The sequence below is a fragment of the Xiphophorus hellerii genome, chromosome 16 (genome assembly GCF_003331165.1).
Source record: "Xiphophorus hellerii strain 12219 chromosome 16, Xiphophorus_hellerii-4.1, whole genome shotgun sequence".
Lineage (NCBI taxonomy): Eukaryota > Metazoa > Chordata > Actinopteri > Cyprinodontiformes > Poeciliidae > Xiphophorus > Xiphophorus hellerii.
This window is the reverse complement of record NC_045687.1, coordinates 11,273,677-11,417,855: the sequence shown is the minus strand read 5'-3', so window position 1 is coordinate 11,417,855 and position 144,179 is coordinate 11,273,677. Positions and strand designations below refer to the sequence as shown.

Sequence of the window (144,179 nt, the reverse complement as noted above, 5' to 3'; positions counted from 1 at the left end):
GTTCAAGCTGCCACATCAACAGAAATGTGTTGTTCAAGTTGGCATGTCCCTTAAACTCTGTAATAATTTAGCCTGTCTCAGCGCATTGCCGCTGTGGTGGTAACACCTGTGAGTTTATGGTTCCAATTCACACTTCCCACCAGTTCTCACTTTTCTACAAAGACCTTTTTTTGAAAGGGTTTTTATCTTTTTAAAAGACAGAAAAATTCCTGCTGTATATATATAATTCCATGATCAAACGGCAAAGAAGCTAATGGTATGCTAGAAAATGTATTCACCAAAATATCTGATTCATCCCTCTGCAGCAAGTGTGGGGAAAACAAGTGAGCAACTGCAGGACAGAATGTGTTTGGGTGCGAGAGAAACTGCAAAATCAATGATTGGGTAGCTTGTTTTGAATGGATATGTTCTCAGTCATTTGCCTGCCACACTCATTTACTCTCGCAGGTACATATTTCAATTGCTTGTTAATACAAGCAGCCAATCACTTGGCAGCTCTGTGCATGTAAACATCGAGACTTGGTGAAGACAACATGCTGAAATTCAGACACGGCATCAGAATACGGCAGGGAGATTTGTGTGACTTTGAACTTGACATGGTTGTTGCTGGAAGATAGGCTGCTCTGAGAATTTTACAAACTGCTGACCTTACACGACCATCTCAGTCTTACAGATAATGGCCCGACAGAGAGAAACTATCTAGTGAGCAGCAGTTGTGTGGAGGAAAATAAATTGCTGATGTCAGAGGAGAATGGGCGGACTGGTGTGAGACGAAAGAAAGGACACAGTTACTCAAATAACCACTTGTTTCAACCAGTATGTGCAGAATGTTCTTTCTATATGTTGTCAAAAGTCAAAGAAGATTGACTAAAGCAACAGAAGACCATACTTGCCGTCACTCCTCTCAGCTAGCTGGAAACAGGGGCTAGAGTTCAAACAGGATCACTAAAATGGGACAATTACAAATTGGAAAAAAAAACCCCAAAAAACATTGCCTGGTCTGATGAGTCTCAAAACTGAGAAGATCAGAGTCTGAATCATTTAGGCTCAGAATCTGGACAACCAAATACTAATGTAATAAAGCAAATACTTAATGAAGTCTATATGCAGCATTACTGCAGAGTAAGTGCAATTATAGAACTTCTGAGGGTTTTATTTTGTTTTACTGTCGAGTTCAAAGAGGGATTCTTCTACATTTGCAAAGAATAAATATAGAAGAATAGAGTTTATTTACAAACTTATAGATTCATCTGAAACATATCTACAGTTAATCACTTGCAGTGTTTTAATCTCCTGTTGCAATGCAATGCACAAATATTCTCTTATCTACAAAAATGAAAGAATTCATGTAGGAATTCAAAACAGTCATGTTCAAAACTTCATTTCTTCAGCTGATAAAAGAAATATAATTAACAAAAAACGTTTATTCTGGCTTTGATTGAATAAGGATGTAATATTTGTGGGCAAAAAAATGTTTTGTGAACAAAGACATGAAAGGAGAATGATAACAATAAACTAAAAACTTATGTTTTTAACTTCAAAATGACATTTATTTATCTGAGAACAAAGGCGGAAATAAAAACCCTGAAAAAAATACTTACATTTCAAAGAAAATGTTTCTAACATTTTAAAAAGATCACCATCTTGCTAATTGATATCTGAATTGACTTTTACTGGTTGTTGCTTTTATCAAAGAAAACAGTTACACTTGAAAGAAATGTGCATGTTATGAAATTCACAACTCTCTTCACTCTTATTTACATTTAAAGGAGCACAACAGCCTTAAATCAGGTTTTTGCTACAGAAACTTGGTCATCCAGTGATGGGATTTTTTACTACTATTCTCCAGTGATATGTTGACAAGTTTTTGTCTTGTTGCCTTCCTCACAACTCCTCACTGCGTTTTTGTCATAGACCACTTGTTTTTAAATTTTGCTCTGACTGTAGTACGGACAATTTTCTTTTACAGTGTCCTGAATTCATGCATTGGGAAGAACTTGTTGTTAAGGAGACCACAAGGGAAAGATCCAAACCATGATTTTTTAAATTTTTTACCGTTACAGCCTTACTTTTATTCCTCCAGAAAGTGCCCTCTGTTAGCAATTCTGGACTGGGGTACATTCAATGTCAAATTAATTGTCTGTGGTCTGAGCAGCATAATAATAGTATTTGAGAAAAACGGTAAACAATAATTAATTTTAAATATACTTAAAATGTTTACGTAGCTGTGATGAACAGCGGCATTAATTGCTTTGACAGCATTTTATTCTTGGAGCTACCGGGAATAATTCCACCCACAACAGGCTGTCCAGAATGAAATGATCTTGCCTCAGTATCTTTATGTACATTAAGACAGAAAATTGCAAGAAAAAAAAAAGATTCAGGTGATCTTAAATCCATTTAGATGTTATGCATGTCATGGTTTATTAGGTTAGCCTGTGCCTGGAAGGAATAACTGCAACCACAGCTGCTGCAGACACGCTGCATGATATTTCCAGCAATCACTGAAAAAAAGCTCTTTTTCTCACACATAATTTACCTCATGCCCTCTACATAATTTGCTGCCTTCGTTTACCCTTATTAACCTCATGCGGATTGTGTTCACCAGCTGTTCTATTGTATGACGGAAGGACTGCACTGATAAGATAAGAATATGTTTTACTTCCATAGAAACAATACATCTTTGTAGGCCTGAAGCAAAAAAAAAAAAAAAGTCAGCCAGGCAAGATTTATTACAGCAAGTAAAGGATGGGAGAGCTGTGAAGAAAAGAAAAAAAAACCCTATTTCTTTGTGCATTCGTGTCCTTTTTCTTATTTCATCCTTATTTAAGGCCAGCATGTGCAAGACTTCTTTCCTCCTTTGTGATGAACAGAGATCGTATGTCTTAACAATGAGCGAGTGGGACAAATTATGTGAGACATGGGTGTTGTTATTTATAATGTTTCATAATAAATGCCTAAATGCAAGGAATAACAGCCTGAATATGGAAATGTAGTCTTCCATATATTCACACTTCCATTCCTTTCGTTTACATGGATTCGCGTATGTTAGCAGATATGCCAACAATCATATCCAGCAAATTAGAAAATGTGCCTGATGATGCTTGCTAATTTGAATAAAATTACCTTTTAAAATAACAGTTAAACAAGTATTGAATATACTTTTTACAACGTCCACAGTATTTAAAATGCTTGTTCATAGTCTGATGTAATATTCCAATCTTAAATGTTATGCTTCCATCAGCTGTAAGTAGAAAATCATAAATAACATAAGTAAAAGTTTGAAAACATCATTCTGATTGAAATGAATCTATGTAATGTTTCACTTATAGTGAATTGAATTAACTTTATTATGCTAATTTACTGATGGGGAGTGTCTGTATTATATTCTGACAAAACGGCTCATGTATTCAGGTTTTCTCTTTTTAGATTTATTATTCTAAATTTATATACTATACAGCATGACATACAGTATTTTAACTCAAACATATAGTCTAGAGCAAGGGTCATCAAATCCTGACCTTGAGAGCCAATGTCCTGCAACTTTTATATGTGTCCCTGGTCCAACACACTTGAATCAAATGACTGAATTCTCCAGAGTCCTTTATTCGATTCATTATCTGATTCAGGTGTGTTGAACCACAGACACATTTAAAAGTTAGAGGCCCTCAAAAGGACTGGATTGGACAACCCCTAGTCTGCAAAAACAATAGTTTTCCATAGAGCTGCAAAAACAGAAATTAATATTGAAAAGATTTACAGCATAATCATAATACACTTATTACTAGTTTTAATGTATATCCACTGATGGTACAGAACATGCTACCTTTTTGTCATTCTGTTATTTACAGACTAACACAAGTGAAAATGCTGATGTGAGCTGGATAATTAGTCAGGCTATCAGCTTAGGTAGCCAGCCTGGACTTGAGCACTTGACAGATATTGTGTCTTGTCAGGTAAAGTTTTAAAACAAAAATTTCTTCAATTGAAGTGAAGAGTGGTATTTTTTAGGTTTCCATGCTGATTGCTAGTTATCACTGAACTTCTCTTCCTTGAAAGCCTTGGAATACTTGTATTTCACTGTACTGATCTTCTTTCAGCCAGCTGACCAGCAGTGCACACAGCGAGTGGGGGTCTGGCATCACTCAGCTACACAATACTCCATACAGGCAAAAGGAATTTGAGTCACCCCCAGCATTGTCTCAAGCATCTCATTTATATCAGAGAAAATGTGACTTACAATTTAAAGGCTGATATATCACTCAAAGATTCAGTGTGACATTTTCATTTCAAACCTAATAAAAATTAGCATATTACTACTCCTTATTCACAGAGTTAGAAGATACAAGATTATTTCTGGCAGTACAAAAGAACACGAGGGACAAAAGAACAGACTGTTAGAGAAAACAATCATTCACAACATCATAAGTTCATTGATATCACAACAAAGAAGCACTACACCTCTAAAGCTCCTCTGTCTCCCAACCCAATGACAAATAGCTCCACTGATCGATGATGCAATGTAAAGCTTGTTTATCTTCTAACAAGCAACTCGTTTTTGGATGCCTGTGTACGATGATGTCAATGTTCAATGTCTTTTACCTCAGCAGCCCATTTACTGTACAAAAGAAAATTAAGAGGCCAAAAAAAACAAACCAGAATGTAAAAGGTAAGAATAAAGAAATGTTTTATACAAAAGGTTTAAAGAAATAGAAGAATCAAAGTCTAATAAAATCTCACTTGGAAATGAAAAAGTATTACTTTAGAAGACAAATGTTTATTTTGTCTTCTTTAAGCTTGTTGAATGTCCTTGGACAGAAATCATTGTTATCATTCATTCATTTCAGATTGATGTATTGAAAGATATTGAGTGTGCACTGGAAGTTTTCATTCCAGTGCCAATTATTTTTTACTTAAAGGTTTACTTTCAGGATCGGCCTGGATGTAACTCAATCCATCTTGACTTCAACCCTGACTGGTATCAATGTCCCTCATGAGGAAGAATTTACCCACCACATCCTACCATTGCCATTTGTTCTTGTCCATCTTATATAAAGACCAGACACATGAAGGACATGAATATTACTTTCCCCTATAATTTCTCAACTGCTCTGTAACTCTCAGTGACTCCTCCAGAGCAACAATGCCCCTCTGCTCTGCTTTTCCATTTGCTGCATGTTTTGTATAGTTTGGTCGATGACCATGCCATGGCTGGGCTGCAGATGAGTCATACTCCATCTATTTTGGATGATGGATTGAACAGTCCACAGTAATGTCTGTGAATGTAATATGGATTATAACCTAACATGCTTTGAGCGTCTCTTTTTTTGCCTTTCTTGGTCACCAGTTCATAAACTGATTAAGAAAAAAACAGAGACTTACAGAGAAACGTGTGTTCTTTGAGTAAATCAAACAGGTGTTGACTCACTTTACCAGCTCTTTGACTTCTAAAGTTATTTGTTATCACAGATTTTGTTTTGTGTTGTGAGATTAAAGGAGACTGAATAGACACTTTTTTACTGTTTTAATTGTAAAAAAACAAAAGTAAAAACACTGTGAATCATTTTTATTTTATTTCACAGTTAAGCACTGTCTTGTTACAATTATTTACATAATATCTGAGCAAAATACATTGAAATTTGTCGTAAGATGGAAAAATTTGAGACGTTTCAAGGGGTAGGAATGAGTTACTGAAGAATAAGATGAACAAATTCATTACAAATTCATCACAAGATGAGTTCAGGCATTTGACTGCTAATGTACACATTGAGGAAGTATATTATGCCAGACATGATTGCAGGCAATTGGATCCTAATTATAAGGAAAATAAATAGTAGCCTTGTTAATTCAATCTTAGTAAAACATATAAATATTAACCAAAGGGATCTGTTTGAAAAGTTTTAGATGGGAAAAAATGCATTTTTGTAAAGTACCTAGATCATGTCCAGTGTTGACTTGTTGGTAATTTTCCTCCTGCTTCATAATTTACCCACAGAAAGTGCATTTGTCATGGAGGGAAATAATGAAAATAAGATTCGGGGCATCTTAGTTTCCTGAGTGATGCTATTACCATTAGTGCTCAAGGATCGAGGCACAAGTCTAATTAACTTTTCAAGTGGTTCCTGGGAAAGAGAAACACAGCTCATTCACTTCCCCCAGGGACCAGGTCCCTCCTTGGTTTATGAGACCACTCAATCCTGAGGTCTTCCAGCTCTGCACACTCCTCACTGGCAGCACCGGAATGGAGCACTGTAGTGTGGAGCAGGTGTGGGTTTTACTTTAAGTCAACCTAGAAGAAGGTTGTTCGAAATAAACGAGGAGACAAACTTGTGTGAAAACACGATTTAAAAAAGAGCAGAATATGTAAGTGAAATATTTTTTTAGATATTCAGCCCGTTTTCCAATAAAATGCAATTTAATTCGAGGGTTGAAATATGTAGGGTTATGTCAATATACCGCTGCAGCTCATATTAGAATATGATTGAAAAGTTAAATTATTTCTGTCATTAAGTCCATGATGTGAAACTCATATTCTATTCACTAGACTTCTTACACTAAGGGGAATACATTTCAAGTGGTTAGCTCTGTTCATGTTAAAGAATATGGCCTACAGCTGAATTCAGTTTTACTGAAAATGATCAATTATGAAAGCACCATTGTTAATTCAGAAATCTGTATTAAAATATAATATGATATATCACTATCATTTTAAAATATGTTATAGCCAACCTACACAGTCATGGGGAAAACTGTCTGTTTGATGGTTGTCAATGACAGTGAGTGCAGGTCCCAAAAGGCCATTGTTAAAAACGTGACTCTTAACAGGATGCTGCATGTTGTTAGGAAAGTTTTGTGGAAGAAAAAAAGTGTGGTTAAAAAGGGCCAAGAGGCAGCATGGACAACCGTAGCCTAGAGAAGATTGTAAAAAATCTTTTTACAAATCAAAGCTCATTTCTGACCACGACATGGGTTGCAAATTTTGCATTTCAGTTGTTAAGCCGATCCTAAACCAGAGACGTTAGCTTAAAAGTGTTACAGTAGTTACTGATAAATTAGACCTGACCAGGTATTAAGTGAATATACTTTCAAACATGTTGATATGAATTTAAAAAGGCTGGCATTTATAAATTAAAAATCATTTTTAATCTCTCGTATGTAGAATTCTAATTACCGTATCTGAAAAACTGATTTTTATGTTTTTATCAGTTGAGAAACATAATCAACAACATTAACATAAACCAGTGTTTGATTTATATCACTCTGTTTATAATGAATGTGGATTGTCTATTAGTTTCACCCTTTTGAGTTGAATTATTTAAATAAATTAAGCTTTCGATAATGAGGCATAAAAACTCAACTTTGTCCGCAGGAAGGTGTCTGTAGCCCATCTCACAGCAGCCTCTTTATAGTGTCTCTTTCCAAATCTTATCCTAGTTTGAGAGTTTTGCTCTTTCTACTCGTAACATCTGTCTCAACGTTGCGTTGATCTATTTTACATTAAGCGAGAGAGATTGTTGTCCTTTAGGGCAGGGTTGAGTACGCTTCCGAAAACCCCGGTGCCTTGTTCATTAAGATGATCGACAACAGAGAAAAAGCAACATCTGGTGGCTATGACTTGAGGTGCAGCATGTTCATTTTCTAGAGTACAGGAAATCTATTACATCTATTTGATTCATGTTTAGTGGCTCATACGAGCGTTTGAAGAGCGCTTTTCTTGTCAGACTGAAGGATTTTTGAGATACAGACTCCAAGAGTTCAATTAACTTTATGAGCTCTCTTACTGAGTGCAAGAATAAGTAATGATATTGGAGCATTTTGGGGTATTGAACACAACAGACACTTTACTTTCTTTTGTTGATTACAAGGACAGCTGAAGGGCATTAAACATCACAAGTGACTGATTTATAAATGCTCTTATAGATGTTATATTTGAGTTTTGTAGATTCTGATCAGGGAAATTGGTTTTAGAGGAACCAAAATAAATTCTTAAAATGAGGCTAGAGGTTGTCTGAGTCAAATTTATTGCGCTCCGTCAGAGAGGGGCATACACTGCAGACTGATGGTTCCGAGCCAACTTGTACCCGAGTGGATTGAATTACTATGTTTCATAAAAGTTTAATGGGATTTCAGCAGGTCTAATTTATAAAGGTGGTCTGTGAGAGTAAGCTGCTGTGCTGAAGTCGGTTTTTTATCACCCTCTTCTTTCGGTACAATCTGAGAAGTGATTACCAACCCAGAAGCTGGGTGACACAAATAGCTGAGTGGACACAATGTCTCACAGTTTGGACTTTGCTTAACTCACTGAGCTTCATTAATTTGTGCTGCACACCAGATTGAAGCAAAACAAATATTATGATTGTATCACTTTTCTTTCTACCATGCCTACTCAGCATATTTGGATTTTGAACGTATTTGAAAGATTCTGTTGTATAACTGACATACAACAGAGATCTTCTCACTAATTCAGTCATCTGTGATGGCAATTCAACATTTTGTTTTTTTCTCACACTCAGCCTTCCATTTGCTCTCCTTCCCAGGTGCAACTCATCTCCTCATTTGCCCATATGTGCTCCCTTCCAGAGCTGCATTCATTTACCAATTAAGTGTTATGTAATTCCCACTTCCTCCTGTGTATGTTAACCTCCCCAGTGTTAGTATTCTCTACTGGCCCCTCCATTGAACCCATTGTTCCCATGTCCTCATCAATGCTAAGATAGTCCTTCCTCCTGGCTCTGATTGGTTTATTTATTTCTGATTTTTTACAAAACAATGAGCACCATATATAGACATTCAAGTCATACTCGAGACAGTACTTTGGAGAATAAGCACAAACTAATAAATGACAAAACAAGAACCAAAAATAAAACAAGACACACAAACAAAACCCAGCAATTATTTCCATAAGTACGTGGATAAAAAGTAGATAACTAAAAAATAAACAAACAGAGGTAACAGAAAGTAAGTAAAATATAAATTAGATAGAAAACAACTAAAACGGGGCACTTAAAGGGCTTAATGTATTCTGTGCTATTAAAATTGTTATAAGACTTAGATAAAGGGTGTATGCCATTACAACTGGGAAGTAAGAGGAGCACCACTCATGGGGTCACATTGAGTGTGAAAGTCATAATATTGGTCCAGAAATGGTGACCAGATTCTTGAAAATGTGATTTCAGGGCTTTTGAGAGTGTGAGAAGGTTAACAAGGTCGGAAAGCTTTTTCAGGGCACCGTGTTATTGAGCCTAAAAATGTAACAAATCCACCTCAGGACATATTTAAAATAAATAATTGTGAATGTATGCCTGGATTGCTTTGCTTCTGTTTTTGTTTACTCCATTTCCCTCTTAATTTCAAGCAATTTTACAGGAAAACTATATTTCCTCATGTGACAGCTCTGTATGCTTATTAAAAACATGAGTGTCGTTCCACATTGCATTTTAAACTTTTAATGATCTCAGAATAAAGGGTGGAGAAAATTGCCCCAGTGCAATCATCCAGCTATAGCACATTTTTAACTTTAACAGCAAATAACCAACATTAGTACTACAGATACTCAGAAAATATTCAACTTTTGCATCATCCAATACTATTTTGAAATGGGTTTTATTAATAGAGCTTACAGACAACAGTGCTGAAAGATACTAATAAGACATCACCAAATTCTCCCTGGGCTGGCAGCAGCAATTCTTCACACACAGCAATGTCTTTGCTTCCAGACTCCCAGTGTGCTTCATTTACATTCACAGGCTAACATTCAGACATTCAATATATCCAAAACAAAACAGACACGTGAATGTAATCAACGTTGCGTAAGAACAGCTCATTGTAACCAGAATGCAGAACAAGCATAAAGTGCATAAATCAGACAATAACAGGGAGCTTCAGATCATCTGAAAGAGTCACATATGATGGCACTCTTTTGTACTCAACAGATGGAATGATATTTCAAATTATTTATTTACTAAAACTCACAAAATGGTTGAGATTTATACAAGAGCACAAATATTACACAGTTCGTGCTGAGTGTTGTAAAGTTAGCAGCACTCTTTTTTTTACTTGCTAGTTTTTATTGCTAGGAGGAATAACATTTGCCTACTGGACAACGGACAGGCATATAGCACATGCATAAGTTTTGTTCCACTAAAAAAAGCATCTTCATCAGAATACTTGTTGCATCCTCTGCTTTATTTTCAAATGTATTTCATCTACTGGTAGCCAAGCCGTATAGGTTTTTAATGGCAAGGCGTAACTATGCTTATCAGCTTCAACAGTGAATCCTTTCAACATTATAGAAGACGTTTCAAATGTGATGTCCAAGCTTCTGATAGTACATGTAAAAGCAATTTCGCAGTTGTTCTATTAGCAAACATCTGCGAGGATATAACTTCACATCCAGTAAGGGTCTCATACTCTAGGTGATGGTTTACTCCAGCAGAGTCAGCAATGTTTTCGCTCCAATAAAATACACTACAGCACCACTGCAGTCCATATATAAAGAGGAAAACATGGTAGAGGTAACACCCCCCTCTTCATGGCTAACAGCCTGCATACATCAAAATAGAAAAAAAAAAAAGTCATTCAGCCAAACTGCTCAGCCTACTTTCATATCACAGGGCTCAAACTTAAAGAAAGACAGCAGCAATTCATAAAGAGAAAACATATTTACACTGCAGGCAAACAAGTGTAATACTTACATACTTCTTCTGTTTCTGCTTTTGGCACTTAGATGTTGTAGATTGTAAAACAATTTTGTTTTATCAGACAAAAATGAGCGAAGGAAATACAAAATGCTGTCTTCAAATAATGTTTTCATTAATTAAGGGGGAAAAAAACTATTCATGCCATCATTGCCCAATGTGAGAAAGTAGTTGTTACATTTGTTAAGTTATTAATTCATTGCTATTTTCCATGCTGGCTTATTTTTTAAAATTATTATTATTATTATTTTATTTTCTACGTCTTGTTAGTGTCACAGTTTCAGAATCCAAATCAGGCAAGGTGAAATGGGCAAATAGGCATCTTAAAACTCAAAGCATCTTAAAGGGTTACGAAGCCGTTTCTAAGGCTTTGGGGCTCCATTAAACTACAGTGAAGCTGATTATCCACAATGGGAGAAAAGATGGAACAGCAATGAATCTTTCAAGGAGTGGAAGATTTGAAGAAACGGGGAAAAATAATGCTACTCTGCAATAATTAGCATGGCTGGGTTGTCTTTTCTATTTTACACAGCCATTCAGAACATTACTTTAGGCAAAGTCAGTTGACAGAAGGAAAATACAAGTGGCCAAGAAAAGTAATTTAATGTCAACTTTTTTGTGCATCTGCTAGAGCCAGCTTGCACTACATCTTCTGGTTTTGACTCTTGACCTGGTTGACCTCCTGAAACTTATATAACTCTTAAGAAAAAAAAACAACACTCATTTAAGTGGCAACCAGGCTGAAAGCTACAACATAAATACATTCAAGAACAAATATCCATCAGTTCACTCGGTGAACTTCTTCTTGTTTTTATATACACAACAACAATGTTAAGCAGAGTCAGTATAGACACAATTTAGTTTTGAAAAGATGAAAGCAGTTCAGTAATGTGATTTAATGTCAGCTTCTGTGTGTGTGTGTCTATGAAAGTTACCTTCAGTACATTCTGTGGTTTTTGGCTATTAAAATTTTGGTCTCTTACAAGCTGGCAAGCTATTAAGAAACAAAACAACTATAGCCAAAAAACTGCCCTAAAAAATATGAGTATATAGTTTCACTACAACATAGCTATAGCAACACCAGAATCATAATGCCCTTTTATTTGAGTTATTCTGGCAGCTAGCAACAGCAGCAGACCTGTTGCTACCTCCAGGCTGTAGGAGAGCCATGCCAAGGCTAACGACCAGCCAAAGGAGACGTGCACAAAGACGAGATTTTCAGGGGGAACAATCCTTTGGAACTCCTCCATGGCCTGATTAGAGTACTTGATGTAGATACTGACCCCTGACAGCGTGAAAATACCTGTTAACATGCAAGACACAAAAAGAAAAAACAAAGCTGCATTAAAAAAAAATAAAAAATTAAAAAATCATATCCATTTTTAACACATTGCTTTGTTCCAGGAACAAAGAATTGCATGCACCCCGCTGATGTGAACAAAATTGTCTGGACAGACCATTCTTATGCTTCATCACTGCACACCGTAATCACAGTGATTTATTATATAAAACTGTCCATGCATCAATTTTCTATAGCCAATTTAGATGGAGTGCAGGCGATTCTAGCAGATAGGAGGTGAGAGCACACCGGTCCATCAAACAGCACAACACAGAGACAGGAGCTCACGTTCATGCCTACGGCCAATTAGTCCCTCTGTGGCTGTGGAAAAATAATTTTTGTTTTTACTCAAAGAAAAAATATAGAACAAATTGTTGTTTCATCGCAGCTGTCAAGAAATTACAGCAAAACAAAAATAAGTATTTTTGTCTTTCTGTGCATGTTCACATTGTGTCCTGTGTTCTGATATAAGATATCATAATACATTTTCTGACAAGTTTTTGAAAATAACAACCTTTACGTAGGCATTAAACCTTCCTCTCACTAAACCTACATTTCTAAATTAAAAATGTTTTTTTAATTAGTTTGATCCAATATTCTCATCTTAAATGTCATGTTTTCATTATCTTAGTTAGCATAAATATGTCAGTCTTTGTTTTATTAACTTGTGCGATGTCTCAGAGAATTAAGCTTATTGGGAAAGATGCAAAATGGCTTGGGTAATGTGCAAAACAAAAAGAAAGAGGTTACTAAGTGACAGACTGCTGGTGGAGGAATGGATTCAAATGTGTTCCTGTCAACTGACCCTTTCTCAAGACCACCAGGTGGCTTAATTTCCTTATCTTCTTAATAAGTTTCACACTGTGCTAAGAACCTGCACAGATGCTGAAAACTGCAGTTAAAAGTAAAAAAAATATATATAGAAGTCTAGGTGCTATGCAGGTATTCACCAAGTAAGACATTTCAAATTGTGTGGATCATAAAAAATACATTAACATTGAAGTACTTTCCTGGAAGAGCAAGTTACGTTCTCACACATTTTTTTTGAGAACCTTATTTTTTGTGTGTACAAAAATCTGTCTGCTTTTGAAATGTCATTCAAAAGCAAAGAAAGACATATAGTCATTTCAAAAATACTAAGACGTCTCAGTCTCACATAGCAGAAATTAAAAATAAAGGAAAAAAGCATGGAGTTCTCTGACCTCTTCCCACTTAAACGTGCTGTCTATGTGTTTACGGGTGTGTGCATCTGTGAAGATTTGAAGCATGTTCAACAGAGCACAAACCCTCTGCAGCTAAAAGTACCTTTGAGACCTCTGACAGGTGTTAATATGTCTCTGGTTTTTGGGGGGCCGATGAGGTTAGCAGGCGGAAAAAATTCACAACCACACAGAATAGGGGACTATCAACGACTTGCAAAAATATTCATACCATTTAAGCTTTTTCACATTTTTGTCACATTTCATAACATAAAATCTTAGAATATTTTCAAGACATTTTATATAATAGCCATCTTCCAGCCATGCCAAAGAAAGCCCTTTTCACAGCATGATGAGAAGGGCTCATGGTGTTATAATGAAACACCACCATGTTAAATTATAAAGGTGTTTTTTTTCCCCAGCCCAATGTGCAGTAAGCAAAACAAAAAACTCAGTCTTGGTCATAGTTGACCAGAGCACAGTCTTCCACATTTAGTTTGTGCCCAATGGGGCTTGTGACAAGATGTAAACAAAGCTTCTGATGACTTTCTTTTAATTCTTGGCTTCTTGCCTTCCTACCAACAAGTGTGCCAAATGCTAGTTCTTTAACACTAGCTCCCACCTGAGCTGCTGATCTCTACAGCTCCCCTGCAGTGATTAATGATCCCATTCTCAGCCTGTTTAGGTGGTCAGCTATGTCTGGGTTTGCATTTATAGAAAAGAATAGAAATATTTTATTGTCCCAGAGTCTGGAAATATATGTTAAGGACTTGAGATAAATTAAACCTGCTTTAAATGTTTAAAGCAACGTTACGTGGTATCTTCCCAAGACAGCTGTATTTTTATTGTATTTTAGGATTATTTAAGAATATGCAATGAACAAAAAGCAAAAACTTTTTGTTTTTAAATCTTTTTAAAATTTAAATTTGTATAATAAAAAATAGTATGTCTCTTCAGAAATGCCTATTTATGACTTTCATTTTGTTTGAAGAGGCTGAATGAACAGTTTATCATGCTTAGTAATTATCTACACTGTAACAAATTGCTGTATAAAAACGGCCAAAACTGAACAGTATCATACTGTTTCTATTGAAAACGGTACTGCACCGTGAAAAACAATGCATTCTGGGCAATTATTACTGTTTTTAATAAAATACTGTAATATACTGTGAGTAGCATTGCATTTTGGGAATGATGTTAGATTCAACGGCAAGGAGGCTCTTCAAACAGAACGCTACTGTATTTCTCAAGAAGACACGTCGTTGTGACATGTGGAAGCAACCTCTAGAATTTTCTTTACAAAGACTATCCATTTGAATCCTGCATTTTATGAGCCAATCCGGTAAGTTGGAGCATAATTTATTTGTCAGATGATGTTGTCATACAGTTGTCATTTTTAAGCAGACTGTAGCTGTTTGAAAGTTAGCTTAGTTAATCTGTCATGCTGTAATAAGGAAGCTAGCATAACATTATTTGATATATCTTGACCCTGACTCCTTAAGCATCATATGCTAATCTGAAATTACTGCATTTTCAGGCACTTTCTTGATATCAACCCTGAAAGAGGGACCAAGGCCAGCTGTGGCAAGATCGTCTCCAAGAGGACAGGAAAAACTGTTCAAAAGAAGTCGGTCACTGTCAACCCCTGTGTTTCAACTCTGCTAAAAAACCTCACGGACTTTGAGTGGAATTTCATATAGGTTAGTGAGAACTTTCTAACCAGGCTATAGATATTGTTGCCCCTCCGCGCACAAACAAACAAACAAACAAACAAACAAAAAACTATACAGGCATGAAGGCAACTTATCCCTGAACAGGAGTGTTCTTGAGAGATTTTTTTTGGTTTAAAGGTCAGCATAATCTTAGACATCTCTTTTAATTTATAGCATAAATTTTGTTAAGGCTCCCACTTTCTGTTCTTCAGATGTAATTTGTAATTTTGACTGTACAGGCACAATGTTTAACTTATCTTGGCAGTATGTTGTCAAATATTGTTTCATTGTTTTATCATTTGAAGTTGGAGCTCTGATTTTGCCCTAAAGGAAATTCAAGTCTAAATGTTTCATTTAAATTTTTATCAAACTAAAATTTGCAATTTTTTTCTATGCTTTAGATTGAAAGTTAAATGTTTCATTTGTTTTATGTTGCATCATATTGTTCCTCACTTCCACTAAAAGTAGTGTTTTGTATTGAAAAAGTAGTGTGCTGAGTTGTACAATGCATTATTTCATAATTTCTTTCATACTTATTTTATTTCAGACTAATGAAAAGGCCACAATTCATGTTTTATTCAAAAACTCTTTAAATCAGTTATTAAGAAATTTATTTTACAAAATAGATGGTGATTTTCTTACTGTTTTTCCAGAATACGACTTACTTTGGACAGTTTACCCTCAACATTCTTGTAGAAAAGGTTTAGGTTTAAGGCGCACATACGTTGTCGTTTCAAAACCTTCTTCTTTATTATGTGGCCACTAAAGACTGTATATGACTCAATGTTTGAGTTGGTTCTTTTTTTTCCAAAATAAATGTTGGTTGACATGATGGAACTTACATTTTCTAAGTGTTTTTTTTATGTTTCTATTTTGTATTGGAAATTTACAGTAGTAATCTGTATGTGAATTCAACAGTAATGATACCATAGAAAAACTGTAATATACTGGCAACACAGCTGCCAGTAGTCTACTGTAAATCTGATAAAAACAGAAATGTGCTGTAATCAAAAGATTTCTTTTGTGACAGTAATATACTGTAAAGTTGATTACAGTAAGGGTACTGTATAATTAACAGTAAAATGCTGGCAACCCTGCTGCCAGCATTTTACTGTAAAAATACAGGGCAATTTGTTACAGTGTAGTGGCTCTGGGTACAAAACTAATTACTAACTGTAAAAAAAGAGCAATCCTGTTGGAAAATTAACACCTTAAGAGATGTTCTTCTAGAAATAAATTACAATTGTAAGACAATGCAGGTTTTCAATTTTTTTGAAAATGAGAAATCACTTCCCATTATTCTCAAGTTAAATTTTACTTTAGCTTTGTACAAATTACCCAGCTCTGTCAAAAACGATAAATGTCAGTGGGAATTTAAACTGTACTGAAGTTGTGTTGTTTTTTTTAACCAATTATAGATTTTTGTTTTTTATTTTCTCACAAAAACCCAAGATGCTCATCTTCTGAAAAATTAGAACTAGCAAAGAAAAAAAATGTGAAAGGTTGCTATACATAGTGTTTATATTGCTTAAAATTCCGGGTAATTTCAGGTAAAATGTTTTGACAAAGAGTAAACAACACAACACAAACACACACATACACAAATCTTCATGCTGTGATGTAACATTGGCCACTGCAATTACAGAACAGCAGACCAGCTTTTGTGAATTTATTCCCCAGTCATATGCAAATTATCCCAGTATGCTGCCTCCAAAAATATAATCTGATCATTGACTCCACAGAAGGGAGCAGTGCTGTAAAACTGCCCATTGAATGGCATCTGGATGTTCTATAATGTGTCATGAATCATTTGTTTCTTCTTTTCTTTCCTTTCTCTTTTTGTCTGTTCTTTTCTGAATTCCTTGTGTTTTGCAATGGATGGAGGAATTGTCTTGGTTGACAGTTACCCCAGAGGTGAGCTGGAAAGAAAACCATTCTTAAATGTCCAGAGCAAAACATCTAAAGTATTCAGCCATTAAATGAGCGATTCCATCTGACATTTAGGAGGGCATGCTGGAAGAAAACACTCTGCTTCCACCATCTTGAGCTGTATTTACTCTGGCAATTACTAATATTTAAATTCACAGCTGCTTGGTTTTTTTTTTACTCACAGTGTAGTAAAATCTACATCCAGTGACACAACAGCAAGATCAAATGAAGAGAGGAAGAAACATTTATAAATTAATCTAAAACAACAAATGTGTAAAAGGATACAATCCAAAGATATTACAGCACTACTCTGCACTAATTAAACAATTTATTATTATTATGGTTTGCACAGTGCGTAGATTGCACTATGCAGCACAGGAAATAAATAAATAAATAAATAAAGGTCTGTTCTTTCAACACTCATGGTCACTGATGCCTCTCTAAAATCTAGAGATATTTTCCAGAGGATGATGGCAGTGATAAGAGAGAGATCACAAACTGACACAAAACCCCCAAATATCAGATACCAAAATATCAAAACGTGATAATGCATTTAGAAAGGACTGATGAGAGAGGCACACAATCCTAAAACCCATTACCTCACTCTTTACTTTTGTGTGTGTTTACTCTGGTTTTGAAGGTGGAAGAGCGCAGCAATAGCAGATCTTTTAATGTGGACAGAACATGACTAAGACTCGGTATTTTAGCAGAGGGTGCAGTCATAATAAAACCTAATAATGTTTTATAAACAATGGTGGTAAAGAATCTGGAGAAATACCTACTGGTTTGCTCAAGGTCCTTCGATGCTTCCATCTCTTTCCTTTTCTTTTCAGACAGTGGCTGCTTTTTCACACGCCTGTACTTTACGATTTGGACATGTCTCTGCAGTTTGGACACGATTTGGACATCTCTCTGTGCAGTGTCCTGGGTGGACACTTGGAACTTAGACTCAGTCTGTTTGTACCCTAATATCATATTTACTCCAACTGTTATATATAATGTTAGATATATTATTGTATCTCTCCCGAAAGAGAGAGTCTAATCAGAAAGGTTAATGGAGCGATATCATTCTGCACTCTCAAAAACTGGTAGAATAAGTGTCCTTACTGTCTAAAAATACATTTCTGTTCAGAGAAATGTTTTAAAGGTGCTTCTGTCATGTTTGGCTTGTGTTGAGGAGGACCCAAATTGGAACAGGGCAGAGGCACGTGCATGATGGAGAGCCTATCTAATGGTGAAAGTGAATACTCACAGAACATGCGGGAAACACACACAATCCAGGATTGTGTCAAAAGAAGGATCCAGCAGTGAGAAAAAGAAACCAAGGAGCTCAAATACTGTGGAGATGTGATTTTTTTCATATGAACTAGGTAAGTAAAATCAACAGAATGAATGGCAGCTGAGTGGGGAGCAAGTGTAAGGAGCTGAGCAGTTTAGACTAACAAGATCGCTGAAACTGCAAATACTACTAGAAGACTAATAAATACTATTGAAGCAGAGATTAATATAGAAAATACAAAAATAACTCAAAATGCAAGATCCAAATTATAGAACTTAAACAAAAGCAAATCAAAAAGCCCACGTGATCATGACAGCTTTAATTTGTCATTCAAGTGACATCAATCATAACAAACAAAGGCGTTAATGAACTCTACATTTGAATTTAACCACAATTTTTATAAGGGGGATAATAATGTCATGTCAAAAATAGACATTTTGGGCCAGAGGAGGAGTGTGTGTGTGGATGTAGGGTCTTTTACTCCACAGCAATCTTTTCTGAGATTTCAGACAGCTTCTTGTGAAGTATTACTGTGAAAGTGCTGTCATCAACACAGTCAATTAAGTCATTATCCATGCTGAGGTGGTTTGGTGGTAATGGGTGTTTAAGTAATTGGTCAACATCAAAAAGGAACATCTTACTATCCTCTTGTGTTATACCCACCTATTTCCAAAAATAAGACAAAATTGATCCTTATTCAACTTTTGCATTGATTTCAGGAACAGGCAAGTAATTTTATGACACATTTTCACACGCATAAAGAGGTTTTGAGTTGAGTCCACTAGGTCAGGAAGACACATCCACATATGTAAGACAAGTTCTGAGGAACCACACCTTCTAGAAATTACTCACCCTAATCTCAGTAGTTCTCTCAACAAGAAAAAGACAATTGAACAGTAATATGTCTGAAGTTATGAGTGAAATAGAAAAAAAGATGGAGTGAGCACTTGTAACAGGTATCATAAATTAATTGTTGGTGAGTTCTGAGGTATAAACATCCGTTACTAAATATAATAATAAAATGTTTATGCGATGCAGTATTTAAAAAAAAAAAAATAGGAAAGACAAAGTTCAGGTCAAAGCTATAACCAATAGGTTAATGCACTGTGAAAGCTGATGAAATGATGTGTTGAGTTACAATCCTCTCTGTGCTGCTCACAGAGCACTTTTAAGTCCTTCTGAATGGTGTAGGTTTGTTAAGTCTCCAAGCTACTGCATTGACTTGCATGTCTGCTGAGTCTATCATACAAACTAACTGCTTCTGAGTCCACTGCTCCTATGAATGGCTTTAAATGAAATATGGAATTGTGGTGATGGCAGGCTAAAGGCGGAGGCGCACTGGAAACAATAGGAGCTTCTTAAAGAGACTTTGACCAATTTAAAGACATCAAAATGTGAAGTCAAACTTCTTCTAAGTTATGTATGTTTGAAAAATGCAGCATTTTTTTATAACAACTGAAGGTTACATAATTTGCTAGACTATGCTATTAAATGGCGCTCTGTGCCTCAGAAATACATAATAACCCCCTTTAAAAACTGTTCCAGAATGAAGTGGAAGCAATAATGTCAATATTTTATTCACACTAAAACTTGTCATGCTTGTCATAGTGCATACATTTCTCTAAGTTAAATAGGTTTGTGAGCTTCAAATTAATTGTAAACAAAGCAGTTCATGACATTCCACTGCAATTTTAGCATCTATATTTCCACATTTACATTGTGGTTTCAACATAATATTCTGATATCCGGTTAACACAGACACACCGCTGACATATTCTTTTCACTTCGGAAATGTAATTGTCAACTATTCTCGATGTGCAAATGCAGCAAGAAATATGTCAGTTTTGCAAAATATTCATGTTTTACACTTCTCATGACGCTACATCATCTTAACTTGAAAGGTTAGATAACATTGCATACTCGCAAAATCTGTCGCTGGACTCAAGCCAGGGTTTTGTTTTGCTCATTAAATTCTTATTTTCCTTTTAATAACTTATCATCATCACCCACTGAAATAACACTTTGGGCAAAAACAAACACATCACAATGAGATACCATTTCCTTTTTGTTCAAATTACCCATGATTTTTTTAGAAACATTTGCCCCCAAACTACTTTAACACATACCACACTAACACCAATAAAACTGTTTTTTTTTTCATGGCAGTCACTCCACTCAAGTGTACTTTCCATCCCACAAAATCTGAAAGTAGTGGTTTTACTCAGAGATTAATCAGATGCAAGAGCAGCTGAAACTCATTTTTCAAGGCTTCCTCTCACACGTAAACGTACGTCTTTGTGTTGTGTTGTACATACATCACAACGCAGCACATTTGTTGTTGTTTTTTTTATCTGTTTTGATTATAACCTTCATGCAAGGCACAGATTCTGCATTCAAGCACAGCAATACATCAAGACATGTAAATGAACTTACTGCAGAGGAAAACATAGGAAGCCGATGCAGCCAGCAGCCTAGGACTGCAGGCCAATGAGCTGACCAGTCCCAAGATCCATCCGAACACCAGCAGTACCAGGCTGAGAGGCAGCAAGATGACCACTACCTTGTGCAAGCCTGCAAAAACGCACATTTCCAATACAAAGAAATGTGCAGCATTTTGTTAGGGGTTTGTTAGAGGGTCTGAACTACAGCTGTGTTGTATTTCACTGTAATGCTGTGTGCAATCATGTGGAAAAGCTTCAAAGATTTCCAAATTGATTTTAGCTATCTGGGGAGCCTTTGGGGCTTTTATTTCTACTGTCAGTAGAGGATAATCAACTTGCAGACATGATGAAGGTACCCCTTTTCTCAGCAAGTGATTTAACTCCATTTGTTGCGAGGTTGTAAACAAGGGCTCTTTGAAACCCCCATGGATGCTGATCTAATCTGAGGCCTCTGTGAAACACTGTTCCTCCACAGAATGTCCAAGTAGGCTTATTGTTAGTCTGGTGAACATGTGGTTCCAGGTTCATCCCAGCAAGTAAGAAAATTATTAAAGTAATATTAATCCAAACTGAAAAGGAATCATTAAACAGAAAGTAATGCAGTTCCGAGATAAACTTTTAAAAATGGCTTATAGCTAATTAAAACCAAAAATTCTGCTTCTTGTAAAGTTGGACTATTACTAGACTAAGAAACACAAATGTTATGTGTCCTCACAAGCATTGGGCAGAATGCTGAATTTTTTTGACCAGCAACCAGTCACTGATCAGTCCCAAAAGGCTGCTGCTTTGGAAGCTGCAGGCTCATGGAAGCCCATTAACTAATGGAAAGTTAATTGAAAGGAAGAAGTGTAAAGAAAAAAAGTGTACAAGCAACAGGGTTAACCACATCATGACCTACAACCATATTTTTATTGCACTAAGTTGTGAACCATAAAGCATCCTAGGTAGAATAAGGAGAAAAAGTACTGGACTGTGGCAATGTTTCATGTGGAAATGAAGGTCGCTCAGTCTGCAGGAAGAAAATAGAGGCACATAATTCATATTACTTGAGATCCAGGGTGACAGCTGCACATTCAGTGAGGACTTTGGGAAGCCAAGTAATCTGCAGGTACTGTTCCAATGTGTTTTACTGAATCTAAGGTCAGCATGGTCATCTATCTAAATGTTTTAGAGCCCTTCATGTTTCCTGCTGCTGACAAGCTTTATGGAGAGGTTGAGTTCATTTTCCAGCAGGACTTAGTACCTACTCATACAGTCAAGTGCACCAATAATTACTTTACTAAACATGGAATCACTGTGCTCACCTGAAACAAACCTCTAAGAGAATCTACCACATACAATTACCACATGTAGTTATTTGTGCACAAAGAAGCACCGAGTGAATATATTTTACATACTTTCAGTATGTCAATATTTTTGCATTAAAACTCGTTTTTTCTCGCTCTTACATAAAATTTAAATTTGTTGGAAAAACCTCCATTTGTGGGTCTTCTTTAGCTGTGAGCTACATGCATCAAAATTAACATGGGTATATGACTGAATAACAATACCAGAAATTAATTTGCTTTTTGATTATATTGCACCCATGTGTGACAACCACTTGAATTCTATTAAACTCTTATGACTGTTGTTAAAAAAAGGACACTCACCGAGAAGGTGCCTTTCAGTCTCTGACAGGCTGGACATATTTGCTGTAAAAGAGGGGATGACTGAACTCCTATTTGCACCTGAAAATGTCAGAGGGAAAGGTTACAAGTGACAGACTAAAAAAATTAAAAAAAACATTTTCAAAAGCAAAGTATCTGCCTTCCATTTCCTTTTTAAAATGCTCCAGTGTGCATGTTGTGCACTGAGAATTCCTGTCACTGGATGTTCAGTTATTGATCGGATGAAGGCTTCATGTTGTTGCATTACTTCACAATTATTGTAAGAACTGTGGGTGCAACCTGCAACCAAATAAACACATTAAGGACCTCAAGCTGTGTAGGCTAAGAGCAGAACATTTAACAGCACTCACAAGACATCCTCAACAAGCTCCTTTGTGCACACAGATTTTTGCGCATAAGAGGTTCTACAGCACTCACATTATTTCAGATAAATGCCATTTAAATTCAGTCAGTATTTCACATATATAGATTTACTTCGGCCAGATAAAAAAAAAACTCACTATGGTGATCTGAGATTCGCGTCAGGTTGCTTCAGCACCTGGGTTCTGCACAACCAACGGATGAGGGTTTAATCGGGAGCTGATGATGATTAGAGCAGTAATGCAGCATCAGCACACAAATAAACAGATTGCATATAAAGAATATTCGATGTATTCGTGTATTTGCATTGTTTTAGAAAAATATTTTCTTGAATAGAAAGGTTGAATCACAAATAATTAACTACCCGAGTATTTCCGCCTGAAATTTAAAATTGCATAACTAAGTTGCAATAACTGAGTAGATTTAACATGTGGATGATACAGAAGCGGATACATTTACGATTTATTAGTAAGTGAATATGAAATCCCCAAACCTTCAATGATTCTCCACAATCCAGAGTGTGAACTCAGGTCATTTGGCCCCGTGTGGTTGGGCTTATTTACATCGATAATGTACCAGTAATCAGTTCCGATAGCCACAGCAAGGAATGTGAAGCTGAGTAAACCAGTAAAGCCAGCCGAGAGCACAACCAGTCCGTACTTCATTGTTCACTCCTCAGATCAGAGTCCGCTTAATTTTTCTGTATCTGAGGAGACGCTCCGAGAAATGCGCCGCGTAAAAGCTCTCCAGCTGGATCCATCCCTGTAAAGTGATGTTTCTCCGCTCTAAAATCCAGTTGGGAATAAAAAAGACATTTTAAAAAAGAAAGAAAACTAAAAAGAAAGAAACAAGATATTCCACCGGTTATATCCACCTGATAAATGTTAAAGAAAAAGGAAAAAGCATAAACAAAATGAGCAGCCTTGTTTTTTTGTCATCCCTCATCACTGCGAGGCGGCGACTGCTGTTTGATTTCTGTGGCGCTCCTGGATTAATCCATATTATCAAGTTAAGTGAATACAATGCTATGCTTCTGGCCCGTAATTTCAAAATAAAACACCTCTCAGGAAATAGTTGTGACTGTTCTTTTAACAAAATAAAACACACCCACCTGTCACTGACCGCAGTAGAGTAGTTCCAGTCCAAATTTACCAGGTTGGAGCTGTGGGGGCAGTGGTTTTTTTTGTTTTTTTTTACATGGGGACACACAATAAAAGAATGAAACAAAAATGAAGGGGGATATTTCAACCTTTTAATAATAAGTGAGCCAACTAGTCAAAGAGCCGATGCAGCTCCAGGGCTGCAGATTGCAGATCTGTGGTGTAGCAGTTATAAACTGTGATTCTATCTCAATATGGCTGACGCTAAAAGTGTGAAACCTTCATTTTTAATTAATTGTTAAAGGAAAAGGATAAGGGTAAAAAGTGAAACTAGTCCAATGGCTAGTTAGTTATGGTTTCTGTACCAGTACATACCACAATAAGAAATGTATTTACCGTATTTTTCGGATTATAAGCCGCTACTTTTTCCCAGGCTTTGAACCATGCGGCTTATAGCCCGGTGCGGCTTTTCTGTGGATTTTTCTTCAATCTCAAGGAGATTCTTTTGCAGGAGGTGAATCATTGGAAGTCAAAATTGGAAATCAAAAAAGAAAGTGCTGATTTTCATTTAGAACAAGCACATGCTAGCAGCAGGCACGACGGAGAAATTTCTTCAAACATATCCCCTCATCATGGAAAACACACGAAGAAGTTTATATGATGCCGCTTTTAAGTTGAGGGCTATTGATCTGGTAGTACAGGAGGTAAATAGAGCCGCTGAACGTAAACTCGGCGAGAACGAATCCATGGTTCGGCGTTGGAGACTGAGGGCTGCGCCTTCATAGCAGATTTATTAAGTGGAAAACCGAGAGCGGCGAAGAAACCAGCGGGTTATAGCCCGGTGCGGCTTACATATGTACGTTTCCAATTTTTTATTTTTTTTTATTTTTGAACTTTGTGGGTGCGGCTTATAGTGAAGTGCGCTCTGCAATACGGAAAATACAACAGTATTGTATTAAATAAGATCAAAAAATTGTTGACTAAAAAATATTTACATTCTAGATGCATCTCAAAGAAAGATAAAAACAAATATCAAACAACATCATAAACATTCATCGTAAAGCACTTAAAAAGAAAACCAATATGTAATCTGCAGCAATGTATTCACTTTTTCTTCCTGTAGCTGATTCCATAGCGATTTTGTCTGTTAGTCCCACAGCGTGTTTTCTTGCACAGCTCTGTGAATTTGTTTTCCAGTGAACGACCCACGATTTGGGAGCAGTAGATGTTGAGGGGCCTCAGTAACACTCTGAATGGTAGCTAAGTAGAAATGGTCCAGGAGAGGGGCGCCAGGAGAGGGCGCTGTCCACTAATGCTCCTAGATATTTGAGTGTCTTCAGTACAGGAGCAGTTCTACAGAGGTAATGGCACCTGTTGGCCCATATCTAGAATTGGCCATGGACTACAGAACAACATCTCAACATAATGTAAGTTTAATTGTAAGTGTAATTGTTACTGGGGGAAAAAAAACAAAAACAAAACTGTGATCTCAAATTCTACATTCTGATTTACTACTTTTGTGGGGAAATCTGAGTTCAAAATTTCACTTAGGTATTTTTAAGCATTTCTGTCATTGCTCCCTAATAAGAACAGGGCTGTGGACATATTTTGGAGGGGGATGAATGTGAGGAGAGGAAACTAACAGGCTGCCATGACATAATGATAATCAAAGCTTTAAAGATTTATAATGCTGAGACAGTGTAATGAGATAACCTCTTGTTTTGGCAGAACAAGTGTTTAATTAACGAGGTTCAGTCTGAAAACTACGTCACTCTTTTTGGAGTACATTTTTTATGATGTTAAGAAACTGAGATCATGATAAATGATTTCAAAACCGTTACCACCTTTAATGTTTAATATGCACTACAGTTAAATTGTAAAGCAAACACATCTGTTCTTGGTAATTATCAATTATTATACAACATTTGGAATAATCTAGATTGATATGTGTGTAAGAATTTTGACTAATCTCAAGCATCAGCTTTTTGTGTTGATTTGTGCCACCAAATTTTTTGAATCAGAATGACTGTAAATAAACTTCAGCTGTCCTTGGTGGATTGTTCTGGACTTTCTTATCTGCAATATCTAATTAAAGACATAGTTTGCAAATGGGGTTTCAAAGGAGGAACAGGACTTTATTCATTTTGATAATCTTTTATCACAAATATATCAGTCAGAGGAAGAACAGAAAACTACTGCATTTACATATAGATATATGACAACCTCAGTTAAACTACACCTTTTATTAAAATAGGTTGAGTCTTTCTTTTTTGAGATGAATAAACAATAATTAATAAAATATTGCACCATTTGAGCATTTACTTTGAAATAACTGAATATTTAATGGGGTGTTATAATTTCTTCAGCGTACGGTAGATGAAACTTAATACACTTAATTATAGAAAAGAATAAATGATTGGGAAAAAATGTGGGATAATGTAGTTGTTCAAAAAACTTGACACTTCTTCAAAAATGATGTTAAACCAAGACAGAAACTGTTCAGAGATGCTGTCAAGACATTGACAGCAACATTGCAGTGTAAAACTGCAAAAAATTCCAACAACCACTAATCAGATGCCAGCAGTTTCCTATTTTTACAATATGCCTAAGGAATAGAGTTGCAAGACACAAGCCTGTTCTTCCTAGGAATCATCCAACCCTCCCTAATATCTCCCCAAAACTTGTAGGAGGATGAGTTATGGCATGAAACAGAAAATTCCTCTTTGGTTCCAGAACAAAATCCTCCACAATGAAGCATGCTGGTGGCAACATCATCTTCAGGGATGACCTCAGATCCAGCTGGGTTTATATCAAATTGACAAATTTTTAAACACTTCCAATTATCTGTCAGTTTTCACCGAAAGCCTTCAGTTATCTAGAAATTTGGAAATGAAGGCAATTCATTTTGAGCTTCACAGCATACTTTCAAATCAACAACAGAATTGGTTAGTAGAAGTAAAATTCAAGTTCTTAAATGGGCTAGCCTGAATTCATACCTAAATGTGAAAGACTTCCAGAGAATGGTGTCCTTGTAGTCTGATGTAAAAAGAAAATAGCCTTGAAAGGTAGAGTGGAAATATATTACCAAGCCAACAACATTTATACCATAAACACAAATTAAATCATAGCTGAGTATTAATTAGCCAAAGGGTGTGGATGCTAATGTCACTAGGTTATTGCTCCTTAACCTTGTTGTAGCTTTATAGCCAACATTTTTCCATTGTAATTAAGTCATCCTACTACAAAACAGATCTACAAAAACATAACCTCATGTCAACTTCAACAATCCTCTTCATGTTTTCACACATCAGAGACAACATCAATATCTCGAAGTTGTCTTCAGGTCACCGCAGGTCAGTCAGTAAGGCTCATGTGGAGACATTTACCCGTTTCTCTTGTTTAAAATGGTCTGCTGTGTTGCACAGGGATGGTGAGTGAAAGGCAATTTTCAACCCTGCCACAAATTTTGATTTAGTCTTCATTTTTTTTGTAGCCTTGTGGCCTGACAGCTGTGGATGTTGCCTTAGTCTCGCAGGAAATAAATCTTTAACTAAGTTCTTCTGCACTCTGCAGAAAACTTTCCTCTCTTTTGTTTCTTTCATGCATTTGCCAGAAAAATACATATATATCTTACAAGGTTCTTTTTTATGTACGTTGTCCTCGAACCAGAGTTTCCTCATACAGTCACGTTTTGTAGACACACGGTGACTAATAAGTGAAGTAAATGTCTTAGAAAATAGATGTGAATAATTATGGAATACATAGGAACCAACAAGAGTTTTCATAACAGAAGAATCATTCCCAGATTAGGATTAGTATTGTTCCACTAACATAGCTGAGTTCTTGAGCCTATCTCCTCAAGAACTCAGGAGATATGGTCAAATCCAGCTGCCAAAATAAATTATTTAGTAAAGTTCTAGGGAAGATTTTTAAGTTAGACTGTCTATAATGATAAGTCTTTGAAGAAAATGTCTTTGACCTTAAAAGCAAATGTTCTTCGGCAGAGGAAAGAAAATTGAGGCTTGATGTAATCCCCGCCTGTTGTTTGACTGGCATCTTGCATCATTGTTCCCTCGACTCTCTTGACTCTTGGCTGCTTAGAAATTTTTCACCCACTCGCAACTTCTTTCGCAAGTTTTATTTAGTGATTTGACTTGGCCATACATTCTCTCTGACTAGTTGTTTTCTGTACTCGCTGTCATGCTTAGGGTGTTTTAATCTGCTAAAACAACACAAAACAATGCTCAGCTTCACCCATGCCTCACGATTGCCTCATATTATTCTGTAACACATTTGTATGATGCAGAATTTAGAGCTGAATCAATAACCTCTAATCAGATAGAAACAAATAACCAGAACTTTGAAAACAAGAGGCTTGGATAGTTCAGTTTAATTTTATGTAGTGATTTTACATGCTTGTTTGCTTTCATAGTGATTAAAACAACCTGACAGCATGTTGTTACAATTGGATAAAATTGCTAAATTATGCAGGAATTATGTTGTTTTCCTGCAAGATATTCAATGCAGGGTAAATTTGTTCTTTGGCTTTTTTAATAAAAGTAATTACAAGTCTACAAATTCTATAATTAAATATTGGCAAATTTTCCACTCTGTTCTAAATTTGTAGATGAAACCACTTATAGATGATTTTTTTGTATCTCAGTGATTTATCTTTAACAGGTGTCTTTTCATATCTTTAAATATCCCTTGCCAGGCTGAAAAGAATGCTCAGCCTTCTGAATCCCTGAGAAAGCCTTTTGATTTTCTTTTAACAATGGTGTTCAATAGGAAAGAGAATGAGAGAGTTTTGAAAAAAAAAAAAGTTTCTACAGCTTCTTTTTGAACATTTGCTTCAATCATTTCCGTCAGATTTGAACTCTCTGATTCTAATTGGATTGATTGGAGAGCTTGAGAAATTATGATGTTATGTTATGTCACATAATCAGAGGGAGGTACAAAACAGTTTAGTGATGCATCGAAAGAAAATCAGCCTGATGTACCCATTTCTCTATTTATTGTTACTGACCATGACGTGTTATTTCTATCTTTAAAAGGCTTTGTGCTCATCAAAACTGTTGAGCGTGGAGTCTTGTAATAGGGACCTATTTTTTGCTACTATTAAGGAATGAATTTAAAATAATAACGATAATAACAATCCCAATTGTGGCTATCTCACTAGACAACACAGTCAATTGAAATAGTGCTCTTTAATACAAGCAGGGATCCCGATTATGAAATTGTTTTTGTTACAAAACCTCTAAAGAAACACACACAATTTTCTTCTCATATGCACAGCTGCTCAAATAATTTATTTAATGTACAGCACATTGTCTGCTAATGTAATATACAATGTTTATTTTGACAGAGACAGATTTTGAAGAATTGATTAATGCTCAGTTTATCTGTTAAAATTCAGGCATGTTTCCAACACCATCTTAGGTACAGCTGCTGCTTTTTTTATGTAGATATGGGAGGTTGTATTTCAAAAAGAAAATATCTTCCAAGCTTTGTGATTTTACTGCACATGTAACCTAAACATGCAGGGTTTTTTAGGTTTATTTTATTTTAATCATGCAAATATCATCTGAGTTTGAAAGCTGTCATTTGGTTGAAACACTTTGAAGCATAAGAAATGTTTACAGTAAACATAAAGATTTTCTGGTGGCATCAAAACGAGCCCAAATCTCCTGTGTTCCTTCATGGTGCATAAAAGTTGATATCGGTGTATGAGAGTTTATATTGACATGATAACACATTGTAGCCAAAACACTTTACTTTTGTCTCATTTGTCTAAAGAACAATTTTATAGTCCATTGTTCCAGATTTAACCAAGTCTTGAGGTTCAATCAGATGCAGTTTTGGAATCAGACATCCTGGTAATCCTTCTAAACAAGCCATACTTACCAAATGTTGTTTTCTGTTTTACTCTTTGACATTGTTCGACAAAAATAGAAACCAGACATTGAAAACCATCAAAATGGTTGAGCTGATTAGTGTCTGAATTTATTTGTTAAACTCCAACCATATTTTAGATGCAATTTAAGCAAGTCTTTTATAAACGATATGTGAGGCTGTTAAAAAAATCTTCCAATCAAAGAACATATCATTGGAAATTGTGTAGGATTTGGACCCTCATTAATGCAAGTAAGGCATGAGATTCATATTTATTTTATGAGACTAATACAGACACCAGCTTAATGTGAAAGCAATGATGAAAATTGTTGGCCTCACATTTAATTCCAGAGTAACTTAGTAGAAAGATAATTTAATGATTATTTCAATGACTTTGAGGTCAAAAGAGAAGCACGAATCATCAACCTTCCACCATCTCGCTTGACTTTGGTTATGAGGAGTTTACAATAGTACATTAGGTTTGGTTTTCATAAAACGTTGATCTGTCCACCATGACAAAACATTCTTCTGTTGGCACAAAGGACTCTGTTGTGCTGTGACATTATTTCTGAAAAATACGATTTCCTCCCAGCAACTCTTACAAAAAAAGTTATATACATTCAAAATGTTTTTTTCATGATTGCACTAAGCTGATTTTTGATGTCAAAAATAGACATAAGTCTTTTGAAATAGCAGATCTGATCACTTCCAATCAAATAACATACAAATGAAATCACTCACCCTCTCCTAACTCCAAAATAAGAGCATTTAGATTTTTTTTTTTGGTCAAATAACATAAATACCACCTTGGTTTTAAAGCAGTGATGAAATGAGGCTGTTTTTTGTCAGCCAACCAAAGCATCATATTCAGGGTGGTGTCTGTCAACCCTTTGGAGATTTACATTGTTTACTTTTCACAATTAATCTTAAAGGTTCACTAACCTTTAATTAGAATCTATTGTCAACACGTTTTAATTAGAAAAGAAAAAAACCCAGAGCAATACTTTTAATTTTCACAAAAGGTGAATTTCTTTTCTGTCTTATGTTGGAAATGTCTGGTTGTAATTTACCAGCAATATCATTTAATTTTCAGCTTACTGTTATCGTTTCCAAGATATTTTCTCCTTCCCTTCAGTCTTAATCATGCATCAGCACATACACAACAATATGCTCAGAACAAGTAAAGAAATCTCTCTGTTTGTTTTCCACAGTTCACAGGTTTTGCTGAAGAAGCTTTGCAAAGACACATCAATACAACGCTTAACAGAAAATATCAACTTTGTAATCAACTGATTTTCAGTTGTTTCGGATTAATTTAATGTTGAGTAATCCGAATATATTCAGAGTAAGGACGATGGTGAAAAGATGGAAGAGCCATGTGATTCACCAAGAGACTCATGGAAAGGAAAGGAAAGCAGACAACAAAAAGGACCTGTTATTTGTTCCCGATAGCAGAAGTACATTTTTCTCCATCTGCTGTGTTTTTGCTACTCTGGAAATCAACATGCCTGCCTATTTTCTTTCACCGGCTCTGTCTCAGATTGTCTGGCTGTGTGAGAAGAGATTCTGTTTACTACTCTAAATTCCCAGCTTTTTATCATGCATATTTACTTGCTTTCTTATTCATTGAATCCCAGTGATGTTAAACTTAGCTTTAGCTGTCTCGAGCTAAAACACTGATTGTAACTTGGATGTTTCTTCTTTTTTATTTTTTTTGGGTCTATTGAAAGTGAGGTTATGCTATAAATACCCCTTACTGTTCACTTAAAATGTATTGTTTTGGTCTTTTTAGCTAATCTGTATGTATCTTATGCTCATTTTGGAACTAACTGACAGAAGGAGGGAAGAAAGATAATTATTATCTGTAATTTGTGTTATTTTTTTTTGCATAGCACACAAATAACAAACACAAATGTTTGTGTTTGCAATGTAACAAAATAGAAATAATTTAGGAGCCATTAACGTCCTTAAATTGTTTCAGTCTCTCACAAGGCCCTGAATCAAGAATGCAACTTTTGTCTTTTGCTTCAATATATTATTTTGACAAAATAACACTTTTAATGTTACTTGTCCATACCAACACTGCCTTTAGGCTGAATCTGTTAGAATGAAAGTACAGCACACTGAGCTGTAAAACAATGGCTCTGACATTTATGGAGTCTCACTCTATGCTTCGGTTTACAAAGCTTAATTGAAACGGATTCTTCTACACAATGTCAGTGTGCATGAGGACCTTTCTTGTAAATTCATAGAATTCATTTTCCTGCAACCACTCTTCTGTCACTTTGTTTTGTAAAACCCAGAGTAACGTTTAAAGGTAGCAAGTTCGTTGAGAGAAAAGTGGGTAATAACTCAGGTTATAGCAGCAAAAAGTGCTATCCAAGCCACCAATAGGAATGAAAGGGATGTATTTAGTTTGCTCCAATGAATGTATTAATCATGACTGTTATTCAGAGTTTTTAAGAGTTTTATGGAGAGGGTTTTTCTGTTAACTGCACTAGGTGGAAATGTGAACCTCTCTTGGTTTAGTGTGTTGCAGTGTAGGAACTGTGAAACTCTCATGTCCTGCTTCAGTGATCACCATGGTTTCAACATGGAAACTATACCAAAATTTTAAATCTGTATGCTGTGAGAGATTTCCTAACAACTATAATATTTTACATTTTAAGTCATTTCATGACTTAGCAGCCATTTACAGAATATAATTATGTGCAGTATGTTACTGAGAAAATGCAGGAAAGCATTATAAGCAGAGTCATAAGCAGACTCAAAAGCAGAGTCTGAGGTTGCTTTGATACCAGACTCATACACTGTAAATGTAACAGTTTGTTACCAACAGTACCTTGTTTTCTCAAAGATTCAGCTTTCTTTATTACAAACAAAAAGCTGCATCATCTGTCCCACAACTCCATTTGTGTAATGATGCTTTTATATTCTGTTATCACATATATTAAATTCCTTCTTTTTTTGAGAATCAAAGCCATCATATTTCCTGTTCCCTAACCTGATATAATTATTTGTGTACTGTGAATTTTTCGATCGTTTATAACAATGTGGATGTGGTTTTGTTCACTCTTTGCTGCTGTTCATTGAAAGTTACAGAAAATGTGTTTATACACAGTTTTCTGTTAATGTTACACCACACCATTTCAATTGGGTTGAGGTCTGTCCTTTGACTAGGTCAACTTGCTTTTATGTGAACCAATTCTGCTATATTTGATGCTGCTCTTGGTAACATTGTACTGTTGACAATCGTTTCACCAAAGGTTTGGCTGTCTGACAAATGGTCTCATATTTAACTGAGAGCAAAACACCACCGCTTTACTACTCTGCTTGAGAATTGGTATGAGGTGCTGGATTTTTTATGCTGTTTGGTTTGTGTAATGTGGCAAAAAAGATATTCATCTATATTTCTTGCTGGTTGTAAAGATGAGGCTTTGTAAACTTAAACAAAGCTGCCATATTTTTATATATATATATATAAAATTTGTCCTCACTCACTAAACCATGCATATTTAATCTAACTCTACTTTCAAACTGTCATGAACTTTAAGATTTAACATGCAAATTGAGGGCTGCAGAGTCTGCAATGAAGCTCTTGGACTTTGCAGTTTCTCAGAGTGATCTGACATTAGGGCAAATTAGTCAGAGTACTCCGTGGAAGATTGACAAATGTCTGATTTGTTTTCCATTTATATTAATCTTTTCCACTGTGAACTGATTTACTTTAAATTGCCTGGGGATGACTTTGAGGTGCCATGCAAAAGTAAGTCTTCTTCAACTCTTTTAGATTTCTTCAGGTAAAAACCTATGAAGTTTTATTAGATTTTATTTAGACTTTTTGGAATAAACCAAAATACTTTATAAAAGTAAAGCAGGGTTTTTGATACAAAATATTCTTAAACTTCTCAAAGAGCTCTGGCAAATCCGTCATTTAAAATCATCTTATTTGTGCAGCATGAAAGGAGATTAATGTTTTGTCATTAAGTGAATCTTACCAAGCTGGTGGTGTAACCAATAACCTTGTTGATCAACCTTTTCTCTGATTAAGTTTAACAAGTCTCACATTTATTTTACAAGTTTTATTGTCAACATCATTTTGAAAAGCATATCATAAAACAAAGACAGTAAATAGCAAGTACCCATGGACATATTAAATGCTTTCTAATATAAGACAATAAGTTTCCTGTGGAGCTAATACAAGTTATATGATTAACCAACCAATTCAGAGCTTACTACCATAAATTGCTTATTAATCGCAAATTACACACATACAAAACACTGTGAACTCATTATTATTCAGGAGAAAACTGTCAAACATTTTTGCACAGCTTCAGGTTGTCCTGTGTGTTTCACATTGAATTCTAGTTTGTAACCCTTGCAATGTGTTTAGCACTCACTATAATGAGCTCAGTTCATTCTAAGTTGGAACACAAGGCCTTTTCTGACATGGGTCAACAGGAAGCTATTTATCATGTTTTCAAAGGGAGTGTTTGTTTGAAGAGCTGCTGAGAAGATAAGAATGATTGATATTATTTGGATGCTCTTGACTTGGACACCCCTAAACTCCATCAACATGGTTTTCAAGCATCTTTAAAGATACATGAAGCAGAGTTTTGAAACTCATTGTGGTTCTGGGCAAACTGAGAGAAATATGCTTTCAAACTGTCATCTAAAATGTTGTCAAATTTTAAAATTTTCCTTTCCTTTAAAATTTCCTTTAGTGACGCTTTCCGAAGCATTTTTGCAGTGTTTTTTAAACATAAAAAAATCTGCCATCACAGACCATTATTTGTAACTACACTACATATGACGAGTGTATTGTGGATTAAGGCCGAACACCAGAGAAGCACTTTCTGAGTTCTCAACAGGGCAAAAAAAAAAAAAAAATGCTCCTCTTTGTGGTTTCTTATTTGTTTCTGATGTGTCTATGTGATATTTCCTGACCTTTATGTTGTTTCCTCAAACATGCAATATGTTATTCTTGAAACATATTAATGTGTAGATTTATTACACTCAGCACTGTCGGGGTCCTCTGAGTAATTTCTTTCATCTCTGCTTCATCCACTCTTTATTAGTCTTTTATGTAAGCTATAAATGATCCATTAAGACAAATCACAGCACCATTGATGCATCCCTTTGCCCTTCTTAGAACAAATAAAACCAGATAAATATACCACCTAAAAGTCTAGCTTTTTACATAAATAGAAAAATTACGTCGGTTTTGGTTAACACTAATCAGAATTGTTCCCTCTCTGCTTTGGATTTGGTCTTTACTTTCTGATACCCTTTAAAATAACCATTGTTTTTAGATAGTGGAAGGTAGCAATAATAGAAATAGTGATTTTTGCTTATTTTTTACATTCATTTGTCTGCATTCTGAACAGCTTGATGAGAAATTTTGTTAAATTTTCAACCTCTGGATTAGTTGAACAGAAACTCTTTTTATGCCTGAAAATCATTCAACAAAAAATGCTCGTACTTTAATCTGCATATGAAATAAATGTGGATAGAAATAAAAATTGGGAAATGTACTCATCTAAACCTTGGTTATCAAATTACACATTTCAACACAGCATGCTACATTTGATGTTGGCATTTGTAGTCCTTTCAAGATTAAAACATCTAAAATTCTCAAGAAAAAAAGACCCACAGAGCTTTCCTAATGTATTCACCTCTTTCCAATTACAAAAAAAACATCAAAACATGGGATGGTACCTAGTATAAAAATAGGCAAGTTATGATGTCAGTCCACGTCATTCGACTTGGTAAAAGTGGGTCTTGCACCTGAAACATGGGTCCTGTGTGTGGACCTGTTGTGAATAGATCAGTATTCCCAAAGACAAGATGCATCAACAGATGCACCGTCACACATGAGCGTGCCTCCCTGGTCCCCACGGAGGTACTTGCCATTGGATCCCTTGATGGCAACTCGTCCGTGTTCTGGAAACTCAAGAAAAAAGTCCTCCGCCTTTTCTCCATCTGAACAGACGAGGCCACTGCTTGAGACAAACCAGAACTTTCCATTCACGCCTGTGTGAAGAATAACAAAAATTCTGTCATTTTATTAAAAAACAAAAAACAGCAGAAAACTGTTGGAGAAGAGGTGAGTCTTAGAGTCATCTGACCAAGTTTCAGTGAACTTATTAACTGCTTCACATTGGGTGGTGGCAAAATGTGTCTTTTTTTCCATATGACCACAAGGAGAATTAAGATTACTAATTAAGAGTACCTAGATGCTTTGATCATATTTTAAAATTACATTAAAATGGGGGGGGGGGATCATCAGTTGCATTTATTTTGTAGGACCAATAAATAATTGGATTGATTCGTAGTCACATTATATAATTTACTGTCTTGGCATCTTAAGCATAACATAGGGCAGATGTCCTCAAATCCAGGTCGTGAGGTCTTGTGTCCTACAACATTTAGATGTTTCCTTGATCCAACACACCTGACTCAAATGGCTGAATCACCTCAGTGCATTCATGTTTTCCAAAGTCCTACTAATGACCGCATTATGTGATTTATTTGAAACACAGGAGCAGCAATTCTCAGATGAAAGAGGCAAGAGGTACCCTTACAGCAAATACAGTACATCTTGCTTTTATAGGGCTCAACATGCTGAGCAGCAGACAAGAACTGTACATAAAGAGCATCTGTAAAAATTCCCCCATAGACCTGGTCATCAGTAACTCTGAACACTATGTAGATGCAAAAGGCTCCATACCAATGTTCTTATGGTATGGAGAATTAACATTGGAGCATGATATCTCCAATGTCATGCTCTTGTTGATGATGACTCGCCATCATCAACAAGATGAAAGATCAAGATATCTTTGCTCTCACTCAATTTTTAGAATTAGAAGTAGAAGAAGAAAGAGAAGAAGAATGATGTCTAAGTCTGAAAGGAAACTATGTTAAAAGTTTGGGGGAGTACAGTCAAGAATATTATGAGTTATTTGGAAGGATTGTCAGAATGTTTTTTGATTGACTAAAGAACATAATTTTGTTTGCAAAGTGTGTTGCTGGATAAGGTTTAGAACTTTTGGATTGATCTCCATTTGGACATAGCAAATGCATTCAAACATTGTGGTAGAAGAGCTATTATTTAATATTGTTTTATTCCTACAGAATCTGGGCACCATAGTATATCAACAATTCCTCAACAGAATGTATCCTAGACTTAAGTGTGAGAGAATTTCACAGACAACTGAAACTTGACCAAAACTGGGTCAAGCAGCAGGAAAATTATGCTAAGCACAGCAACAAATCTGTAACAGATGGATTGAAAATGCAAGGAGATTAATGACCCAATCAATATCCAGACCTCAGCCCAAATGAAAGGCTGTGGAGGGACTTTCAAAATGTTGAATAGAAGAAAATACAAACAAACCCCTACAAAATAAAGAAAAATAAAGAACAGTGGAAACAAATATTTTAATAATGTAATCTTCTGATTAACTCATAAGAAATATCATCAATTCATTGTCTAGTAATGTTAGTTATTCCATGCCATACATTGGTGTATTGACTTTTTCGCTGGCAAAAATAATCACTAGATGCACAGTGAAGTTTTTATTTTTCAATTTTGAGACTGTTGTTGCTTTGTACCAATGCTGTAAGAGTTTAAGAAGACAATTAGTGTGATATGAAAACACTGACTTTTAATGTGATAGGCGCCATTGTCGAATAGCAATGAGAAGATGTCGTAGACTGATCGATTGGCATCAAGAGTGTTAGAGTTTTTGTGGTGACACACAAAGCCGTTCTCTCCGTGAAGGATCAGCATTGGGCGGTTGATGAGTTTCATCAGAAGCAATTCATCATCACCTGTAATGAACGATATATTTTGTTCATCTGGTGCATCTCCGCTGCTTGTGGCGGGTATTTCAGACAAACATAATGTGAAAATTCAAATAAGTAGCCTAAAAGCACTTACCCACTGTATCGCTGACCGCTGAGAGCTGCCCATTTTTCTTTGTGCACACGTACTTTCCATTACTCGCCTTGAGTGCTACCCTGTGTCCTCGCCACTCAATGTCAAACATTGTGTTGACCTCTCTGGAAGGAAAAAAGATGGATATTTCGGTGGAACTGTACAAGTGAGATTGACAAAAAACATCTAAGTTAAAGGTTAAATTAAATCGCGTAATAGATAACCTAAGGAAAAAGTTAAGTATACCAAGAACTTTGTACAAATTGAGTTAGTATGTACTTGAGCTACAGGGGGTCACTGGTGCAGCACCATTCCAAAGTAGTTAAAAACTTATTATAAAGCTTCCTTTTCAATGGTTTAATATCTACTTACACCTCTGTGGCAGTGGACTGGATCTCTCCATGAGTCACTAGAGTCCAGTAGGACCCTCCATTGGTCCTGAACATTGGCTTTTTGCTCTCCTTATCTATCTCCATCTGGAAAGTCTCCATGTCCGTTTCCACATCCTGATTGGCTGAAATACTCACTCCTGGCAACACAGAAGACACCCATAATAATTTAACTTTTTTTCTAGGATAGGGTTTTTAACTACAGCATCATCCTGAATGTCTTTTTCATCTCATCCGAAATTCCAGTAAAGGTAAGTACAAATAGAAACCACATTCAAAACGCCAAGATTGTTTCATTACTTCAGTTCATGAAGATGTATTATTATGCTGACTCAGTAAATGTTTTGAGCAGAAGGGGCTCACATTTTCTATCTTCTTAAACATTTTAGTCATGGCAGCACAAATTAAATTATGATTACCCAAATTTTAGAATTTCTTTTAATTGGCCTTGCAAGACCTAGCAAACTACCAAATGTACCCCATATATACCTTCTGTGCCCTAATAAAACTTTCAATCAAATTTCAGTAAAATGTTTGAACTATTAAACAAGAAAGTGCATAAAGTATCACACGTATACAAGACAGTTCAAGTGCTTAGAAGGAAATATAAGTGACAGAATTGTGGCACAGTAGCCAAATGCTTTCACAAATTAGATTTTCTTGTGAGTCCAATTTTATTTAAAGATATTTTGAGAACTAATGCAATAATATAAGAACTGTTGCATTCAAAGTTCCTAATGTGGAGGTTATGAGGTAGCCTAAAAGGCTATTTGAACAGCATTTTAGTGGGATCCTTTTCATGAACAGGGACAGCAATTCAGGTCAGACATGATGTGAAGATATTTTGTTTTATTATATTCGGATCTTGTCCCCTTATAGGACCTTTGTGAATAACTTTTAGTGAAATTGTCAAATAATTTACAGTCTGGGATATGGATATGGATATATCCACTTGTCGAGTCCTTGCATCCTTCTTCTCCACTTTTTACCATCCATTTTTTTCTTTCATCAACAACTGGGAGATCCAGGTTTGCCTAGTTTACATGGACAGTATCCTTGAATTTCAGCAAAATTTAAATCCCTTTTTTTTTATGTATGTTGGCTTTCCTTAGAGGTCTGCATTTTCAGCAATCTATAATTAATTTTTTTGTGGAGTTTGGTGACATCTAGTGGCTCAAATTACTAAATTTGAGCCACGGAGCTCAAATTGCTATATTTGAGCTTCATCTTGAATAATTGGACATTACAGGCTCATTCTAGTATGAGGTAAGTAGCATAATTGTATACAGTGTAATATAGTGCTTAACATTATACAAAAGCATAAAGTGTTGCACACTATAAGTATGAAGCTCTCATGCCTGTGTGATGGAAGAGCTCATAAGTAATAATCTTGTTTGTGTTATAATAGAAAAGATAGATGACGTTAATTTTGGAAAGAAGATTTTTTGTGGCTTTGTTTTGATCTTTGGATGTTTTTACCTTTTATATACAACCATAGAAACATACTATTATAAGTGTCTTTTCTAATTTCAAATTGTAGATTCATTAGGAACAAATGACTTGTAACCAATTGCACGCCACCTTTGTCATGTTTTCTGAAGTGTAGCACATCAGCAAATTTTATGTTATCAACTCATGATCTGTTTTGTATGCGAAACCAATTATGCAAGAAAGATAAATCAAATTCACACATATCTTTCCATTCAGTTACTCCCCAATTTTTTTTACACACCAATGCTTCACTTGCAGTCAGCCTAGTGTTGCCTACCTAATCTACATGTATAAACTCTGGCTGCTGGGGTGTGTCAGGTCTTGTGAATGCACAGACACATAGCCTGTAATTGAACTGTGTCTGCTGTAGTATAAATTAGGTGCCACATAAATATCCTTCAACCTTTCTCTTAATCCCGTTAGAACACTAATCCCCTTCAGTCAACCCTCCACCCCTTCCTGTTCAGTCGCATGCTGTAATTCCCTGAGTGGCAAAATGCAAATCTGCACGGTAGGGCCCACTAAGCAGCTTTCAGTGCCTAGTTCCTTACAAAACACGACACTACCACAAGACCAAACACTTCAGTTCAAAACTGAGGTTTTTTGTTCTGTTTAATGAAGTTTGCTGAACTGTTACCTTGTTTTTTTTTGGCGAGCATTTTATTTATAGGCATAATAATGCCTCCATAAGAAGGTTAGTGTAGTCTATTCCTTTGGAGCACATGCATAGTTGGGCAACTTTACAAATCCAAACGTGAAGCTGTTTTTTATAACATTCGTAGAGGCTGATGCTTTCACTGAATCCCAAAGGCTCCAATTAAAGAAAATACAGTTGTTGCTTTTTTAAAAAAAACTTAAAATAATGAATAAATAAAATGATGCAGGCTTGAAACTCAAGCAATTGACATGGCATGTATATCTAGTGTGTATGTCACCATTTTTGAAATGCATTTGCATTCTTTAGATTAATTCTTTCAAGAAATTTACATTCAGTGCCTCCAGACGACATGTGTGAACTGAACTGAACTGATAGAAAGAAGCAAGTGACTACAAGGTTTAGAACCCATTGCTAGTAACTGACACCCCTGTTGCCTAGATCGGTCTTGGAGTCATTTGCACACCAGCTAATCTTCATGGGACACACAGTGAAAATGACAAAGCCCATTACCACAGTGACCTCCACAATATGGCCACCAACACTCTAGATCCAACATGTACAAAGTGCCATGTTAGCTTTCTGCTAGCAAATTAACCTGTTTTGATGTTTTGGTTGCTGCAATTACAAATATCAACTAACCATAATACTATACTGACTTGAACTTGTTTAATACATGGGTCAACAAAGTCTTTAAAAGCTAACATTCAGTTAACAGAAAATCAGAAAACCCAGAACATTGAGAACAGTTGATATAATTTCTCTTTCAGCCTAACCTTTATTTAGAATTTAAAGACTTCAAAACACAGTTAATAGATTTTTTTAATTGCAAAACAGCTGCTGGTATTAGACCAACGGTAGTATGCCATTTTGAAATAGTCATGATGATGATAATTATGATTACTATTAATTAAATTAGCTGCTAATGTTTACTCCAATTTTTTTTAAGTCGGCCTATTGTCAGGGTTATTCTTTCAATATTTTCTAGACTTGCCATCTAGAAAACATTTGAACACTTGAAAAGATTAATATTAAGTAGAATTAAAATTCTTGTGCTGCTGTTATTACATTAAGCTTAGTTATGATTGGGAAAAAAAGCAACTGCTTTAATCCAATCAAAAGAAGTTGATTACCTTGCTTGACTGAAACAAATCTTTTATTGGCAGCTTGGAAGACTACTTGTGGATGACTCTCTTCCAAATCAAAGAGCTCATCTTTTCCGGGTTTGGAGCATCGGCCAGAGCGCAGGGTTCCTGTGGGGCCCACTGGGGCCAGATATTTCCCATCGCAGTCCTTAAAGGCCAGCTTCCCAGACTTCAGCTCCAGCGTGAAGCTGGTTGTGTTGGAGTTCTCCTTCACTAGCTTGCCATCATTGCTGAGAAAGCGGCTGTCACAGGTCTTCAGACTGTACTTTCCATCCAGGTATACCAAGGTGACCAGAGAGTCCACTCCCCAGGGAATGTTGCTGTCTACTGAGATTTCGCCATCGGAAGCAGAAAGGTGGGCATAACGCTTTCGTGCCACACTGAGAAGGCTCGCCTGTGGGTGTAAAGCCAGATGAACAGCCCATAGCTCTTGTTCCCCAATGGCTTGGGCAAAGCAGGACAGATAGTCCGCTGAGCCTCCAAAGTAACGCTGATAAGGTTCTGATTGCAGTGCCCAACGACCATCAGACTGGGGCACTATAAGGAAACGACACTCAGGGTCTGGCTTCTCTGCCCCACATATGACCTTTCCAGCTTTATCAGAAGCAAGGTAGCGTCCTAAGTGGCTTCGGAGGAACACAACTTGCCCATCTTGCTCATCCTGTTCTAAAGTCCAGATTTGTTTCTTCTTCAGGCTGATGCCTGAGGCATTCACCTTGAAGCCGAAGGCCTCAGCGGTCAGGTAGCGGTTCTCGTAGTTAATCAAACCAAATTGCAGCTTTAGAGCCTTGTTAATCCCGTTGGTGGGCATGCTTGAACAAGCCACACGTTAAAACTGCAAGCACAGAGGTTTAAAACAAACAAGGGAACTGTTAACAAATGAAAGTAATCATGAGACTGAAAATCAAAATATTTGATTTCTTCCTTCTTCAGTTTTTCAGGGTGTGCAGTAACTCCACTTATCTCCTTTTGCCGACTTATTCAGAGTTTCTTCTCAGATCACTTTCTCTGCTTTTTCCTGAGAGCGTGCCCAGGTACTTGCTCTCAGTTCCTTAATGAGTTAGGATTAAAATCAGCAGGACACGGCACCTCAATCCAACAAGCTGCTGACGTCACATTCCAGTGCACCAACCAAAGACCTCCAGCCTCACTCTCCTTCGCTATGGAAACAGCACAGCTTCCTCTATCCCAACTTGTACATCTTTCTTCTTTTGTCACCTCTTTTGTTTTTCCTTCTACTCCTCCCCCTTCTTTTAGACATCTGACACACTCATTGTTCAGCTGGTATGCAGTTGAGTCTCACGCATAGTGAGGTCATCATCCTTGCGGCCAGGCTATCCAGAGCAAGGATAATCCTCACTTTGATCTGCTGGTGCACCACAGTCTTAATGGAGAATGTCTCCTAAATAAAGGAGCTGTTTCTTGGATGCTGCATGCTTTTCATCTTTCAAGAGATCTTAACATATATTTATGTTTCTATGAGGGAAATGCTAATGGTATAAACACTTTTAGTTCTACATCACTATGCTTTGATCTGTGGCTAAGGGCTGTTTAAGGGATAAAAACTGTATCCCTAATGTACCTCTTTCATATAGAACTGAAATTATTTGCACATGGATGACTGATTCAGACGTATCTAAAAGGTATATTAATGTTTCTATACCAGGATTTTCCATGTTACTAGTCCACAGGAACTCTCTGTAGGAGCGTGACATTTGCTTCAAGTTCTTGGGCATATTTAAATCAAAGGTGAAGTCTGTGAGCTTAGCCAAAGATTTGAATAGAACAAATTTGAATGGGCATTAATTTGCATTTTCTTCACTTTCATCTTCTTTGGTTCTCACTCTTCTTCTTTCTAATCTGTCTAGACCTTTGTGTTTTATTCTTGTAGTTGGGTAAGAAAGGAAGATGCAACTCTAAGGCCCCACTATGACCTTTGTCACACCACACGCCATGATCAAGCCTCGTAAGAGCATTACTGTCTTCTTTTACAGCTTCCTAAAGATGGTGAAGCTAAAGCCCAGGAGAAGTGTATACTGTAAATACAAGTTAGGCAAATGAGGCAGGATTCACCCTGCAAGAATTCTGGATTATCTAAATAGTTGTCTCAGATCCATTGCTGACACTTCAGTAATAGATTGTAGAAAATTGTATTATTGTTCAATAATTTAAGGAATGTGAATTTATATTGAAAGAGTCAGATAAAATTGAACAGCTTTCTCATTCTCAATAAAGAAACATAATGTTTGACCTATGTTTCGTGTTAAAATTCATACATTTACGGGAGGCCCCTGAAGGTTTAGGATCCCAAAATAAAGCTTAGTTCACTTGTCCCTTGGGTGATTCTAGTCACTTGGGTAGTTTGCTGAAAGTCATCCAGCTAAACTAGAGTAACAGAATAAGGTACACAGGCCACATTGCCTGCACACAATGTTTCCACTTGGCCCATCAATTTCCTATAGGACTGAGATTAGGGCTTTCTGATGGCCATTCTAAAACATTGACTCAGTTACACTTGAGCTATTTGTAGATAATTTGGGTCTATGCTCTTAGTGATTGTGCATTTGGAAGACATATTTTTGCATCAGCTTTAATTTTCTGGCTGATGTCTGAATGTTGCTTTAATAGTCTCACGTAGTAGGGTTTCCTCATGACGTCATCTTTTTTGAAGCTGTACTAGTCCCTCCTGTAACAAGATGTCTCCACTCTTACATTTTACAGTTGGACCGGTGCTCCTAGGCTTGCAAGCTTCCCCTTTTGCTCATCTAAAAGTGAAGCTCAATATAACTAAACACTTTGATATTAATGCCATAGGACATCTCTCATAAAATCAAGGTCTTTGTCTCTAAGTGCATTTGCAAGCTGTGTCTTGCTGTTTTATGTTGCTTTTGGAGTAATAGAGCTATAACGTCTTGCACACTGGAGAAGAAGCTTTAATCTCTTTACAGACCTTGTTTTCCTGTGGATAACAACACTCTCTTAGTTTCAGACAGAATCTTCACAAGGTCATTTGTTTTGTTAATGGTAGTTGATAAGTTCATTTTTCAACAGGTTCACTCTGGGATACAGATATTTACGACCCTTGTTAAAGTTTACTAATTTTAAAACAACAAAAATGGTCTGATTATCATGAAAAATTATTAAATCAACAGGTAAAAACATTAAATAAAAATACAAAGCACAAAAATAAAATAAATCAAATAAGCATTGTAATGTAAAATAGCTTGCGCGGAGGTGCAGTTGGTAGTACTGCTGCCTTCCCTTGTGTTTAACTTTTTGCAACTGTAGAACCTGCGTTGTGTCAAAACACTTTTCATAGCAGCTCTATGGCGTGCTGCTAGTTAGGAATGATTCTTGCATGGACAATTCATTCTAGTTCAGCTGAGGAGATCACATCTCTGTTCCTTGATAGAAACAGGAATGAGATTTTACATTTCAGTCAGAACCCAGAGAACAATTCAATATCACATCAAGACTCCAAATGCCGATTTTAGGAGTTAAAAAAAAAAAGCAAGAGCCGGATTGATTTTTGTCTGTAGTTCAGGAGGATCTATAGTCATAGTCTCCATCTGTTTGGTGTTTAAAACAAGTTATCCTATCTAGAAAGTCAATCACTAATCTGAGGTAAAGAGTGGACTACAATGAATGGTCTATCCAGCTGAGGAGGAATGGAAACCATATACAGCTAAATATCACCAGCATAAAAGTGACAAGAAATGTTATTTAAAGATTGAATAATGTATTAAAGGGAGCGCGTAAATAGCAAATAATAATGGACAGAGAACCGACCTCTGTGGAACCCCACAAGATAGAGAGGCAAGTACCACAGCCAGGGTGGATATATCATCCTCCATGCAATGGTTTGTTAAACTACTATATATTCATGATGGCCAAAAAGGGTAGCAGTCAAAAAGCCTCACCAAAATGTATTATTACAGCGATAAATGTGGGATATCTGGAGACAATGAATTGACAGACGGAGACATTAAGGATATCAACCTTTGAACACAAGACCTGTTAAGACTCTTTCCTAGGAAGATCAATGGTGTAACTATTAATATATATATATATATATACAGTACAGACCAAAAGTTTGGACACACAGGTGTGTCCAAACTTTTGGTCTGTACTGTACTTTGAGTTGTTTTTAAAATGAAATAAAATATGATAGGTGGATACAGTCTTTCAACAATGCGTTTTAAAACACCAAAAATCAACAGACCTTGACGGAGAAATCAAAATCCTACCTTACACATTTCTGATTGTTGGTGTGTCAGGTATGGGAAGCTACAAAAACTGCTTGACACAGCTGAGTGATTCCACAGCTTTCCAGCTTTGGAAGTACACCGTCTCAGTTGCTACTCAAGCATCAACTGAGCACCTCACTGGAAGTTTACTGACAGCTTTCCTCAGGAGATTTAAAATCCCTCTGTAATTGCTAGGCTCTTCCACCTTGACCAAGAAGCTTTAAAACATCAAAAAATGGATTAGAAAAACACAACAACAACAGAACTAAGCTAACAACAATAAAAAAACAGTCAATATCACAGCAACTTTGTAACCATGTTTCAGTGTGAAAAAATCTTACTGTTATTCCTTAAAGTTGTTTTCCTTAGTTTTACATGGTTAAAAAATTGTAGTTTGCAGAAATATTCTGTTGTTTACAGTCTGTCCCCTATCAAACATTCTCCTTAAATTAGACTTTTTTTCCTCTGAGGGATAATTCTAGGTTTTAACTAAGTATTTCAGTAAAATATTTTAATAAAAATACTTCATCATCTGAACACACAACATTGTATTATCTTTACTTCTGTTCATGCAGTTACCCATCAACTGTATAAACAAATACTTAGACTTTTGTGCTGCCTTTCAGTTAAAAAAAGAAATGTGTGAGCTGGAAATTGTCATTTAAAATAAGTGTATTCAGTAAGCTTGATTCTGCTAAACAAAAGCACAATGTCACAATTATTCAGTAAATAAAAACAAAATAAAAATAGAAAATTCACAATCACATCAAACACAGAAGTGGTTCTGTGTTTTCATCCTCTGCTCACAGGGTGGCAGCATTGTTTTTTTCAAAGAATAACAGTAGCTTGAGTAAATTTTAAAAATTCTGAGACGAAATTCAGAAATGACAGCAGTTCTCTTAATGATGTTTGTTTTCAGAATCTAAAGAATAAAAAGAACTGCATGGACTGCATCCGTCTACTGAAATGGTTCTTTTTTTAATCACTAACAGGAACATGTATAGAATGCCACAGACAAAATCTAAATTAACTACACAAAAACTATGAACCATAACATGTTTGACATTTTGTTTAGTTTTTTATTGATCACTAAAATTGTTACTGTTTTACCTTTGATTTAAATGTATTAGTTTTGAAGCAAACATAAAATAATATTTTTGTCAATTTACAATTTAGACACATTAAATGGATGTTGTTAAAATGTATTCCTGGCCAGCAGAGGACAGCATCGTCTGTAAATTTGAAACAGCCTTTTCTTAAAGTTGTGTATGTTTAATGTTGGGTTTGCTGCTCCGAAAAAAGGGATCAAACAAAAAAATTAAGAATTTGTTACATTTAATTCATCTCACTTATATTGTGGTAAATTATAGCAGAGGTTTCGTAAATGCACTTTTTAATTTTTTGTTATTCTTTTTCCAAATGCACTTTAAGAACAGATCTGATTCATATCCAATTTCAGTTCAGAATCACTTAGATGATGACAATACAGCATAGTTACATTTAGATTCCAATTAAATACAGTGCAATTCAATCCTTAATGTAATTGTAATGCAATTACAATTACATTACAAATAATTGTAATTACATTGTAATATGTCACGACAAATATGACATATTTGTCATATTTAACAGACAAATATTTCTGTTAAAGACATAAATATTAAATATATATATATATATATATATATATATATATATATATATATATATATATATATATATATATATATATATATATATATATATATATATTCTAAGCAATAGCTGGATGCCATTTAAATGTTGCTTTTTGTGTTTATTTATTATTTAATTTATGACTGTCTTAGACCTTTTTAGATTAGACCATTTTTCACGTTGGTATCAATTAGCACCTATAAACTCCATCTCCCTGCCTCTATTATAGCTAAAGGGCCAGCACTTGCTCTGTTTAGGTTTCATCATAAAGCACTTTTGTCAAGTAGTCAAGGGTTGTGTTGTGGCACATTGCACATAGCCATCTTAAAAAATCTGAGATGACATTTTTCTATTATGTTTCATATTTTGTAGGGGGTTTTTTCTCCAATATTTTTAGCATAAACCACTCACTTCTGTCCTTGAAGCAGATGTGTGGTCATAACACCAGAATAGTATAAAAAGCAGCCAGTTCAAGCCCATCCTACATAAGGTACAGGAATCCAAAAATGTCCTTTCTGTGCTCTCCTGTTCCCATTGGACCTTTCAGCTGCCCCCTCTAAAACCAGCAGAGGAAAACGAACAAACTATGGGACAACCAGTAAAAAGTAGAATGTAAAATGACTTGCTTGGCTGTGATTCTCCTTCCTCAGCAGCTTGGTGCTCACTGACCCCATCAAACCAGCTGTTCATTCATCTACAGTACGAACACCCCCAAAGGCAGCTAAAGACAAACCCTGGTGTATTTCCTTAGAGGCAGGCTATTCTCTACCCAGGAGTGTTTGGTTTATAGTGCCTGCAAATTTATTAATTCCCCTATTTCCTTTATTTCTTCTGTATTTTTTTTTGTTTTTACCTGAACAAAGACCAATGAAGACCAATGGACTTGACAAACAGATCATAAAGTCATGGAGGAGTTTAAAGCAGGATTAAATTGCAAAAGAGCAACCCATGTTTTGAACAAAGCATGGATGAATCCATCATCTGAACAAGGGCAGATTAAGACAGTACTGCAAACCTCCAAAATGAATTGTCATCTACATAATTGGGCGAGATCATAACTCAGAGAAACACTCAAGAGGCCGAAGGCAACTCAGGAGCTGTATAGATCTACTTCTCAGGTGGGATAATCATTTTGACAGAACAACTACAGTAATAGAAGCAGATGGCACAAACCTGGATCTGACATTTCAAAAATAAACTTCTGGTTAAAATGAAACCATTTGAAGTTTGCAGTTTCCCACAAGTCATGTAGGGATCCATAGCAAACAAGTGGAAGAAGGCGCTCTGGTCAGATGAAATCAAAAAGCAACTTTTGGCTCTGCTGCGGCACCATCCTCATGTCCAATGGGAACATGGGGAAGACATGTGCAGGTGGGAGTATCATGATGTGGGGTTCATTTTATTTCTTATTCATATATATTAAATTGTTTAGAAACAATGTGTTTTATGCTCTTCCAAAGACTGAATTACCTCCTCTACATGTCATCAAGTTTTATAGGCCTTATAATGAATTATCATTTGCTTCAGGTGTTTTGGAACAGGCATGCATCTTAAAGTTACCAGACAGAAGCCTTAAGGACTGGAAGCCGCTTGTCTATATAATAATAAAAAACACAATAAAATGCATTGATGTTTGTCGCTATAATGTGGTAAAATGTGAAAAAAGGGTGTGAGCACTTCTGTAACGCACCGTACAGCATCATAACTGAGACTTTCAATAAGTCCAGTTTGAGAAGTCACATATTAGCGCAGCACTGATAAATTTCAAGCTTTTTAAGGGTTGGTTGTATTTCCACGTTTGTTTTAAAGAGTGACCCAAACTTGTCTCGGAGGAGCAGACACAGAAGGCTGCTCATGCGGCAGGAGACAGTGGTGTAACTCAACTCGAGGTTATTGCTGTCAGTGCAATACATTATCGACAAAGAGAATCCGTCTCTCAGGTGAAGCAGCCTGTAAATAGGCAAGCAGTAAAAATGGCTGAGTTTCTTATTGATGAAGCTGCAAACTAGAGAATGGAGCTCAGCTGCACAGGCTGGCCTCTTGCTATGAGGTAGACATGGCAAGCTTTGAGGGACAGGAGTTCTCACATCAGTGTCATTCTTGGTTCACCGACCCTGACATCAGGTCTAATATGTGGCCTCAGCTGTTGCCATCCTGACAATTCAATGTGTCTTTCATTTAAAGAGAGCGATCATGTGATTTAAAGTGGCATGTAAGAAATGCACTTGCTCTGTGGGGGAGCTGCATTCAAAACTCCCATGTTCTTTGTATATTCCTGGGAGTACATGTACATGCATGCATGGTCATTTTTGTGCAAACGCTTGTCTTTTGCCCACATGTAGGTCTGCTCTGTCAGAGGTTCATATATGTCTTTCCAAAGAGCCAGACATGCATCAAGCTCCTAATTTCTCCCCTCTGAATTTGTTCTGCATTCCCACACACAGAGACAGTAAAATATGGCGCTCTGAAAACAAGGGAGAAAATACTTTGAGCTGGAAAAAAAAGAATCTATGGTACACATTGCTGACTCAAATGCTTTAGATAGCCCAAGGTTCTTTTAGAGGGTCAAACGAGCATGTTTGTTTAGTGTCCCAGCGTTTTCTGAAAGGGGACTGTTTGTGTGCTGTAGCCAAAGGCATAAGAGAAGACAATGCCAAAACAGTTCAAATACAGAATTATAGTGATTCTGTTTTGTGGACTTAAATCTACTTTCTACTATGATATTTCTGAATATTAAATAAAAAACATGGTAAAGGCCAAAGGTAACTGTTAAAGAAGACAACATCGGAGGTGTTTAGCATGCTGAGTTCACTAGGATTGAAGTTTTGTTGTATTTTGTGACATCACAACCACAAAATTGATTGCATTTTATTACCTTACATAATGGATATTTGTTTTCTTTCTTGAAGGGAATCTTTAGTATTATTACTGCATAAAAAACAGCTAAAACTGCATATCTGATTTTCATTTTTCTGATTTTTATCAGTGAAAAAGGTTAAAACCATCTATTTTGCTGTTATGCAATAGTTTGTGTTGGTCCACTAGATATAGTCTGAATGAAATACAATAAAGTCTGTGGCTGTAAAGTAACAAAATGTGAAGAAGCTCAAAGGGGGGAATTATTTTTACAATGCACTGTATATTCAGCTCTTGTTTTTTCTTTTTTTTTTTTTTCAAGCTCTAAGCGCTGGCTTTGAGTTCACTTTCAGTACACAGAGATTTGCCATTTGTCCTGACACACACACTTACACACAAGCACCATTTCCTCAAACAGACTTTTGTAGCTTGTCTGACAAATTGAGCACATTTGTTCACGAGAGAAATTTTCATTGAGCAACTGGGTCTTTTCTGTGTCTCCGGTTGTTTCTCATTGAGAGGTTCCCTCCCCTCCTTCTCGGTCTGTGGGTAGATTGTTTACAGCAGGAAGTGTCTGGCATCCTCTCACTTGGCATTGGGAGACACTGACTTGGCTGGCTCTGGTAGCCCAACATCATTCACAGTTCCCAGCGCCCGCTTCAGTGTAATTCATGTGCTTTTGGGAGACATCCTTACCGGAACAGAAAGCGCTTCTGCTGATTATTCCGTCTGTTTTTGATTACATCCTGGACGGCCTCTGAGAACTAGTGGACAATTTAGCCATCATTCCTAGATGGGTTAATGGGGCCCAGGTTGTAAGGTTTGTGCTGGGGTTCAAAACAGTTGATTGGCACAGATTTTCAGTTGTGGCAGCAATGATTACTGCTCAGGAACATTTGTTGCTTTTCTCTCATGTGTGAACATGGTATTTTGGTGACAATGCATATTTAAAGGTTTGGTACTGAGTCAGCATTGGGAAGGGAAAATTTCATTAGCTCCGATACAAGCTAGATTACAAATATCTATTAGATCTTCTGATTTCACCCTCCAAAGGTGATGAAAATTTGGGAAATTTGAAGGAATGAACTACAATAATAAAATAATAAATTCATTAGAATAAATCATGTTGACAATTACATTAACATCCATCAAGAACATTTCAATATAGCAACTTTATGATAGAATTGCACAACATTTTGCACAGATGTTTGACTTCAGCTATCAAGACTGATTTCAGACTTTTCTTTAAGCATTACCACGTTGATGTATTTGTGGTTTATTAATTAAATCAATCAACATCTGGGTTTATTTATTTTGATTTCAATGATCCCTTTAACTGTAGCCCCATTATTAGACCTAAATATCAACAAACTGAGCAGTTTCATTTAAAAACCTTATTTATTAATAATTGAGGAGCTTGAGATGAGATACTACCAACTCCAGTATTGTGATTTGTCTGCAATAGTCTAGGATTTGAAAATATAATAAAGGAATACCTTGGTCGCCATCTTTTATGCATATATGAAAAAGATATCAGGCTTTACTTTAAAGACAAGCCTCGCAAAAAGAAAAAAAACAAAAACGTTTTCCTTAAATTTACTTAGTTTGCTCTGAATGGAAAGTGTTGGCTCTTTAAATGCAACTCCAATTTTCATGTATTAACACACATGTGTTAAAGTATTAATAAGATAAAAATTTGTTCTCTGATTGTTGATTAGAGTGAACCTGTGTCAACTGTTCAGTTGTTTCCTTCAATTAAATGAACATTTATGAAAGCAAAATAATGTAACAGTTTTATACTGGAGTCTTGTTCTCTCTGTGTACAATAAATAAAGTTTCAATTTGTTAGCAAGGGATTGAATAATTATTTCCACCCACTGGAGCTTAGAGCTGAATCTTGTCAATTCAAACTGACCTTTTGTTCTTAACCCAAACCACCTATAAATAACTTATGACAGCATTTTATCATATTTATGAACAATAGATTACAAACCAAATATTTACTGTATAATGCACTTTTTTGTACTATGTGCTATGTTTCTCTTAAATACTTTGAGTTTTATTATATATTAAAATTTGCAAATTTTATTTTGCTTGCGCATACAGATCCATTAGATGACACTGAAAGAGACATTTCATCAGAATTTGTGTCGACTTGGTTTAAAATATACTTAAGTAGCATATTACTGTAGCAACGTTTAGACATAAGGACCCAACATTTGTATTTCCATCAAAGTATCATTATTCAAAAAAAAAAAAAAAAGAATCTCTAAGGATCCTGGTTCTTTTTTAGCAGATTCACAGGTCATTGGATGTCTAATTCATCACATGATTCTTTGGCCAGGAGACTGCCCATTGTTTGTAGACCCGCAATGTCAAACACTCTAGGAATAAAGAGGATATCATCGTCTTCAATGCGCAAACAGAATTTGTACCATTTGACCTCTGAGATGGATGCTGTATTGTCTCAGTAATGCAAGCTCGTGCATAAATACACCAACTGCTCCAAGCTGAAGTGCTAGGTCTGCTGGGGCTGTTTGTTTTAGGCAATCTTCTATTTCCTTGAGCATGCACCACCTGCCAGCAATCAGAACAATTGTATCTGGATGTTTTATGTGTGTGGGTTTTTTTTGTTGAAGATTTTGTGTAGACTGAGGAGAAGTTATACCAGTAGTGACAAAACTAACCCATTGTTTTATTTGAAGTCTACAGCAGAAATAAGCTGCCATTGCTTTATCAAGGATCTTTTAGATGTCCTAGTTGTAATCTAAAAGAAATGTATTTTCTTATTCTAGTACATTAGAGAACATGTAACTTTCCCAGAGGGCAGCTACCTGATCCAGTTACATCATCTACTGCACATCAATGTCTGGCTTTGTAGTCATTAAGCTTTCTCTTCACCACAGTAAATCACACAGTGTCGACAACAGCTGCCCTGATCATCTATTAAAACTTCTATAATGTTCTGAGTGAAGAGAGTGGGGCCTGTAAGCTGACACTGTCTTAAAGACCCCGAGTTAAAACCAGTGAGTCTCTGATCTGGTTCATATGGAATCACACCATAAGTAGAGCTGATGAAGGAGAGAGTTGACAAAAAAGCTTTGTAATGAAAGACAGCTGCTTAAAAGCTCATAATAAGGGAGATGAGACTGATATTGGCCATACCATAATTGCATTTCTGTCTTAAGGCAACATAATATGTAAAGCCCTCAAAACTGAAACTAATTTAGTTAGAGTCTTTAAACTTGAATCAACTCAAAGTATGATATATAGCAGACAGATTATTATTGTTATTATCATGCATGTTTTAATTCCTTCTTCTTATTTTACCACTGTAATGTAATGTTTTTTTTTGTTTATTATGGGTTTTTTTTTTTTTTTTTTTTATCTTGTAAAGCACTGAACTGCATTGTTGCTGAAATGCATTATGTTTGACTGGACTTGTGGTTTCAATTAATCTTGGTTAATCAAAACTCACAGAAAGAGTTCTTCATAAACTAAGCACTTTGCTGCATTTATGAATGTCTAGAATCATACCAGCATGCAGCACTGCACTCAGATTTCTGACTCTGGCTGCCACATGAACCTCAGCTGACTGCTCTCTAATAGCAGGGTGTCGACTGGTTTCAGACTGACTTGCTGTTTGGTCCAGATCAGATTCAGACTTCAGCCTTTGAAAATAACACCTTTAAACTCTGGTCATGTTTGCAATTTCTTGTTGTTTATAAAGCCAATAATTATTTGACAGAAACAAGTAGGAGGAGGTGTGCCCCCAATGACTGGAATGGGGTGGAATTTAGCGTTCCACTGCACAATCTCAGTTTAATTTTGAAGCAAACCAACCAGAAATAGTTTTTCTTTATCACTGTGTAGAGTAGATTTATGGAATGGATTAAATGATGAATTTAAAAAATGTACAAATATAAGCCATCTTAGCAAACTGTTTTCAAAAGCAGCTTATTGGGAAATATGTTGCATAGAACGGGTGTCTCAAAGACCAAAAATGCTATGAAAAAATGTATAATTAATTGCACATTTAAGGATAAGAAAATGAGATTTAAATGTCATACACTGTGGAAAAATGTAAGCTTATCTGGTATTAAAATATTTAAATGCTTGAATGATTTAAATGATAAGTGTGAGAGGGACAGGAAATCAGTAGATATTGTGTCTTCTACCTGCTCCTTTTCGAACAGATAATGCAAAATTGCAAGTCAATTTTTTTTCTTGTTTTTACTTTTTGTTTGTTTGAAAAAAATAAAATAAAATAAAATAATTGAAATGAAATTTCAATGCTTTGACTTCCGTTCTGGTCATTAAATTGTGCAAAGTCTTAAATCTGTTGAAAGGCTACATGGGAGCATTGTTTCTTCCAATGCTATTGAAACAAAAGGAAGATTATGTAGATGGGGGGTATTTTGTTGTTCGCTATCACATTTTTCCAACAGAGGGAAACAAGTTCAATGTTTTGATCATTGTTCATAATCACACATGTTTAGATAAATCAGCTGGACTGAATATGGATCAGAATCACAGTCAAATGAGATGGGGTATTTTACCAATAAACAGCTGGTAAAATATTAATTAATACTTTTTTTTAAAAAAATCATAAACTATCCATTTAATTCTGTAGACACAAAGGAGACAAATTGATTTTAGCAGGGGTATTCACCACCCTTGCACTGATTTTGACTTTAAAACCATGGAAATCAATAGCAGTACTAACTCACTGAGCTACTGTCAGTCTGTACAGTGGCACACACTCAGGAGGCCTTTCTCCAAAGAGACACAAACTGGACACAAGGCTACCTTGAGGTGAATTCTCTGTGGGACTCTGCCAGTTGAATTGGTCCTTTTAGATTTTCATTTTTTCTCCCGTCTACATCCTTCTTTTTTGTCTTGTTCTATCACTTTCTCCCCCACCGTTTGGTTGTTGGATGCTGTGCTCGACTTTTCTATCTCTTTCTTTGGTCTGCTCACTCTTTGCGTCTCCCCCACTGACAGGTTCCACAGTGAACATTCAACAGAAAATATAAAGTAAAATTGGGCCTCTATAACATCTGTCACAGGCAATTCAGGGGACAGATGGCGATTTGCCCCCGCTAAGGCTGCAGAGATGTTTGTCAGCTGATCTCATAGTGTGATCCATGCATGCTGTTCTCCATCTTTTCTTTTCTTTTACATTAGAAATGCATTTTTTTTCTGTATTTCACCTCTGTAATATCACAGAAACTATAAATGGACTTGTCTCTCTTTCTCACATCACAAGGTACATTTTGTTCTTTGAGTTTGTCTTAAAATTAGCACGTCAACCCCCACTGGATTTGTCTGCAGGAAAACGAGAGATGTCTCCAAAACATCTGATCAAAGCCTTGTTTAGTTGCCCAGGGCCTTCAACTCATGTTGATAAGATGTCCACGTGCCAGTCATGGAGCTTATGACTGCGTGGTATCTGAGCAGAGTGCATATTTTTAAAGTGCAAGATATAACTGAGGAGGAGAGAAAAGCTCCTGTGAGGGACTCAGATGTGTTTAAGGACTCTGAAAAACGGCACTGGGGGACTGGCAGCAGAGCGAAATTCTTTTATAAACTAGAATTACTAGCATTTACAGAGTATGGACAGGTGCATGCTCTGTTTCTAATCCATATCTAATGCATATTTTTGCATGCCAACATACATGCAAAAATACCTTTCTTCTTTTGTGTCTGGCTGTTTGTATTTAAGGCAGATGTTTTCTGCATGTGCTTGCAGCAGCTTAAAGTGTTGCACAAATGAGCCTTTGTGATGCAGAAAGGTCATGAGGAAGCAGTGTATCATGTTCTTAGAGCACGTGCATCCCAGGTCGGGGACAGATTTCTTCTCTCTTTTTTTCAATCATTTTTTTTAATTTGTCAGCAGCAGAAAGATTGCAGTTTTTGTTGTTCGCTATCACATTTTTCCAACAGAGGGAAACAAGTTCAATGTTTTGATCATTGTTCATAATCACACATGTTTAGATAAATCAGCTGGACTGAATATGGACCAGAATCACAATCAAATGAGATGGGGTGTTTTAGAAAATAGTAAACAATAATAGCAAACCAAATCATTGAGATTTGTGCATCTTTGTGATTATTTATGTCTATAATTCATGACCCAACCTATATAAAATGGGAAATAAAGGATGTTATTTATGTAACTGAGTGAAATAAAATTTTCAAGGCATTACAATAGATGTAGGAAATTAGAGTTGACGTTGCATTGGTTCAAACTGACCTAGACCATTATTAGTTGTTGTTTCTGTTAATTTAAACATATTTCACACTATTTTGAAATAATTAAGTTTGTTGAATTGTTTAAAAAGATGATGGTGATAATTATCGTGATAAATATTGGGGTTTTTTTTGTTTTTTTTAGCTCAAACCCCAAAAGCAAACAGCATTGAATGGAAATGATATTTCCTGGTTACATGAGGGCATTAATAAATATCATATCAAAATATAATTATAATAATCAAATGCATTCAAAGTTATTACTGAGCACAGTTATAGAGACGGGCTTAGTACAATTTCCAAAGCAGCCAGTTGTTTCTTTTTTGTTGTTGTGTAGCTTTGATACCACAGCACGTAGTGACAGATTCACTTTCAAAAAGAAATGCATTTTTAATACTTGTTATTGTTGGTTTAATCATCATCACAGTGTCAAGATAAAACACTAATTCCATACTGCTTATCCCAAATGGATCATCTAAAACCACATAAATTAACGGTCTTGGGAATTTATGTCTTTCTTTTGAAATAAAAAAGGACACAGAATGTAATAGAAAAGGATGACACATACCATCTAGTATATATATATATATATATATATAATGTGTGTGTGCTGGACTTTTTGCTCTGCTGCCACATTTTCTCACTTACATTTTACTACTCATATACATGCGTATGAACATTACTGCATTGACTGAGACAGGCTTCTTTTCCACAAGCTGGAGGCAGCAGCTATTGTGTTGTGATAAATGGACTGTCTCCTGTCCCTGTAGCCAGAGGGCTCCACAGCTTTCCAAAGGGAGCCTGCAGATGCTTGGTGGCCTCTGTCCTAGGTTTCCTGTCTCCTGATTCAGCACCAGCTGTGCACACCAGCAGAAAAAAAACTTGCGAAAGGTAAAAAAAAAAAAATTATATAATTCACAAGAGGCTTCAGAGGTTAGTGTGACCTCAGATAGACAATAGTGTTCACTTTAGCTGATGGCAATCAGGAAACGTATTGAAGAGGAAGGAAAACCGCAATTATATAATTCTGGAGCGGGATAGCATTCTCTTGATCATCTGGATATGATTGTTGCTTATTTAAGCTTGAATGAATCCCATACAGAGCCAGCTGATCAAAAGCTGAACTTGGCAAATTTGCTGTGTGGTTTGAGGACAATCTCTGACAGTTTCTATGGCTGACTCTACCCAGGAGCCGCTCTGGCAACTGAAAGAGGCTGGGCTTTACGGCAACAATGGCAGGCGTGCCAGGGGAGCCACGGCAGCGACCGTGGTGGGCTGTCAGAGAGCTGTGTGGCAGTGCTGCTCGGCTGAAGCTGCTGCTCCCTCCTTAATGGAACAGCTGTTTGGAGCATGGTGCGCCAGGGTGCTGGAGCACAGAGTAAACAGAGGAGAAGAGCAGTGTAAACAGAATGAGAAGGGGGAGGGAGGTCTGGATCTCTGCTACCATGAGCGGGGTAAACACCCCAGAGAACTAAATGGAGGGGTTGTCAACACAGGAATGCACAAACACCACTACATAGCAGCTTTGGGAAGAAATGAGGGGGCAGGGGTGCATTGTGAAACAACCATTACTCCAACCACGGTTCACATGCAAGTAAATGATGTTTTTCTTCTGACTGGATACCGAATTACAAGCTCATATCTCATGGAGCTGTAATTATTTTTTACATAATTTTATATTGTAATCTTAATTACTTAGGATTGTAGCTCCTTTAATGATATTGAAGGCCAAACATTTTTTAATTATTCACTTTAATGCTGCTTACAAGATAAGGAGTGCGGCAACTGTCCTGTGATTACAAACAGATTCTACAAGAGGCCACCTTTTATGATAGGTGCAGGAGTGACTTTTACTGCGCTTGCAAAAAATAATGTTTGGAAATGTGCCTGGTTAACACAAACACAAAATATTTTGAATTTAATGTTGTCACATACATTCTATAGTCTGAAACAGGCTCCCCAATATCTAACTTTGTATGTGCAAAAACTTGTATGGAGTTTAATTAAATGCTGCATATTCTTTCTTTTCACAGAACTTTGCAAAAGAAAAAAGAAAGGCTGGAAAATTTAAAATGTTTAAAATGTAAGGACTAGTTTTAAAACTGAAAATTACTTAAAACAAAGTTGAAACATATATTTTATATTCTTGTTTTACCTTAAGAGCTTGCTGATTCTTTTCTCCTGGTCCTAACTTTGTTGATTTATCCATGGAAACACCATGTTCATCACTGGCAGGAACATTATCAAAAAGAATAAATAAATTTAAAAAAAAGCCCACTAACTTCAACCCTGAAAGAAAATGTGATGATATGAATATGAGTCACGCTGTTAATTATATTGTTGTTGTCATTTCAAGAAGCTGGCAACATCCCATCAGAGTTTGTACATGACATATGTAACAAGGAGCAACTGTAATCCTGTGTATTACAGAGAAAAGCTTCTTTAGCACAGCTGAGTCAGAATCTGCACGAGCCTGTTACAACAGAGGCATGGATCAGGCGTGGCACATCTGAGCAGCGGCCACTACAACAACAATGTGCTGCCTGTATAGCAATATGCTAAAGTTTGAATTCAGACCTAATTTACAGACGTTTAAAGTGCTTCTCATAATTAGTTCTTTAGGTTTCACGTAGATCTTTGGGAGATTTAGCTTTTCCAATTGTCCAGTATTTTTACCACACTTTGCTGGTCGTGGTTAAAACATGGAAAGTTAATTAAACAGAAGACCCTAGATATATATCTCCAGGACAATTGGAAGTCAGTTCTTTTAGAATGAAAAAAGTAGCACTGATCTGTATACAGTCCTCCCTGAGTAAGTTGCTGTAAATGTAACTACATTTTTGTGGTTTCTCATTGCTTTCATTGCATACATAGTATATAAAAATAGTGCCACTGGGGAAAAAAAATACAATTTAGACTTTATTCTAAGAATTCTTTTTTTCCCCTCAGAATTCAGATTTTGAGATTAAATTCAAAAGTCTGATTTTTTCTCAGAACTCTTAACATTCTGACATAAAAATCAGAATTTTTTTTGTTTTGTTTTCTTTTCCCAGTGACTAATCATTTTTCTGTGTATGTAGACTCTACAATTGCTTCCTTCATTTTACTTTGAAAAGTGGGTCAAACTCAGTCAAATTGGATGGAAAACATTTGTGAACATAAACATTTAGGTTTTGCCACATATTTGATTCCATTGTGCTTTGGCGGTTGAACCTTCCCCACAGTGTTTGGCCTTTTTAAATGCTAACAGGTTTTCTTAAAGAAAAGCCTTATCCATCTATAGACCAACTGACCATCACATTCTAAGCAAAGAAAAGCATTTCCACAACATGATGCTGCTGCCACAATTTCCGTCAAAAACATGAACAGTTTAAGTTAATGTGCAGTGCCATTTTTTTTTCACACATTTTTTTTTAAATTAGGGCACACAGTACAATTTTGCTCTCATCTGACCAGAACATCTTCACCTTCTTGCTTCTCTTTGACCGTTACATGGCACAGAATTTCAATTTACAAAAGGACAGATTTGTAAAGTACATGAGTCCTCTCATCAGATTCTCCCAGCTGAATTGTGAGCTTCTGCAGCTCCTGAGAAGTTACTCTGGGAAATTTTACAGAGTATGAATCATTTTTCAAGGAACTCTAGACCTGAAAGGTTACTGGTGACAAACGGCAACTAAAATGATTATAGGACGTTATCAGAAGGTGGAGGTTTTGTACAGTGCACCTGTTAGGATATTTCAATTAGATACATTTATCTTACAAAGACGCAGCAGTGTTGCATAATTTATTTCCACTTGTTCATTTGCGCATTCAAACTATTATCTTCTCTGGCATCGAAACGTCCACAAAAAGGCTTCACTTCACATCACACAAGAATAACTTGAAATACCTGCTTCGTTTAAAGATGCATTATAAGTGAACCTTTCAACAGCAACACATGCTTAAAATAGATGATAAGAGCATAAGTGGCCTTTAAAAACAGGCAGTGTGTACCTTTGTTCTGCTCTCTTCTCTTAGCACCTTGTTAAGACCCAAGACCTCACCTCCTCACTCTCAGACTCACAGGCCCCAACACGCACAGGACTGCCAGTCCCTTTCTCAACATTCACATTCTGGGGCCAGGCGGGGTCAAGCAAAGGGTGAGACATTTATGAGGTGTAGATATTTGTGCAGGAAGGCATTCCTCCTGTTGACACCGAGGAACACAATCTGGATGCTGACCAAGCTGAACCAGACAGGCAGTGAAACGTGAGGCAAGCAGGCATGTCTGTCAAGTGATATGTAACATACCCTTCATTCCATATTTCAAAAAGCTGCTCCAAATGAGTACAGTCTAAATGTAATCACTTGGTGACCTTATCCTCCTCACTGTTTGTAGTATGGATCAGAATTACCTGATTAGATTCCTGATGAATATTATGCTTACTGCGTAAAAGGTAATGAACCAGAACTATTTCAAAACACATTAACCTTAACACTCAGACACCTTAACCTTTTCCTCAACTCAAACACTGTGCAGAGTGCCTCTTACCCTCATGCTGATGATCCAGGAAAGGCCGCAGCTTGGACACGGGGCAGTGGCCACAGTCAACACAAAAGGTTGTGGTGGTAAACAGAACTGTTTGTGTTCACTGGGCCACTGCTGGAGATGACTGATGTGCCCATTAGCCCCTGCTTGGGCATACGGGGGGTGGGGGGGGGCAAGGTGGTGGTGCTGCTCTGGCTGCATGCAGGACAAAGAAGACCCCTGGGTTTGGAGAGAAAGGTCAATGACCCATATTGTCTCCATGCCTCCAGGCATAGCCAGTAGATATTTTACTGATTTAGGTTAGAGACATTGGCTTTGTCAAAGCTGATGAGCATGTATGCAAACGGACAGATGCTGTAGGTTATGGCTTGTGTGGGCGACTAGAGGAATATACCTGCAGCTCCAGGCTGTGAAAGGAGAAGGGCACATGTTGCTGAAGGCATCTTGTGCTCTAATAATAATAAAAAAAAACATGTAAGTAGGCCAAAAGAATACTTTAATTTGAGGATAAAAGGTATTTCAAATAATGCAGTATGACTTACTTTCCACTAGAAAGTACTTTAGCGATTTAAATTGACATAACAATTCCACACTGAAATTCCATTAAGCATTTGTTTTGATAAAAAATATATTTTGCGCTATTATTTATACCTAATCAGAAAAATAAGTTTCTTGCATTTGCTACAAAAATGCTGCACATATTTATAAATGACACATTTGCAAATGAAACAATGTTTCACCAATTAAATAACCTCCTTCAGATGTCAAATTAAGACTCCATATTTCTTTAGGCCTATTGTATGATATTCTCTCATGTCTACTGATTCATTACTAAATACAGAACTTTTTTGAGATAATAGATCTCGAGGCTAGATATGGTGCTGCAACAAAACTGTCTCCGTTTACAGTGGACTACAGAACTCACACAGAGTGCATTGCATTTTTTTTTTTTATACCTCTTACACTTTCACAGTTTGTCAGGTCACAAATACAAACATCATTGTACCAGCGTGTTTGTAGGATTTTCTGTAAAAAGACAACACAAAATATTTAATAAAGGTCATGAAGGAGGGATGTGAGTGCATTAAAATATTTGGCAAATTATTTGAAAAGTATTATGTGCTTTTGCATGACATTTTCACCAGTACTCCTAAATAAAATGAATCGTAGCACAAACCACAGAATTACCACTTGTATTTAATAATAAATAATAAAATGTTAATAATGTCCAAATATATATTACTCTTTGTTGGTCTATCAAATGTAACCCCAATAAAATAAACATTAAAGCATGAGAAAATGTGAAAAAAAATTCTAGGGGTGTGAATACTTTTGTAAGACACTAAATTATTTCATTGATTTTCAAAGGCTTAAATAAAACCATCATAATCAACAAGAAAAACAATTTGGCAGTAAGTAGACTTTTTATAAAATAAAAAACTTACCATTTGGAAGTAGGGCCATTTACACAAGCACTTTAAAATAGTTGTGTGAATTGTTTGATTATATTTTCTTACATATTAAAAAAAAGTCATTATTGCAAATATTTACCCAGATTAACCCTAGCATCTCAATAATATTTCACTCTGTTTTAATTGCAATTCATGATCATTACTTTCTGCTCGAATAACTTCAATGCACAACAAACAGTAAGATTATTGTTTCATTTTTTCTCCCCAAACTCTTTTTGTTACTAGACCACTTAATCAGCAAAGTTTTTAAAACAGCAGAGGCAAATTTGACAGAATAAAATTGATTTTAACCATAATGTGGTGAAGGGAAATGAGAGCAGTGATTGCAAAATAGATTAACTACCAAATAAAGCAAAAATAAAAGGGAAGGGAAAAAAGGCATGTACAATTAATAGATTGTTTTGTGGATTAGACGAATCCAGTGTTGCTTTATTTGTTTTCACTAGATGGCCTCTATAGGTCCAGAATGCAAATGTGACAGCACACAAAACAAAGAAAAAAACAAATAAAACCAAATTACATTCTCATAAAGCTCTCTTGGCATGGACAAACAGCAAACTGACAATAAATAAAATGTTGGCAAACAAAATAAAACTTTCAACAACAACAAAAAATACTCAAGCTTGCATATCAGACAAGACAAAAATAGAAAAAAATGTACTTGGCACAAATTAAATAAACTTTTCAGATTGAGTTAACCTACTTCGTCCATTGCTTTGTGAATCTGATTGTCGTTCACAGTTAGCACTGAGATTGTGTATGGACTGTACAAAATAGACATAGATGGCGATGAGAATAAAATAATTCATTTCAAATTGTCAACATCCATCTTTGCCAGTACATTGACCTTCATTGTCACATCCCTAGAAGTGACATTTTTTATGCATATTTTTGCATTGAAAAAATCTGCAGGTACATGTGGAACAAACCATTGTCACAATGCAGAGTTAATATTTATGCACACAGTGGAGGACAAGCATTCTTAAAAATTGCCAGTGATTTCTGATCTGAATTTTGCACAAGTGCTTCTGTGAAAAATTTAAATAAAGGAAATAAAATTTCTAAAGACACTTTGGTATTTTGTAGGCCATGTTGTGCTGGTCTATGCTCTGATGAGTGCAACACTCAAACACATTTTCATTGAAAGACCCAGTTTTTTTGTTGTTGTTTTGTTTTGTTTATTTATTTGTGTGGACATGATTATAGTGATGCTAGGACACTTATCGCACACAAACATAGTCTCATAATGGTACACTCACTTTTTTGACCCGTGACAGCAGTAAGATGGGATCTGCCTTGTGATAATGATGCATGATACATAAATTAGAAAAAAAAAAAGACATAAAAAAAGATTTTTGTAAAAATGAAGTAACACTTGAAAGAAAACACTTTTTTTTAACAGGGCGATTACTTTCTTTGAGAAAGTGAGTCTTCTCCTGTTACAGATTAAATCCTTCTGCCTCCGTCTGTGCTCTCTTTTTCTCGGGTCTGTCTCAGCAGGGCATACGCAGTGCAACACTAATCTCTCCAATCTCGACTCCCCAAAGCAAAGGGAAAAAGAAATAACACAATACAATGTAGTCTACACCCATATAAAAATAAATCAATTGCAAACATGGAAAGATACATCTCATATATACAATAAACTCCTATATAAAATAGCTTTTATGTACATATAGACAAGAGACAACAATACATTAACTGATCTGTACAATGTACACCTGAACAGTTAAGACAGGCGAGAGGTACTGAAGTGTATGGCTTGATTGGGGAAGATTTCAAAATATTTACAGACATTTTTAACTTTACACTCTTGCCTCTACATGTTTTCAACTTCTCTGGAATGAAAAGGCATGAAGACGCTCCATGTGCCTTAAGATTTTCTTCCAATGACTCAGACAAGGCCAGCCTTTTGAAACGTAGTCAACAGTGACGATTTGGACCTTGTTTTAATTTGCACAATCCAGTGCAATCATAGCTCTCTTTCTAAAACAATGGATAAGAGCCAGAAGTAGAAGTCTTAAAACCAGTATTCAGTCAAGAAAGACCGCTTTTAAAAAAATAGATTCATTACGGAATTGAAACACCACTTGTTCAAGTTTCTGATCCCCAGGAAGACCCAGACTTTTATAGACGCCAGAATGCTCCAGTGTGTAATAGCAGACAGCCCTGCTTTGGCGACTGATGTTCAGTTAGTGGACCTTTCAGACTCACCCATGGCATCGTTCACAAGCCTTACTCCTAAAAAGTCCTTCAGTAGTGTCAATTCAGCACATGATAGAAACCCCCTCTACAGTGACCAGCTGACCGGTGGTGGGGTCGTACGTCCCAGCCAGGTAGTACAGGTCAGGATAACTACTGTTTGGCTTCTGATTGCGAGTCAGACACTCGTACTCCTCCCTGCTTACAACCCGGCACTTATGAGAGATTGTCTGGACATCGTTCTCGTCCTCGTGACACGACTGGTAAAGGGCGTACTATGTAGGAAACACAGACACAGCATAGTGATGTTTATCAAGAATTTGAATTTCATCTTATGTACTAGTATTTTTTTAACAAAAGTAAGTCTTATAGAATTGTAACATACCTTGCCATCACGATGTCTCTTGCCTAGTTTGGTCTCCTCAGGGTGGTAAAACCATTTGACTTTGACAACCATTCTTGAGGTCCAGGATTCCCAGAAATTCTCGATTTGACCCACATATGGGAGATTAGGACGTCCAGCCGAGAGGAAAACGGCACAATCACCAACTCTTACAGTATCTCTTCCTCTGACAATAGCCTTATAGAAAAGCTTTCGGGCCTTGCCCTTTAATCCTCGTCTCTGTGGAAAATAAGGAAATGGTTTGATTGTATTATACGTCTTTCCCTCACGTATTTTCTATAAAGCAAGCTTGGTGAATGCAGTAAAAATGTGAATAACTGTTCGCACCTGTGTAGGGTTTCCGGCCCACCTCCACATCTGCCGGCCAGCCAGGAATGCAGATACCTTGGGTCTCGGAATAAATGAAGTGTCATCTGGAAGCATCCGTGGTTTTTTCATGCATTCCTTTGTTGGTTTAGAGACTCCAGCCATGCATTCCTTCCTCTTTAAGGGCTTGCTGTTGGACAACTGCTCTGACGGGCCTCCTTTGGCACTGGAAACAGCAACAGCTTTGGCGACAAAGGAATGTTGCCGAGGCCTTGAAGAAGTTGAGGGTTCCGCAGATGGCAGCAGTCCCTGGTGAGAGGACAGGCAACTTTGGAGCATCAATGCCGAACTATCCTCATCATCTGAGCTGTAGGATGAATCGTTGTCTGATGAACACAAGCTAGAACTGGAAAGGGAGCCTGAAGAGGAAGAACTTGAAGAACCAGAAGAGGAGGAGGAGACAGAGAGGCGAGAAAGAAAACGACCAGGCATCCTGAGTCCTCCTGTGGCTGCAGCCAGTGCAGCCCGCCTTCTCTCTTCCTCTTCCTCTTCATCATCCAGGTCAGAATAGGAAGGGTGACACTCTCTGTGAGAACTGAAGCCCAGATCGCCATATTTCTCCTGCCGCAGAGAAGGAGAGGGCTTTCTTTGTGGAGTGGCTCCTTTTAGGAGGAGTTCCACTCTGGAGGCACCACCTTTCTTGTTGTCTTTGACCAGCAGGACTGGGTGAGAGTATGCCTCAGTTTTAGGCATACTGCTCACACTGGAATATTCGCTTTTCAGCAGCAGTGCCTTGCTGTTCTTGGTCTTGGGAGATGTCACTCCTTCGTGGTCCAATTTGATAAGAAATTCCTGTCCAGACTTTCTGCTCCTTGGTGCAACCATGTCATCTTGCCTACGCTTCTCATTGTACATGCCAGTCCTGGAAACCATAGATAAACCAGGTCCTGCCCCTGCAGATTGAGAACAGAAGGAGGAATAGCCGTTTGCAATGCTTCTAAAAGAATCCACCTCAAAGGAGCTGCTGCTGAAAAGGCCTTTGGTTGGTTGGGAGGTCAGGGACTGCGTTTGAGGAGAAGAAAACAAGGCATCGTCCTTTCCTCTCAAGGCCTTCCTGGGTGCCCCGTTAAACTGAAACAGACTGTCAGCAGGTCTCTTCCGGGTGTTACCCAGTGAACTCCAACCCAGGAAAGCTGGAGGATTTTTGTTGGCATTTTCTGCCTGTTGCTGCTTTTGTTTCTTCCCTGAGCCTTTTGGTCTCCCTAGAATAAACAACAAAATGTTACCTACATTGCGTTTAAGCAAAATATTGCAAATTACAACACTGCTACATTCACTTTTTATAGTGTTTAGGGAAAACTTGACTAACTCAGCAGAAACTTTACACAGGGTTGATTGTACATGGCTGACAATATGACAATTTTAATAGAAAAAGTTGCAAGCAATAAATTGTTCCAGAGAACTGAAACAATAAGAAAAATTGCACCTGGGATTGTTCATGATCTGCTTTCTTTTTTTTAACATGTGGCGTCAATTTGGGCAAATAATTCTGCTAATAAATATGTTCCATGGTTATCCATATTGTTACTGAACACAATGTTTTATTTCTCGCAATTAACTGGACTTTATGTGAATACAGCTGTATGGTGAGAGACAGCAATACCACACTGCTATCACTGTGTAATGTTCACAAGAAATTTTCTGATAGTTTTCAATTTTAAGCACAGTTGCGCAAAATTTGACAGCAGCTCCACCGTGTTGTCTTTCTGCACGGTTGATTACACATGACTTATTTTGCTTACTGCTGCTCAGTTGGTTTTGATGCTGTGTCACCTTTAGTTAATCATCTCAAGTACTTTTAATCCCACATTTACAAGCGTGTTGCTAAAACCAGTCATTGAATAAAAGATTAAAGCAACATGACTTATGAGTCTATCAGCAATAAGAGGGACTTCGGCTTCACTTTGCAGCAGTTGAATAACATAATTTTCTGTTCAGAATTAAATCTTACCAGGTCTTCTTTTGATAACATTTAGGTTTTGGGTGTTTGACAGAGAAATGGTGGAGCTCAGTCTGTCAGAAGGCCTGTCACTGATTGGGGCCTGCTCCAGACTGGAACTTCTCTTGGCTGATGTTCCACTTGGTGCCAGCAGAGCAGGAGAAGACTCCTCACCTTAATAAGGGATTGCAAAAAGAAAAAGAAAATTAGCATTTGATTAAAAAATACAGAAAATCATATGCATTGCAAGTGTAACAATGGTAAAACACATCACAAACCTTTTAAATTCTTTGTTTTAAATATTATGTAAGTAATTCCAGATTTGGGGTGTGATTAATCTTTCACAACTTTTTCCATTTTGGTATTACTTTTAGTAAACAGTGACAGTGGAATCTGTGATATGTGATTTAGTTTGAATTCAATAAAGAGACCTCATATACAAAAGGTGCATAGTCACAACAAAACTCAACAAGAAGCATTTTCATCCAAATCTTTTGATGTATCAATAGTGAAAAGAAACCTTACATTGTTTTTCTATAATAAACAATAAATCAACTGCACACACATTGCTAAAAATACAATCACAGGGTAAATTTGTTAATGCCAACAAAAAAGATTTGGGTTAGGGTTAGGGTAAAGATTTATTTAAGTAATTTACAAATTATGTGTGATGGGCAAAAGCAATTGAGCAACCTGTTGAGGTGACCATGCATGATTATTTATTCTTATTAACAGCGTGGTTGGAATAGAACATATTAACACACATATTAACATGCCAAGTGCACATCCAGCCTGTGACACATTGTTTTTTGCTGATTAAAATGCAGCTTAGGAGCTTTCTACACTACCTCTGTTTATATTAATAAACAGAAACATAAAGTCTGACATGCCTCAGCCTTGCCTTTTTGTTGGCACACTTCTACATTGATTTATAATATCAGTGAGTAAGTGATGTAAAGAAGTAACAGATGAAGCACAAATTGTGTATGTAAGTATAACTACTTGTGAAGTCTTTCTATGCACCTCTCATTTATAGACACATTGAATTCGCATTATAAGGTCTTCTTCTTTCTGTATGTAACAAGCTTTCATCACATGTACAGGGCATATTTGTGTCAAGTCAGATATTTATGTCTGTCCTAGTCTGAATGTCATACATTCCATTTCATACATATTGTTTATTTATTTGTGTGTCTGACCTTTTCTGAAGTTAATCCTACACCATTATTGAGAGGGAAATCCATGCAGATTTTTGTGCATGAAGCCCCACATAGTTTATTTATTTAAATATAGTACTAAAAAGGGTGTACTTTCTTTTTGTATGATAACTGTAGGAGCATTAATTACAAAACAAGACTACCCACACTGGATCTGATATCCTGGAGGAAGAAGTCGGATGTTTGGCAGAGAAATCTTCCCCCGATCTCCATCATCAAACTCAACCATCACTCCTGGCTTCCCCTCATCAACTGAACCGCCTGCAAGAGACAAAACTGCTATTTTACTGCTAAATAACGACTATGCAAATTCAGTTAAATGTGTATTTATTGTCTCACCTCTGCAAACGTAGCCGGGGTACAGACACCGTGAGCGTTCGCTCCAGTAAGCACACACCCTAGTTCCATCACTTAACACAGCCTCAGACTCTGGTCGTATATCCAAGACCTTGAAAGCAGACCAAAAGCATAATTAAGATTCATTACAGATTGCAGACAACGTCCTCTAACAAAGATGTGAATGCATACACACACTCACACATACAAACAGTGTGAAAGCAATGGGGCATTGTGAATGGACAGCCACTGTGCCACGTTTCCAAGCGGTCCTTATCTCATGCCAACGTGCCAGTCAGAGCTGAAAGGAGCGGAAGCCATGATGCAGTAAATCCTGACTTGCTGAGTAATACTAAAGAGGGTCTGAATAGAGGGCTTGTGATTGCAGGTTGCCAGATCCTCCCTCCAACAATGCAGCCAGTCTCAGCATCCGCCGCTCACTGGGGGCCCTTTCAGGTTGCTTTCATTTACTGTTGCCATGGTGAGGGACCTTTTGACTGATGAGGTGTGGATGTTAGAGTGTGTATAGGGGGGAGAGGGTGGTGCGGGGATCAGTAAAAATTGCGGTATTGGTGTCAAAGTCAAATAAATGGGTTTTGGACACATTTAAAGTGGAAGTATGTCGTAATTAGAAGCAGCTGCTCTGCGTTGAGTGTTTAGATAAGAGAACGGTTGCCAGAGATGCTAAGTGCTAAAATCGCAGGAGAGTTAAAAGTGAAAGAAAAAAAAAATGCTTTGATCCACTAAGCAGGTTGAACTTGGTGAGAAATTAGGGGTTAAGTTGAAAGTTCATTGTCCAGTTGAAGCCTGGAATTGTTTAACTAAAACTGGAATTTTTGATCTTGCACCCATTGAAAACAGTAATAAAAAATAAATAAATGTAATGCCAAAAAAGAATAAATCTTTAACATGCAAATATATTATAACTCATATGTTATAACTAGAATGCTACAAATTTATACAACTATAATTTTAAACGCTGTGAAAAAACAGATACAATGATGAGATGGTAGAAGATGAGTACATGCAGTTTTACTCTTTAATTGTGTACTGCTGTGGTTACTGCTCTTTAAAAGGCAATGAGCAAATAATCCAAAAATAATAAAAATAATAATAATAATTTAAAAAAAACCATTGTAGAACTGATGAGAATCTGAGGAATTACTATCTAAGAGTCTCTGTGGAATCTCTAGCTACAGCAGACAAGAGTAAAATCATGTCTTAATGACTGCTTTAAACTACATTTTTAGAAAACCAGAGAGCACAAGCACACTTCTAATAAAATAATGGAAATAAGATCAAAGACACATGAAAATTTTCCATGAGTTTAAGTTGAAGTGGAAACTTGTTGGTGTGATTTATCAAAATTCACATTTTTTTTTAATAATGGAAAACAGGTAGATGACACAACAGTCTGTCCAGGTAAAAAACAATAATAATGATGGTACGTTATTGCACATGCCTTGGAAAACCTAAATATACACTGCAAACAAGCTGTTAGTCCTAATAAAGTCTTTACTTATCTTAGCTCTTCTACACATTATGCTTATAAGAAAATACTGTGAGGAAATGATGAAAATACTCTAGATCACTTAAGGCAACTGAAAGCAAGTTTTGTTTTCTAAAAAAACACAGATTTTTAACTTTTTAAATAAAATATAAATATAATAATTTGAACATTCAGTAAAACGAACACAATTAATTAAATAATAAAACAGAGGAAATATTTTTTCTTTTCAAAATGTTCTAATTGTGAACTATCTTTGAGACAGTTGTATCACTGTAATTAGCTTTAAAAAAACAATCATGATCACTCCTGCACAGCGAATGTGACCTTTAAGCAGTTTCCTCTATTCTGTATACAAAAAAAAAGCACGCACTAAAACAATAACAGGCGGTTTAAACCCTACCCTACATATTGACATTCCTCCTGTTTGGATATTATATTGCATACAAACCTAGCACCCCTTGTCCTATTTGGAAATGCTGAAAATATACCACCTGGTATAGAGATATGGCCATTGCTTTTATTGACCAAATGCAAGAGACCGCCATCGTCTCATTAAACATTAGCCCTTGCTATAATAAACACAAATTTGCACTGTAAACTCCATTTGTATTAAAAGTGGTCAAAAAGGCAAGCTCATGTATTTAAAGAGATTTAATGTTAACAACGTCTCGCATTACAGCTTGAAAACAAGGATATACCCAGGTGTTGTGGGGGATTATCCCACCCACAGCTTGGTTTAACGGACATTCACAGTCACTCACACATAAAACTACAAATCCTGGCCATCTGTCCGTGTCCATTTATAAGTTTATACGGCTTCAGTGACTCACAGAGGGAGAAGGGGGAAAGCAAAGAAACTAGTATTGCTACAAAAAGGTTACCATTGTTTAAGAAAAAATTAACACAAATGACAGGAGATTATTTTTATTGTGTTCTTGTGCAGTGAGGTAAACTTACAGCTTCCTTTAGCAACTGCTCCAGTGAATAGATTCTTGGTCGGTTTCCCCTTTCACCGTCGATAACAATGCTAAAGCTAAATGAAAAAGAGCACGGCAGAGAGAAAAAAATAGACATGGTTATTTTCAGAGGCTTGTATTATGTTTGCCTGGCTCCCATGTCATATGTTACTCCCACTCTGCTGTTGTTATAGCATCTCTTTGCTGCCTGTGCCAAAGGAGTGATATTGATATTTAGAGCTTGGTATGAGATAATGTTTAGTTTTTTTTTTTGCAGGGAAGAAAAAGACACAGATGGGGATAAAAAAAAAAAAACTACTGCTTGTCCTTTCATGCAAAATTACAGTGTTTTGTGCCTGGTCTTAAGAATGTTTGTCTGCATGAATGACATTTGAGAGGATTTTCTTTTTTTACTCAACTAAAACAAAACATTCACAGTTATGAGAAAAGTTAGCATTTTATTAACTTTTTGAAAGACCATCCTGGTTTTCTACTTACATATCCGGGATCTCCAGAGTGTGAACCCTGGCGGCGTACAGAAGCTCATCCTCCTTGGAGATCAGCACCTTCAGTCCATCACATAAGTGTTCTTTGGTCAGGATGCAGTTAGGAACTGTACAAGAAAGAGCAAATTGGAAAAATTTATCTTAAATGTCAACAAAATATGCAACTTCTAAAACTTTGATTCAAGATACAACTGAAACCAGATATTCGCCTGTGGTGTACAAAACGTCGCATTGAATTCCACCACCCCTCAATAACTGAAACTACGTCAAATGAGCCCTTCCAAACGTACTTCAATTTGGTAAAATACATCATGGGGAAATCAAAATATCATCGTAACTGACCTAAGACAGGAAACATTTAGCCAGATAATGAGGGAAAGAAGCTATCTGTCTTTTTCTACAGTGTATGTAAATATCTGGTTTCATCTGTATGTTTTTTTTGTCATTAAATCTTCTAACTTTTCAGGTTTCTCTTGTTTGAAAGACCACGGTCCTCCTCCTCTTCTGAGAAGCTGCTGCCATCTATCTGAAAGCCCTCGTCAGCCACGAAACTTTCCAGAAGACGACTTACGGCTCGTCCCTTTGACTGAAAAAATATAACGAAAAAATAATCAAAGAAAAAAATAATATTATTATTATTATTATTATTATTATTATTATTATTATTATTATTATTATTATTATTATTATTATTATTATTATTATTATTATTATTATTATTACCTTTAATTCATCAAGGATGAATCAATGGGATTTTTAATTTAAAAAAAAAATGTTTTTACAAGAGATTAGCAACCAAGATTGGCAGCAGTTCACACAGTTTACAAAACATTCACAAGAAAAAAGGAAAAGTTAACACCACCATAAATACAAGACTAGAAGGACTCCTCAATTAAAACATTTACAGACAAATGATTACTTCTCAAACTCTTTAAGAGCAGTCTTAAAAAACATTAAGTGACAACAGCACTTTTATGTTAATGTTTTTCTGTACCTGGTCCAAGAAGATAGAGCATAAAACTGAAAAGATTTCTTTTTAAGTTCAGTCTGGATTTTATGCATCAAAATTAAAAGTAAGTTCTCTAAACGAAGAGAACATCCTCCAGTAGCTTTATTATTTATGCAGGCCAACAAATAAGATGACAGAAATCCAAATATGCCCTTATAAATAAAGATATGCCAGGGATGAATTTTATGTGTAGCCAAGGCTATCCATCCAACCCGGTTGTATAATGTACAATGATGTCTAAAACCTTTTAAACCTGTCATAAATCTTTAAGTTTCATAATAAACAGTATCCAGCAAATGAAAACGTTTAAGAGAAGCCCACATGTTTAAAATGTCACCATAGTCCAGTACAGACATGGAAGTAGAATCAACCATTTGTTTTCTAACTTCAAAAGATAAACCGGGTTTAATCCTGAAATGTTCCCTTTTCCACAGCGAGTCATCCTCCTCGATCTACACCAACTGTTACCCCTCTGCACATGTCTAATCCTCTTTTCTAACTTTATTGACCAGTTGTTCAACCTGTGCTCTACAAAGAATCATCAACAAAAAATCATAAGTATTAATAGTGTGACAATTTTTTAACCTTCAAACTTTCAGCTGTAGTAATGACTGGAAGATATTTACTTTCTGGAAGACGCCTAAGATTCATCTGCATTAAAACAGCTTCAAGTGATAAAAAATTGTTTGCAAAAAAATGAAATCTTGCATTATGGTACATTTAAATAAAGACTATTTATATATAACATAAACAAAAGTGGGCCCAGAGAAAAAACTGTTATATGGAAACAAGTGGAAGTTGACCCTCTACACTTGACCACACTGAAATTTGTTGGTCAGATAGTTTTCAAACCAACAGTTTTTTCATACAAGCCAATACTCTGTAGTCTCATCAGGATGGAAGCAGTGGTAGAAGAACGAAGAACTTTCAAATGCAGTTTAGTTTCTTTAGGGTTAATTCTGAAGCTCTTAGAACAAAGTCTTAGAGTCTTAGAACAAACTATATAAAAACTGTGAAATAAAGTTTGCATTTTGATGCTTCTATTCAGTGGATTAAATATGAATGTTACCTGCTGGTCCATGCTGTTTTGTCCTCTGCTTCCATCATTGTTCTGCATAGAAGATGTTCCGACTGACCAGCAGCTTCTCCTCTGATGAAATCAGTATGAGAACAGACATTAATATTTTGTTCAGTGATTCCTGGCATCTATTTCCCTAAATGAAGACTATCTTGCTGTTTTGTGCATGGAAATGACTATTGCTACTGAATTGCCATTTGATGTCCTTATGAGTTGTATTCAGGACAAATAAAATAGTTCTAATACCTTACTGATTGCTCCCCTCAACATTGTGCTCTTGCGTGTCGCCCTCTTCAGCCTCTCACTGGTTGTTGGGAAGGTGGCCATTCCAAAGGTCTTCCTGTAGCGGTTACCTCTCGTCCCGAGGCTCCCCCACCTGGATTCCTTTGACCTGGGTCCACATGTTCTCCTACCTCCCTCGGGTCGCTGGTGTTGGAGGTTTTTCACAGCAGGGCCAATCCCCAACCTATTGTTGGGTTTCTTCTTTACTTTTACTTCACTCTCTGCTACTGATAGAATCTGGGACCCTGCATTGTTCAATTAGAGAGACATTTAGTCCAAACTTACTACAAATTGTAAATAGCACTGAATCAATCATTCCAATAAAGATATTGGGCAATTGTGTTGACTAATTGCTTTTAAAAATACTCATGCCCAGTTAAAAGTTAAAAAAACAAACTTTGTCCATTTTACTGGATTTCATATAATAGACTAGAATATTTAGTGTCATCAGGGTAATCTCCATCCCAATCTTTTCCAGGATTGCCCACTTCAAATGAACAGCTATGGCTGCCAAAGAAAAGGGCCACCACATCACTTGATTAGTAGATGTCTAAGGCTCCTCCAGAACTATCATGGGTCTTTTTGCTACTTCTCAGATTTAAGCTCCTAATAAATTGAAGTTGTGATTGATAAATATCAAGGCATGTGATGTGGTATCACATGAAGACTCACCATATAGCTCCTGCCTCTGTTTTTTGTTCCTGGCCTTCTGATTGGCTTCCAGTTTCACAATAGAGGAAGGACTGGGACCCATCATGGATGGGCCTGAAGTGATGTCTCTTGTAGGTTGACTTCTGAAATCTTGACCTTCATCTGTCTCATAACTTCCCTCCTCTTCTTCATCTTCTAATGGTTAAAGCATAGATTGTGCCAGTTTCTTTTAAGTCTACATCTTAACAAACTCATCAGTTTCAATTATAACAACAGATGTTTCTCCTTGTGGCACGTCATTTCACGGTCCTCCATTAGTTCTTTAATACAGAGTTTAACAAGTTACAGAGATGATATATGAAGTGCTTCAGTGGTATTTCCTGGTGTAAACCAAAACACTGTGCGTGTGTGTGTGTGTGTGTTTTTGTCCTGACAGCTCTTTGACCCAGTCTGCAAGTCTCCAGGCTGTCAAAGTCTCTCACAGCCAAGTATCCACAGCTGTGGCGGCACATCTAACCCAGACCAGGCATCAAGGCTGATCACAGAGGTGTTGGATATCCACGAACACTACAGGCTGTTGCAACATTCATCAGCATTTTTTTTTGCACGCCCCATTATTTGTTTATAAAGTAATTTACAAACAGAGAAAATAAGTCCTGGGCTTTAAGATTCAAACTGATAGATACATAAGTTGGAGTTTTTGTTTTTGTGCTTTCACTAGAAAAGCGAATCATGCACTTCACACACTGCAGAATTTATTTACCCTTTAATGATCTGATTTTGTTGCATCTTTTAATAAAACTATCAACAGATGCAGCGTTAGTGCTAGTTAATCTCTAACTAAAATTTGCAAAACAGTAAATATAGAGAGTAAAAGTAGATTAAGCAAGTGAAGTTAGCTTGTGTGAGGGTAGGCTGCAGAGGACAGGACTAAATAGAGACAGAAGATTTGTTGTAGTGAACTCTAAAGGAAAAGGGTGAAAGAAAACACTATACCAAACATGTTCTCACCTTGGTCAGAGGAGTCACTCTCAGCTGAGGAGCTTTCCTCCTCCTTTGCTGCTTCCTGCCTCTGACCACGTAGAACCTTTGATCTGGCCTGGTGGAAATAGGAGGAAACTTGCCCCTGCGTGGATCCTTTCTTGCTTCCATGCCGCGCCTGTCCCGACCAGCTTTCTTGGGTAGTACTGTCCACACTGGCTCCTGAGCAGTTCGCAAAAATCAACCAAAAAAAATAATGTTGTCATTGTCGGCAAAACAACAATGTGCCAGCAGGAAAAAAGGCCACAGGTACAATTAACTAAAGTAGGTACCTGTATCACTTTGTCCTCCCGACTCTCGCCTGGATTCACCTTTGATTCCACCCTGACTTCTTTGTGCATGCTTGAGGTTTAAGCTGCAAGGTGAACCTTCCTTGTCCCTGGAGCCTGTTCCTGAGAGATTCCTTTTAACCGGGGCCTTCTGTTTGAGCTGAGCCACATCACCAGCCAGCTTGGAGCTGAGCACGCTGTGAACACTGCTTTTTCTGCAGCCCTGTGCTTTTATCTGGTACAACAGAGAGACATGAGAGAGACAGAGAAAGCCAGTTACACTCCCGCTTACAGCGGCCACAAAAAGCCTCTGAATGTCAGGGCCCTCATTTGCACATGCACTGAGAGAAAAACAGAACAGCAGAAGCCTCAATGAAATAGACATTAATATGGAGAGCAGCGGATTTGACTCCTGAGGGTAGTACCTAATTAGAAAAAGTGTGCCACAAAGGAATATATCAAATGCAAAGTAACAAAGAGAGCGGCCTTTTTCATTTCTGGCTGCACACAGGACAAAAGGGAGTAGAACAAGAGGACCCTGACCTGTACAGTGCTGATTCGCTCGAAGCCTTGACTGGACAGCCTCTTTTTCCGTCTCTGGGTCTCTCCGCCCCCTCCCAGGTCCTCAGGCGATGAGCTGAGCCCCACCCCCGCTGACCTGCCAGTCAAAACATGAGAGACATTTATCAGAGGAGAATGGAGTTAGTTTGAAAGAAAAATAGGACGGTAGGACATTACAGATAAAAAACACAGCTTGAGCCACATCTCTGTGGTATCTAATAACAGTGCTCTCTGTGTCTGGTTCACAGAGTGACAAAAAAGGACAAGGAGGGCTCAGCGTCTGAGACACACTTGAAAAACTGGTTCTAATAAGCACTGCTGGAGAGCAACATGGTATAGGAGGCGTTAAAGCTTTTCGAGAAAAAGCCTTTAGGACTTTTAGAAACACCATCTCTCTAAAGGCTGATGAAAGTTTTTTTTTTTCTTTTTAAGTAAATTGTATTCAGCAGTACAAGTAGATTTTTCATAGCACTGAGAAACACAGAGAAGCATCACAACCAAACCTTTAACAATCAGTAATGGGCTGGTAACAGCATCCAAGTAAATTAGTGGTTTTAAAAAGCAATCACTTCAAAACCAATAAAATGTTTTAAGAACCACAAACAACTTTGGATACATTTTTTTTTCCAAAATTGCTTCTAATGAGAATAGTAATAAAGGACCAAAACAACAAGAGTTTTATCTAGAAGCATAAAAGTACAAGCAACACTCCTCCTTCCCTTTGCACACCTGTATCCAGCTGGCTGAAAGAAGGCAACTTATTACTGTTCACTAAAAGAAAAACAATGCCTATTATTGACCTAAAGTGGATTACTTCATGTCAACAGTCCTTTGGTGACACTTTTTTGCATTACCAACTATCAAAAATTGTGAGTTTATCACAGAGGTGGAAAGTGGTGTTGTAGGCTTTTCACATTGTTGGGGTGATCTAGCAAGTCTGAAGTCCAATAGTTTTTCACACTGTGCAATGATGCTGACAATAAAGAGGAGACTGTATTGGCTACTGCAGCTCCTAATTTGTCTTGGTCATGTCACCTACCCTACCCTGTCCTCAGATATCCATAGACAGCTGTTGCTGTGGGTGAAGGGTGAACAGAGAGCACTTGCCAGGTTAACCTAGAATTGCAGCAAGGAGATTGTTTGCTGCAAGAGTAGCAGACACTTATCAATCCTCAGCTGGAAATCTTCAAGTAACATATCTGTTAAGCTGCTGACTGCAATATCAGACTGGTCTTTATTCTAAATTTTTGCTTAACTCTATATATAAAAATCTAATTAACAATAGCTAAATGTAGTAGTTCCAAAATACATCATCATGCAAGTGCAATATATGATTAGCTATAATAAAGTTAATTTTATGAAATATACCATATACAGCAAATTTTATTTTGTCTTCATTTGTATATTGTTTCACATAAAACGTGCATTTAAATCTGTGGGTGAGCATATTCTGCTGAAATAACGTAATTAGCAAATGCAGACATGCACCTGTAATCTATTGAAACAAAAAAGGAGAGAATTTATGTGTTTGTGTGTTTTTTTTTTGTCTTTTTTTGTGGAAGTGGGTAGTTTGGCAGTTGGGCTGTCTTCGTTTCCCACTGACAGACTGAGTGGCAGAGGTACCAGTGATTTGTGAGTTGTCCCTGTGAGGCAAATCCTGCCGTGCCTTGCTCTCTGCTGCTGACAAACACAACATGACACAGTGACTCCTATCTGTAGGGGGCTTTAGGGGTTGAGCATGCAGTGGCTAATAAAGAAAATTGATTAGTGGGGTTTGCCAGCAAGCAATGATTATAATAATGCAGCCCTTTCCCCCTAAAAGCACTTAGAAATAAAGCAAAAAACATTCAAACTTTGCAGTAAAGTGCTCCTACATATATATAATTGCACAGATTGATATTCAGCAGAAGGAGCGATGCTTGAATGGAGCAAACAAAAGTGAGTTAAAACTTCAGGGTTGCCTTGAAAAAAAAAGTTTTGTACAAGTGAGGAATATTCTGAGGTTTACTATATTCTGACCTGTACAAACAATATTCCTGTCCTCTCTACCTCCCCGCAGAGACCTGGCCTGTTACCTTTTCATCTTGGTGTCATTGTCACCTGTCATCAGTGTCCCCTATCTGATTACTGTTTGCATGGTGAGGGGGCAAAGGTGAACAGGCGGATGCAAAATGGAAGTGACATTGCAGAGGGTCAGCTGGGAACACTGTGGACTGTTGCCCAGAAAGCACAGACAGAAGGGGGGTAGAAGATGGATAAAAGAAAATGCCATAAGGTGGCCTGTTGTGTCTTAATTCCATGTAAACCCTAAAAACAAGGCTCATTAAAGCCTGTTTAGAAACCATTCAGAATCATGGTGACCACTATCAAAAACTTATATTGTGCTTACAGAAGAGAATGTGTCTTTTTATTTTTCTGATATTCCCAATTTTCTACGTAAAGCCGTTTGAGCGTTCACTTTTTTGGACCCTTTTGTGCAAAGATATAAATGCCATGTCACATTCTTGCTGCCACCCTCAAGTTCGTACAAGTTAAAAAAAAAGATCCCAAAAGTTGAATGGTGTTCAAAGACCCACAGTGATGAACTGTTTTCAGTGTTATTACGTGTAGCCTGCCATATCTGACAGTGGCTCTTCTGCATATTCATTATTTGCCACACCTACACCTCCAGAGTGTTTGTTTTTATCATTTGACAAAATCACTCAATTTTAGTAAAAGTCCCAAAAGTGGTCGTCAAACTCCACATATATGTTTGTGATAGGAAGAAAAGGGTCATGGCATCACTACAGAACCAGTTAAGAAGTACATAGCGTGTAATGGATGTTATACATATTTAACTCTTCGTTACTGGTATCCAAAGATCAGCTTTATCTCCAAAGGCTGTCGTGTTATATACGTATGTTTAGGAAATAGTAGACAGCAAGGAAAAATCTTATCAACTTAAAACATTAATATACAAACTGGTAACCAGTAAGTTTGGCACCATTAGTTTTGTTGAAGTGAATCATTTCTTAACATTAGGTAAATATAGTCGAATTAAAGTTTGGATCTTAATTCTTTTTGTGTGTAAGTAAGACAATGTTTCTGCTACTGAAAAACATTTTAAGACACATCTGAGTCAGGTGTACCAATAAAGATAACTTATAGTCCTGGTGTTTATTCGATCAAGAAGAGTTCAAATAAGAAAGGGGGGATTCCTAAACACTCCCATGTCCTGTTTATGCCAGTGAGGGAGATCTCTGGTTGCTGGTGATTTCATTAAAGCTTTGAATACAGTCAGCAAGCGGAGATGGACTGATTTACACTTACTTGACTTTCCTTTGGCCCTCATTTGAGGACACAGGACCCGTGGTTAGGGTGGGCTTCCTCTTCCTTGGACGTCCAGGCCCTCGCCTTGCAGGACTTCGAGGTGTTTCCTCCTTCCTGCATACACAAGAGGATGTAAACACACAAGAAGGGAGAGGAGCTTGCATTAAAACCATAAGGTGCTATTTGTGAAACACTAAATATAATCCTCTCTAAAGCTGGAAGCATGCTGCCTTAAATTTTAACTAATTTGACTGTGTTTGCTTGAAAAGTCGTGAAGCTTTATGGAAAAAACTCACTGATGATCGTGCTTCCTCTGAAGTTTGGCCAGCTCCTTTTGTTTCTCTTTGTAGCGACGTTGTATATCAGCCAGTTTTACACGCATTTCAAGCTCAGGGCCATCCATTGTTTCCATGCTAACTTTAGCAGGGCATACCTGAAGTACACAGAGTAAAAAAGCAAATATTAGAGATAAAGCTTGGTATTTGTTTCATAACTGATTTTTTCACAGAGTAAAAAAAAGATCTGTGAAAAGAGTGTGACTATGCAATCTGATGAATTTCCTTAGGTAGAAAGCCTTTTAACTAATTTGAATAAATAACTTAATTTCACTGCATTGTTTGATATCTAGGAGAAATTTGGAATGTATTAAAATCTGTCTATTTGACAGATTTCTTCTGAAAAGTGCTTGAAGATGACAGTTGTAATGAATTGGCTCTATATAAATAATGTCAATTTGAAACTGAAAGAATTTAAATTAATGATCTCCTCTCATCAGTTTCAGCTTACCGGCTCATTACGAGGCGCCCAGCTGAACTTTCTTCGTAAATTGAAGATACGACGAGCTGAGAAGCTTTGCTGTGGGCCAGTTTTACTGCTCTCCTCTGATCCAGCCTCCAAGGCGCGGGCTGTCGCCAAGGTGGCAAGACTTTGGAGATCAAACATGAGCAGGTCCTCCTCTGTAAGGAAACAAAGGACGAATGTTTAAGCTTATTACATTAACAGTCATATTTTTATAGATACCCATGATCATGGTGTATCGTAACGTGTTGCATGAAGGCTACTTCTAGCAGTCAATGAGAGAGAGGCAGGGTACACACTGGACAAACAGCTGGGCATAATAAAACTCACTGACAAATCTAACTTAATCATGTTTTTGAACCACAGGAGGAATAGTATAGAGAAAACCAAGGTATGGATGGAGAAATCATGCATGAACCAAGACTGAAACTCAGGACCCTCTTACTGCAGTATTACAGTACCAACAACTGTGCCATTGTGCAGCCTGATGCCAAATATAAACGTATAAAAACAACACTTTTTTTTTGTTGCTTTTTTATCTCTTTGCTTGGTAAAGAATGCTTTTGTGCCTCTAAACTGACTTAAACTGTTAATGTTCTACCATGGAAATGATGTTCCTTATTCTGTAATCATGTGATTTTTTTTTTTTCTGAGCCCTCATAAGGGAGCAGTGAAACGCATTTATGTTGTGGTAAATACAAAACATTCTTTTGTATTAATTAAAAAAAACACAGTGCTTTGAACAGTGAGAATGCTTTTAAAGCCACTTTAAACAATAGGCTCTAATTAGCGAGGCAATGCTCAACGACTTGAAATCATGTACTGCCTTTGTGACTGCAAATAAGACTTTTGATAACATGTTGTGTTTGGGAAGAATGGAAAAGAAATCGATGTGCCTCCTTTTTGATTTAACTGCGTGTGCACGTGTGGCTCAAACAGCTGCCGGATGGGGAGACGGTGAGATAGCTTCCTCGACTGGACATAAGAGAGAGGCAGCAAGAAAGGGGGTGCACACCCTTTCCTGAGAGTTCAGCACTGTAGTGCGTCTTCTCCTTCCTCTCTTGAGGCTTCTGCATCTTTAAAACCAGGTTTTATGATATAAAACGTGCTTTTAACATGCAATAGATGAGCAACACAAGGCAAGCATGAAAGGAGCCTCTCTGGGGACATGTTAAAGTCCATCAAATGCTCCTGAGATCAGCATGAAGAGATGAGTAACTGGGAGGGAGCTTGCAGGATAGTCTCAATGGAAAGAGAAAAAGGAGGAAGGGTAAGAAGTGTGTTGCTATTTCTATGTCAATACCTGTCATTACAACAACTTGAACTTTTTCACATTCTGTCATGTTTCAGCCACGAACTTCCATTTATTCTGCTAGAGTTTTATGTACCAGACCAACAAACGGTAGCATACAATTGTTGACTGAAAGGAAAATGATGCATGATTTTGAAAGGAGATTTTTAAAGGCATTTATATTCAGTTTGTTTTGCAGCAGCTACAGCTGCACATATTTTGCAGTGTGTCTCAACCACCACTGCAAATAGAAAGTTTTTTTTTTTTTTTTTTTTTTCCCCAAACAGTTCAAGCTCACTCAGATTGGATGATTGGATAACTTGGTGTTCAAGTCATTCCGCAGACTTACAATTGAATTTACATCTGGGCTTTGACTGGGCCAATCCAACACATGAATGTTTTGATCTAAACTCTTCCAATGTAGCAACAAAAATGAAAAATGTATAATTTTCTTTTGCTTTAAAGTTATAGGCTACGCCTATAAAAATTCATTAGCACATATGATTGTAACAAAATCAAAACAGAAGTACTGAGTGAATCATGCAAGACCCACTGTCACTCACCAGGGGTTTTTCCACAGATGTGCTTCATCTGCTGCAGCTCCAGATCTGCAAGCTCACTTAGAAGCTCCATGCCCTTGTTGGGGGCGCACTGTGATAGCACAGTTGATGGTGTGCTATTGGAGAACAAGGGGAATGGGGGTACATCTGTGCAAAAAGCAGCGGCAATCAGCAGCTCCAGACTCCAGTAGCAGGGCACATAAGGTTTGCAGGGCACAGTAACAGCTTCTTCGCCATTGCTGCAGGCGGAGGTTGAGGCAGGCGAAGGACACAGAAATTCTACTGTGGCATCTTCTGGGGTCATCTTATTCTCATGCTCACTCTCCTTTGCTGCCTCTGGCTGGGAGCATGGCGACTCATAGACAGCAGGGGAAGCGGGGTCAAGATCTATGATGGCAGGCAGCTCTGACTCCTCTGCATGTAGGCTGACCTTTTGATCATGTAGCACCTGACTCTCCTCACCCACCACCTCCTCATCGTCTTCCTCCTCTAAAGTAATGACAGCATGTGGCCCACTGGGCTGCTCTGTCACAAGGGGAACTGGGCAGGAAGCCGTCTCACAGACTGAGCTCACAACTGGGGGGCAAGAAAGCACATCTGCCTCAGCTGAACGCTCTTCGTCGGCCCCCTCCTCTTCAGGCACATAGTTGACTGCCGCGGCGACCTCCACCTCCTCCCTCAGTTGCAGGGCTCTCTCATTCATGCTTTCCTCCTCTCCTGGCTCCACTTCCTTGAGTGGGAGTGGCTCTGTGAGGGGCATGACTGGCACTGGGCAGTCTAACTCCTCCCCTAGACCAGCAAGAGACTGGGGAGCGTGCTCTGGAGGTTCTGCTTGGACCGCTTCCAGATCAGCCGGTTGAGCAAGGCGAACATCCTGCGGGGATGGTCCATTTCTGTATCCCAGGGCAATGGCTGGGTATGTATATCCCGGAGGCAAATCTAAAAGCAGACAGAATTATGAATAGTAGGTGATGAGGACAATTATTGCAAGCTTTCCTTTTTGTGTGCAGAGTTTTAAGGACTGAGTAACAGCTTAATGAAGATGCTCTTGGCGCTATCTCCCAGCAGCAGAAAGGGGCTCAGAGAAATCTGTATGTGTTTAATTTAAAGTCTGCCAGGCCTTTGGTTTATCCGCTACACTAAAAATTCCTCTGGCATGCAGTAAACATTAGCCAGACATCATAATGATGAAAAGAGAGTAATGGTTGAGCTAGGTGGGGGACATGGCTGAGGTATTTCTTGGTGATCACCAAGGGAACGATGACCAAAATGCAGCCGTCACAGACGGCAGCCATTTTCCTGAGCTCTGAGTTGTTTAGTCAGTTGGGGGGTTTCCAGAAGAGCCACCCACACATTTTTATCACAACACCGGCTGAAATAAGAGATCACTGAATGCCGATAACCATTCAGTGTATTTTCAGCGTGGTGCTTAATCCTTGAGAACTTTTCCTTTGTTAGCAAATTGACTCATTTTACTTTAGATTTATTGGTGAATCCCAATAAATTTGAATATTCTCTAAAAGTTAATTAATTTTGATATTTACATTTTATGAAGGAAAACTTATCAATTATTTATTTGTAGTAATTTTGATAATATCACCCATCAATGGCTTATCAAAGTTTCATGGCATGGTGGCAGACTGTTGAGGAGTTATTGTCCTGACTATTATCTCAAAGATTCAGGCCTGGTGACTGGCCAGTCAATGATGATGATACCATTGTCATTAAAGTAGATACTTTTGTTTTGGGTGTGAGTGTAAGTGCTAGACTAACACCAGCAAAAACATTGAAATTACTCTTGAAATCATTAACTTTGGAAACTTCAACTTTACACCATTAGCAACTTGGAATCTGCTTTTCTACTTTAAGTTCTGGGACACCGATTTCCAGATTAATTGTACTTGTTTTTTAAAGCAGGACTTTGGACCAATGTGCAACAGTCCAGTCCTCTCTCCTCAACTCGGGCAAGACTCTTCAGAAATTGTCTCTGGTTCAGTAGTGGCTTAACCCAAACAAAGTGGCTCTTGAAGCACTGACTCATGCTTACATCTTGTGAAATAAAACTTCCCAGTCAGACTTTTGTAATATTCATCTTTTCAAAGAAACTGGATTTTAAGCTTTCATTAGTCATTATCATCAGTATGGACAGAAGTGGATGAAATGACCATGTTTAATGACCAGTTTAAGATTTTGAAGAAATAAACTAATGTTCACTTTTACTGAGATTCACTTGAATCCAAAAAGCACTTTGCAATTGCAGACAATAAAGACTACTTTCCCTGTTGCTTACCAGGCTCCAGAGATTCTGGGTAATCTTGAGGGGCCTGTCCTTCGCCCCTCTTATCCTGGGATTCAGGACCCTTGAGCATCTGAGGTGGTGCAGGACTGATTGCAGGAGAGTGAGGGGTTGCCGCCATGGGGCTGGGTGCTGGGCAGGGTGTAGAAGGAGTGCTTCTGGGATGTTGGCGCAGTGAGGGGGATTGGTAACAAGGGGACAAGTGAGTGGCACAGGCTCCAGGGGGTGAGTTGCTTCTCTGTGGGGGGTTATACGAGTAGTTCTTAGCAGGTTTGGATGGTCTTGGCTCTGTAATCAGTTCTTCTAGTTCATCTGACGGCTCGTCTGGTCTCTTGTGTATCTGCCATATCAAAAAGTTTAGTTTTATACACATATCATGTGTGTTTTTAAAATACAGTAAACACACACCAAGACTTAATACCCACCTGTTCATTGTGCGTGGATTGATGCTGCATGGTGTGTGCAGCCCTGTGTTGCTGTTGAGGCTGAGGAGGTAGCTGCAGCTGCTGCGACTGGTGATTCTGGTGCTGATGCTGGAGCTGTTGGTGCTGCTGGAACGCATACAGCTCCTGTTGCCGTAGAAACTGAGATCGGGAGTACACAGCAGGATGTTGCATGTGGGAGGGTGGGCCCCGCGCGCTATACACAGGGGGCCACAGCCCTTGCTGCTCGATCACGTCTAATGAGAAAAAGGAAGGAGGAATTCAATGAGGGGACTCTTCGCTACAACAAAAGCCCATGCATGCACACCCATGCACACATTCTTTTTTCATATCACCATGTATAGCACTCTACCATACATTGCCATGCAGATAACAGTTCTTTTCTCTTTTTCTATCATAATGTACCTGTCAGAAGACAATTGTCAAACAGCAAAAACCATTAGGGATCATTTAAAAACCATTGTATTCACATTTTATAGAAACATCGATCCTTTCAAAAAAGATTTTTTGACTTCACTGCACAACATCTCCCCAGGCAGCAAAAATCCCACACTCTCCCTCCTCTGTTTAAAACAAAAAGCACTTTCTTACAATCTTCTCTGAGAATTTTGGAATGTAGGAGGAAAGTTTAAACAATGGTAGAATGACACCAGATGATTATTGTTTTTAGGTTGATTAGAGGTCAAGCTCCAGGCTGAAAATAGAACTATGTCCCTTCAGAGAACTCAGAAATGCCCCACCTGCTCAATCAAACCTCAATGAAATGGGGGATTTTCATCCTAACTCCCATGTCTCAAAGTGTACTTCCTCTCTTATAGCAGATGTTACGCTCAAGGAACCACACAACAACCTTATTTTCCCGTTCCCTCTCTGTGTGACTTTATTATGCATTTCCTATTAACAGGTTCATCTACTTTTTTCTTAATTCCTTCTTTTGTCATACCCCAACAATTTGAGTCAGACTTGAATATGCAAATGTTTCCCTGTAGGGTAGTTTGTGTTGATCCATTTCCTTCTCAGTTGTTAGTCCCACAGAGCGACGACTGAACTGCAGGTTCTAAGACTGTGAGCAGGCAGATTAAAGTTGTCTGTCTATTGACTAAATATGTGTATTTGGTGGCTTATAAAAAGCAATCATTCTGTCACATTTGTTATTTTTCCTCCCCTGAGCTTTCAAAGTTTATTGTAGTGCACATGACGTGCAAAAGTATTTATACTACTTGAATTTTTGTCATATTACAGACAAAAACTTAAATATATCAATATAGGATTTTATGCTATAGACCAACATTTGGTGGTGTTGTGAAGTGGAAAAATGAGACAATTTTATATTTAACAAATTAAAATCTAAAACGAGGGGCAAGCATTTGTACATAGCTCCTCTGAGTGTGTTTATTAAATGTTTTTTTTGGGGTAGATTTACCAGTCCACACATTAAGATATTGAAATGCTTCACCATTCCTCTTTAGCTCTCGGGGCCTTGATGGAGGCATTCTGACACATAAATATAACTTGATCCCAACCATTCAGTTGCAGCTCTGTATGTTAAATGTTTTTGTCTGGAAGGATGTTGAGTTTCCTTCTAGTCTAAAGTCTTTTATTGCTTCTAATATGTTTTCTTACAAAATCACCACTAATTCTTTAAATTTACCGTGATCAAACAAACACTAAAAAACACTGGAGTTTATTTAAAAAGACGTTTGAATGTGTAATTCAAACATTCAAACAAGTAAACATTATTTATTCAAGTAAATAATGTTTAATTGAATTACTATTATACACTTATTTTTATTTTTATTTTTTTACATTTGATAGCGTAAAATTATGGCATACCCAAGTGATGTGGCGCTGGATGGGGTGCAGGCTCAGAGGGAAGGACCACTAACTGGGCTGAGGGGTCCTGTGGTAGAGGAAGGACTGGCTGCAGAGGGCCTGGCATGGCTGAAGAAAAACCTGGAGGCAGGTTCTGATGCAAGGGTGTATGACCTATACCTGCTGTACAATAATGATTACAACAGAGATTACAAAACTAATATATGCATGTGATTACCAGTTTCAAAACCCAGAAGAATAAAGGGCAATTTGAAATAGCTTAATTTAAAAACAAAATGGTAACAAAAAGCATGGAGGGAATTTGTAAAATACAAGTTTTGCATTTTCAAAACTTGGATTTTAAATTGAAACCGATGCAAACAAGACATGTGTAACGGTAGATTTTTTTTGGTTTTGTTTTTTTTACCATAAGAATGTCCTGTCATCCAAAGGGATGGACTTCCAGTTCTTGGCATCCAATGATGGTGAGCAGAATGTGCAGCAGGGTCTCCTAACTGACCAGACTGGAGGGATGTCCCACCAGGGACCATCAGATGGGAGGTGAGGTCTCCATGGCAGCTGGTGGAAGGGTGGATCCTTGCAAACTCCACACGTTCCTTATTATCCCTGCCATTATAAAATAGAGGAGCAGAGGAATACAGTACATGTTTTTGGGGGTTTTTTTCAAAGCAAATTTGTGTAGCCTTGGGATTTACATTTACATACCTGATGTATGGGTCTCTATCTCTATCCAGACAATTGAGACCCATTTGTTCTTCATTTAGCCTTTTCCTTTCCTCCTCATTGGGATCCACAGGATACATGGAGCGGGGCAATCCTGTGAGACGAACATTACATATAAGGCAGATACTCCTAATAGTCTTCTCATTGCAAAACTATGCATTAAAAATATGAATTCATGCTGATACTAGTTACAAGTTTTTCAAAGTTCTGAAATATGGACATATGCAATTCATTTATGCTACTGGTGCAAATAAAAAAAATGACTTTCTGTTTGTTTGCAAAACCCAATATTTGAGATTGGACATAGTATGAAAATATATTAATTGAATGAATATTTGGGGTAAAATTCAGCAGTAATCAGCAACATTCATCAAAATTTGAGTTCAATTTGCATTTAAAAAGAATCCTAAAAGAGGTGACCAGACATTGCTAAATAACAAAACTAAATAAAAAATTTTGACTTCTATTGACCACAACAAATTTTTAAAATGTTGGCCTTCTGAATATTTTATCTTTGTTTCAACTATTTGTTACACTTTCATTTGTTGTGCATTGCTCTATCCTACCTTTCACAGAGTTATGTACTCGTCCCTGCCGGCTGTTGGGGTGACTGTCTCCTGAACGGCATGGCGGCTCCCTTTGTCTGGCGACTGCTACTGCAATTCCCACTGGTGGCTGCCGCACCTCGTTTTCCACATGACCCGCCTCCCCCGTTTCTCTGCTCCTTACACTGTAATCAGGGCGCTCACCATCAGCAGGACCCTTCCTGGAAGGGAGAGTCTGCTTGTTGCCCTGGAGAGCACAGCTACCCCCTGATGGACCCGATTTGAGACTTCCCAGACCCCCAAATGGGCTCTTCTGAGAAAGAAGCAATGGTTGTTGCTGGTTGCTGTACTTCAGCAGACTTTTCATGGCACTGCTCTCGCCCTGAGTAGGACCTTGGGCGTCCGGTTGCTGCTGTGGCTGTTGCTGACTGAGAGTGGGTGCGGGTGGGGGCTGTTGAGGAGGGAGCCCTAATCCTTGCTGTTGTTGCTGCTGTTGCCGTTGTGAGTGTTGTCCACCAGAGCCTCCTAACTCCATGTACGACCTCCTCTGCTCCTCCTCAGGTTGTGACATGTGATGTGGAGGCCTCATTCCCCACGGAGGTACAGGAGGTTGCTGATGGTGATGTTGCCCACTGTTGTTGTTATACCCATAAGGAGACATGTCCATCTTTCTCTTAAGCTCCTGATTGTTACTCTGGTTCAGCTCAGCTGGAGAAGGAGCATCAGGGCCAGGTCTGCCATGCTGCTGGTGACGAATCCTAGCTACCTTTTGGCCTTCTCTCTGTAATGAGCAGCTGCCTCCAGAAGTATGGGCTGCTCCAGGCCCTGCATGTTGTCCCATGTTTTTGTTTCCAAGTGGGGAAGAATTAGGTGGAGGTCCCTGATGGGAACAGTCTCTGTAAGGAGAGGAGTTGACAGAATGAGGGACAGAATGCCCCGCCTTCGGTCCCTGGGAAAGCGAAGGTCTGAACACATCCATGTCCACCGAACTATTAATACACTCTGCGCTACGTGATCGTACAACTTGATGTTGTTGTTGAGAATGGGGCGTTTTTTGTTGTTGCTGTTGGGGTTGCGGAGGAAGCTGTGAGGGCTGAACATGTTGATGGTGAGACTGCATCCAGTCTAGAGACTTCTCTGTCTTTCTGTATGGATGCTGCTGTTGCTGTTTTCTCTGCCAGTTACTATGGTGCCCACTTCCACCTTTTTCAATTGCTTTGTCCTTGGAGGTGCTGCCTCCGCCATTTACCACACCCTGGCAATCAGGGTTACCAAGCTGGAATGGTCCATTTGTTTTGTCCCCTAGATCTGCCACAGATGGTACAAATGTTGGCCCTGTGACTTTAGGCTCCCGTCCTACATTGATTGTCCCTCTGTCTTGTGAGGCAGGGTTGGCCAAAGGAGCAGGTGGGGGTGGACAGAAAAAATCTGGATGGTGGTGGGTATGGTGGGAATGATGTGGGTGGTGTGGATGGCTGGGGTGGAGCTGAAGGCAATGGAATCCCCCTGGATGAGGATGTGAATGGGGGTGAGCATGAGGATGGGGATGACTATGTGCCCCTCCGGCAGCAGAGCCCATGTGTAAGGGTGGAGGTACTGAGTAGGGCAGAGAGTGATGAAGTGGTGCCTGACCCCTTTCCAGACAATCAGAAGGCTGTTCACTAATCCTCATCTCACCACTTACTCCTTCTTTGGTGCAGCGACCATTGACATTGGACCCTATATGCCTGCCCTGGCTGCTCCCCCCGTCTACCATAGATCGAAGGCCTGGGCCCTCTCCACCACAGCTTGGCAAGGAGACTTTCGACCCTGTTGTCGTTCCTGGATCTCCATTTGGCATCTTGCCATTATGTAAACAAGCACTAAGGGGCTTGCTCATAGTCTGATGGTGATCTTTAGTGTACTCCATAGTAAGCGATGCTTTATGTCTCTCCAGCGCTCGACTATTGACCTCCTCTAATGGCAGTGGGTGCTGTGGATAGTGAGACTGCTGCTGATGGGTATGGGAATGGTGGTGGTGCGTGGTCTGAGGTGTCTGGTGATTCTGGTGTTGCTGTTGCTGCTGCTGTCGCTCTTTAGCATCTTGTTTTCCACTGGATCTTTCCTTGTCCTTGACAGGTACCACTCCTCTCTCTACTGATCCCTCTTTAAGACCCTTATGTATACCTGCCCCCAAGCCTGGATCTCTGTCCCTGCTGCAGGACCCCTGAGAGTGTCCTGAACCTGTCCTAGACATTGATGGCAGGCTGTGATTGGCTGAAATGAGTGATGGCTGGGATGGGAGACCCCGCAGGTAAAAGTTTTCTAGAACAGAAAAGAAGGCATGTAAGCAAAGAAGGTTACATTAGATGAATAAATGTGTTCTCAACTGTCTTCTTATTAGCATGTCTTACCTTTTTGTGTGTCATAGAAACGGTGCTGCCCATACAAAACACCACTGTTGGCATGGTGATCTAAGTGGCTCATTGGAAGGAAAGTGTGGGCCAGGCTCCCTGAAAATCGAGGGTATCCTGGACCTACAGGAGACAGGGAAAGAGACGGTTGATAAAACGACACCCGCTACTGTGATGGAGTTATATGCAGTAATCCTTCAGGCCCAGTGCAGCTGCTGGTGTTCATACGCAAATAAGTACTGGCTGTGATTCTAATGTTTGCTTTTCCTGCCTGAGTTTAGCATTTAGATAATGAAAGAAAAGCTCTGGGATTGGTGTAATATGACATTTTTCTTTGAGACATACGGCTTATTCTTCATCACACCGTGAGAACCAACACCAGCACCTATACTCATCTGAGTGTAGCGATGAGGGTGGATTTTAGGCTTGTGTGGACAGAGAGCTCGTTCTCTATAACTCTTAGTAACCTAGTTTAGAGGTAAAAGGATGCTTGGATTTTGGGCCTATAAGCCAGTACACCTGCGCTCTTTAAATCAAGGCCATCTGTGGCACATTTATACCAATACCACAGAAAAACATAATCATTATGAAATAGGACACTGGAGAGCACAAAGGACTTTGAGGGTGGAGAAGAGAGAGAATGTGGACTGAGATGAAAGCCTAGACAGGCATCACTATGACAACACCACTGCAACTGGGTAACTATGGCCTCTAAACACGTGAATGCAAATTAAACTACCCTATTTACACGAATGTATAAATAATTTTCAAAGAAGCTTAAAAAGTAAGCTCTAAGGAGTGCTAGAAAAATAATGCAGCATGCCTGGCCATTTTTATTTATATTTAAGGTTGGATACATGTAAGCAAATAATATTTAAAAACCCTAACATGACAGAGTGAGCCTGTTTTTTCTGGGATTCCTGTGCAATGCCAGTTACTGAAACATGCACTCATCTATGACATGAATGTCATAATTTGGGAGTTTTTAATGATACATATAAACCATTCTTCTTTGCATAGCAAGCAACCAGCAACCTCAATACATTTATGAAATAAAAACAGATTGCACAAGTTTGGAATTATTATGGATTTCTGTTAATTATATTAAGATCAAATATATAGACATAGACTGAATTGTATACATACAACCCCAATCCATTTGAGTAAATTAAAGATAGGAAGTTGCAGTCCAACCAGACACTAACTGCATCTCTAAGCAACCTCCTGGCATCACAGTAAGGTCTGAGGGAGTGCCAACCAAAAAAGGAGCCCAAGCGACAAAACCAATATCTTCAAGCAAAACCAACATCTTCAAACAAAACCAACATCTTCAGTGCCCATATGAACAATTCAAATTCCTTCTCTAGAAAGGTTTTATGGTCAAGCAGGAGAAGAATGTTCTGATGTTTAGATGAGTGAAGGCAGTTTATTGCACTAGGGCAATAGATTAATCAGGGGCTACCTCCAAGTTCTTCAACTCCCCCCTCGATTTAATTGACAGATGGTTGAAACTTGGATACCCTTTTATGTGTTCCAAAAGGACCCTGAAGCCAAATTAGTATCAGAACTGGGTTTGGCATGGTATAGATAAAACAGGGTAGCATTAAGCTTCTGGAATGGTCCAACTTCCACTCTATGAAAAATCTACATTAAAGTCTAACCTATCATCTATAGTTTTAAACTAACTAATTTCAACCAAGTTGATGAATTGATTTATTAGTTCATCAGTTTACCAATCAGTTTACCACTGGTAAAAAGAGCGGTAAAATTTCTAGTCAGAAATATACCAGAAGAGTGCCCACAAAAAGGCACATTAATTCTTCCAATGTAACTTTCCAACATAAAGAAAATATGGACAATGAGAAAAAGGAACAGAGTACAATCTCTGTAAATTAAATCAAAGACAAACATGCACCTTCTTTCAGGAAAGCAGTAATGCACTTTATGTGGCCTTGTCCCTATCTGACGCTATCTGTTTTTTTTTTCCTTTTAAATTCATCCCTGGTTGTTGAGTCTCTTCTTTCTTGACATAGGAACAATGCAGCTGGAGCTGAGAGCTGGCTCAGGAGAGGGTGGAGTGTTGTGGTGGGCTTAATGACCTTGCCTCATTGCGGCCCCTGCTTCCTCCAATCTTAATTAATGAAATGCACACAGAGGGCAAACAGCATGGCAATAACACAGGAGGTGTGGCTTTCTGTGCAGGGTAACAGGGCAATAATTGCATAGTCTTGTTTTTTCTTTAATTTTTCCTCCTGTTTCACAGCTTTTTCTACCTCAAACACTCTTTTCCCGTCCCCACTTTGTCTTTTTTTTATTGTGATGATTAATAAGCATCCAGATTTATGCCAATTCACCAACTGAGGTGGGGGCAGAGGGATCCTTTGTTTAAGCAAGACATTTTGCTCTGATTTTCAAGGGGGAGAAAAGCAGAGCGCAGTTCGTCAGTCTTTATCCAAGCTGGGAGAGCGTCTTTTTTCTCCAGCAGCATGTTGTTTGTGAGCGTGACGATTGACAGCGTAATCCCTTTTCACAGTGTGGTCTGGCTGTGCCCGATAATGCCAGCCTGCTCAGTTTCAACGTATCCTCCGATGGGACAACACGGGGGAGACTGCTGGGCATGGTGGAGCCCATTCAGCCATTAATCTCTGCTGCTGCTCCAGCAGGTGACTTGAGAATGGTCTTAGTGCAGTCTGCTGACTGCACAGCAGCCAGGCTCTCTCCACATACACAGGGACGAACAGAGACATGTCAGCATCAGCAAGTAAATGACAGAGGAGCGTTAACAGTGCATGCCTTTAATTCTGAGGGAGGAGCAGAGGCAAGACACAGATTCAACACAGAGTTGAATTTCTTCTCTGAATATCCAAAAGGTAATACTTAAACAACAGAAAACAAAAAGAGAGGAAGAGTCTGGATGGGTTAGGGTTAGGGTTAGGGTAGAGTTAGTTCTCCTCAGCCCAATCAATTACTTATGAAGTTTATCTAAAATAAATAACGAATAAATTAAGTAATATAAAATTTATACAGCTTGTATAAGGGTGTCAGTATGTTAGGTTCTATACACAATTTTTCCATGTAAAACAATGTTATCAATTACATTTGTTGTATTGATATACATATATATATATATATACATATATATATATATATATATATATATATATATATATATATATATATATATATATATATATATATATATGTATATATATATATATACAGTATATATATACAGTGTATATATATATATATATATATATATATATATATATATATATATATATCAGAGTCAGCGGTTTGCTAGGATTTTACTTTCCAATTCAATTATTACTTTTAAAACGGACAATCTCTCTGATTTCTCAAATCTTCAACATTTTTCAAACCACCACTATCTGATATCATGATATTGCTCATTCAAATGCACATGGCTACAAAAATTCATAGCTAGGTAAATTGATGGACAGTGCAGGGCAAATGAAGACCAAGAGAAGAGGAGGAGCAGCCCAAGTTGCCTGTCAGGGCCGCTAATTGAGAAAAAATGACAGAACCATCAAGACACAGAAGGGGTGGAGAAGAGCAGAGGAGGCGAGAGATACTTGGCGGAGGAGGGGCAGTACTGTGATGTATCTCCTCAGGTTTGACTAATTGAAAGGAAGGGATGCAGGCTGGCAAGAAAGAGAAAGAGAGCATGAAAGAAGCAGACTTGTGCTTGGGAGAGTTGGGTGGTTGAAGGGTGCATGTTGGGGTGGGAGGAGGGTGGGTAGTGCTACTTAAATCCTTCTACAGGAAAACCAACAGGAAGGACCCACAGAAGGAAAAGAAGGACAACTGAAGATAAGCTTGGAAAGGCGTATCAAACAGGAGTGGATTAGACGAGCAGTGTGCAGGCAATCGATGTATTCATGTATGTCTATAAGTGTAGACTGAGTTATGAGAGAGATTCTTTTTGGCACAAGGTTTGAACCACATCCAGCTGGCCTCAGGCCTGTATAAGGTTTGATTCAAAGATGTTTTCTTTATTTTTCTTTATTTTTTCACTCAGCTACCAAGCTGACTGAAAAAAGTTATGCGAATTAACATGACTTTTCACACAAAGGCCTGGTACATAAAAAACAAATCAAGTACCCATTATAGTAGTCTCTATGGGTCTATACAAGGTATTGCCTCCCCATGAGTTTTCACAAACATCTGAACACAGACACAGGTTAAGTCAGTAAAGGAATAACAAAAAGTTTTGTTTTGTATTTTGTCCAATATAGAAGCATGCCTTGCAAAGTTTAACAAAAACCTTAAAGCTGGGTTTCTCAAAATAGTTGTTGCAAAAAACAGCTAATTACAAAGCCAAATATATTAAAACATTTTTTTTATTTTGTGAAATGCAAGAAAAATAAAAACTCCTTCTGATAAAGAGTGAATTAGGATATTAATGGCAATCTAAAATAGCTAAAATCACACAAAGGCATATCACCAGTGCATGTAATTAGAATGAGAATAAAATATTTTGCATTTTTAAAAGAAAATTGCTCTGTTTAGACCTCAGACATTTTTGTTTTGCTTCTGGAAGTTAAAATGAGAATTTACACTATGACAAAATCCTTACGAGACTGGTAAGGGTATTGAAGATGTCTCAAAAGAACTTTAAATCAGCCATTCCACTGTCTTGAAAATAGCTTACATTTGTAGAAGATTTAAAGTAACACCCAAACATGCCTAGCTCTGGTCATCTATACAAGTTCACCCTGAAAGTAGACCATAAGACTCTAACTGAAGTCTCAGAATCCTAAAATGTCATCACAAAATCTACAGCAGGCCCTACTCTTCATGTGAAAGTGTATGCCTATACAATCAGAAAGAAATAAATCATACTAATTGATATGTGGATTGATTTGTATGTGAAAGAAGCATCTTAAAGTCACATATCTGAAAGGGAAGAGTGAGGAATGTTGATTGGAGGATCAGCATAAAATCTTGATTTTACAAAAAGTTGATGTTTGTTTGGACAGTACATTATGTTTTTTGTTACTATAGTCTTCACTGGACATGAGGTTCCAGACCAAACAGAGTGAGATGTTCACACTAATCTGAGACAAAATATAAACTTAGCAAGATATGACAGTTTTCTCAGACTCAAATCAGCTCTTCAGAAATAAATGGTGTGAAATATTGTTACATCACCGAATTAACGGTAAAGGACACCATGTGCGCATTTAAGAGATGCCATCAGCTTTGACAAAACAGCAACATCTGACGGCTTGAAAATTTATCTGACGGAGTGTGTTTTGATTACTGTGGGCTTTGCATGTCTAGTGAGATTTGACATTTCCATTATTTTTCTTTTACCAAAACAAAACTTGGAGAGGTATTTCTGTGGACCCTGCATTGATAGATGCCAGATTGCTTAAGCTTCTTTTTTATTTCATTTTCAAATACATCATATGATAATTAGAACATAAGAATTCACTTCAAAGCAAGAAAGACTGGAGAAGCATTATGCACAATGACATTTCCAGTTAAAAAACAAGATGTTTACATACAATGTACAAGCCCACCTCCCCCTCCACATTACTGTTTCCCCTCACTGCCTGACATTAAATCAGACTAGTCATTTCCCAAATTAACTCAGGATTACCAAGATGATTTGGACTGCTAAATTATACAATCATGAGATCATTTTTTATAGATGTTTTGTTGATTGCTTGCTTCAAATTCAGGAGTTTATATACACTAAGTTTATCCTTTTAAACTATTTGGGAAAGCCCAGGTGTTGATTACAGTTTGCAAATACACTCAAATAAGACAGGTGCATTTGGAGGAAAACTTGGTAACTTTGGAAACCTTAGAACACAATCCCAACTCTAAAGCACGGTGGTGGCAGCACCTTGTTATGGGGGAGTTTTGTTGCAGGGGGTAGTAGTAAACTTCACAGAATGCATGGCATCACAAGAAGACAACATCATGTGGAAAATAATAAAGCCCAACTTACAACTAAGTGTGTAATAAGGTGAAGGTAAAAAGACAAGAATATGAAAAATAAATTAAATATTATTTTTTACCAGTATTTAGCAAAAAAATAAAAAATAAAAAAAAAGAGATCACAATTTACCTTAATCAGAAAAAATCACAGTTTAATGTCAGAAAGTGAGGGGGGAAAAACAGTTTAGTTCTTTTTTTTTTTTTAAATAATGTAAAATCTGGTTTAAGCTGTCTATACCTTAAACGTGAATCGTAAACGAGTAGCTGACTTTAAATTTCAGCTGCTACATTTGAATTTGCATGTAAGTAGTCTGTTTAAAAAGACACTTGGAGACAAGGAAAAAAATATCCGCGGAGTATCTCAGAGCACACAAGTGAGACACTAATGCTGCGACACATGCAGAAGTCAGAGCTTGCTCTGCTGCCGGCGGGGGGCTGCTGACACCCAGAGAGAAGAGGCGAGAGTCTGGGTAATTGTGCCGCTCATTTTGATGACTTGCTTTTTATGCAAAACAGGAAAAAGACAATGTGCAATTATGTCGAGGAGGGAACAGCTGAATGTGGTTGATGAACAGTCTGGATTCAATCATGCTCTTAGTGCGTTATATGCAATTAAACTGCAATAGAGATAATGGCCTCCATTGCCAACTGAGTAATAATCCCAGTCATAATCACCTCCATTACTTTTATTAGGGTTGGCATTGCCATCATCACTCCTAATATTATTTTTCTTTTCCACAAAAGAAAGTGCTTGACGATGAAACCTTAAGAGCGTAAGGTAAGACAAACAGAGAGGCTTCAGAAAATGAACCTGGAGGGAGAATGTATCAGAGTGAGCCAATGTTGAAGTTTATCTTTCAGCTGAGATTTTCTCAATCAATTGGAGCAACTGTTAACTGGCTGAATCAATGATGTCTTGCTTGAAAAAAGCATTCGGTGTTTCAACAAACTCACACGTCGTCTATGGGTTTGAGGAAGTAAAGTCTGAAGTTCAGAAGACACCATAGTCTTTTATAGTTGTACCTTAAGCATTTTCTTGATGGTAGTATACTAGTTTAAAGAGTTCTTGTAGTTGTTTCTGTTGTTGATCTACTTCTAAAACACTTTTATGTCTTTGAAGAGTTGTTGTGTTGATGTGTGAAACATCTGCTCATATAGAGATTATTTGTCAGCAGGATTACTCAGAATGTTTTTTTATGACGGAAACTGTGTTAATGTAGAAAGTCCATCTCCTCACCAGATGTACAAAGCCAAGCAAAAAGATTTTCTCTAAAGTTCACTCACTCACTCACACACCACAAACTGCCACATTACAACCCCAAACGTCAATGTGTTTTACTTGGATTTTTTGTGACAGACTAACAAAAAGAAGTACATGTGGTTTTCAAGTATTTGTTTTACAAATAAAGGTATCTGAAAGCTTTGGTCGCCATTTGTTTTTGTCATTTTTTTTTTCTTTTTTGCTCTTACATAAAACCAACAGTTGCCAAAATACATATAATCAGCAAAAAAGGTCAGCCTGTATGAAATGAGATGAGGTAAAAATTGAACTGCTTAGTCCAAATGCAAAACACAATATGTGGTGGAAAACTAACACCATACATCACATTAAGCATACCATTGCCACACGGTGGTGACTGATTTATGTTGTGGGGATGATTTTGTTAAGCAGGGGCAGGGAAGCTGCTAAGGAAGGCTACATTTTTCAGATCTTTATTTGAATATACCTTTGTTTCCTCTCTTAGTCTAGGTGTAAATATTCAAAAACAAAATTAAATTCTCAATCTCATCCTTCTCTGACTTCCTGATGAAACTAACATTGCGGTTGCTAAACCTACGGTGTGTACTTATTTTGGGTGTCTGAGCGCATGTTTGTGCAGTTAGGATGTTATAATGCTGAGTGTTGGGTGGGAACGCCCCTTTGTTAAGCTGCAATTGAGGCACTGGCAGAAAGCTTTGCAATCACTGCAACTTTTCATTGGCCCACGTTTCCATGTGCTGCTTCGCGCAGCCTGGGGCGACATTCTTGCTGACATGAATTGAATACCGCAAGATTCCTTGGCTGAACTATTGACCCTGCATCCTTATCCAGACAACTGAACCACAGCGCTCTGTTCTTTTTTCTATTTTTGGTGCAAAACTATCATTAGACTACTGCAAATTTTAGCAGAAGCCTTATACAAATCCCCAGAATAGGAAATGTCAGGACAACAATACACCAGCCAAACCTGTGTCTCCAGAACTGCCAAGATACAAGTATCACCTTTTACTGACGATGTGATGAAGTGATGGAGTAACTACATGAGCGTGTATATGCTCGTGTTATGTGAGGTACCTTCATGGGAATGGGGAAACCAGATCTGTGAGGCGCTGGAGTGGGGTCCGCCTCGGAAGGATGGCGAAGAGGGGGAGGAGGGCGGCCTGGACGGGTGAGGCGGGTGAGAAGGCGGGGAACCCAAACTACTGGCCAGGAAGGTCCCCATGAAAGAGGCTGACGAGTTGCCCATCAATCCACTGCCTGCATCATAGATGGGACAGAAGGGGAAGAAAGAAAGTGAAGATTAGATTTAGAGGAGTGGACTGTTACCATGATTTTGACCAAACTATCTAGAAAGTACCCTAACCCTATCTAGTTGTATACTCACTGTTTAGCTTGAATTATTAAGCCTTGGAGAGGATGAGAGATTGTGTGTTCATGTATTTGCGTGTGTGTGTGAGAAAGAAAGAGTGTGAGACTCTCCTCCCCTTCGCTGTCAGCGGAGTCCTCTCCCCTCACAGCACCTCTCCCCATGGGCAGACAGAGGTCTCATCTCACAGCTGAGTACACACTTTCTCAGGCTCTCTCCCTCTCGCTCTCACACACTTTTGCTCCTGCTCCCCAGCGTCCCTTTCTCAATTTCTCTCCCTCTCTCCATTATCTTGCTCTCTCCATCTCTCACTTTCATGCCCTCAATCTATTTTATTGCTTTGCTCCATTTCACCTCCACTCTCTCTTTTCTGTCTTTCACTCTTGCATTTCTCAGCATGACTATAACAGTTCTATTTTTCACTCTTTTTCAGTTCCAATTTTGGTTTTCCCTCTTCCTTCCCCTTTTTTTTGTCACAACAGCTATTTCCGCTATTCTCTTTCCTATTCCGATGAGCAGAAATACACTATGTCCATGCCTTTTCAAATTCCTATTGTCTCTTCTTTCCCTTCCTCTGTCACGATTTCTTTCTGACTCATAACGTTGCTTCGCTTTGTTCTTCCCAATAATAATGGCACCAGCAGAGCAATCTGTCCCTGGCTGGCTGAACCTTGTGTTTAACAAGACTATGATGAGTAATTGACCATTTGTAGCAACGCCCATGTGACTGGGGGCTGATTGTCTATTATGCATTGCTGGGCAAGCTGGTGAAAACACACTGATTAACCACTGCTTAAATTGCATTCCCATTACGTGCCCGCCAGTGCACTTGAGTGAGGGGCCCGGGAGCCCAGTTCTTTACACATTCATTTCCCCCAAGTGACACAACCATGAGGTCTCATGCATATGTATGAAGTTGCCAGTATGAGACCTCACTTGCACACAAACGCACATGCCCACAACACACACACGCACGCACGCCCACATGTGTGTATCATACATGCAAAGCTATAAAAATATATACATAGGGTTAAGAAACACTATGAAAGTTAATCATCTTTGTCCTAGGATGGTTGATCTTGCAACATGTGTGACGTGACCTGATTTTCTTCCACCTTTAATCAATCCAAACATGAGTCAGTCCCTTCCACTGACTGTGAGAACAAAATGTCTGGAAGTTTTAATCTGGTAAGCAGGGAATGAGCACCTCCTCAAGGCAGACAGAAGGCCTGAATTCACCAGTTTGCTCAATGCACCTACAGCAAACAGGCATATGGCTAAAAGGTCAAAACATAAAGGTTAACAAAGGAGGTCACACACATCTATTGTAGGTCACGATATACATTTTGAATAATCTCGAGCCACATTTTCTACCATACCATAAGACAGGTGGAAGTTCTCCGGGACATCCAAATTTTCCTAACTTCCACTTAAAAATAAAAAATAAATAAACTTTCATAAAATTACCCTTTCATGTCATCTCACAAATTTAGTTAATAGATACACAGGGAAGCGTCGTGCAAAGGTATCATCTCCTTTTATTTTTTATTTTTATTTTTTTTGTAAAAGACCTGTAAAAGTGGATAATATTGAACTGGAGAAAACTGGTTTTCAAAAGTTTTACAAATTTTATATTGAGCCTCCTTCACTCTGATAAAGTGAAGGAGGCTCTAAATAAAGTGCACATGAATTTAATTTAATTTAAATACTTTAAAAATATGATTTTTTGTATAATACGTTATTAAATTAATAGCTTCATGAAGTACAGAAAACACAGCAACACCAAAACCAACCAACAAAATGGTTATTCACCTGCTTTAAAATGCTAAGAAGGAGTGATAGAATGGTCGAGTCTATGGCAAGACTTAAAAATATATATTCACAAATGCTCTCCATTCAATCTGGCCAAGTTTGAGTTGTTGAAGATTGGGCAAAAGTTCTTGAATACAGATGTGGAAAGATAGGAGAGGTGTAGCCCAAAAGAGCATAACCCCAAAAAGCATATTGCAGTTTTTGGTTGCATAATGAGAGATAAAACAATACAAAGTGTGTAAATAGGGTTGCAAGCATATGATGCTGCTTTTGTGAAGATAAATAAACTCAGATGTAAAAATAACTTGAGCTGCTAACAGATCCACAATTGCAATAAACTGAAAGAACACCATCATTCCTTCAACTATTTAGAGAATGTAATGTATAGAACTGAAGAAGAGGATTCTTCAGTTGTAGGAGCATTGTGTGTGTTGATGCAACGTATTGTAAACTACCACAAAAGCCATTGTTGTTCTTCCTCTGCTCTCTGCTGCCACCTCACATCACCCTGTCTCCATAGAGGGCTCCTGGCACAGCTCTCCAAACTACAGGGCAAAGCGGGTCGGGGGGTGGGATTATGACCAGCGTGCTCACCAGGCATGCATCCAGCTTCCGTCATCCAGGCAACTAGGGCTCCTATGTGCCGCCGCATTTCACACAGCACACACTCGTCCCCTTTGCCTGTTGCCCCCAGGAACCCCAGCTTTCCTCATCGCCTCCAGCTCACATAGATCAGCTAATCCTCCTGCATTATTAACAGCTTTTCCTCAGAGAGAGAAAGACAGAAAGGGAGGGAAAGAGAGAGAGAGAGAGAGAGACTATGAAGGTGACAGAATGAACGAAGCCTCTCGTAACCATCTGAGAGGAGAGTTGCTGCTGTTAGAGAGATGAGTAAAGGAGAAAGAGGAGATGAGAAAAGAGGATGCCAAGGAAGTAGATTTTAAAAGACTAGGCTAGATTTAAGGCCGATTTAAAATTATATTGAGGCAGGGGACCAGGGGGGTTTAGGAGGGATACCTAAGGCCCTCCCCACAACTATTACATCAGACCTTCACATCTATTCCAGAGAGAATAACAATAACTTTTCCAATATCAGCTGCAGAAGAAAATATGGCTTCATAACATACTGACCTTTACATCAGGTTACTGGCTTGCTGACTCAGCAATAATGAACATATCCAATAATTTGTCATTTCATTTTGTTTTATTAAAAGTAACAAGAGTGCAATATCATACCATATTTTACCCGCTACATCCTGATAAACTGGAAGTACCAGGGCAGAAATAGCAAATTTCTGGGGTACTTTCATTTTGGATACTAATGTAAATGCAAAACAAAGTTACTACAAGCACTGAATTTCCCTCTATTTATAGAAAATCTATCAGTACTACTCACAATGAAGTTACTTGATCTTTAAATATATTTCCTTTTCTTTCAATGTAGTTGTGCAGGTCCTTAAAAAAATCAAGTCATGTGGATCCTAATTGGCGCCGATCTCTAATGGAAATAAAGATTAATCCTATTATAGAGTTAAAGTTAGGGGGAAACGAATGAATTGAGGAATCAAAGCTTTCTTCCTTTAAGCCTAAAACATCTAATCAACACCTGCTCTTATTAATGTCTTATACAAAGGTTGAAATGTGAAAGCAAAAAAAAAAAAAGAGGGTCTAACAGATACCACAGCAGCTCGTGAACAGGAGGTGTTAACTAGTTTTCAACGTAGGTGTGTAAGATGACGGTGGAACAAAACTAAACAACTGTGCACGTGAGGTAACGTGGGCCAAGGCAAAGGCCCCTGAGGATGCAAAGGAGCGAGCAGCAGGCTGGGAGGCGGAGCAAAAGAATGAAAGCCCAGTTGTCATGGGAACAAAAGAGAAACAGCGCTCAAGGCAAGTAGGCTTTACAACAACCGATGGACTGATGCACTCAGTCAGCCTGCTGCTCAGCAACAACAGCCTTCACAGCCTACCTTGAAGCCCCAGAACTTGTATTCACACACACACACACACACACACACCCCCACACCCCTCCACACACGCACACACACCCCACCAAGAAATTTTATCTGGTTTTAATTGTTTGGATCCTGGGAGGGAGGCCCCACCTCTTTGTACTTTTTGGGTAACTAATCTGGTCTGTTAGCAACCCTTCTGATTAATATTACTCAAGGTTGGGCTGTTGCTTGGCGTCCTAACAAGGCATTGCACAATAATAGGATGTGAACAGATTTACGTGGGTCAAGAAGTAATCTGGGAAATAAAAACGGTGGAGAAGACAATAAGCACCCACCCATGGCATGTTGTCCTTTTGAATGCTGGACTCACACCAACATTTTCTCCTTAGGAAATGCACACTCATTCACACACTGCCCGTGATTATTTCCCAGTGCATCACATTTCCTTCTCTGCTTTTGATAAATGAACCCAGGAAGTCTTTGGTTCTCAGTCTTGTTTTCAGACAGCTGCCTAAAGGGACGGATAGTCGTGTCGTCTAGACAAGGACACTCGACAGACAATGAGAGGTGAGAGTGAGAGTGACGGTGACGAGAGAAGGGAGACAAAGAGAAAATTGTAGGTGTGACTGCATAAACCTGCTCTCCACTGCTCAGTGATCAGGGAGCGCTGCAGAAAATGGGCCAGAAGAAGCAGACCACGTATCTTTGGAAACAGTCAAGACACACAAGAAGGTGAAGTGTGTGAAGAAGGCAGTCACTGTGGTGTGAAAGTTGAGTTTTTTATAATTCCAGCAAACATTCTCTACCTGTGTGATTATGGAGTGACTCTCACAAATGTATAGTTAGCCCTGTTAAGCAATAGATGCATGCACAAGTTCAAAGTTCAAAAGAAAAATAGAAGGAAAAAAAAAACTGTGTGCCATGTGCTCCAAACTTGTTGAAGCACCTTTGATTCAATTTCATTACTCAGTGTTCATTGGCAGGAGTTGATTAGCATCCCACATTTTGATTTGACAAAGTTTGCCCATTCTACTTTGGAAGCTTTCTCAAAGTCTTTTGAATTGTGAGGACATCTACTGTTCACAGTCTGCCTCAGATATCCACACAGATTTTCTGCTGAATTAAGTTCTGAACAAAGCCATTTTAAATATTTGATTTTTCCCATCTGCACGTGTGGATTTTACACATTACAGTACATTAACATCTTTGTGATCTTAATGACCTTTGGCTTCATTCGAAGGTTGCAAATGTAAAACTAATAATAATATTAATAATAATCTGAAAAATGTGTTGTTTACATTACTATAGATTTTTATAGAATTAATGGGAAGTGAGTACTCAAGAATGAATGCAGAATTTACAGCATTACTTAAAGAGTGTACACACTTTTTCAACCAAGTTATTACACCTCTAGTACAATGTAAATTCTATAAAGTAGGATAAATGCAACATTATATGTATTTTTAAAAATAATTGATCATTCTCCCATTTATTTGACATTACACAAACCTTGTATTTCAACAGGGGTGTGCAAACTTTTGAGAGCCACTGTTTATGTAAAAGAAAATAATTACAACAAAATATTCACTGGTGGCTCAGTTAATTGTGGCTGGGACAACTCCAAAGCAAACTCATTCTGAAACCAAGTGAAATGAATATTGACTTACCAAGTAAAAACATACTGAGCAGGATGCCTGTTGGTACAAAAAATTGACCTCCACTTTCTTTCCTACCAGACTTTCCTAACGAGCAAATTCCAAGTTCTGTCCAGGAATTTAGATGTCCATGAAAAATCAAGACAGACTTTCCACACCAGCGTTCACTCCTAAATACATAACTGGGTTTTTCAAACTTTTAAAAGCTGGACTAGAGTGAGGGACTGTACACACCAGCAGCTCCAGTCAGACTGCATATGTTATCCCAAAGGGCCGCTGACTAACCCAGCGCCTACTTCCTTACAATAAAACCCAGTAGGAATTTGAAATGGCTACTAAAGTGGGGGGGATTTCCTTTAAACAGTCAAAGCCATATTGAAAGCATTTGTGCAACTGGTAGCCAAATTCCTTCTCAGAAACAATTGTTGCAAATATTTTTTTTTTCTTTTTGTTCTAGAGGGAGTTCATGGTAACATCTATCTAGTGAGAAGCTGGGCTGATCAAGAAGTATACTGAAGCAAGAGCGAGAAAGAGAGAGCAATCAGGCAGTCCAGCGCTGGAGCCGTGCCCAGTGCAGGGGTGGGGGAAAGTGCCAGCAGCGCACGCCTCCGACACTCTCCACACTGCGTGCCTGTGGAGTGAGCTTAGTGGATGTGGTCAGCGCGGGGGTGGGAGAAGTGGAAAGCGAGAAGCAGTTGGAAGGATAGGTGGATAGACGCATGGAGGAAGAGAGTGAGAAGGACTCTTTTGACACAGGGCAACATCCAGTGGGGGACAGAAAGGGGGTAAGAGTGGAGAGTTTAGAGCAGATAAGTGTGAGAGCAACTGTGAGAAAGTTTCAATGTGAAAAGAGCATGTGGGAGCTGCCGAGCATATGCGAGCATCTGTGTGCGCGATTGTGAGTCCATATGGCAGCCGTCTTGCTGAAGTTGACAGCCTGTGTTTGCAAAGTGGGGCTGGTGGTCAGCCACTTGTTCACTATCAGAACGATGACAGGGTAAAGACAGCAAAGGCAGACTAGAAATCCTTTTGGAGCGGTACAAAGCAAATACAATTTATTTGGAGAGGTCATATGATTTATCTACAAACTTTGAACAAGTGTTTACACGACATGCAAGAGGACATGACTGAGATAAGCGGTTCTTATCCTAAATAAATTAACCCAAATGGCTTACTGTAATTTGGCAGGAATTCTGACAGTAACAGTGAGCGAACTCAGGCCCGAACAGATACACAAAGAAATGTTTCTTCTGAGACGTATTTAGAGGTAACATCAAAGAATTTCACCATATTTTGCAGTGTCAAAATATGTGAATAACACTTTGACTCCACAGAAGTACAACAAAGAAAGCAGTCATCTTGCACCGATACACACTCTATGTGTACAGATGCTTAAAGTTATTTGCAAAATTATTAATGCTCATTGATCTTTTTCACATTTTGTCACGATACATCAACAACTTCAATCATTTGGGTTTTGCGTGACACACCAACACAACCAACTATGTAAATATTAAGTAAAAAAAAAAATTTTAACGGATTCTTTTTTTTTTTTACAAGTGAATATCTGAAGAGTTTGACCAGCTTTTATACAATCTCTGACTCAATAAATTACAGAACCCTACTCTGCTGCAAGCACAATCTCATGTATTTCTGTCTTCCAGCAATTAGTGAAACTCTCAATTAGATTTAGATCTAGATTTTGACTTGGCCATTCTAACCTTTGAATTATCTTTGATCCAAACATGGCATCTCAAAATACAGTCCTCAAGGCATGATGCCTTGAACTTTAAAATGCATCCTTGGTGCAAGAAACCTGAATCAAATATGTAACCAAGTCATAAGTCTTCTTATGACCTAAATATTGGCTCAGATGTACTGAATTAGAAACACATCTAAATGTGCTTGAGGGACATTTAGTTTGAGACTCCTGATTTGAACATTTTATTGTACTTCTCACTGTACTGCTTTGTTATTCATGTTAAAAGATTAATCTCTGCCCCATTTTAAAATTTTTGCAGCACATTTTCTAACAGGATTGCAGTGTATGTATCTGCAACCATCTCTCAGTAGCTTCTATGCCTGCTCTAGCTCATTATCGAACAATAATTCAACTTCCAACATAAGAGATTGTTGTTTGTACAGGGTGCATCTAGGCCAAATGTTTAATTTTTAACTGACAGTAATACCTTTTCCAACTTGACTGTGTCATCAAGATGGCTTTTCATCAACAATGACTTTCTTCTTCCACAAAAAGTTTGATTTGGAACTAATAGCTGTCCTCGTCCACTTCAGCACCTAGTAAAGCCTTCAGTTATTTAAGCCATTACTGCAAACTAACTTCTCTATACTCCCCTCCACAGATATTCTGCTGTTTTTACTTTCTAGATTATTTTGATTGTAAATTACAAAACCTCCACATATATCCTTCACACATGCACACCAGAGTCCTTTTGTCACCAAAGTCACACTTCATATTAGAAACTTTGATTTTAACCGTAGCTTGTGTTATAGGAACTTCAGAATAGGCATCTCCATTTTTGCTGTGGCCTTTGAGCCAGATCAGAACATAATGTAAGTGGATGATATACTGAACAATGTCTCATGACAACCTATCACCACTTTTGGCTCCCTGCTAAAGAAAAGCATTTTCAGACGAGGATCTGTGTCACTGTGAATTATAGTTTATTCAGGGTAAAATGTAATATTAGTTTCTTTCCATTTCCAGAGATTGAACAGTCATATAAACAAAGGCCAGCATAGACTTTATGCTGGTCTATCAAACAAAAATCCCAAAACATTTTCTGGTCCCTACAAAATGTGAATAAGTTAAAGGAGTATGAATAAATTCGGAGGAAATTGTCACTAATCTTTTCAGTGTATACTTGACCTCGGTGTTACGGCAATTATCATTAATAAAGTAATTTTTCACAGAGTTTTATTGCCGTTCAAAGAGTACATCACCACCAATCTTGATGAGGAGAGGATGGGGAGTGGCCGGCGAGCAAGTGAAAGCAATGTCTGGAAGAGTTCCAGCTGAAGAGATATTTTATTGGTACATTAAATAAAGAGGACATGCAGCACATTTGCAGCTTTACAGAGGAGCAGGCTAGAGAGAGAGTTCCATTTAAGAATAAAAAATATTTCTGACTGTAGTGATAAGAGCTGAGTGATGAAGGAGAGCGTGGATTTGAGGAGGGCCAGGTAGAAATAAAGTTTAAGAACTACGGTAAAAATGAATGTAAAGCAGCAGGATCAGATGGCACATTTACTGGGCTTAGCAAAAAGTTTGGGCTCACTTAGGTGTGCTGGCTATGATTCATGTCGAAATGCAGATGTTTGCAGAGTCACTGGGACAAATCTGAGAAGAGCGGTGAATTCCAGACCGGGGCGCCAAAGGTGGGAGGACAGATTTGAAACAGCATCAGGTCGAGGACAACAATCAGGACAACCAAGATTCCAAACTTATCACTCCCCCGTAACACCCACCAGTGAAATCATCCACGTTCCTGCTTCCCACAAAATAGACTTAACAGTGCACGCAGTGAAAATAATGTTACAACACACAGTAGGCAAACTGCCCCTTAAATTTTCAAGATGTATTAGGAAGGGAATTAGAGGCTGCTCCAATCTAGTTTATTTTTTTCATTGCAATGTGATTTTTCTCTGCGAGTGCCTCAATGTTTCCTTTAGCATTCTCCTAAACCAGTAGGGTTATTTGTCTTCTGGTTAAACGTTTCTTTTAGACTGGGCACAAAAAGAGACATGATTTTATGGAAAGGTTACAAAGGTTTAACAAGTATGCTTGCTATCTGACCCTTTGTTACATGAGATTAAATTAGGGCCATGTGTCAAGTCCCGACTCTGCATTTTCACAGCATTAAAAGGTGATTCAATGCAAACGTTTATCCACATGTGCATGTTATCTTCCCCATTTAGCTGTCTCTTACTCACACCCCATCTCTCGTTTTTCAACCCTTCTCTTTTACACACACTTTAACTTATGAGCAAACACAGACGCGCGCACACAGCAAAGCGCCCAAACACAAAAAAGAGCCGCCCACAGCTGCGTCAGGCCATCGCTCTAACAATCCAATCTGTTTTCTTTCCCATGATGTTTCCCATTGGCACAGGGAGGAGAAAATCAGATTTACTCCCCCACAGGGCCCATGCAGTTGCACTGATATGGAAAATGATTTCAGTGCTGCTTGAGCCCATAAACATTATTTTGGTCTCTCTCCCCCCTCCCCGTTAATGACACATTTCTTCCCAGCATTGTGGAGCTCACAGAGGAAGGGGTGAGTGTGAGAGAGGGAGAGGGAGGAGGAAGGGGAGATGAATCCTCCAGGGCCTCACATACAACAGGGGAGTCCTTCACCTCTCATACTGCATCCTGGCTGTTCTCACTCCCACCTCTTTCACACACATGAACACGCAGGCAAGAACACAAACTGCTAATCAACCACTTCGGAGTTTTTAAGAGCCGGCTGTTGGGAAACAAACTGAATCAAAGAGATATTTCTCACCTCTCTGTACCTTTTTCATGTTATCGTGTTGCAGCCGCAAAGTGTGCGTGCATATGTATTCAGCACCCATGAGTCGATACACTTTTTGCTGAAATTACAGCAGTGAGTCTTTTGGGTTTTGTCGCTAGCAGCTTTGCCAATATTGAGACCTAACGTTTTGCCACTTCTTTTCAAAATAGCTCAAGCTCAGTCACTTTGGATCATGGTAATATCAGTTTTATGTCTTGCTAGAGATTGTCCATTGATCTAGGTTATGACTTTGACTGGGCCATTCTAAAACATAAAAACTTTTTGATCTAAACCCTTCCATTGTAGATATGTATGTTTAGTTTGGCATTCCTACAAATCTGCACCCCAGTCTCCAGTATTTTGTAGCCTGTAACAGGGTTTCCTAAAGCTCTGCTGAAAAACAACAACAACAAAAAAGGTTCCCACAACATGATGCTGTCACCACCATGTCATGTTTGTTATGGTGAGTTAAAGGGCTTTAGATGTTTAACTTTGATCTCATGTCCTCAAAGCATATTCTACTAAGTTTGGTTGTTAGAAGATTGCCACTACTACACTGCTAGAAGTGACAAACTTCTAGCTATGTAGTCTGTCACTACATTGCTATAGTGGAAAACATTAAAACAGATCATTTTTGGTTGATATTTAACCATTGGCTTATGACAAATCCCAGCTGTATTTGGCCAAGTTGCAACACCATACAGGTGATTCGGTTGCTTCCGAAAGTAACTGGCTGCACTGGATAAACCGGATTATTAAGGTATCAAAATAAGGGGGCTATCTATTATGCAAAACACTTTTTTTCTGATGTTTACTTATTTGACGAATACTTAATTTTCATTTCACAATTATGAGCTACTTTGGGTTGGTCTATAAAATACAAATTTAATAAAGTACATGCAACTACAGCGACAAAATATATTAGCTATATCATCGTTTAATCATTATATAGCAAATGACTGTTTGGAAAAAAAGTAATTATTGACCAACTTACTCCAAATGTCAGAAATTCAAATTTTGCACTGATCTATTATTCAGCCAGTAAGATCAACTGTTCCTGCAGTAAACTCTAGTGCTCAACACAAAAGACGTAGGTTAATCAATAACATTGATTGTTTTTTTAATAGAATGAATTCAATGATGAAATGTGAAATTGTTCAAAGGATGGGAATACCTTTGTGAGAGCCTGTATGTGGATGTCAGCTTAAATCTAAAAACATTTGGCTTAAAGCAGCCCCTCTACAATCCTGCCATCCTGCCTTCATATATTTCTTCATTGAAAGCCCCAGTCTAGCTGCGCTGGTTCTCCTCTTTAGCAAAAAATATAAAATGTATGAGCTCCAAACAGTTTCTGCTGGAGGCATATTGTCAGAGATGGGAGCATGATCCAGCCTCAAGCTTTAAAAGCAAGTCATTGTTCTGAGTATGCTGAGGTAAAATGGCCCAATAACAGGGCTCTAAACCTCTCATTTGGCATCTAATAAAACCCATCTGCAGGGCTAAAAACGAAAAGACAAACAGAAAATAGCCACGGTGTATATGACTAAAAGGTCATTTTTCGATTATTACCTCATCGCTATAATTGCAAACTGGATTCTCACAATCAGCTAGTTTTGTTGGAATCAACCAATGGATCTGGTTTATTTTACAGACGATGACTGATCTGTCTGAAACTGCAGGGTTCATATTTAAGGCTCCTACCATAGATGGGTGACTAACAGTAGGTTGCGTGCCAGTGAGGTCACGGACAGACTTGCCTGGTGAACGGAAAAAAAAGGCAGATTAAAACAAGTACTCAGCATTATACTCTCTAATTAGTCCCCTGTTAACTTTTGAACTTAATTGCTTAATTGAGATGTGGTTAGACTGGGCAGGTTTCCCCTCCCTGAGGGGGACCATACGGCTCCAGTTTTTCAGGCTGCACTGCCTGGCACAGTAGGTGGCTGTTTCTCTCTCTCGTTCTGCTTCTTTGTCTTCTGAAGCATCCCACCACTCTAGCAACGAGGCACGGCGATGCGGCGCAGGAGGCAGTAAAACTGTGTTTTGTGAGTGTGTTTTGGCTGTGATTGTACCACATATGCTGGTGCCACATCAAAGCAGAGTTTTGACTACCCGGTCCTGGGTGGTCTAAACCTCTTTTCTTTCGACCAGCACCAGCAAGGTAGGTAAGCTTTGGGGGGGGAAAAAAAAAGGTGTTTGGATGTGGGTGGATGTTGCCTCACCACAGGCGAGTGCTTTCTGCAAAACTCAGAAGTCAGTTTGCTTTGGAGGAGGCATAAACTGCATGCAGAGGAAGAATAAAAGTGTGCCGCAATACACACACAGATAAACACACACACACACGCACACACAACCTCACAGGCGTCACATTAGTTGAGTCTCCGCATCCACTCGGGTTGATGTATAATGATACGCAGAACAGCACATAAATCTGCAAGCAGTTCAAGTCATTGGAGCAGATTTTGCCTGCTGTCTTTTCCTTTTTCACTTTTATCCTCGTGTCTCCTTCTGCTCCTTTGAGCCCCATCACTCATTCCCCTTCTCAGTTTTCCCTTTCCGTCCTCACACCCTCTCCATCACTCTGCCTCTTTCTCCTGATGCTCAGCTCCATATTTCTGTCCTCCCTCATCACCTCGCTCTCTTCTCTTTCTTGGTGTCGTTCACATACTTAAAAATGAAAACACTTCATATTTTGGGGGCCTTTTTTAAAAAAAGAAAAAATCCACACTCCCTTCCATTCGCTTGTCCCACTTGCGTGCTGTTTCCTTATTCTTCTTTGTCTGGGAGTGTAATGAATGTCTTATTTTATGGATAGTCATAAGTTCATCCTCCCTCTATTAGATAAATCAACACTGGAGCACTCAACAGGCAAACCATGACTTGTCAGAATGTCATGTTCCCCGTTTGTCCTCCCATTCTCTGCCGTACTCTGTAATCTGCAGCCCGGCGCCTCCTTTAGGTCATGTGGAGCAGTGCTGGACATCAAGGCCTTGCCTCACTGCTGTCCTCTGAGTTCTCTTGGAGCGGCTTGTAATATGATAAACTCCTGGAGTTGCGTGCTCGAGAAACAGAAGGCAGCTCCCTGCTCTGGCTTCTCTCTGTCTGATGTAGCCTGTCAGAGCCACAGAGGCAGAACAGCGCAGATAACAAGTCGGGAGCCGCCACGCCAGCAAGTCCAAGGTCTTTCTGCGGCCATGAGTGTAATTTGCTGTGAAGTTCACAAGGGGAACAAAGGAGAAATGTTTAATTCTTGTAGCTCTGACCAAAACGAATGCAAGGCGTTTTTGCTCTGATAACCTGTACAGACGAAGCACCTGGGAAGCCAAGGCCAAGCATTACACAGTATTACCTTGTAAAGAACACACAGTACAGTGCCTGTTCCAACCAAAAACTTCAGTGTTTTTGATAGAGGACTTATGTAACAAATCACTATAGTAGTGTAGTGTCTAATTATGAACTGGAGAAAACATAATGATGGTTTGAAATTAGTTTCAGAGGATAATCTGAGGAATCTGGTCAGCATTTGTATTCAAATCCCTTTGCTCGGACATCATTAAGTAAAATTCAGTGCATCAATTATCTAAACAGCAAATACAGTACGTGTGTGTAAGTTAATCTGAATGTCAACACAGCTGTGAAGGCCTTAAGAGTTTGTTAAAAAAAAACCATCAGAGAACAAACAGCGTCACAAATACCAGGAAGCACAGAAGAGGGTCAGGGATGCAGCTTAAAGCAGGTCAAGGTTATAAAAGAATATCCCAAATGTCGACCCAATGGAGAGCAATGATTGCACAAGCAGCCAAGAAATCAATCGGATCTCTGGAGGAACTGCAGAGATCCACAGCTCAGGTGGGAGAGTATGCTGACCAGACAACTTTTGGTCATGCACTCCACAAAATGTGGCCTTTATCGAAGCACAGCAATAAAAAAAAAAGACATCAATAAAAAAAAGCTACAAGATGTCTGATTTGTCTGATTTGTAGTTTTTCCACCCACTCTGTAATTGACAAGCCAGGCATGTGGAAGAAGGTAGTGCAGTCAGATGAGACCGCAGTTAAAACTTTGAACTATGTGGAAAATACTGTGTACAGAAAACGACTGATAGTCAGCCAAAATACACCATCCCCACAGTTAAGATATAGTGGTGGCAAAATCATGTTGTTGGGAGGCTTTAATTAAGAAGAAAACAGGAGGTTAGGCAGTGTTGATGGGCTAAAAACAAGGTAATATTGAAGGAAAGATTTCAGAGGCTGTAAAAGACCTGAGAGTGATGTGGAGGTTTCATTTTCCACCAGGACAACCCTAAACATACAGCAAGAGGTGCAGTTAAGTAATTTATATCAAAGGTGATTTTATTAAGTATCTGTTCACTGGGACTTAACACAAATGCAGCATAGATTTTGCAGATTTTGTTTGTAAAAACATGGAAAACGTTCATTTTCCTTCCACTTCACAAATATGCACAATTTGTATTGGTCCACTATGCAAAAATTCCACATTTAATACACTAAGGTTTCTGGTTTAAAATAAAAAACTTGAAAGAATATATACTTTTACAAATATCTACATAAATATCTTTGCCTCTCCTTGGCATTTTATGGTGCAAATCCTCAAAGTCAAACTGGCTCTACTTCTGGACTCAAACAAATAGCTGCTTTCCTTCCGCCTGTGGTAACTCATCTTCTCAAATGTATACAAGTTCAGCTCAATTGTACATTAAAAAGATTTATGAATCACTCCTGACAAACCAGGATTTAAAGCTGAGGAATGCCTTCCGACCACTGACGCTGGTCCTCCATGGAATGCTCCCCCCGACATCTGTAGCCATATATTCAGGCAGGGATGAGCAAAATTGGAAACATTTCCTGCAATCTATAGAGATGACAGCTGGTCATCTTTATGAAAAGTAAAACATTTTTAAGAAACAAAGAAGCAGTGGTTGTCTCTCTCCTTCTAACAGCTAGAAGGAAAGAGAAAGAGCATTTCATCACCAGCTGCTCATTAAATCTTGTTTGCTTGGTAAGGCTGCTCTACTAATACAGACTTTATTAACTTTCTCTACGATTGTATTAGGTCACCTGAATGCCTCCTCTTCACCTTTCACTCATTTTAAACTTAGTATAAATTGAAGGGTTTAAACCACAACCTTAAAAAACTGATTATGGTGAGAAGTTACTAAAACCTGGCTCTGTTTTGAAGGCATGGAACCCTGCTGCAGGCGGGGAATGCTTCCTGGTGAGTTTGCAGGTATAAAACAGCAAGCGGAAGAATGAAGCAGCATTTTAATTTAATGCTTCTAATTTCACGTTTTTGTCAGATGACATATAGACAGAATCAGCAATTTATCAGTGAACAAAAACAAACCTCACTGTGTTTCAAAAGTTGCTGCAATTACAGAGATAGGATTAATGTTCATTTTATTTCAGATTTAACAGAGAAATTTTGTAAATGAGAGAAGCTAGGTTGAAAATTAAGAAGTAAAAAATGCTTGAAGACTAACACTTTGCATTAAAAAAACTGCGTCTAAAAACTGTATTTATAATGAAAACATCTAAAATAACAGTAAAATATTTTGAAATTTAAAAAATAATTTTTAAATTAGAGCTGAACAACATAATGAAAATGATAATCGTAATTAACCTGCATTTTCCATACTGTTCCATACGTTACAATGGACCCATCATTTTAGAATTTTCATCATTTCAACCTGAAGACTAAACTTGTACATCTGTTGCATGTGTTACGGCCAATTAGTCCACTGCAGTTGCAGTTGCAAAGATCAATATTGCAATGACAATAGCACACATTTCGCAGATTCAAATTATTAAAATATAATTGATGTGAGAGAAGAAGAAAATGAAGCCGACGCAAGTAAGATTGGCAAATCCCACATTATAATATAAGAAATGACATAAATTTCTGAATTGACCCCTGACCACATAATTTTTCTTTTCTTTTTTTTTAACTTGATTTTACAATTAATGAACAAGAACAACTTGATATGGGGAAAGCAAAGTTACTTCACAATGTTTACAGGGTGATCTTTTTAACCTTTGTGAAGTAAAATTTAGAATTAGTCCTTGATAAGTGTGAACCTATGTGTGTTTGCCTTCTCCTATAGCTAGCCATTTGGAAATGGAAAAGACAGAGCGCTTGCAGGGTTACATGAGGATTGCACCATTTGATCGAATTTAACAGATGTGCTGCAGCTGCTCATTTGATCTGTCTTTGCATATCCTCAAAAAAGAGCACAAGCACAAAGATTCAAAAATACCACACACATGCACGCATAGTAAAATTAAAACTATATACTTTCCTAATGGAAATGCTCAATAGCACCACAGAGGATCGGAAATAATAACTCAAAATTCCATAGTAACTATTTAACTGTCTTTAAGCTGTTTACTTATTCTTTTTCATGGACGTGAGCTTTAACTTTGCACCAAGTGGAAGCACTATGCTTTATATCGGGCGGAGAGAGTATACCAATATCATATGTTGAACAATTCAGAGACTCTGTGAAATGAAACAGCGATTTAAAGGAAGAGAGCGACATAGAGAGGTAGTGCAGATAAACCTCAGTTAGGAGACTGCATATTCACGGGAGAGCAACAGCTTTCAACAGGTTATCACACGCCAGAGACAGAGCCAAGCTCAGTCTTTGAGCTGGCAGAGACCATAATGGAGAGAAAAGAGAGGGAGGCAAAGGAGGACGGGGCCAGGCGGGGGAAGGAGACTAAAGAAGAGTTATTAAGGTGATGTGAGGCAATGAGGGAAAGAAGCTCCACTGAAATGTTTTGACACAGAAAAAAGCAAATGTGACACAGGTACTTAAACACGTGTTTAAAGCGGGCCAGTGACATCTCTCTCTCTCTGTGTGTGTCTTGTGTCTCTTTGGGCTTGCTTTGACATACACACACACACAAGTGGTAATTGATGCTCCAACCTAAGCTGTTCATCCATTACGGCTTTGATGGAATAACTTTCCTTCAGGCCGTAAGGTTGGCCTTACTTATTTTTTACTTGATTGCACCGCTGTTTCATGGATCTACAGCCATCTTTAATGCGTTGTCCTCGGACACACTGCATTAGCTGCAGCAGCTTTAACTCGTGCCGTCAATGCATTCCCTATCAGCCGCGGTGTGCTAGAATAGGTTTGTGTGTAGTTTTGCAACTCTTACTGTATTTGCTCTGGCACAGTGTTCTATTGTGGCGCTCGGCTCAGATAAGAGAGAAGTTATGTCAACAGTGGGCACTGTGAAGGAGCCGCCTGGTCATGTTGACATTCTCCGACACTGCTTATTTACTCTGACCACAGAGTTCGGCCGTCATTGAGGCCTTATTCACTGATGGCCAGGGGACTCTGAGAGTGGAGCCTCCTGCTGGATCAGACTGGTACTGGTTCTGTTATTGTCGGGTGAGAAAAGAAGTGGCATTCAAAGAATTCTGAGTTTCAAGCTTTTTCTCACACCACACACACACACACACACACACCCACACACCCACACACACAAATAGAATCTCATTGAGTCAGGCAGCATGAGTCTGCATATTGACTTGTGCTGAGCAGTGCTATCAGTACAGTAAAGAGCCAGTGGAGCAATCTATTTATAATTAGGGTAGGAAGAGGGGGGCGAAATTGACTTCTTTGAGAAAAATCTTGATTTTTATCAGCCAATCCCATAATCATGGCATCCAGGTCTTTCATTAAGCCTCTTTATGTATTTTATGCATCTTGCAAAAGTATTCCTATCCCATTTTATTACATTGTATTATGTTAAAACCAACAACAGTGAATATTACTGGGATTGTATATGATAGAGAAACACAAAATAATGCAAAATTGTGAATCTACCTCCTCAAATTTCTTTAATCCCAAAGTAAATTGCAACCAGAAGCCTTCAGATTTTATTTAGAGATAACTGAGTAAATTGGGCTAAAAGCCAAAGCACAATGATAGATCAGCTTAAATTACATAATCTGTATTTAGCTCAAGATGATAACATTGTAACAACACATTTTGCAGCCCTACAACACATTTTTCAAAATGTATTTAAAAATATTGTTATGTTTCTTTCAGTTTATAATCATGCACTATTTTGTGGTCTATCTCATTAAAAAAATAAAATTCGCTAAAATTTATAGTTGCAGCACAACAAAATTTCTAAAGGTTTTTGGAATATGGGTAGTTCTTAAAGGAACTGTATTTTCATTTTTCCTCCAATCCAATCCTCTTCTCCCCCACATCTTTCCTCCACTACTTTCACATAGGGGCGAAATTTCAACTGCTCCAGCGTTATCCTCAGCAAACCAGAAAAAGGCAGATTTATAGCTTCCACCTGAGTGAGGAAGGTGTGACATGAAATTGAAACACTCACCCACTACTATTTCACATGCATACAAACACACACAAAGAGAGAGACACTTCAGATTAAATCTGACCTCAGTATGAACTCAGTATCAAAATGTGATGGCTGGAAGGTATTTGAACCAAACCTTGTTAACAGGTTTTGTTCTGACCAGAAATATCTGCATAATGTAACAATGCTGAAATAATATAGTTACAAGGGGTTTCAAATATTTAGAAGTATTGGGTATATGCCACGCAATGACACACATTCTTACCTCAAACAAAATGATGTATGAATATTGACTAAAACGTAGCCACAAAAACAAGTATTTTATTCCCCCTGGCTGGAAACATTTGCACATAAAAGCTTTAATTTCTTCCTTTCTGTTAGGAATCATCTCAACATTTGGTGTAAGAGCAAAAATGGAGAAATAAAAAACTGAAGGATAAGCTAGGGAAAAGAAATGGAAAGTGACAAATGGGAGATTTCCTACACAAGCCCATAAATCAAGAGGAACACGGAGGGCAGTCTGAGGCCTCACTTAAAAAGCCAAACTCCTTTTTTTTTTGCTAACAGCCAAAGCTAACCACCTTCCTCCTATTACATGCACACAAACACCAACATGAACATGTGTGTTCTGCCCTCATATTTGCACAGCACAGTCCCCCCCAGATGTTGTGTGCTGCAATGGCATCTCTAAAGCTCTCCATTCGCCCTGGCTCCTACACAGCAGCCTGGCTTAATGGCACAGAAGCTGGTCTCATAAAATCACATACAGTTAAGACCAGCACAGGCGTCAAAAGCAAGCATGGAACAAACAGGCATGCATAAGTAAATCCTGTTCCTCTGCCCAAATAAAAGCACACGCCCTTTGCAGAGGACAGAGTAGTACAGGTAAGTAGGACAGGAAGATCTGGAGAAAGTGGTCCATAAAAAATTTGGTAATCACTAAAGAAGAGTACAACCCAAAGTGAACAGTTTGCTTTGAAGTATTTCCTCAAAAATAACAGCATGGCCAACAGGAGAAACTGTCAGCAGGTAATATTTCTAATGTTTGACAAAAATGTATATACGCTCTGTAGAAAGCTGAGTTGTTCTACTGTAGGGCTGTAGAGCTAAAAAGTTTGACTTAGAGCTGGAGAAACATGAGCTGCTGTTCACAACAGACCCAGAGACCAGTGGACTGATGAAGATCCAAAAGGACTTAGGATCTGCTTTCATTCTGAATGTTCACCATCTGCTTGGAGGAAAAGAGAGCCCATAGAGTAGTAGACAACTCTGTCAAGTGACAGATGACACAGTGCAGCAGAAGAGTGTGCGGGTGTGTTTTATGTGTGTACTGATGCATACAGTGTTTCAGTATTGATCCTCAAAGCAGCTCCACTTTCTGAAAGAAGATCTGTCTAATGGGAAAACACACATTTACCCATACACACTCAAAGCCGAACACAAAGTAGTTAAAATACTAAAAAAAAGCCAAAATCATAATTATTTCCTTAATCTTTCAGGCCCCAGCAGACTCAACCACCTATTCCAGGCAGCTGCATAGTTTACTTATGTGAAAATCAGATTATCCATCCAGTTTCCATCATTACATAGTTCTACCCATGCAATGTCCAGTAACCAAGGATGACCAATCCTCTCATCATACCTCACTGCTTTGTCACACATTAGCCTGAGAAGTCTAGACTTTCCACATCACCAAAATAACTCAAAGACATGTTGTTTTGTTTCCTAACAACCGTAAAATGAAACAAGATGTCAGCAACTGATATAACAACCAAATTACACTCTTAAGTCCAAAATCCTTCCAGTATCATTCTCACTTATACACAGTCTAATTATATGTAAATTATGTCTAAATAATAAAAAAGTATGCTATTTTTTCATTAACTATAACTAATTAACTAATCTTGGTTTTTATGCCATTAGGTCGTAGGTGACTTGTACACTAGCATCAATGAAGCTAGCTATAGTAGCACTAGTCAATTGCGTTAGATGATAGTACAATTTTAAAGTATCCCACAAACAACAACAGTATTGCTTTGAACAGTCATTAAAAGCTGCTATTCATTTGATGTTGGTTACAATTGTGTCACATTACTGTGCTTCCTGTTTATCTTCTTTTACTGCCGTTGCTGTTGTGTAAAAACATTTTGTCAACATTGATGCCATAAATGAAAGTAATTTCTGCTCCATGAAAACTCTACAATGTTGTTGCTTTATCTACCAATGGGTAATTATGTTTCACATAGCCTCTTAAATTGTTTTGACAAATAATGGCCTTAATATGTCTTTATTGACAGACTTTCTATTTCTTATTATGAATGAGTTCTGTGTATTTCAGTCATGGTGGAAGCAAAAACAGCCTTTAAGGACAACAACAGAAGGCTAAATGGAGTACAGCCAAGCTGCTCTGTTTTTTCTTCCCTTTGAGCTTTCGACTTGTGTTATAAAACATGCTTTATTTGGAAATGTTGAAATCCTTTTGGAAATCTGAGAGTTAAGGTAATAACTCTCCATTCACTAGGGGGAAAAAAGACGTATTTTTGTAATGCTAAATGTGTTAACCGCTAAAATTAGATGATGCTGGCAAAATGTAATGTTTCATGTCAAAATGTTATGAAATAATATATACACCAGCAACTGCTCTGTCAGACACAAAATGTGAAATCACCTCTTCTCTTAATATCAATTATTAATGACCAATTATAATCTCAAGGCTAGAAAACTGTTTTGAATCTTTATATGTTCTTAAAATAAAGTTCTTAAAGTGAAACCTAAATAGGCTAATATCAGTATTGGCAGGCAAAAGCTAAGAACCAGAAATTAGAAATCTGCCAACAAATTCTGACTGTTGTAAGAGTTTCTTCTTCTTGATATTGTAAAATTTAACTGTCCAAACTTTCTGTTCACAAGACAAAAGAAAACCTTAGGAAGACAGAAATGAGTTACCATGGTTATACAAACGAGGATGATGGAGGACTGTCATCAGCACAGCTATTTTGTTTTGTTCATGCTTATGTTAACAAGAATGAACTAAGTAAAGTAATCATAAATTTACTTGTTTGGTAAGCTGGATGTTTTTATTTTTTTATTATTATTTCTCCAGCGATGCAGTTTTCCTCAAACACACCTAATGTGTAACTTTAACACTTATATAAAACACCTTGAGGTACATGTAGGAACGAAGAAATCTTAGGGTGTTAGTGAACCCTGACTAACCTAATAAGCAATCGGCGAAGAAAAATGACAAAATTCCAGGAAATTCCTGTCAATGATTTCTCTGACCTTCTGACTGCTGGTGAAACCGCAAGGATGTCTGTAATACAGCCCAAACAAAAACAGAAAATATATTTGTGTCGCATTCCATATTTCGGCATTTTGATAAGATGTGTATGAAAAGAAAATACCCAAGTAATTCTATTGGAAATTTTTTGATGACACTGAATTAAGTGCTTCTGTTTTGTTATTATTTGAATTGCAGTCAGAGACATACCAGCATTGTTGTAACTGAAGCAGGTGGATCTACAACACCAACAGACGAATACAGCAGTTGAGACAAGATGGACGGCTGCAATGCAAATGCCCAGGGATGAGGTAGAATTAAGCACCTGCATCATCCCACTCCATCCCCGCACCCCGCACCCCCACATGCTGCCCTCTCATCTGCCTGCCACTCTGTTTCCTCTCTCGTTTCTTTCATACAATCTCTCCACCACACAGCTCCTTTGATTGCCGTTTCCCGTGGGCATGCACGCTCACACACACACATACAAAAACAAATACAACACATGCATGCATAAAATCTCAAACGCAGCCCTTCCCCACTGCTCAGAGACAGTTGCGCCAGCTGAGTTTTGATTTGGGAAGAAAAGTTGCCTCTACAACAAATAATGACAGCCACTCGAGGAACAGGCGGCGCACCATTATCACACGAAAACACATAGACACACACAGTATAAGGGAAATGCTAAACTTTAAAAATAAAACATGCAAAAAAGAACTCTTTAAAGCAAGTTTAATCACACATACACACAGGCAGCCACCCACACATAGCCAGCACGAGCGCACAAGTGTATTCACACACCCTCCCATTATGCTGTATAACCAAAAGGCATTCAGCCATTTCAGCAGCGTTCTGAGAGGCAGCCAAGTAAGAGGTCTGTCAGTGCATTAGCCAGCATGTAATCATAGCCCAACCTCACTGCAATTAGAACTGGTTCTAATTCTTCACTGGAAGCACTGCCTTGTCCCACCGCTAATAGTTTACTTTACTCCAACAGCTGACAGACCCAACCCTGCTTCTCCTGGCATGGCTTTTTAAACTTGCACACACTCAAGCACCCACGGACGAGCTTGCTCGCAAACACATCCACAGCTGTGGCTTGTCTGTCACCACGGGAGATCAAAATGGATCCCGGTAATAGTCCCCCAGCCGTGTCCCACTTGTGCCACATCAACCCTGTGAGTGTGGACCACAATTCACTTCTTAAAGTATGGTGCTTTGAAAAAACTCCCATACTCCTGGAAGTTTTCCACATTTTGCTATGTCCACAAATGCAAACTTCCAACAGATTTGGAAAGTTTTGTGTGATTATGAAGTGGAAGGAGAATAGCATGTTTTTTTAAATGATATTTATATATAAACATTTGTTTGCAATGCATTTGTGCTAAAGACTGTAAGTATCTCCTTTTATGTTTTTTTCTAATGGTTTTAAATTGGAGTTAAGCATGGACTTTGACTAGGCTATTGAAGAAAATGACAAGACTTCAATTTCCTGTATTTACCTTTATGTCCAACTTGGACCAGAGTCCCTGATGTGCTGAAGTACTGCAACCCCAACCATGTTTTTCTGATTGTTTTGTCGCTTTTTCAATATGGTCCAAAAATGTTATTTTGGTCTTATCTGAACAGAACCCTCATTCTGCCGGTTTGTTGCAAATCTACAAACTCTTGACGCAAGATTTCTGCCATGTAGACCAAAACTAATATTTGTTCTGTGAACAAATTCTCCCCCTTGAGCAAGGACTTTCTGTATCTCTCTTAAGTTACCGTGGCTTCTTCTCTAAATATCACATAAAATTCCGATAAAACCCTATTAAGTTTATGGAGGCAACGTCACAAAATGGGGCAAAATTTCAAGGCTTGTAAGAACTTTATTGGCAAGGAACTGTAAATGTTTCACAAACATGACAAAGAGCAATGACCTCAAATCATGAAACAATTACAAAATAAGTAAAAGCCTGAAAGCTCCTGGAAGTTCCTCACAGAAAGAGGCAGGTGTGAGGGGGCTACGTGGTAAGAAAGAGCCGCATTGGGAAATTGTCTAATGAAGACTGAGGAAAAGGGAATGCTCCCAATACTGATGGTATTGCTATTAGCCTGTGAGCGTGAGGACTTGGGTGTCACTTCAAAGCATTCCCCACTATTAATCAGAAGCTATCCAGCCCTCCAGAATAGGCCCTGCTGGCTCTGCTGCTAAACACTCCTCTTAACATCAACACAATGGAGCTATCATCGCACCCGTTACGCTATGCCTTGGCCAGACAGCACACCTTTATCTCGGCATTTACATTACAACCTCACAGCCAATTAATTTACCTGCCACGTCTCAGGCTTAAGCACGTGGAGTTGGCAGTGGCAAGGTAGTGTACACAAGTGTACATTTCAGTTGTGCGCTGGTTTGTGTGTTACAAAGGGAATGGGGGGAAGGAGGAGTCCACCTGGCTCGGGTTGCACCCAGCAGGCTGTGGGTTTGGCCTTGGGGGATCTTTATGAAAGCACCTGCAAGAAGCTGCAACCACAACACCACCAGCCCAATCCCGTCCTGAGCTGGCTCTCACCTGCCATCCCCAGGCCGTGGCTTAGCATCCCCTCCACCCCCCATCCCCTTAATGTTTCCCCTCCAGGCAGCCCTGGCAGACAACAGCCACTCAGCGACTCAGCTGGATATCAGCAACCAAGACTGAGGATTAACTTCCACACTGGCACTGTCTCTTTAGCGCTAGATACATTAGATACAATGCTAATCCGTAACTTCTACTCTTTTTTCTTTTGCTTATGGCTGCTGCGAGAGACAGTACTTTCTCTCTGTCTCTGGAAGCAAAATAAGAGCCCACAGGGCAGAGGTGAAGTATTTCTTTTCTTTTAATCAGGGCAGTTGCCTATTGGCTCTCTAATAAAGAAAGTGTCATCTTGTAAATCTGCACATTCATGTTATACAAAGATGAGAGGTTTTACAACACAAGCTGCTCTCCCCCTCTAAGTGTCCTCTTGTACTGTACTGAGAGACTGCAGACTTTAGCGGCGCTGAAGGGATGAGATAACCGCTCACTGTTGTGAGAAAGGGCTGTCAAAGCTTTGTTTTTTTCCTTCTTTTCCTTTTTTTCTCATTCTCTCTAAAGGATATAAAAAAGCTGGAGCGGCAGTTGCAGAAATAGTCCTGTTTCTATAATTAGAAGTAAACAGATGAACCAGACTCTCAAGCTTTCTCTGTCCCACTGGCCCCATGGCCTCCTGGGAGGCAAGATGTGTGAGTCTGTGTGACATGCTTGTGACATGCTTGTGCGGGGTGCAAGTGTGTGTGTGCATCTTTTCTGTTTGAGATGCACCAGTAAGTGTATAACAGCATGTGACAGTGTGCATCTAGTCTTGATGTCACTTTGCACTGTCTGTCTGTCGGTCTGTCAGTCTGGTTGCATGTCTGTGATTTTTCTCGTCTTCACCACACACACAAACACACACACGCCAATACGCACGCACACACACACAAAAGTCTATCCCATCCCCCACCCTCGCTTCTTCCTCCCATCCCCCTGTAGGTCACTGGATGGGCACAGCAAGACGAGCTAATATGAGCTAATATGCATGAACCAACAGCAGACAAACACACATCTGTTGCAGCAGAGCCAGTTGTTTGCCCCACATCTCATGCTGTATCACAGAGAGGATGCAGTGTAGCCTAGTGGTCATAACAGGCAAAGAGGTCCAGATGAAAGAGAAATGCAAATTGGTGCTAAAAGTTATCATTGAATGACCCTTTTTTTCTGACATATAGCTTCAGTAAAAATAAAGTATCTCCTTTCTTAATTCTAGACTAGAATTCTATTTTTTTTATAGAGCTAATATTTACCAGGTTTAAAGTAGTTTAAATCCATTATCTTAAACCATGACTACATTTTTGACAACATGGGACAGGGTAAAAGAGAATGTGGACATAACTGGAGGTTAAAGATAAGGGTCATCAAAACATATCTTGGTTAATAAAAGTTAAAGAAGCTGAAGAAATCTGTGAGATTGTCAAGTTTCCTTTCAATTGACATCCAGGCATCTGGCTCGATGGTTTCAGGGCCCTGGAATTCCTGACGTTAATCATCTCTATCTGGAATAAAGGCCTTCCACACCCTTATTAAGTATGATGCATCTTGATTTGATGGCAAATCTTTGTACATTTCCAGGAGTACTTTCCAAGGTTCCCATGACAGTGCAATTATGCAATTATCAGTGCAATTATAAGATTATCCTCTGTACACACACTTTCTACATACTGTTAGTAGTAAAGATAAACAGATAAACTGACTAGAATCAGTAGACTTTCAGCTTGACTTGACAGGCACCCATCCAGGTGAAAACTCAAGAATTCAACTCTTTTACTGTTGAATAAAAAGTAGAATTTTTATTCAACTTACAGGCAATACAGGCAATACAATATTGCCTGTATTGTATTTACAGGCAATACCTAAGTTCTAAAAGGATGCACCAACCCTCTTCAGATTGGATGTTTATTACAGACTGAAAAAGACTCAAAGTTAGATATTTTCTGTATCAGTGAGGTGTTGTAATAGAAAGTTGGGAGAAGAACAAAGGGCATGTTGGCTTTTCATTTAGACTCCTATAATGGTAATTTTCCCTTTAGTGCTTTGTACTTTTGCAATTTTGATCACTTTGTACCTCAAACCTTTTGTTGCACTGGCGATGGTGTGAATTGGCCTAAGGTCAATTGCAGCAGATACTTATAAAAGTTGAGACACAACAAAGTTGCTTTAATTTATCAGTTGGTCATGGATCATGCTGTGTGTTAAAATGTTGGACGCACTTTTTGATATCTTGGTTAGGATAACTTTCTACATAATTCAAGGAATACACACAATAACTGTTGTTTACATTTAGTAACACTAACCATGCTAACCCACTGTTAATTGATTGAGACAGTTTAAGATGTCTCCATGATATAGGGATCCTCAAATTCAAGCCTCAAGGGCTGGTGTCCTGCAGGTTCAAATCAAATGCTGAGGTCATTAGCAGGACTCTGGAAAACTTGACTGCATAGTGGGGAAATAATTCAGCCATTTGACTGAGGTGCTTGAACCAATGTCTAAAAGTTGTCCTGCAACTTTTAGACATTGAAAGTTGTCTAAAAGTTTCAAAAGTTTCAATGGCATGCCTCAATCCATGCCTCAATGGCATGGATTTGAGGAACCTTGCCATAATTGCCTTTTCTCTATTTTAAAATATTAGCAAAACTCTGTTTTACAGCAAATGTGATGTCACATTTGCTTCTAATACAAATAAATAAGTGTTCGGAGCATCAAGACCAGAAATAAATACTGCGAATGCCTCAGGATTCTGTGAATGTTTTCTTTTTCAAACAAAATTCTGTACAATAATAAAAATTCAAGCCTGCAACAATAATGCATACAAAAATTTTCCAAGAAAGTTAAAAAATAATAATTTTGTTCGGAAAATATTTGCATTTGTTTGAGGTGCATTTCTTGTTCATTTAATAGCATATTTCAACTTCAGCTGAGACAAACTCAGCCGTTGAAGGGTTTAACAGTGCACCTGTCCCCGCCAAATAACCAACCACAGGGTGCCTCAGAAAGGAGGCTGGACATCTGGAAAAACCTAAGACACAGACACACACACGCAATCCCACCCACCCACGAACCCAAACACCCACACACACATATATTCATCCACTAACAACACTAACACTGACCGCAAATCAAGTGACAAAAATGAAGCCATTGCCCCCCCTTTTTTTTCTTCTTCTTCTTCTTTTCATTGAGCATTCACATTAACAAAATTGGAAAAAAAAAGTAATCTGGATTTTACGCATGAGCCGTTAATGATGTCTAACAGCTGTCACATGCAATACAGCAACGCACTGAGGTGGGCCTGGGGCGGCTTGATGAGAAGCCGCCTGATGTTGGGAGAGGGTCAGAGAAGGAGGAGTAAATGCACACAGGAGGAAAAAGAAAAAGGAAACACAGAACTAACGTGGTTGATTTGGGGTAAATGAATCGGTCTATATGCCATTTAGTCAGAGGAAGTGAAATAAAACTACTGAATTCCTAATTCAGCTTCTCGCTTCCTTATATTTAGTTCATAATAGATGAGAGGGCTTTGAAATCCGATGCTCTGAAACCCAATAAAGGAAGGTATTTTCATGCCCATCACTCTCACCTGCAGATCTTCTTTGTGTTGGACCTGTGTGCACGCCCTACGCTCGAGGCGAGGGTTGTGTGGCACTGTGCCACATGGTGTAAGTTTGGGGAGGAAGCAGTTTGAAGAGCAAGTATCTGTTGTAACATGGCTGCTGAAATTCTCTCTGAAAGACAGATCTCAGACAGTTGGAAAAGTTTTCCTGATGACCCGAGAATTTTCTGAAACAGAGGCAGAATACATTTTTTGATTTGATTTATAAACATACTAGAATGGAAATAAAAAAAAAATGTACTGAAAAAAAATGTCCATGGCTTTATGGATCCTTGAGTATACTGAAAATATTTTACTCTTGTAGATAAAACTATTCACAATTATGTCAAGGGCTAACCCTCTCAACAGTACCTGACCGGCCTTGCCAAACATTTGAGTTTGCAGAAGTGCGGTGTCATGGGGAAGGGGACAGATGGTACCGGCAGTAGCAGCTCCAGGCAAAGTGCTATTTTAGCCAGGTATAGGATGCCAAGCAACGGCAGACTCCAGGCGGACTCCAGTGACTGCCCTCCCTGAGCCGTGTCATCTCACAAAGATCCACAAATGAGTCTAACAACAGGCCATAGAGGAGACCAAGTTGAATGAGTGACTTACGTCCTGTCATAACACCTTCTCCAGTTCATCTCACCAAGTTGCCTTTTGAGAACATCCACAAATATTTAGAAAGACAGAATTTGAACACTTTTAGTAAATGTTGGTGTTAGGAAGCTACATAAATATGTTGGACAAGGAAAAAAGTGATGACATCCTCAACGTGATATATGGCTAAGAGTTAGTCAGACATGAGGCCATCATTTTAAATAACAGATTGCTGCAGGCTTTTAATACTACTTTAACCACACACAGTCCAAATTCCTTCAGGTTCACACATGACATTATGTCCTTTTGGCACATGCACCCAGGGAAACCTAGACCAATGTTCTTCCAGTTCCCAGTTCCCAATATCCAGTTCCCAAATGATAAAAAGCAATACCTTAGTGTCTTATCGATGCAGATTTTTTTGCATTGGGTTAGGATTACTGAAAGGAGTAACGGTCTGATTTCAAGGTTTTGATTGGGATTATGAATGAGAGCATGACAGCAAAGAATTTAGGAACCTGAAAAGCACGGAGACTGGTGGGGCCTGAGAATGACGGGGCTTGCAAACCAACCTTGCCAGTGGATACTTGTTCCTGTTTTTGCTAATTCTAGCAATTTAAAACAACCAACTATGACAAAGTTCATAGCCTTGAGATACAATGGTATAATAAATGCAATAAATGTCTGCTCTTTTGTAAGTTCGAAGACAGCTAAGTTTGTAGCCGTTTTCTCATTGTTGTGAAGTAACAATGACTGGGTTACTTCACAAAGTTTTGTCAGTGGAAGTTGTAGGATGAAGGCTAGAGTTGGAGACTTGGAAAAGCATTTGATCGTGCACATGGGTGAATGGGACAGTGTTTTCAGTGTGTGATATAACAAAAAAAGTTATTCGTTTTTTAAGTCCATTTACTGAAAGCCAAGGAGGCAGACATAGGAATCTGGGAGCCTCGACCAACGTTACTTTGAATAGTAGAACAATTGCGACTAACTTAACTTAACTAACTTAACGTTTTTTGTGACATTTAAATCATTTGGCAAGGCTTTACAACAGAATTTCTTTTTTTTTTTTTACCATAAGAGTCCACTTTGTTTAGGCAAAAAGCAAGTTTCTGATCTGGAAAAACATGAAAGTTCTTGAAAACAGAGGTCACAGTTCATTAGCAAGTAAACCCAAATGTGGTTCACTTACAATGGAAGCATACATGGACTGTCAAGTAAAGAGAGAGATTGAAAGTGAACTAAATGGTGAAAGTGACACATGATTTCTTGACACATAGGGGATCTAAAAACTTATAAATTGTTGCAATTCCTCGCTCTGAGTCTGTGCAACACCAACATGTCATACTCTCTTTTTTTGCCATTTTTATCTCTACTGCTGCATTCTTGCCTTGTACACAGAAAAACAAGTCTGGATAAGTCACTGACTGGCATGCTGCTCATACTGGGCAGCTTCTTGTGATAAAAGCCAAAATGAGCAGTTGATGTAACTACATGTCATTGTCCAGACAGTTTGGTCCACCTTCAAAAATAATGGCATAAACATGGATCAAATCAAAATGAAAGTCTGATTTTTTCACCATTTCTCTCCTGTTTACAGCAAGTCCCTTAGACTGCACTGATCTGAAAGAAACTCTTAATATTCATTAGTATAGCATTGTATCCCACTGATATGAAACTTCTCAGTTTGAGTTGCTAAAATCATCTTTAAATAAATCCAATGGATAGCCTTTCACTTCTCTGAGGATGTATTTCCCTTCCTTCTCCAAACTCATGTCATAAGACATTTTGTCTATTACATGTAAGATAATTGTTACTGATATCTACTTCACAGAACCTCACTTAAAAAAATCTGAGCTATGCCTTTGAACAGCACAGCCAAGGATCCTCAAGGACATAAGGTGGGTATAAGCTATGGCACAATCTTTTAAGTGCTCACAAAACATGAGCACCAAGGCCTTGAAATAGAAACCTCCTTTTCCTTAAACAACTGTTAACCACTCACTGAGGTTTGCTAACTCCACCAGAGACACCCATGTTTGTCTTTGAAGGGTCTCCTCAACAATCACAGACCCATGGGATAGTCCTGCAATGAGACATTCAATAAAACTCTCTGTAAAGTTATTTATTCCTCTTCGGGGGGAAAAAAAGGGGCAAAGGAAGACAAGACGGCTAACATTTGAAGGGAGGGGGTCTAAGATATCCAGCTAGGACATAAAAACCAAGGGAATGACAGGGACATCCTACCAGTAAACAATAAAGGGGGTGGAAGGGACTGTTTTTTATCTTTAACAGCAGCTGTAAAACACACACCAAGCTGGGGTCTGTAACAATGGCCCAGAGGCAGAGAAGGGTAGCTAAAACAGAAGTGGCAGGAAGACCACTGCTTCCCAGACACGAGGGTCTTCCTGCTGGAAAGAAAGGAGACTGAAAAATTGGAGGGGAAGAGACTGGGAGGACAGCTTATGGAAAGAGGGAAGGACAGATGTAAAGGAAGGGGAGGCCGACCGAGGAAGATGACACAAATATGACCTTTGATTATATGGGGTGTTTAGAGCAGAGCCCTGAACCCCCACACTGCTTTCACACAGCCACACCTCAGCCAGAGTGGCCTGATCAGAACAATATGGCTGAAAGATGAACCCACAGCCATAAATGCCAGCAGTGGAAGACAGCCCCACTGTGTCTCTGCGCACCGACACTGCCCAACATCTGAATCCAGGGTTCACAGCCAAAGACAAGTCTGTCTCCAACTTCTGCGCTGGAGCCAATGGAAGATAAAATTTCTATTTCAAAGTCCTTCTAAAGGAACAGGCCAAATTAAACAGCATTAGACGCATTTAAAGGTCTTACTGTTTCAGGGAGAACACAAAGAGAGGAGCCGCTCCAATGTCACATTCCCAGAACACAGTGCAAGTGTAAACTATAAATCGACCACCTGGTGTGCGTTACAAATGACCGACTTGTAGTAGGTGAAGATGGACAGAGGCAAATGGGAGCTGACGGAATTTCCATTGGCTCTAAGCAACACGGTTCAGCGAGTAAAAAGGTGGAACTGCATGCCGGCGCCCGCTGTAGCCTAATTACCGCCAAACTTACAAATCTGCGCAACAAACAAACAAAAAAAAAAGAATATTTTCTCCCATACTATGTTTAAAATTCTGCAACCCTGCTGGGAACGATGCCAAGGGAGAGTGTTGCAGCTGCCGTCACTCTTTTCAACAGCAAAAGGTGTCGGAAGCGCTCGCGATAAATACCTCTGCAAAGTCAGACGAGGCCTTTCATGGAGCCACATCAGAAACCTGCCTCTCAGTGCATTTTTACATCAACCCTGAAATATTCATGCTCTTTGTAAAGTATTCATGTGAACTAGTGTGCAAGTTAGTCCCCAGGGGGAGAAAGTGCAGAGAAACTGAACACACTCAGCAAGCACCACGCACGGTTTGTGTTGTTATGTTGCTTGCACACAGGTCACTCAATGGAACGCTAATGACCTGGCCCATCAAGATGAACAACCCTCAACCAGTTTGACATCCTAAAACTCCAGACTTGCTCATATTAATTAAGGAGAAATACGTAAAAAAAATAAAATAAAAAATTAAATTAAGTAGACCATAGACAGGCTCCACTAAAAAAGACATCTCTATTTTCATGTAATATTATTATTTGAGATGGGACTTGAACTTTGATTAAGACATTTAGATAATTTGTAATTTCTTCACCCTTTGTTGTATTCTAAATGTTCTGAATGGTGACCGGAGCGTCAAATACTAATAGGTCAGATTTTTTTTTCCCATTTAAGACTTGCACACCAACTAAGAACTCAAAAATTTTTGGTCTAGATACTTACATTAACAAGAGCATGTGCTCTGCTATATCCATTTTCTGTTAGATTCAAAATTACTGTCTCTATAAAAGAACTTGCAGCACGTTGTCTTTTTTCCTTTTTTTATTTTGTAATCCAAAGAATAAAAAGTCTGACTTGGTCAAAATTGGAACTGGCAGGTCAGTCCTTAAAGAAAATTGGAAATCGATATTGGAGAGGAAAAGCGTAATTGGTTGTATCTCTAATTACTCTTAAATAAATAAATAAATAAATAAATATCTCCGGAAACAAAACAAAAAAAAATTATATTCAGCTTTGAGTTCAAATTACTTCAATGTAATAAAGAGAACCAGTTTCACAAAAATGCTCTTATAGTCCACTGAAAACGTGAACTTACAAACGAGAACAGTCTGTTTCAACATAATACATCTATTGTTTCAGTGCATCACCACCTGAAAAATGAAAATCATGAATAATTTCAAATTAAGCTTCATCCCTCATCCACCCATTTGCATTATGACATGCTTGACATTTTCATATAATATTAAAACAATAAATCAAATACTGCAAATCAGCTGAATGTAATAGCAAAATAATTTTCATAGAACCCAGTACAGGTTTTGAAATCATGTGAAGTTATGTCAGGCTGTTCTGTAAGTTAATTTAATCAAAAGCAGAAAATGTAAAGAATTAAATCATATTTATGTGCAGGACAACAGGGCCGCTTTTCAGTCCCTCCCCATGTGTTGATGACGAAACAAGGAGAACAATAAAGCGCCTCTGCTGCTCATTGAACAGTGATGACATTTGGAGGATAGGTCTGCATGTTGACGTTGTTCAATAGGCACACAACGTCTGATTGGTGTAAGCACCTGCAACGCGCAACCAGCGTTAGCCTTCATGTTTCCAATGAAACATCTGCATGCAGAAAGAGAAAAAAAAGGTGCACAAATGCAGCAGGCTCTCCGTGGATACATGAGCAATGCCAAAAGCAAACATGTGTGGTGAGAGATGAATGGTGAACAGCACCCATTAATTCTCTTGAATGACTAATTATGCTTCTTGTTTATCTGGATTTATTTATTTTTTAGAATTAACTCACAACCTTCACAAACATTTGATTTGAAAAAAAAAAAATCTTTAGTCAGCCTGCCACAACACTGTGTATTAGAAATAAAAAAACTGATATCTAAAATGTTTGGAAATATGAGACAAAATACATATAGGAGGTTCATGGTGTTCTTATCCAACTGAACCAGCTACGCAAATATTTAATTTTGTACAGTTACAGCTGTTAAAATTACTTTTAAGTGGTTCAATATGTATTAGAATTTTTTTTTCCACAGCTGAGAAACACTCAGATGCATCATAAGCGTCTTTTTAGAAGCTTCATTAGCATATTATCACAGAACAGCATTTTAGAAGCGAAACTGTTTGATGCACTAAATGCATGCTTTGACATAAACACCATCTACTTGCAAAATAAAAGCAATTACAACATCTGCAAAATTTGCTTTTTTCATATACTTTTGTGTATTTTTTATAATAATGCCAAGCTTGAATAAATTTAATGACTAAGATGTGTCATTTGTGACCCTGAAGTTTTAAAAAATTAATTGAAGCTATAAATATATAGATTTGTTAATGTCTGCTTAGTTGGAGCTTTGGTGTGGAGTTGCTTTTCTTATGTTTTTTCCTAATAAATCTGCAGTGTGCAGTCTAAGAGGTACATTTTGACTCTTTTCATGCTCGCCTGTTTGTAAACGTGCTCATTTGGGTTAAGATGATACCTAAGTCACTTGTTAAACCTGATGCATGCACTGTGAACACATTTGCACCCAGACACTTCAAAGCCCAATGCAGAATGGGATTTTTCCCCCGGCATTGCTTGTATTCCTTTAACACCCCCATTAGCTTGCATTGTAGAGCATGAAGACCTTTCCACCCGAGCTTTATACCTTTAATGTTTGACCTATAGAGGTTTTGGTTAAGTGATGGCGCTGGGGTGACACCTATGCGTTTTACGTGAAGTGACAGATTCTCCTGAATGCATGCAAGATAGAGAAAACCAGTGCACATATGGTGTGTCTAAAAATCAGACCAGGTCCTTGACGGATTCTTTTCTCTTTTTTAAAAAATTGCATGGCATTTTAAAATCAAATCACTATTTGTTTAGCAAAGCTGCCTTCATTATCTTTTGGAATAAGCTGATTCAAGTGTAGATTTAGATTATTCAAAAAATGTTAAATTATGAGCTTAATGCAAATTTCATTTTATTATATCGTTAGTTTATGTTTGAGCAGTTAATTTCTGTCGAAAGTAACTCGCGAGAAGCAAAATCGAATATGTTTTTTTCTGCTTTGCACGACACCACACAATGCCATATCACATACGCTGAGGTCGCATTTGAAACAACAGAAACACCCCCATCAAGAGCAGAGAATAATGTCAAAACCTCCGTGGATATTCCACTGACCTGAGTGGGGAGCCATCGGTATGTGTGACGGGTAGTACTTCCCCGGTGGGAAATGACCTGCGTGCTGCACGGAGCTGTGGCCCGAGGGAGCGATCCGAGAGGCGGCTCGGTGCACCAGGGCGCCCCGCTCCGAAAGGAGGTGCGCCGGAGCAGCAAAATCCCGTCCTTCCATTCCGCGGGAATGTTTAGTAATCCGAAATCCGGACGGGGAAGGTCAGTGAAATCGGATGCAAACCCATAAAATAATCCTTTCCCTTCGTTGTCTATGTGTTGCATTCGGTCGATCGCAGGCTTCTCCAGCCAAAAGCGCAGCTCCCGATCATCTTTTCTGTCAGGACAGAGAAATTCAAAGCGACTGTCACAATCAAGGAAAATTAAAAACTCAACCACGATGCAACACTCTTACGTTGCACTCTCCTTTTATATTTTTAAAAAGGCTCATTGCCTATATGATAAAATTATTATTTATTTAATTAAAATCTTTCCACTCGTCTTTGCATTAAAGCTTTTGCGAAAAAGAAAAACAACTGCCAGTTCGAGTGAAATCTCCTTGGCAAAGTAGCCACAATGCATGCAGGCGACTACCGAGGCGTCACTGCAGGCTCAGCTTCAGCTCTATTGATCAGCCTGGGATGCATAGGCCGATATGGCGAAGTACACACACACACACACACACACCCCTACCCCACACACACACACACCCCGACGTGCACGCACACATGCACAACAAGCAGATCTTTTAGTCTTAAAATCTTTATATTCTGCATAATCTTTTCAGATAATCAATCTAAATGACATGTCTGCAAATATCACTCCAAAACAATAACAATATTGATATACAATAGGCTTTTTTTTTATATAAACTATGATTTGCAAAAAATAAAAAATAAAAAACTACCAGAAGATTGTGTTTTAAGAGGGGGAAGTTATTGCTTATCCATTTGGGTTAAAATGATGGTACTCAGTCTACATCCCAAGGTAAACAACGCTGCCTTCCTTCTCCTGCTCCTTCCATTGTCTCGACTTGATGCAGACGATCTTTCCTGCTTCTGTTATCTCCAATCCCAAACTGTGTCCACATTTTACTGCAAATTGATTTTAATCGACGTGAATGGAAATATATCTGTATGTAATATTTTCCAATTTAATTTAATAAAACAATTTTTAACAAATCTGGTGGATTGGAAAATAATTAAAAATATATATTTTCATATATTGTTTCAACTGGAGTGATAATGACACCTAAATGAACATGAACAGAGTTCATAAGATTCAAGGATATGTCACAAAGCAAGATAAATATTTATTATGAAAAAATATCGCTGCTATACATTTGGTAAGATATGCAGCAGCTCCTAAAAGGCATGCTTTTTATGGGTGTATGTGTGTGTTGGCGTGCACACCCCTGTGCACACCCCTGCTTGAGTTTGTGTGTGTGCCTGCGTGTGTGGAGGGGTGTGTGTGCGAGTGTGAGTGTGTGTGAATAACTGCACTCTCACTGTCTTTATCTGACTTGACCTATTTCAGGTCAGGTAATCAAATTGAGTAGTAAATACATTATAGTGACATCCTCTGACACAAAACAAAAAAAAGGCATTATTTGGTCTAAATTGGAAAACAGCCTTCATAAAATGACGATAAAATATATTTTGCTGTTAAATATAGGAATCAGACATGTCATTCCCTCAGAGAACATTGCCAGTAATTAAAAAAAATAAAGCAGGCCATCAAAAGGCAGACCTGGGTTGTATTACCAAATTATTAGAAATATAAACACGTTTTTTTTTTTATTTTGTTTTGTTTTTTGTCATGGTGTCAGACTGAGGTCCCATAGGGCTACTTCTTCAGGAAAAAAATTCCATTTGCAGTCAATTTAATTATAAAAAAATACATTTATGACATTTGTAGCATATGTGAATGACCAAGGATATTGTTGTTATATTGACCATTTCATTTCAGCTCTATCATTACTATCTCCAAGTGCAGCTCACAATTCAGAGCTAATGCAACAATAAAATCGCTCCAAATGCAAGGGGAGGAAAAATCCGTCTCAGCTGAGAGGTTCCTGTGTTAATTTGTGTGCATGCATGTGATTTCACAAGGTGAGACGTTTACCAAAAAAAAAAAGGCCACGCTGCAGCATTTAGGTCGTCGGTTTGTGGTCTGGAAGGGGGAATCCAAGGTGAATGGCCGCCCGTCAGGGAGGACTGCCTTTGTCTTCACACTGAGAAAGCGCTTTGCAGTCGGCCATTACCTCCCCCCTTTCGCCATGCTGTTCCTTCCACCCTGGATTCCCCAGTAATGAGCGAGGAATAAAATAGTTGACGCATTTACGAGAATTATGAGCAGCTACAGCTTTACGTGGCTCAAAATCTGAATTTATCAGTGTTTTGGTTTGATCCGCTTTTCAAACGTGCCGATACGGCTTCGCTTACCAAATGAATAAATGTTTCGTTTTTATTTTAAAAATTAAAAGTGTGGAATTTTGACGACTGTCAGCTGCATTTACAGATTAGCCAAAACGCTGCAAAACAAATTAGGACTTGTGGGTCGGGTCTTGAGAAAACAAGCCGACCTCCGCGGGTAAGCTGGCCGGCAGAGAGTGCTCCTTAGCCGGTCGCGTTTGGGCATGCATTCCGCTCTCCTCCCCGGTAAAACCTAGCCTCTCGGAATTTGTAACAAGCTGTCGCTATTTACGGACACCACAATTTAGTGAAATTTACAAATAGATTATATAAATTCTAAATCCTTCTTACAAACGTTTATTTATTATTATCATTATTATTTATTTTTCCTAAAATATAGATGAGTAAATGACAAATACGTAGGTGAAAAAATCTCAAAGAAAATGGAAGGTAATTATAGAAACTGCATCATGCAATAATAACAATAATATTAATAATACATTTAATAATAAATTAATGGCTATTCCAGAGGATGGACACATCCTGCCTTGTTATTTGGAAAATTGCAACAATGTGCTGTGTGTAATGCACAGCATGTCACATCCAGAAAATTTGGACAAAACACAGCCTCAGTCATCTCGTAGCGAGGAGCCAGGGCCTAAAATGTTTTATTAAATTAAAATAAAAGAAATATCAAGTATATAAAATTACTACTTACTGGTGTGTTAAATCCTTGCATAACAATAAATTCTAAAATCACAAAACTCTGGGACAGAAGGTGCAAGTGCGACGCCCATTTAAAAATCAGAATCTGAGATTAGTGTGGCTAGAGTGGAATATCTCCATCTGAGGCTGTGCAGTAGTCTGCTGCTTCAGTCTGTGAAAGCAGAGGCCAGTGGGACTGGGGCTTCCGGCCTGGCTGGATTGCGGCTCGGATCTCCAAGCAGCGGTTTCTCTCCCGATGCAACTGCGCACCTCGGCGTCTCTGGGGCAGGGTAAACACGCCCTCCCATTGGTTGGATAAGTGCATGTTAATGGATTCGTGCCGCCCGCCCGCAGATTCGGCGGCCTGCGATTGGCCCGCAGCGAAAGCCAATGCCGTGCTGACTGACGATGGCAAACTGAGTGAAAAGCGCCAGATTTAAAGCGCCTTAATGGTGAGACTGTTCACAATGACGCTCAGTGCATCAGACCACAACCTAAAATGAACTATGAGGTCAAGCAGAGGCAGGGAGGGAAGGAGAGAGGAAGGGGGAGTTGGATGAATGAGGTCAAAACACAGATTAGATATATTTTTGGATGTTTATTTTACAAAGAAAAATCTTGCAGTGTAAAAAAAAAATAAACCAAGTAGATTTAACTGAACATGGCTCAGTGTGGGGGAGGGATTAGAATTTTTTTTAAATGTAAATCTTGAATTTAATCAATATTCAGTCATTTGGAAATCAATTTGTGCATTTAACGTGAATAGAAAATAGGATATGGCCGACTGCAAATTCGAAAGGGCTCACCACAAACCTGCCATACTCCATAAACCTGCCCAAGGCATAAGCAAGCTAAGCTAGAGAACCCAGAGCAGCAGCGGGCCTCCTTTTCTCACAGAACTTAGATCTCAGGCCTTCATATTTGTTGCGCTTATCAAGAATGAGCCTTTTTTTTTATTTGCTCAGAAGAACATCTATTTAAAAAGATTTTAAAGTATTATAAATTTAAAATTAGGATTTTGAGCTGGGTCTTGAAAAAGGATTTAAGAAAATCTGATACAGATAATGACCACAATCATAGAGGAAAATCATCCGTTTGCAAATAAATCTGAATAAATAATTGACAGTTTGCTTGCAAGTACAACCAAACAAACAAATTACTCCTTCCTCACGCTAGCGAGACCTGGTTTTAAGTTGTACATCCAACATGACCGCAAGACCAAAATAGTAATTCAGAGAAATAAAATGCCTGCACAGTTTATTTACTTCTATTTGTTTAAAGATTAATGTGACTAATAGACTCAAACAAAACTGATTCTGTGATGTGGCCAATTTAAATGTTGGTTTACTGGTAAACCATAAAACTTGGGTGCTGTCCACAAAGGAACATTTTGTTGGTTTCAAAATCACCCACATCCACACGGAATCGTTTCCAGGTATGTTTTTAACCACTCTGAATCACAGAGAATATCCCAAAAACTTTATTTTTACTCACTCAGATGTGTAAATAGCACTAATCATGGACTATGGGGCAAGCACATAAAGCCTTAGTTTATTGGTAAACACAACAAGAAAACGCATCTGCCTTCTCGTTTCAGCCAAATTGTTCAACATACAGAGGATTACTTGAAGTTGAATAATGAGGTTCAGCAGCAGCTGCAGCACAACCATGAACATGTAATCCGCTATTGTTGTTGTTTTGTATGACACATACGATGTGTTTGGGGTTATAGGTCAGGTTAAATATTGGGCTAATATGTCAGTGTTTTCACAAAAGATTTATTTTCTCTGTCCAGATCAAACTTTTACTCTAGAACCCATTAAAAAAAATAAAATAATAAAAGCAACATTTAGGGTTCCCTAAAACATTGTAACCTTGTGGAGTGAGGCACAGATGGATAAAAAACAATCCCATTTTAGAAAAAACTGTTGCCATATGGACAGGGTGTGAGTCTACTGAATGCACAACATCCACCCCATATTTGATTGGACATAAAATTTAAAAAAGCATTTCTAAAAAAAAAAAAAAATGGTTCCTTTTTTTTCTCGATTCAAATAATTGTGCCACCCTCTGAAACAGTGGCACCCTAGGCATAGAGCCGTACCCATATCAAAAACTTCCTTGCTTTCTGAGCCAGCTATATTTTGTTGCCAATCAAAAATAATTATAGAGCAATAGAGACAATGACAATCATTAAAATAAAATGAAAATGTTAACTCCTTCCTACTTAATTTTACAGTCTAAATCATAGCCTTTATATTCATTGGTACAGCATGATCTTTTAGTAAATTCCTTTAATAATGGTGGCATTTTGGCTACCTTGTGGCTTCAATTTTTGGACATGTACTGTATATACTATTTTAGAAACATTCCAAGTTGTATAATGCATTTATTTTATATAACTTGCTTCACAATACAATCTTGTTTGCACAAACAGTACTCTCCATAACCCCCCTTGTCTTTTATATTACTCTTTGTTTTTCTTCCAAGCAATCAGAGTTTCTAGTAATATTTTAAAGTGGATGTTTAGGCATTTTCCCATTTAAAGGGCATAACGTTTTGCTTAAGTTTGATCTGTAGTTTTTTGGGGTTCACTAGAGATAAATGCTGGGGCATATGCCCCAATAAAATAGGTCTGGCAACATTTATGGAGATATGCCAAGATTACAAGGAGGCTCTGTGGCCACTCCTGACTTGGATAAATCAAGCTTTATCTCTTTGCATAAAATGTATACATATTGTGCAATTTTAAATTAATATATTGCTTAAGTGAAAAAAAAAAAATTTTTTCACCTGCTCTAGTAAATCAAGAGTTAGAGATGTTTCAAAATGTTGTTTTTTCATATGCTCAGCCACTGGGGGATTTTTGACAAATACTTTCTAAACTAATCTGTTTAAAGTCTGCGATGAATCATTCAGACAAGACAGCAAACCCAATATCTCTCGATATGTTATTACCATGGACTTTAGTTATTGCTCCTAATGTTTACAAATGAATCCCCGACTTTTGAATGTGGTGATCTGATTGGCTGGCATTGTGCCAGCGCATTGTCAGTCATAGATTGTAAACAAGACTGTGATTGGCTGTTAGCCAGTCCGCATTGGGCTGTCCGGGGAGGGGAAAAAAAGCAATAACTGGCCCCACCGTTTCAAGGCGTCCCTGGTTAGATGATGAAAGGGGATAAAATGGGACAGTTTCAAGGCGCCCTATAGGCGGACCCACATTGGCCCTGAAGCCATATGAGTCAAGCGTGAATCAAAGGGAATGCTGCATAGAGGGAGAATTTTTAGCTTGCATATTTAAAATAATCCAGGCTGTAGTTTAAGCGTAAAGGTGGACCAGCAACGCTTTTATCTCTGTTTATATTTGTTTGAAAAAAAAGAAAGGGAAAAAAAAGAGGTGAAGCGAAGCAATTCAGGGCAAAAGGAGGCTTCACGTGAGGGCGCTGGGAGAGAAAACAACTCCGTCTGTGGATCGCCCTGCTTTAATGGAGAAAATCTGCATGGAGTCTTTTCACCGTGTTAAAATGGGTCTGCATGAGGTTTGTCGTTGTTTGGTCGGTGCGGTGAAAATAAAAACCAGCGCAATTTGTTAAAAGTCTGACTTTTTTTTTTCTCATGCAGTTAATCGGATGATGGCGTTGCATGCTGTTTGTAATAATAGTCGCGGTTTGGCTGTTTGTCCGCAATTTCGGGGGGTACAAAAAAGTAAATGCAGTACTATTTTGAAATGTAAGTTTTGATCTATTTATTATTTTCACTGTGTATTACTTGATTGCTAAAATTATGAGGGTTTTAATGTGTTTGAAAAAAAATAAATGCTACATTATTGCATTTTGTTTTGGTTTCTGTGATAATACTGAATCACAAAATTAAAAAAAGCAGACAAAAATGTATATTATATAGTTTAATTGTATGGGTGAAATCTGGGATAGCATTATTTGCTTAAAAAACCCCTCAAAAGATGACGTGAATAAATGCAGAACAGATCATCAAAGAGGTAGCTAGTTGAACTCAAACACATGATGTGTGTTTCATTTCTGAAATGTAGTAGTATTATATTTATGTATTTAATTCTTCACTTCATTTGTTATTCACAGAACAACAAAATTATATATATATATCTCCAGGTTTCATTGTAAAGCCTGGATATCAATTAAATATTCCCCTTTTATGCTCAAGATTCCCTCTATCTTCTCAAATGTTGGTTGATTTTTTTTTTTTTTTTTGTATTTGGAAGGTGCTGGAATTTTTTCATCTGTCCATGAGCTCTTGTCAGATGAGTGAATGAATGGATCCAGTGCAGAATAGTCAAAGGAGGTAGTTAGCTGCACATTTAGGAACACACAATGATGCGTATGCTTGCATGCACACCCACACGCAGCAGACTTGGTGATAATTAATACGAAGTGAGTGATTTCTTAAGAAAAAGACCAGTTTTATGACAAGGATTGTCCTTGATCAATGAAGCGTTGATGACTGACAGTCTCTGCCTCCCACCCACATCTACCCACGGATAAAGGGGACTTGGATGTTTAGGTATAGACAAATTCATTGTCCTTGATTTCAAAGTATAAAATTCCCTATAAACTATTGGAGTATAATAAAAACTGTTGATTACATGTAACTTTTGACTACAAGGGGAATCTTCCTTGGAAATAGGGTTAGGATGAGGGTATGACTCATCATTCCAATCTAAAACGCTTATCTGATTTTAGATAAAAATGACAAATGATTTACTGTCAAAATATAAAGAAATAAAAACAATATCCACAATTGATTGTTTGACTAAATATATATATATATATATATATATATATATATATTTTTTTTTTTTATCAAGTTACCGGTACATCCTCCATCTACATGAAGTCTGAAAAAGAAAGCGAATAACATTCGACCTGCATGTGTGTGCGTGAATTAAAGTGGTGTAATTTACTATGGAGAGATATATTTGGAGATTACGTAACACTGAGGAGAAATGTTTGTAAGATACACTTACTCTTTATTTGTTGCTATGCTTATTGTGGATTGGCATAATCTAAATCTGTGCAATGGGAGGAGGTAAGTTCTTGGACATTTGTGGAAGAAGAGGAGGGGGGTCCTACACAATAACTGCTTGAATTGTAGTGGCATATGGTATAACCAGAAGCCTACCGAAGACCGGCAGTGTATTTAAAGCTGTGCCCTGCATGGATCATGCCTTCCCTTTATTTTTTTCATTATTTTAAAAACATGCTGATTTTATTTTTAGGTGATTATTATTTAAATGTAACACTTACAAAGGGGCATCTGTAATGCATTGCTGTGTAGGTACTGTGCCAGAAGACAATCTGTTTATTCATATCATACGTCCTGTGACTGGAAACAAAAGATCATTGGAAGCATTGCCTGCACAGCCAATGTATACAATGGAAAGACAGATCAGGGCCTAGACACACTTGCACACATGCACGCCCCCGCCCACACACACACACACTTGCACAAACACATTAAACTAAACAGACATTGTTATTTAAGTAATAGAACTTGTATTAATTATTTGCAAAGCAGCTGTTAGATATCCTCTCATTTGATTTTCAGTTTTAAGAAATAAACATTGTTTACTTAACCCCTAAATTACCAAAGTATTATATAGATTTCACCTCTGTGGCATTGTTATGGGAATTTCCATGCAAATTTTCTATGCCTTTAACATAGCACTTTCATACACTCTTTTTTCTGATCGTTTAAAGCCGTACTAATACAAGAGATGAGTTCTGCCACGTTGACAATATTTAGATCAACTTAACCTACAATCTTTGAGTCTGAACATGATGTCATGCAGGCGTGTTGTTACCATAAAGGCCTTGTTTTACAGAGGACAAGGCATTTTTGTGGGGAGTGATTGATTTCTCACACAGCTGTAGGTTGGAGAAGCATTGCAAAGGCATCAGATAGCTGAACCAGCAGCAGCGATGAAGATCACTTATGGACTCTCTGAAACAGGCCTGCTAAGACTTAAGTATGCCTATGGAAAGCCAGATAAGTTGATTGGGCATCTTATTTTCATTTACCCAAGCTTCTGAATTTTTGCACAACAGCCTGGAGAATTATCAAGGCTTCTTATTTGCAAACTTCTCAAAAAATAAAGCAATACAACATTATTTTTGGAGCTGAAAGGTGCAAATAAAGACCAGGCTATGCACTCTTAATCACCCTAAAACATATTAATGCAAATTTGATTTATTTGAAGGATACACAAGATTATCAGAAACTTTCACACATATTTCACAAATCAAAATAGCGTTTTCACCTTGAAACTATGATTTACAGCAACAGATAGAGGTCTTACAAGTAAACATGTTAAATGCAACAAAATAGCCGATGCAAATCTAGGGTAAGAAACATGACAAAAGGTTGGCATTAATAAAAAGTACCTTAATTGATGCTTTGCTTGAAGAAATAAAAATTGAAATCTTGAAGAGGAGCATGTTTAATGCTAGAAAATCAACTTAGAGCCAAGTAGTGAAAACTCCAACCTCACTGAAAACTGTTGCTGAGTCGCAGCCTCCCGAAGAATGATCAATATGTATTCAGTTATTTACGCCTTCCTGCACGGCAAGCTGTTGCTTTGATAACGTGTAGCTTGGTTGAGAAGTAATTAAAAGGCTTAGCATGCACTGAAGTCGGGACATGTTAACATGTTATTGACTCTGAAAACAAGCAGAATAATCTGAATAAAATGAAGCATTCATGCAATGCCATCCAATTTAGGGGGTTAATGGTTAAAATAATAAAAATGAACAACACATCTTCCCTTCTGTGTGTTTCTCCCTGTCTTTGTTTCAAGCTTCTATAAATCTAAACCCATCATCAGTACAACAAATCAGTTTATGTGACATGTATATTATTTTGCGAATGACGCATCCAATTAAAAATGTCCTCTGCAAGACCTAAACCAGTTTTTCTGGTAGCCATTGTGCCCCACTCTCCTCCCCAGACCCCACCCTTCTTCC

General features: G+C 38.1%; 3 protein-coding genes across 5 annotated transcripts; all 3 read right to left on the bottom strand.

Annotated features, from left to right (window-relative positions):
- Positions 1-9,584: 9,584 nt before the first annotated feature.
- On the bottom strand, positions 9,585-23,587 carry LOC116736255 (transmembrane protein 235). The gene is made up of 4 exons (XM_032588628.1): positions 23,117-23,587; positions 22,246-22,323; positions 20,589-20,726; positions 9,585-12,000 (listed from the first exon to the last, which is right to left on the bottom strand). The coding sequence occupies exons 1-4, from the start codon at positions 23,286-23,288 to the stop codon at positions 11,756-11,758; spliced, it is 633 nt and encodes a 210-aa protein (XP_032444519.1). The 5' UTR covers positions 23,289-23,587; the 3' UTR covers positions 9,585-11,755.
- Positions 23,588-33,559: 9,972 nt separating this feature from the next.
- fscn2a (fascin actin-bundling protein 2a, retinal) lies at positions 33,560-42,322 on the bottom strand. The gene is made up of 5 exons (XM_032586634.1): positions 41,223-42,322; positions 37,927-38,083; positions 37,558-37,679; positions 37,281-37,448; positions 33,560-35,648 (listed from the first exon to the last, which is right to left on the bottom strand). The coding sequence occupies exons 1-5, from the start codon at positions 42,043-42,045 to the stop codon at positions 35,443-35,445; spliced, it is 1,476 nt and encodes a 491-aa protein (XP_032442525.1). The 5' UTR covers positions 42,046-42,322; the 3' UTR covers positions 33,560-35,442.
- Positions 42,323-61,971: 19,649 nt separating this feature from the next.
- On the bottom strand, positions 61,972-137,460 carry bahcc1a (BAH domain and coiled-coil containing 1a). Of its 3 annotated transcripts, none has more exons than XM_032587042.1 (29): positions 137,195-137,460; positions 134,072-134,399; positions 99,092-99,274; positions 90,784-90,906; positions 88,412-90,694; positions 87,828-87,939; positions 87,529-87,728; positions 87,123-87,284; positions 85,272-85,525; positions 84,841-85,186; positions 82,554-83,489; positions 80,688-80,857; positions 80,198-80,334; positions 79,902-80,015; positions 76,575-76,689; positions 76,035-76,266; positions 75,733-75,924; positions 74,743-74,916; positions 74,035-74,315; positions 73,780-73,860; positions 72,161-72,287; positions 71,694-71,808; positions 71,197-71,272; positions 68,733-68,841; positions 68,541-68,654; positions 67,189-67,350; positions 65,199-66,439; positions 64,854-65,090; positions 61,972-64,743 (listed from the first exon to the last, which is right to left on the bottom strand). In XM_032587042.1, exons 2-29 carry the CDS (start codon positions 134,241-134,243, stop codon positions 64,534-64,536), a joined length of 8,658 nt encoding a protein of 2,885 aa, XP_032442933.1. In that variant the 5' UTR covers positions 134,244-134,399; positions 137,195-137,460; the 3' UTR covers positions 61,972-64,533. The 3 variants fall into 3 exon arrangements, with proteins under 3 accessions (XP_032442933.1, XP_032442934.1, XP_032442935.1); XM_032587043.1 differs by having other exon boundaries at positions 87,123-87,281; XM_032587044.1 differs by lacking the exons at positions 134,072-134,399; positions 137,195-137,460 and adding an exon at positions 104,818-105,017.
- Positions 137,461-144,179: the final 6,719 nt, after the last annotated feature.

Excerpts from the sequence above, each read along its gene's own strand:
- bahcc1a (XM_032587042.1), bottom strand. The coding sequence starts at position 134,243 with ATGGAAGGACGGGATTTTGCTGCTCCGGCGCACCTCCTTTCGGAGCGG. Across the intron at positions 76,267-76,574 it reads AGCGAATCAGCACTGTACAG|ATAAAAGCACAGGGCTGCAG; the intron begins GTCAGGGTCCTC and ends CTGTTGTACCAG. Across the intron at positions 71,273-71,693 it reads ACTCTGGAGATCCCGGATAT|CTTTAGCATTGTTATCGACG; the intron begins GTAAGTAGAAAA and ends TTTTTCATTTAG.
- LOC116736255 (XM_032588628.1), bottom strand. The coding sequence starts at position 23,288 with ATGAAGTACGGACTGGTTGTGCTCTCGGCTGGCTTTACTGGTTTACTC. Across the intron at positions 22,324-23,116 it reads ATTGTGGAGAATCATTGAAG|GTGCAAATAGGAGTTCAGTC; the intron begins GTTTGGGGATTT and ends TGACATTTTCAG. Across the intron at positions 20,727-22,245 it reads GACTGAAAGGCACCTTCTCG|GCTTGCACAAGGTAGTGGTC; the intron begins GTGAGTGTCCTT and ends GCGTTTTTGCAG.
- fscn2a (XM_032586634.1), bottom strand. The coding sequence starts at position 42,045 with ATGCCCACCAACGGGATTAACAAGGCTCTAAAGCTGCAATTTGGTTTG. Across the intron at positions 37,680-37,926 it reads CAGTCCACTGCCACAGAGGT|AGAGGTCAACACAATGTTTG; the intron begins GTAAGTAGATAT and ends TTTTCCTTCCAG. Across the intron at positions 35,649-37,280 it reads TGGCGCCTATCACATTAAAA|GCGTGAATGGAAAGTTCTGG; the intron begins GTCAGTGTTTTC and ends TTCTTCACACAG.